At 31.3% G+C, this 108,985-nt stretch overlaps 6 protein-coding genes across 6 annotated transcripts; 4 read left to right on the top strand and 2 right to left on the bottom strand.

Annotated features, from left to right (window-relative positions):
* Positions 1-5,134: 5,134 nt before the first annotated feature.
* LOC139491700 (uncharacterized) lies at positions 5,135-6,747 on the top strand (the record flags this gene model as incomplete). The annotated part of the gene is given in 1 exon segment (XM_071279514.1): positions 5,135-6,747. A coding segment is annotated over 1 exon segment (1,275 nt). The 3' UTR covers positions 6,435-6,747.
* A 6,757-nt stretch (positions 6,748-13,504) lies between these two features.
* LOC139492275 (sorting nexin-12-like) lies at positions 13,505-26,318 on the bottom strand. The gene is made up of 4 exons (XM_071280492.1): positions 26,098-26,318; positions 22,596-22,691; positions 21,538-21,662; positions 13,505-16,501 (listed from the first exon to the last, which is right to left on the bottom strand). Exons 1-4 carry the CDS (start codon positions 26,257-26,259, stop codon positions 16,396-16,398), a joined length of 489 nt encoding a protein of 162 aa, XP_071136593.1. The 5' UTR covers positions 26,260-26,318; the 3' UTR covers positions 13,505-16,395.
* A 2,246-nt stretch (positions 26,319-28,564) lies between these two features.
* Positions 28,565-45,343, top strand: LOC139492274 (AFG1-like ATPase). The gene is made up of 13 exons (XM_071280491.1): positions 28,565-28,725; positions 31,687-31,901; positions 32,927-32,990; positions 34,287-34,388; positions 34,709-34,839; positions 35,914-36,013; positions 36,677-36,735; positions 37,489-37,571; positions 40,100-40,170; positions 41,364-41,464; positions 42,340-42,480; positions 43,836-43,952; positions 44,474-45,343. The coding sequence occupies exons 1-13, from the start codon at positions 28,638-28,640 to the stop codon at positions 44,606-44,608; spliced, it is 1,407 nt and encodes a 468-aa protein (XP_071136592.1). The 5' UTR covers positions 28,565-28,637; the 3' UTR covers positions 44,609-45,343.
* A 2,873-nt stretch (positions 45,344-48,216) lies between these two features.
* On the bottom strand, positions 48,217-72,280 carry LOC139492273 (cleavage stimulation factor subunit 2-like). The gene is made up of 11 exons (XM_071280490.1): positions 72,166-72,280; positions 67,080-67,158; positions 62,371-62,575; positions 57,175-57,282; positions 56,365-56,484; positions 55,288-55,362; positions 53,961-54,024; positions 53,255-53,464; positions 50,820-50,977; positions 50,021-50,092; positions 48,217-48,392 (listed from the first exon to the last, which is right to left on the bottom strand). Exons 1-11 carry the CDS (start codon positions 72,248-72,250, stop codon positions 48,282-48,284), a joined length of 1,287 nt encoding a protein of 428 aa, XP_071136591.1. The 5' UTR covers positions 72,251-72,280; the 3' UTR covers positions 48,217-48,281.
* Positions 72,281-76,946: 4,666 nt separating this feature from the next.
* LOC139492272 (probable mitochondrial pyruvate carrier 1) lies at positions 76,947-83,966 on the top strand. Its single transcript, XM_071280489.1, has 4 exons — positions 76,947-77,045; positions 77,740-77,820; positions 79,198-79,330; positions 80,989-83,966. The coding sequence occupies exons 2-4, from the start codon at positions 77,796-77,798 to the stop codon at positions 81,194-81,196; spliced, it is 366 nt and encodes a 121-aa protein (XP_071136590.1). The 5' UTR covers positions 76,947-77,045; positions 77,740-77,795; the 3' UTR covers positions 81,197-83,966.
* A 2,619-nt stretch (positions 83,967-86,585) lies between these two features.
* On the top strand, positions 86,586-96,201 carry LOC139492271 (uncharacterized protein C6orf118-like). Its single transcript, XM_071280488.1, has 8 exons — positions 86,586-86,639; positions 88,136-88,885; positions 89,268-89,393; positions 90,577-90,764; positions 92,765-92,820; positions 93,755-93,945; positions 94,296-94,411; positions 95,265-96,201. Exons 2-8 carry the CDS (start codon positions 88,151-88,153, stop codon positions 95,368-95,370), a joined length of 1,518 nt encoding a protein of 505 aa, XP_071136589.1. The 5' UTR covers positions 86,586-86,639; positions 88,136-88,150; the 3' UTR covers positions 95,371-96,201.
* The last annotated feature ends 12,784 nt before the right edge of the window (positions 96,202-108,985 follow it).

The raw sequence follows: 108,985 nt of genomic DNA, 5'->3' as shown, positions 1-108,985 counted from the left end.
CTTTGTGTATGTTGTATAAAGGGGAAATAATCAATCCAAATGACTTCATAGGGGGTGAACAATAAAGATTTGTTTTTTACTGTCAGGTTTGAGGTTTTGGTAGGTTATACTTTGTGTATGTTGTATAAAGGGGAGATAATCAATCCAAATGACTTCATAGGGGGGTGAACAATGAAGATTTGTTTTATGCTGTCAGGTTTGAGGTAAAGGTAGGTTATACTTTGTGTATATTGTATTAAGGGGAGTTAATCAATCTAATTGACTTCATAGGGGGGTGAACAAAAAGATTTGTTTGATACTGTCATGTTTAAGGTAATGGTAGGTTATACTATGTGTAGAAAGTATTAAGGGGAGATAATCAATCTAAATGACTTCTTAGGTGGAGAACAATAAAGATTTGTTTGATGCTGTCAGGTTTGAGGTAACGTTAGGTTATATATACTTTGTGTATAAAGTATTTAGAGGAGATAATCAATCTAAATAGCTTCATAGGGGGTGAACAATAAAGATTTGTTTTATACTGTCAGGTTTGAGGTAACAGTAGGTTATACTTTGTGTTTGTTGTTTAAAGGGGAAATAATCAATCCAAACAACTTCATATGGGGTTAAGAATAAAGATTTGTTTTATACTGTCAGGTTTGAGGTAAGGGTAGGTTATATATACTTTGTGTATAATGTATTAAGGGGAGATAATCAATCCAAATGACTTCATAGGGGGTGAACAATAAAGATTTGTTTTATACTGTCAGGTTTAAGGTAACAGTAGGTTATTCTCTGTGTATAATGTATTTAGGGGAGCTAATCAATCGAAATGACATCTTGTGTGGTGAACAATAAAGATTTGTTTTATACTGTCTGTTTGAGGTAATGATGGTAGGTTATATATACTTTGTGTTTAATGTATTTAGGGCAGTTAATTAATCGAAATGACTTCATATCCAAAATTAATCTTAGTTTGATTTTAACAAAAACTGAATCCTTGGGGTTCTTTGATATGCTGAATCTAAAAATGTACTTAGATTTTTGATTATGGGCCCAGTTTTCAAGTTGGTCCAAATCGGGGTCCAAAATTAAACTTTGTTTGATTTGAGTCTTTTTCATCAAAAATTGAATAATTGGGGTTCTTTGATATGCCAAAGCTAACTGTGTATGAAGATTCTTAATTTTTGGTCCCGTTTTCAATTTGGTCTACATTAAAGTCCAAAGGGTCCAAAATTAAACTAAGTTTGATTTTAACAAAAATTGAAATCTTGGGCTTTTTTGATATGCTGAATCTAAACATGTACTTAGATTTTTGATTATGGGCCCAGTTTCCAAGTTGGTTCAAATCAGGATCCAAAATTATTATATTAAGTATTGTGCAATAGCAAGAAATTTTCAATTGCACAGTATTCAGCAATAGCAAGAAATCTACAATTGCACAGTATTATGCAATAGCAATAAATTTTCAATTGCACAGTATTGCGCAATAGCAAGAAATCTTCAATTGCACAGTATTGTGCAATAGCAAATATTTTCAATTGCACAGTATTGTGCAATAGCAAGAAATATCTAATTGCACAATATAAAATCATGGTTTTATACAATATACAATGTATATTCACTTTTACTAACAACTAATAAATTAAAACAATCTTTACCATTCAGTGATAACAAGCATTTTATTTTACATTTTAATATTTTATGATGTATTTAAATGCGTAGTTATTGTTGCAAACTTCATTAGAAATTTGAATTGAGATCAGTTTTGGAAAAGGGGAAAGGGGGATGTAAAAAAAAATGGGGGGGGGGGGGGGGGGGGGTTAAATTTTTCTCATTTCAGATTTCATAAATAAAAAGAAAATTTCTTCAAACATTTTTTTGAGAGGATTAATATTCAACAGCATAGTGAATTGCTCAAAAGCAAAAAAAATATTTTAAGTTCATTAGACCACATTCATTCTGTGTCAGAAACCTATGCTGTGTCAACTATTTAATCACAATCCAAATTTAGAGCTGAATCCAGCTTGAATGTTGTGTCCATACTTGCCCCAACCGTTCAAAGTTCAACATCTACGGTCGTATAAAGCTGCGCCCTGCAGAGCATCTGGTTAAAAAAAGTTTTAATGAGTGACCTGCTGACCTCTAGTATTATTAGATGGTTCTAAAGTAAATAGGCACATGAACATGGACACATGACAAACCTAGGAACAGAGAAGACACAAAAGGACAAACAATAACATTCAAACCTGAAAACTTAATACAGACAAAAAAAAAACTAGTGCTCTGGAAGGGTAAGTAGGTCCTGCTTCTTGAAAGACACCTGACCGAAATGTTTCTCATGAAGGTGACAGGTCATTTTCAAATCAAAGAAGAGGTTTCTGCGATAACAGAAGATCATTCGGGACACAGATACCCAATGTGAATTAATAGTCTTTTGGATGAACAGAATGGAAATACGACATCAAACAGCCACTTTTAAGTCTTGACTTATAAGTAAAGAGTAGTTTCCATACAAGTTTGGTTCTTAATAATGCTGTAGTAGGTTAACTTTTGTTTCATGTTTTGACAACTCTTCATTTAGTACTGCAACCAGAGTTCATTTTTTAAAACTTTAATGGTTCGGAAGAACACGCACCTAAATTATATATCGATGGAAAGAGGACAACGTGTACAATAAGAAAAGTTGGGTCGTAAAAATCCAGAGTGGTCACAATTTTGTGAAATTGAGGTCAAAGGTCAGACCTAAAAATATCAATAAACAAGAACAAAAAGGAGAAATACACTATAGTATATTACAGAATTATTTTCTAAAGTATAAAACACCAGTTTATCAAATTATTTCAATATTTTTTCTATCTTTGAAAAAAACAAAATTCAAGCGCTGAAACAGTGTTTTTAATTTTGCATCTTAAAGGTTGTGTATTTTGTGAAAATTAGTATCTAGTTATAGATAAATACAATATTGTGTATTTACAAAGTCTGGACAGAGCAGTAATAACACAAAATATACTATAGTCACCCGAGGCGAATGCGAGGTTTACGGCGGCGGCGTCCACAAATATTCACTCTGTGGTTAAAGTTTTTGAAATTTTAATAACTTTCTTAAACTATACTGAATTTCTACCAAACTTGGACAGAAGCTTGTTTATGATCATAAGAAAGTATCCAGAAGTAAATTTTGTAAAAATAAAATTCCATTTTTTCCGTATTTTACTTATAAATGGACTTAGTTTTTCTGCGAGGAAACATTACATTCACTCTGTGGTTAAAGTTTTTAAAATTTTAATAACTTTCATAAACTATCCTTGATTTGTACCAAACTTGGACAGAAGCTTGTTTATGATCATAAGATAGTATCAAGAAGAAAATTTTGTAAAAATAAATTTCCACTTTTCCGTATTTTACTTATAAATGGACTTAGTTTTTCGGCGAGGAAACATTACATTCAATCTGTGGTCAAAGTTTTTAAAATTTTAATAACTTTCATAAACTATCCTTGATTTGTACCAAACTTGGACAGAAGCTTGTTTATTATCATAAGATAGTATCAAGAAGAAAATTTTGTAAAAATAAATTTCCACTTTTCCGTATTTTACTTATAAATGGACTTAGTTTTTTTGCCAGAAACAAAACATTCACTCTGGTTAAAATTTTTGAAATTTTTATATAATGTTCTTAAAATATCCTGGATTTCTACCAAACTTAGACAAAAGCTTGTTTCTGATCATAAGATATTATTAAGAAGTAAATTTTGTAAAAAAAAAATCACTTTTTCCGTATTTTACTTATAAATGGACTTAGTTTTTCTTCCAGTTAACATTACATACAGTCTACAGTTAAAGTTTATAAAACATTTATTAGATTCATAAACTATCCTGGATTTTTTACCAAACTTGGAAGCTTCTTTCAACCAAAAAACAGTATCGAGAGGGAAATTTTTATTGATGTTTTTCCTCATTTTTGTTGAGTCTGCGATTAACAGCAAAAGTAGGCGAGACACTGGGTTCCGTGGAACCCTTACAATTTTTTTAAGGGAAGGATGAAAATTTATACAATGCAATGCCAATTTTCTAATGTTGTAATTCAAATTCAGTCATGATCCTTATATAACTTTTAAAAGCGACACACAATAGCTCAAGCATTCATAAAATGGGGACATGAATCAATCTCTTAGTCATCATATGCGGATTCAGTATGCGTATTAGCATTACAAGACACTTCCCTTTTTTATAAGAACAAGTTCGGCGCAGGACAGAGTTTGTTCAAAGCAAACACAGTTTTTTTTTAGTACAAATGCTATCTGGAGCGTAAATACCGTCATGATTTGGTCAAACTCGTCAGATATAGTCTTCCCTTTGCATAGGAAACACAAAAGAAATGTGAGTACAAAGTTTCGATCAATGTTCGTGACCCATATTCCCATATGCATATAATGCATGATGTATCTGCACTGCGGCGTGTGCCAGTCCCAAATGTAAAGGGGCGAATGTTGCTACAGAAACGATTGATTTTGTAATAGTGACACGTTTAGAATTTCCTTATTATTTGACGTGAATAGAAATTCCTATTTTGTCGTAATTTGAATTGTCGATTGTACGTGTGGTTGTTTTGTTGCGTTTTTGTTAACTCTATAGTCCGTCGGAAATGAATAACAGTATTTTACACTCCAAACGATTTAAGCCCGTTATAGATGATAGAGGTTCCGTACTGGAAAGTTATTGAAATCAATACACGAGACTGGATACACGAACGTTCACATACTTTATTTTTGCATCCAACATATATACAATCACAGTTCATAAACAATATTTACAAAACAGTAATCATGGCAAAATACATTTACCCGCCGCTGCTCGTAGATCGAGAGCGGGGCGAACCGGAGCGTCACATGGTTCTCTCTATTTTTCTCTATATCTTTTTCGTTTCAAAAGTCATCTTTATAAAACATTATCATAGAAACGTTTTGACCAATGAAAACGGAAAAGGGTACTTATAAACAAAAAGTTTCTAAATAATGAAATATAGCAAAAACAGATTCAATTAAGACTTGGTGTTAATTGACATTATTAACTCTATATACAGTTTAGGTGTTGACAAATAAATTACATTGATGACCATTGTTGTCAAAAAGTATTCTCACGATCTAATCTTAATTACCCAAATAGTGTATCAACTACATGAATCGTAAAAAGGATGGCAAGAAAGGTCAGAAAAGAAGGAATTCAAAACCTGAAAACGATAGCTCGGAGAAACCAAGTAAGAAACAACAAAGTAGTACTCACGATTCAAAACATGAGAATGTAAACAAACCGAAAAAAAGTTTAAAAAATAAAACTGTCGATAAATTACAGACTGTAAATATGTCAACGTACATACCAAATATTGATTCCCCTATCCTACCTGGAAGATCCAACATACCACAGTATACAACACAACAAATGTCAACTCCAAACTTTACTTCACCAACGGGCTACTATCCTTATGGACCCCAACCTATTCCAAATATTCAACCAGTTATGCATTCAACAATGAATATGGGACACGATACAAACATCAAAATTGACAATCTTGACAGAAAGGTGGAAGAAATGTTGACAAAATTATCTATGCTTGACTCTTTTGGTGAAAAAATTGACAAATTTGAAAGAAGTATGCAAACATTTTCAAGCAATGTAGGAAAAATTACAGATAGAGTAGGAGATATAGAAAAAAGTTTGGACTTTATAAACTCTCAGTTTGAAGGAAATAGAAGTGATCTATCCGACATGAAATCTGAAGTTACTGCTATTAGATCTGAAAACAATAAAGTGGCCGAAAACATGCAAAAGGTACAGAATAATCTTGATGAACTACAAGAAAAACACCTAGATCTTCAGATTCGTTCGATGCGTGAAAACCTAGTCTTCACAGGAATTTCTATGACGACAGAAAATGAAGAAAGCGATACAACGGAAGGAATTTTGAAATTATTCATGAAAGAAGACATGAAAATGGAAGCAGAGATTGATTTCCACAGAGCTCACCGATTCGGACAGCTGAATGAGAGAAAAAATCGAGACGGAACAACATTTAAAACTCAACCAATTGTATGCAGATTCAAGAGCTTTAAGGACAGAGAAATAGTACGGAAGTCTGCAACTAATCTTAAGGGGACGACCTTTGGTGTTTCAGAACAATTCCCTAAAGAAATCAACGAAAGAAGAAAATTGTTGTGGCCTTATTATAAGGAAGCTCGAAAACAAAACAAAAAAGCTCTTATCAAACGAGACAGACTTTTTATCGATGGAAAAGAAATTAAGCCTGTACCATCAGATATAGCCGAAAATACTACACGACGAGAAGAAAATACTACACGACGGGAATTTCAATCACAAGGAGCACGTCCAAAAACTAGACGACGAAACAGACGAGATGATATCACTTCGGATGAAACCGCAAGTAACGGAAGATAGGTGAACCATGGAGGGCAAACAAACTCAGTGAACAGTGACAATTCTAACGATTCGGATGACCTTCACGGATCAACTGGCCATACTGTGAACAAGAACTCAGATATTAAAATATTATCTCTAAATGTATGCGGTGTCAAGCATCGATTATTTTATGCTGAATTCCAATGTTTAATAAATAAATTTGATATTGTTTGTTTTCAAGAAACAAAGCTTGATGATATAGACATTATTGATTGTGAAAACTTTATTTTCAAGTATAAAAATAGAAAGAAAATATCAAACTACAAATCTGGTGGTATTGCTATAGCTTACAAAAAATATTTAGAACATTACATTACTGTAATAGAATCAGAATGCCCTTTTGTGTTCTGGTTTTCTGTTAAAAAAGAAATTTTTGATTTCCAAGAAAATGTTATATTTGGTATAACTTATATACCCCCAGAAAATACAAATTATGCTTCAGATGAAGCCTTTTCGGAAATTGAATTTGAGTTTCAAAATTTTAGTAAGAATAATGATTACATGTGTTTACTTGGCGATTTCAATAGTCGAACTGCAACACTAAAAGATTTCCATGAAATAGAAGATACTGATGATACTCAATTTAATGATATATCAGATATAAATGTATTTTCAGATATATGTATTCTTGATGATATGAACATATCAAGGTGTAGAAAAAATCCAGACACTATTGTAAATAAGTATGGTAGAAAACTTATTGAATTTTGTAAAAATAATAATATGTTTATCCTAAATGGTAGATTTGGGAAAGATAGTATTGGTAGAATGACTTGTAAAAATAAAAGTGTAGTTGATTATATAATATGTACATGTAATGTTCTCGAGAATATACTCGACTTTGAAGTACAAGAGTTTTGTAGACTTTTTTCAGATGTTCACTCACCTCTCTCACTTACTTTGAGCTGTAAAAATAAGAAGCATTCAGATTTGGCGACAAATAATTTTACACCGAAAATTGGTAAATGGAAATGTGAAAAAACTTTGGATTTTAGAGATAATTTAGATGGAGAAATGATTGAAAAATTATTTTTTAAGATACAATCTTTACATAATGCAAAAGAAAACGCACAAAAACCGGAAGTAGATGAAGTAGTTTTTGATCTTTGTAATATTTTATTGAAATCGGCAGAAACTACTTTCGGTCTCACAAGTAACAAAGCACACAGACATTCAAAAAAGCAATGGTTTGATCTGAAATGTTTGAAAGCAAAAAAAAGAATTCAGAAAATCAAAAAGACTGTGTAAAAAATATGGTTCAAATATATTTAAAGAAAGATTAAGGGTGAGTGAACTTTCCTATAAGAAAACTATGGATAGTGCTATTGTGAGATTTAATACAGATTTTCGAAACAAAATGAAAAACATGAGAACAAAAAATCCCAAAGAATTTTGGAAACTTTTTCATGGTAATAGGCAAAGAGATATTTCTAAAATTCCTTTGCAAACTTTGGTTGACTTTTTTAAAGATTTAAATACAAACAAAGATCATTCAGACGATTTTGTTATTACAAACGAGATAAATTCAGACGAAGTAAATGAGATGATTAACAAGGAAATAACTGCAGATGAAATAAGAAAAGCAGTAAAAAAAGCGAAAAATAACAAGTCTCCAGGTGATGATTTAATTATTAATGAATACATTTCATCTTCATTGGATTCTATGATTGACATTTATGTTTATTTATTCAATTTGATTTTTGATACAGGTATTGTACCAGAGTCCTGGCTTTTTGGTAATGTTTTACCTATTTTTAAGAATAAAGGGAGTAAAATGGAACCAAAAAATTATAGACCCATAACACTGTTATCTTGCATTGGGAAGATATTCACATCTATTTTGAATGATAGATTAAGTACATTTTTCGATCATTAGAAGATTTTACATGAGAATCAAGCTGGATTCAGATCCGGATATTCTACTAACGACCATATTTTTTCTCTGTATGTATTGTTTCAATTATTGTTTTTAAAAAGAAAGAAACTTTACTGTGCGTTTGTAGATTTTGAAAAAGCCTTTGATTTTGTACATAGAAACTCTTTATTTTTCAAACTTCTACAGAACCACATAAATGGTAAATTTTTTAGAATTGTAAAAGATATGTATCAAGATACGAAATCCTGTATAGTACATAATAATGAAAAGTCTGACTTCTTTGCTTGTGATATAGGAGTTAGACAAGGGGAGAATCTCTCTCCTATATTGTTTTCTTTATATCTAAATGACTTGCAAGACTTTCTAGAAACTACAAATGTTAAAGGTTTAGAAACTATTAGTAAAGATATAGAAAATGAACTGATGGTTTATTTCAAAATGTTTATTTTACTGTATGCTGACGATACAATTTTGATGTCAGAATCAAATGAAGACTTACAATTGATGCTTAATGAATTTTGTGATTATTGTAAACGATGGAAACTGAAAGTAAATGTGCAGAAAACAAAAATTATGGTATTCTCAAAAGGTCGACTGTCAAAGAATTTAAAATTTTATATTGAAGATTATGAAATCGAGATAGTAAATGAATATAAATATCTTGGAATTATTTTTTCAAAAAGTGGCTCTTTTTTGAAGACAAGAAAATATTTATATGGGAAAGCTACAAAAGCAATGTATGGATTGTTACAAAAATGTAGAAAGAACAATTTGTCTATTGAATGTCAATTAGATATGTTTGACAAAACTATTTTACCGATACTTTTGTATGGATGTGAAATTTGGGGGTTTGAAAATTTAGAGTTACTCGAAAAAGTACATTTGCGATTTTGCAAACTTATATTACATTTGAAACAATCTACTCCAAATTTTATGATTTACGGAGAGCTGGGAAGATATCCCATTTCATTTCACGCAAGAGTTCGTATGGTAAAGTTTTGGTGTCGTCTTTTACATGGAGAAGAATGTAAAGTCTCTTCACTTTTATATAAGCTATTGTTCGTCTATTCTAATAATTATGGTTTGGAGAGTAAATGGTTATGTTTTATAAAAAGCACACTAGACAATTGTGGAATGTCAAATATTTGGAATCAGCAGGGTACTTTTTCTGCTCTGTGGATTTCTAAATGTGTAGAACAAAAACTGAAGGACCAATTTATACAGGAATGGTATGAAAATATGAATTCTACCTCAAAAGGTATATGTTATAGAATATTTAAAAAAGAATTTAAATTTGAAGAATATCTATCTATTTTACCATTGAATTGTATGTATATGTTTTGTAAATTTAGATGTGGTAGCCATCGTCTACCAGTTGAGACAGGGAGATGGCACAATCTGTCGAGAAATAATAGATTGTGTCGTATCTGTGGCTCGGCTGAAATTGGTGACGAGTATCATTATATTTTGTCTTGTAAATCTTTCATTAATGAAAGACAAAAATATTTACCGAAATTTTGTTGGAAAAATCCAAACACCTTGAAATTATGTAATCTGTTTTCCTCAAATAATATTACTGTTTTAGAAAAATTATGCCGATATATTAAAGCTGTTAATGTGAAAGTCTCTCCTCCTGGTTAATGTATATCATTTTCCTCATACATGCACTGTATATTATATTGTTGTATATACTTATTGTCTCTATAACTATGTCATTAGTTGATGAGAATAAAAAAATTCATTCATTCATTCATAATCTTAATCCATTAATATTTTCTAGTAACGCTAAAACGACTCATACATGTCTTTTATAAAATTATTTGAAAAATAGTTCAAAATCTTGTTTTCCGAATAAAATGCACTTCTAGCGTAATAAAAATATTGAAACTGAATTACTCATAAGAAATATTGACTTTTGATACCAAACATGACTTAAAAAGAATCAAGTGCAAAATTTCACAATTTCATGCATTTCTACAACATGACAACTGCCATACATTTACGAATTTTTGTCATCTTTAGGGACAATACACGGTTCAGAAGCGCCTTTGTGTTATTTTTCATCGATTAACTATCAATTGAACTTTTGAGTCTGTGTTGAAGACCGGACCGTGACCTATAATTGTTTACTTTTATAAATTGTGACTTGGATTGTGTGTTGTATCATTGGCACTCATACCACATCTTCCTATATCTATTAACCAGCTATGCGGGCATCATTTCCATAGAAATACCAAAACGAGGACATAGCTCATAAGACCACTGGTGGCAGGATGAAGTAATTGTTCTTCTTTTAATGTATCCTAGATATTTTCAGACACACCTTGGTGTAATTCTAAAAATCTTAATATAGACTTCAATTTTCCTGCAGCAGATATGGCATCCCCTAAATTGAGTTCAGAGCTAAAAACTACAATTCATATCCCTTGGCCCCACTGTGTCTGAATTGTAAGGTGTCACAATATCTAGTTAGTTCTGGAGTTTGGCAGTTTGGTAAGCGTCAGACAATCTTGGGTAAAATTGATCGGTATATATAGAGGATGTGCTACATGAGAAACTTAAAAGACTGTTAACACGTTTAGAGGACTCAGTTTTGCGTAGTTTTCTGTTTTTTTTTAAATGTTTTTCTTTTACACAAAAACCCTGTTTTCATATCCAAACTACAAGGAAGAAACTGAGCGCGAGATCGTATAAAAGTGTCAGGTTGTGAGGTTACATGTCGATCAGTTTGATCACATATATGGATTTCTGTTGTTTCTAATTTAAAGTTCCCCAAGGGCGACTAGGGAAACGAAATATGGTCACTTGGTCTCCCCCCGACCGGCAGTAAAACGAAGTTGGGCGTCCGTTTGGCTGTGCGGGATGTATCAAGTTCGCAGTCACGTCCGGTCAGAATGGGGACGTTAAATCCGCTGCCTCGTGTAAAGGGAGTGTCGCGTTCTTTGAACGTTAAAAACCTTTGCATCAACTCTTTAAGGGGTCCGTAGGTGGCATGTTGCAATGAAAAATTTCTGTCCCAATCCAATATCCCATCATTTTCCAGTGGCAGTCTAAATTTTCCCGATCATCATCCCGAATGGCCTCTATTATGACAAAACCTACCTATTGTTTTTATTGTTAGCTTGTTCTCGTCCTAAACATGCATGCAATATTTGCCACTGGACTTTAAGCAACCAACAATCAATCAATCAATTTAATTTAAAGACGCACCAATTTTGCCTTCTGGTGCAAGTCTCACTCATAACATCACTGATGATTCGCCCACGGAAAGCAGAATATCAAGAGAAGTTGGTTTTAGCATTACCTTGTCACACACCAAATCTCTGCGAAACTTCAATAATACTTTTCCCCCGACCACTTGCATGCATATTAATTGCTCTGAGGTTAAACATTGACATACAATGTATTTTCACACGATGTCAACTATAGTCATTATCCGGAAAAACCTCTTATCCGAAGGATTTGGTTAACTTTTATATAAAGTCAAAATTTTATTAACAAAAATATAACTTATTTACAGAAAATACACGAAAGAACTACTATATATATTCAAATCACTCAAAAATAAATTAACTTCTCCTACAAAATCTACATAATCACATCGAAACTATCAAATTGATTGTGAATGAAAAAATAAATGGTGCAACTGATTGACGGATAGGAAATTTCCGTAATTAAAAAAGGTACAAATGATGTTTTAATTTTTGAGTTTTTGACAAAATTGTTTGGAATTTGCCCAACAAAATTTGCATGCAGTATCGCAATAATATGTTGTGTCCTCTCAAATGTCAAATACTGTTTTTGAATCATATGTTTTCTCGTTTTCAAAGAAAAACGCGTTAAATTTCTATCTAAAAACTAGCCAACTTTAAGTTTGAAAGTTTTACTTGGAGATGGTATAATATTTATGCCTTCATCATTCCGATGATCCTTGAGGATATGTGCATAGAAAATATTTACGAAAATAGCGGGAAATTTAACCAAAAAATATATTTTTGGATATTAAGGTAACTACCCAAAACCGTAAATTGAGGGGTACCCCCATTAAAGGGATAAAATACAAAAATGTGATCATAAAAACTTTTTACGACCCGACGGAAATTAAAATATAGATATTATTCTATCATTTAAAATAATTTGCAGCCGTGTGTTATTCCGGACCATTAAACTCGTTAACTAAGCGTCTTTTTCGATGTCAGTTGCAGTACTAATTTGTCAGGTTTTACACAACAGAATAAGAGGTGTCAAAAAATGTTATTTTCTTTGCAGTAATGTCTTGTAAATTTGACGTACATTTACATCTTTGCTAGGTGAACTAGATACGACAATTTGGTCTTCTTTATCCGCTGTCCTCTTGTTAAGATAAAATCTATCTTATTTTTGGTCTCTTGTGGACAGTTGTCTCATTGGCAATCATACAACTTTTTCTTTTTTAAATTTATCTTTATTTCAATTTCTACCGTAGTAAAACTTTGTGTGACAGTATTATAGTTGCAAGTATAAACACAGCCCGACACAAATAATCAGTCAAGACTAAAGACTATCTGTAATTAAATTTCAGACTTTTTTGGGGTGAAAAAAATGTGTAAGCAAATGATTTTTGGTGTAAAGGTTGCTACACGCCTGCTAGCCAATGTGGAATCCTGACTAAATGGCAATTATAATTCTCACTGTTTTGAGTAAACTTATGAATGTACTGTTTATACATGACAGTAGATATACAACATTGTCGTTTGACCTATAGACTATAGTTGTCAATTTTTGTTTGTTTGAAACTACTTATTATACATTTCTCGCTGCATGATCTTCTGCTGTTGTCTGTTCTATGGTCGGGTTGTTGTCTCTTTGACACATTCTCCATTTTATTATACAGTTATAAAAAAAAGATCTTTAAGAGAAAATTTATTTCCTAGCAAGAAACTTTCTGATTTTGCTATGAATAGCAAGTTAAAACATTAGGTTTTTAAAAAAAATCATCTCCTCTGGATGTCATTGGCTTTAACCACACATCTCTTTTTAATTTAAAAAAAAACACTTATAGCATCAGTTTACTTGCATCTGCTTCTTGGAAAGACCTGCTGTTCATAAATTGCATAAGTAATAAAATAATGTCTGTTGCATTGCATTTGCACAGTAGCTTGTATTGGGTAAATTGAAAATAATAAAATCAAAATCAAAATAATAAATATTTATTTTCAGCCTCTTCATAAAATAATCTCTGAGAAAAGACTACAGTGTACCTTAAACAACAGTTACAAAACATGTTCTATCACGTTCTTCTACAACGAATAACTCACTTCTTTATGGCATTCAAACTTCAACGATACCAATATAAAAAGAACCTGTACATGTTTCGAAATTCATTTGATAATTTGATCCTCAATAACTTCTCTTATGAAATATTACATCTGACAGAAATCAGTTTTCTTTGCTGTTTCATTTTTCCAAGTAAAAATTCTATGGTCAAGATGAATACAATTTCATCTTTTTACAATTACAATCTAAAATCTCAATAAACTATCTGGCCAAAAATATTGTACCAGCTGTTTTTGGTCAGGGAAAAATACCATAATGAAAAAGCAATACAAAAACATATGCATTTATTTCCATACATACTCAATTAAAAAAAAAATGATTACAATGTATTAGCTTCTGGTACCATCTAAAGACTTGTCATTCCATTTCCGTTCAGCTCCAAATTATAAATATAAATCTGGTTTTTTTTTATGTCAAAAGTTAAAGCTCTTCAAACTTGATGTCTATTGTATTTTAGACAAAATTCTGTCAATCGAGCTTGCATTTGAATTCATGACATGCCAGGAAGTTTCAAAAAATATAAAAATGTCTCCCTTTCTCATTCTAAATTGTAAATGAATTCACTGAGAGCGAGTTATTTTTTTAACGGCTTTAATTTAAGAAGCTTTGAATATTTCTTGGAACCACAAGTTTTATTGTACATTATTTTGTACATGTACTAATTTTACAGTTACTAATTCAATAATTGTAAGAAAATAATAGATATCTAAACTGGACTTTTCCCATAATTTTTGTGTGAAAATATTTTAGTGAGAGAAAAAACTTTGTTCTCAACAATCAAGCCAAGGATAAAATTATAACTCTAACAGAGAGATTAAAAAACCCTGATTCAAACCTTGCAAAACATTATTTATTTTAGTACTGGTAGTTTTGATGCTTAACTTGAAAAAAATTTGCTTGTTATTATGGCCCCACACAAAAATTAATAATGCCCAGCCCTACGTCAAGGGTTCCCAGGAAATATCTGAGTTCATTGTACTAACACACTTGTAGCAAATTACTGACATATATTTACTGTACACATACAAAATGTGTTCACTGTTTTCTGCTTTTTCCCCCCAAGTGAATATCAGATAATGGAGATTATATTGGGTTAACTCGATCCTCTAGAATTTTTTTTTTTATATATCATTAACAGCCAAGGTTCAGAGTGATAAATCAGACAATTGAAAATTATCATCAGCAATCATCCTGTTTTACTTGTTATTCCCTCATTGTTCTTGAAAGTATTGTAACTAAAAATGCCTACATTACATTTTGTTGGTTCTTGTACTGGAAAGGACAAAATCATGCAGTTTAATCATTAGCTTAAGTGGTGGGATAGCTTGTATGAAAACAATGTCAACATTTTGTAACTCATGAATTAAGATATAAAATGTCTATCATGTATTAAGTTTTAAAGTTAGTCTTCACAGCGTATAGTGATGTAATCCTGTCATTGAAATCATCCTTTTTTATCACATTAAAATCAACTACAGTATTATAAATTTAGAAAGATTTGTAATGTTTTTGTTACTTCTAAAATTGCAATGAGATAGGTTGCACAAAAATAAAAACTTGCATTTGAAATTTTGATAGAGTTATTTGTATGAAGCATTTCTTCAAATTGCAAAACTGCAAATTGAGAAATTATTGCGATTTTAGAAAAATGACAAAAAATGGGAGATTACCGGTAACACTAATGATACCCATACCCTGCTTATAGTATGAGGTAAACAGGAAGTTGTTGAGTGATGAATCTAAAAATGCAGCAGATATCAGAATGCAAGTTCTTATTATTGCGGTTTTCTTCCAGTCACCTTTTTTCGCATTAATAAAAACATCGCAATAAATTAATCTGGCATTTGAGATCATGTTCAACATTCACATTAATAAATGTACACACAAATCTGTGAAGTTACAGTATCTGTATTCTAACACTCAAACGTACAGTGAATAAACAATGAGATATTAGTGAATCTGATCATCAAATAAATTTGATTAACTGTGTATTCTGAAGTCAAATAATAATATTTTAATCACAAAAAATATCAGTATAAATAAGATAAGTTTCAAGCCATAACCTTAAAACTAAAATAGTCTCTAAACAAACGATAATGGAATGTTATCTTGTATATAATCTTGAAAAAATTGAACTTTTATTATTGTGAAAGTGAGGTTAGAATTTAGTACCTTAATTTTGATACATGTCTATCAATATAAAATCCAACAGTGATATGAGTTTGTTTTCAAGATTATTGTTAAAAAAATGTGTTAATTTATGTAAGTAAACATAATATCTAGGTAAATCAGAACTTAATTATTTAGATATTACAGTGTAGCAAGTATATTTATAAAACACATACACATAATATATATATATATTATTTGATTATAGTTAACTTTACAATTAAAAAATTATTCAAATAAATTGCAAAAAAAAATTGTAAACAAAAGTCTACTTGTGAATGAATGTACATCATGTTTACACAAAGCAATAATTATTGGCAATCATTCATTTTTACTTCATGCAGGACCTTGTGTGCTAATATGTATATAAAAATAAAAGAAATTCATTATGAATAGATTTTTTTGTACTATTTCTTCTTTTCTTTCTCATTCTTTGAATACACTAATTTGAAGGAAAAACCAAATGCTAAGGTAGTGCATTTTAAGTATGTCCATAATTATACAAAAGTCTAACTCTATAAAACAGAATAAAATGTACAGAAATATTCACAACATTAAAATGGTGTTCTTTTGGTAACCTCAAGTTGTTCTTATTTTCCCAGGTACATAGTTCTTATCAATCACTGGTTCTATCAAAAACATGTGCAAACATTTTTCATTCTGTGCTAATGGGTGGCCAGCAACTCTGTTAAAAGAAAGAAATTCAAAAAGATATATGAAAACTGTATTTAATTTTAAACTTAATACTAGGATGTACACACCTTACGTTACATGAATGAATTTCATACCATACATTGTACACCTAATACAATTGACATATTACTTATACATGTATCGTGTATGTAGTATCTGAGAATCTATAATTTTAAAATAATTCTTTAATGAAAGCCACATTCTTCCTAATTTCAAATGATTTCATTAATGATAACCCAGGTTACTGAACACAAGAGTGCACACACTGAAATGTCTTGCCTTCTTTACTAATCATTGATATTATGTTGATAGTCCTAAATATAAAGCTTAATTACAATTTAAACATAAACTTAAGATAAACCAAGAAAACTAAACTTTGACCTTTGAACCATGAAAATGAGGTCAAGGTCAGATGAACCATGCCAGGCAGACATGTACAGCTAACCATTCTTCCATACAACAAATATAGTTTACCTATTGCTTATAGTTTAAGAAAAACAGACCAAAACACAAAAACTTAACACTGAGCAATGAACCGTGAAAAGGGGGTCAAAGTCAAATAAAACCTGTGTGACTGACATATAGATCATAAAATATTTCCATACACCAAATAAAGTTGACTAATTGCATATATAGTATTAGATAAAAAGACCAAAACTCAAAAACTTAACTTTGACCACTGAACCATGAAAATGGGGTCAAGGTCAGATGACACATACCAGCTAGACTTGACACCTTACAATCATTCCATATACCAAATATAGTTGACCTATTGCATATAGTATTAGAAAAAAAGACCAAAACTCAAAAACTTAACTTTGTCCACTGAACCATGAAAATAAGGTCAAGGTCAGATGACACCTGATAGCTAGACATGTACACCTTACAATCATTTCATACACCAAATATAGTTAACCCATTGCATACAGTATAAGAAAAACAGACCAAAACACAAAAACTCAACTATAACCACTGAACCATGAAAATGAGGTCAAGGTCAGATGACACCTGCCAGTTGGACATGTACACCTTACAGTGCTTCCATACAGCGAATATACTAGACCTGTTGCTTATAGTATCTCAGATATGGACTTGACCACCAAAACTTAATCTTGTTCACTGATCCATGAAATGATATTGAGGTCAAGTGAAAACTGTCTGATGGGCATGAGGACCTTGCACATGTTGCAAGGTATGCACATACCAAATATAGTTATCCTATTACTTATAATAAGAGAGAATTTAACATTACAAAAAATGTTAACTTCTTTTTCAAGTAGTCACTGAACCATGAAAATGAGGTCAAGGACATTGACATGTGACTGACGGAAACTTCGTAACATGAGGCATCCATATACAAAGTATGAAGCACCCAGGTCTTCCACCTTCTAAAAAAGAAAGATTTTAAGAAGTGAGCTAACGCTGCCACTGCTGGATCACTATCCCTATGTCAAGCTTTCTGCAACAAAAGTTGCAGGCTCAACAAAAAAAACCAATCTAAGTATGTTCTTTAAAATCAAGGTTCTCACTAAGGATTTTTTAAGGTGAGTCTAAGGAGTAAGGACTCATAATTTTTAAACAAAAAGAGTCCAACAGTGAGAAGATGGAATTTTATTGCTTTATCATTACTCATTCGAATAAAATTGAGAAAGGAAATGGGGAATGTGTCCAAGTGACAACAACCCGACCATAGAGCAGACAACAGCCGAAGGCCACCAATGGTTCTTCATTGTAGTGAGAAACTCTTGCACCCAGAGGCGGTCTTCAGCTGGCCCCTTAAAAATATGTATACTTATACAGTGATAATGGACGTCATACTTAACTCCGAATTATACATAAGAAACTAAAATTAAAAATCATACAAGACTAACAATCCTGACGACCAAATAGAGCAATGAAACGACATCAAGTTAGTGAAGTTAAGATTATCTTTATACTTTTGTCATAAAAAAATAGTATTTGTACTCTAACTTTAGAATTTGATACATCTTTGTTTGGACTTTGAAAATGGTGGGTCTAGACAAATTTTCAAGAGTCCAATATTCATGGACTTGCCATTGTGTGAACCCTGAATGTCATTAATGGCAAAAAATTGAATGACTAATCTGGAACACATTAACTTGATTAGTTACATTATTTGTAAGGATTTTTATCTAGTTGGCATCTTTTAAGCATCAACATTATATGGTTGGAATATATAACAACAGCATATTTGAGAAAATGCTATCTTTAAAAGACACGTTTCAGTTCATTTTTCTTCATTTGAATAAACGAGGAGTTGTCCGAGTCTCCCATTGATTAAACTTATAATTTCAATTTGAACATGAAAAGCTTTTGAATGATAACTGATAGCTTCTAATATGAACCTTAGATCAGTCCAATCCCTCCAACTTTATCTGATTAAGGTTTAACTATATAACAACTGCTACATGTATATTCTGCTTTTTACTAGACGTTTATGGTTAATTCACACAAATTAATTATAAATAAAAAGATGTGGTATTAGTGCCAATGAGACAACTCTTCATTTAAGTCACAATTTATAACAAGAGGCTGTCACAACGACAGCAAACCGGATTTATTAACATTAATTTGTGTCAAAATCGACATTATTAAACTTGACCTCCATTTTGTCATCAGTAACAACATATTAAAATTTGAAAAGCTTTGGTTGAACAGTTCATGAGTAAATGCATGGACACGACTGGAAACGCCATTTTTCAATCTTTCAAGAACCATAACTCCTGAACGGTAAAAGTCAAAATCGTCATTCTTGAACTTGACCTCCATTTTGTCATCAGTAACAACATATTAAAATTTGGGAAGCTTTGGTTGAACAGTTCATGCGTAAATGCACGGACACGACTGGAACCATTTTTCAATCTTTCAAGAACCGTAACTCCTGAACGGTTAAAGCCAAAATCGTCATTCTTGAACTTGACCTTCATTTTGTTGTCAGTAACAACATATTAAAATTTGGGAAGCTTTGGTTGAACAGTTCATGCGTAAATGCAAGGACACGACTGGAACCATTTTTCAATCTTTCAAGAACCGTAACTCCTGAACGGTTCAAGCCAAAATCGTCATTCTTGAACTTCAGTGATCGGGAAGGTCGTGCGCCCTGCGCCTATAGCGCATATCGACCAGAAATGGCGCATAGAGAGACTTATGTAAGCGCCCACGTGGCGCACGATATTTTTCACTTCGTTTCGATACGTTTAGATATCGTCAAATGGATTTCCGATCGTGTTCCGTGCCGCCATGTGTGTGTACACAACTGTGTAATGTTCCTCCAATGATAGGAGCACCTATATATTTTTGGGACGTCTCGTGTGTTTTCCTATGGAAATAATAGAACCATGGGTGTAACTGATTACCCAAAAAACGTAATTAACCATCATTCATGATATGATTTTTTACAACCTTAAATTTGTAAAATTTGGCTAGTACAGACGAGATTTGTCTCTAATTATTATCTTTTAACTTAGTTCAGCTTGCTACTTTTTCGTTGAAAAACCCCAGAGCCTTTTTATGAATATAGTTTTTGTCTCCATAAAAGGCGACTAACTGTCCTTGTCACTTTTTGGTCTTTGGCTTGTTTTGACATTTTGTAAACATGCCTTCAGCGATTTGTTGTTTTGTTTTATCAATAATTTATGATACTCTCTACTGTTATTGTTGTCATCGTGATGAAGTAATAATAATACAAGAAGTGCAGAGGAAATGCCAAATACGTCCTCTAATACGGAACGTCGGGAATAAGTATGGTATCGACGAAGACCCAAATTTAATGTAAAAAAACCCATGCACATAAACAAGACAACAGTAGCAGTAGAAACATTGTAAATAAAGGATATCTTAAATATTATCTGGTTTGAAAGAAATTATTTTACATTCTTTGTTGAATTGAAATAACAAAATCACAGGCACAATATCTATAATATTATTTAAAATCATAAAGGTATTAAAGTACCACAATCTCTTTGCCGAGATATACACTTTTTACTTTTTTCACTGTAGTCAATTCAAATGGCCCATTCATTTGACAACATGGCCCATTATTTTTTTAAATGGCCCCTTGAATTTAATTTTGAGGGGCCCTGGGCCCATAGAGAAAAAATCCTTCCAGATCACTGAACTTGACCTTCATTTTGTTGTCAGTAACAACATATTAAAATTTTAAAAGCTTTGGATGAACGGTTCATGAGTAAATGCACGGACAACATTTGATTACCGCCCGCCCGACCAACCGCCGTACATCCCAAATCAATAACCAACATTTTAGTCACAAAAATCCGGTTAAAAAGTTAACAATTATAGGTCAAAGTGGCCTTCAACACATAGCCTTGGCCATGTTGGCTCTTACCAGCAGCTAGCTATAAAGGGCCCCAAAATGACTAATATAAAACAATTGCCTGACGTCTTGTGTGGAAGTTTTATGCAATAATCATAAATAGTTTCTGAGAAAGTTTTAAGCAATAACCATTTATTGTTTTTGAGACACAGCGGGACATGTGAAACCCCTCCACCCTGTTTTTTTTTTTACAAATATCACTAAAATAAAATTTTGATTCAAACCAAAAAGTATACAGATCTTTAGATTAATATAACAAAGAAGTGTGTACAGTTTTAAGCAATAATCATAAACTGTTTTTGAGATACGGCACGCATGACAGACAGACGGACGGGAGGACACCGGACATTTGTATACCATAATACGTCCCTTCAAAATTTTGACAGGCGTATAAAAACGAGAAACAAGAAACAGCTATGAACAACACCAACACATGAGACTCAGACACTCACTGAAAAACAGGCTCCTGACTTGGACAGGTCCAAAAAATGCAGTGTACTCCACAACAAAACTGCATGTACAATTGTACTCCACAACAAAAATGCATGTACTCCACAACAAAAAAAACCTGAGTCCATTGTCTTAAGGCAATTTGATTTAACATTGAACTGTGTATTTTAAACTTGATATTCAATAATTAACATGGTATGTAATAAAAATCCAACACTGCTTACTTGTTTACGAATTGTTCAAGTCCTTTTCTTCTGTCTTCAATGAATTCATCCTCAAATATTCCATCATCACCTCTGAATGGTAACTGTCTTTTCAGGGCTTTACCAGGTAGTGGTGGTACAACAATCTGTATAAAATGGTAAAGTTAATGTTTATATACACATGTAAGACCAATTTTAATTCCAGAGTCTGTATATAGGCTATATCTCTTAGCTGGCATCCAACATTTCTAAATCTAAAGTACACTATAAAATAGACAACGTCATCTTGAGAAATTCTGTAAAAGCTTCATAAAGCATGCAGGAACATGTAACTTAATTGCAAATATTTCAGGATATTGTGGAAAACATCATTAGAGTACGATGGATTTCATTTTTCATATCAACAAAACACTTAAAACCGGGGATATTTCATGGCTATGTATTGTAAAGATTTGCAAAGGCAAAATAAAAACTGATCAATATTCAACAGCCATTCTAAATGGTTACTGTGGCCTCGACTGGACAAGTCAAGCCATTCATGTGACCCTGCTAACATCCAGTTAAAAATAAAACTGCCTTCCTGGTCTGTTTTCAAAAGGTAGACCTGGGGGAGGGGAAACAGACATTCTTTTAAATTTGGCCTGAATGAACTTGATTGTAATAAAATTCTGAGCGTAACCATAATGATCATTTAAGACCAAATATCTGTGGTTTTAATTTAGTAATATTTTTTTTTTAGTCTTCAGTGTGTATGCATAAATGGTATTGTTTTTTTGACTAATTTAATTTCCAATGTGGCAATGACTTATTTATTCGTACTGATCGATTTGGCTCTTGAATATAAATATCCACAGTAACTGATCCTTTTCTTAAATTAAGTACATGTAGAGTTGAACATTGAGAAAGCTAATAAATAAATAACAAAGATGATTAAATCAATGTTGTATGTAATTTTTATCTGGATTTACCTTACTTTTGATCAAATATATTACATGTATTATAACATATCATATCATTACTGTACATAAAACATTTGTTGTTGTACATGTACATTTCTTTTGTACATGCTGTATATTTACCTTACTGTCTCGTTCTAATTCATTCCGTAACCACTCAAAGTCACTATATCTTCTTCGTACACCAGATTCTTTTACTTTAAATACAGGTAAATTTGTCTAAAAAGGAAGACATGTATTTGAAAAAATTACAAAATCAAACAGAATTGCAAAAAATTAAAATATATACATTTTAATACATTGTTCTTAAGGCCAACTAAAATTAATTAGTAGATTTTCATCCAAATTTTTGAAATAAATGGGGCGGGTGGGAGGATTTAATTTTTTTTAATTTTATTTCATATGAAACCTTCTTGTCACATGTTATTCATATATGCAAGTGTAATAATAAGCTTATACCATGTAAATACATGCATAAGGTATTGTGTATGATTTTTCAAATGCTTAATATAAAAAAGAAGATGTGGTATGATTGCCAATGAGACAACTGTCCAGAAGAGACCAAAATGACACTGACAAAAACAACTATAGGTCACTGTACAGCCTTCAACAATGAGCAAAGCCCATACCGCATAGTCAGCTTAAAAGGGCCCCTATATGACAATGTAAAACAATTCAAAAGAGAAAACTAACGGCCTTATTTATGATCCCGATAACAAAAAGACACTAGGAACAGATCTGAGAGTACTCGCAGTTATCTGACAGCTAGTTCAAAGCCACTAACAACTTATAAAAAAAATCATGCATCTGAGACTAAACTATCAATCCGTACACATCCAACATTAAAATACATTAAATACATATATCTGATTGGCCACCACTGTTCTACATGTAATTGCCGCTTTAGAAACCTATTTTATAATAAACAGCAGAAACATGGAGAAATAATGCTCTCTTCAGTTGGACTACCTACACCAACTTTATTTTGCTTTCTAAGCAATCGTTTGTTGTCCTAATAAAATGAAGCAAATGCATTGGTATGCAACACAAGTATTATAAGTACAGAATAAAATGAAAACTCAAACGGTGTTGAAAAAATAAGATTGGTCCTTTTAAATATATGCAAGATGCGAATATAATTACAATGTAGGACATATAGTTGTTTAATGACTATTGTGGGTATTGGGACAGAGGATGTTAGTCTACAAAGATCGAAAGGCATGACTAAATCTAAATCTAAGGGCTTGCTATAAATTAATAAATTAAAAATGCGTATGTTTATCGACTTTCTGAACTCAATATACGGTGACCAATCTAACAAGTTCATGTTTGTGTCAATTCCTTTATTCCAGTCATGATTTTTGTACCAATGTATTCCACGATTCTTACGCTTTTGGGTTTCATTCACAGTCCAAATTTCTTGACACAAAGTTATTGTATAAATAAAATAATCCAAGGACAAGGTGTTCTAACCACAAACATTTGTGACATACGGCGATTTGCGTTCTTGAAAACAGCGTATTACTCGTAACCCGAATATTTCATGCCTTTCTCGTAATCAATCTCTATTCTCGGTAAATGATGTTGTCATCATAGATCAGCAGAATATATAGACTTAATAATTTAGTAAGAAATACGAGAACTGAAATTTGAAACAAGAAGTTTTGATTGAAATGAAATTAATGAAGGTTACCAGTAACGGAAACGAACAAAATCCGGAAATCGTATTATTTTCAAAAATAAAAAAAAATCAGGGCGGGAAGATTTCAGAGGGGCGGGCGGGGATGAAAATCTATCAATTAATTTTAATTGGCCTAAGTGAAAGGAATTGACAACAAAGATTTCCAGGATTATATATGTCAATGAAAAGGTCCAATACTATGTGATTGGATTTTAAAACTAATTGAAAATAACTTGTTTTCAAACAGATAAAGTGGCCTATAATTCCTTACTACCACTTCATTTCAACTGTAGTGGATAGTTGTCTCATTGCAATCATACCACATCTCCTGATTTTTACATTTAAGAACAAATTAAGGCAAACCATTGCTTTGTTGGAAATTTTCACTTGTCCAGCATTCGATTTTACAAAAAACTTACAAGAAAATGACTCTTCAAATCCTGGACATTAAGGTTACTGGTATAGTAACGATTAATTCTTGTCACAAGATTGAAAATCAGCAACTTTTCCATTTGTAAAAGGGGCATAACTTAAGAAAGGTAAAAGTGATGCCAACAAAATTCAAACTTGATCCGTGTTTTGTAAATAAAATTCATAACATTTGGTAGCTATACGGTTGTACAAAATATATATATATATATATATATATAGAGGCAAACTAAAAATAGAGAATAGAAAACAACACATGGACAGACAAACAATGGTACAACAAAATGCCTTCTCTTCCTGATTCATGTTCGCCCTAGTACCTGTTTGCCCTAATGACTGTTCGCCCAAATACCTGTTTGCCCTGATGCCTGTTTGTCCAGATTTTATTATTTTTCTAATTGTAATCTAGTTGCATAATTTTAAGTATTTGAACAAAATATGTTCAAGTTTGTTGAAAAATTGACAGAATATTTATATTGCCGCAATCAATTTATCATTTTCCCTTTTATTTTATTAGAATACTGGATGTATTTATCTTTACTGATACTTGTTAACAAAATAATTGTATTCAGTCAATCACGAATGTATGCAGTATAACTGAGACTAGTCTCAGAGTATAATAATAAATGAACTTGAAAATCCTTTTTATGATTAACAGTTCATATTTCATTGTTTTTATTAATTTCAAGCTGTGGTCATATCCTGTGACATAATCGTCAATTTGTTGAAGGTGGTCACTATATGGTTGAGAATAGAATCAAAAGATAAGTATCACAATAATCAGTGATCCAAATTATTTTGCCATTGAACAATAAATGATCCTAAACAAGCCATAAACTTTTAAACATTTCCATCTTTCCATAAATTTTAAGAATATATACCACAGAAATATCTGAATAATTTTTTCCATCTTCAATGCCCTGAATATTAATATGTTTAGTAGGGCGAACGGACTCTATGGGCGAACGAACATAGGGCGAATGGACCCGATACCCTGTCGAGAAAGAAACATATAAAAATGTAAATTCAATCAAGAATTTGTATAGTAAGACTATACAAATCATTGGTTCAATGACATTTATAGGAAGAAAAAAACAAATTTCATGTTTTTCTAGTTTTCTGTAGACTGTTTACACGTTGTAAATGGATATAACTTTTTTATGTACATTTGTAGCAGTAGTCCAGCAATCTTATTAATCTGCTAAATGTAACGATAATTCCTTGTTAACTAGTCTAAATAAAAAATGTAGCTGTTGTACATAACACTATCACTTCGAGTCACTTGTCTACTAACAGCATAATCTTGATAAAATTTGGATACTCCCACTTTCAACATGTTTACACGATTGTCAAAGTTTAACGACACTGAAAATTTAATGATTTCCATGTTGATCTTACATATGATCAACAAATGTCTGTTCCAAACCTTTAAACGATTGTCATTTATAAGTATGCAAATGAAAAATTCCATAAAATAAAAAAAAAGATAATTTAGCTTCCGGAGCGATGTTTTACCGTCATTCTGACTTCATAGTCTGTGTATCGTTTTTTCCCGACCCCATGAGTTTGAGGATCAGCAATATCTATCTCTAAGAAATTGGCAGGGGGTGAATAGGCATCTTCTAAAGTTTGTTTCTTTGGCTGAATTCGAGCTGTTGCTGATTGTGTAGTGGTCATTGTGTACCACAGGTACTCCTACTTCACAAATACTTATGACGTATTATACCAAATTAAGGGAGATAACAATTTCTTCTTCTGTAGATCCCTCCAAATGTTGGAGCACACTCAGCGGACTGATTCTGTAATAATTATCATGTGTATTACCTGATTCATTTTCAACGTTTATTTTATTTTCATTTGCACTCCATTATTCCATATTCTTCATTTCTTTATCCATTTTTTGTTGTCACTCCGATCTGAGACTACTATAACACACAGCTCAGATGTATTATTCTATATTGAAACCAGAGACATATCTTCTTTTCAGTTTAAGCAGGCTTTTACTAGAACAGGGGACTCTATATTTTAAATATTTATAAATATACTTGTACACGTTTTATAGGATATGTTTTCTTATGGGTTTCTTTCTGTGTATGTATCATATAATGTTTACTGTATGTGTTGTCTTTTTGTATGCTAATGTCACAAATCTTTTTAAAATGAAATACATGGCTTTAAAATTTATTGTCAATACAAAAGGCATAGACATCTCATGCATACAAAAGCTAGGTTATATATTGTCCTATATTGAAATTGTATTAAATGTCACCAGTTTATATATGATGTCACTGATCAATACAAATAATTATATGGGGACCAGTAGAAAATTCAATAAAAAAAAAGTACGGGAAAATTTCCCGAATTTTTCATTGTATACTAATGAACTCAAAATCGTTCAAATTTTTTTTGTCGTGTTTTGAAATCCCGGACCTGCGCAGAAATGTACAATGTACTTCCTTTTTCCGGTCTCGTTTGTATGAAACTTTGAGTAAAATATATATTTATCAGTCTAGTATAAAATAGGAATTCATCTTTAATAATTCCTTGATATGAAAAACGTTACCTGATGATAGCGTTTCTTTGTTTACATTGCATATGACGTCATAATTTAAATAACGTCACAACTAAATCCCTATCAACAGAACCAAAATCGGAAACGTTACGGTATTTCCGTTTCTTTTTTTTTAAACAAATATTTAAGTTACAAAAAAATAATTCATACAGACTTCGTCCCCATTTACAGGTAATGTCTGCCTCATATTAGGTGGGAGGACATGATGGGTTTCACTTTGCTGCACTAAAAATGAGCTTCGAATATGATACAATTTGTAAAGTCCTTAATTCATTTGAAATAAAGATATCTGTGTGTATCCTACATAAAATTTGTCAGTTTGATTGCCATGTTTAGTTCAAGATAAAGAAAAGATAACAGTTATATGATAAGGTTTAGTTTGGAATATAAATACTAGTCCCAGCTAGGTTTAGTCACATCAAAATTGCTTTCAAAACTGACTATTCCAGAGCTTTTTCTTTTGTTCTTCTCCGATACAACAGTTTTACAAAAGACCCTTTTTTACTTAAAATTACTTTTTTTCAAATAACATAATTTTGAGTCTCCATTATCGACAAAAAATAAACATTATCACAATGATATACTGCCACTTAAAAGAAGAGGGCGAAAGATACCAGAGGAACAGCCAAACTCATAAATCGAAAATAAGGCTGACAATGACATGGCTAAAAATAAAAAAGACAAACAGACAAATAAGGAAGCAGGAGAAATCGCCCCACTTGCAAAACGCCCCACACCTAATCGCCCCACTTTTTCACAAACTCGCCCGGCCACTTTTAAAAAAATCGCCCCAAACTGGTTTACCAACTCGCCCCACTTTTTAAAAAAGTCGCCTCACTTGTGAAAAGGGTTAAATCCCGTTAATTGTTCCCCTGTCAACTCGCCCCACTTATTGAAAAATGGTAAAATCTAATATATAATTTTCAGGTCTACCAACCAAGGATTTGTATAGTTAGACTATACAAATCCTTGTACCAACTAATCTACACAGAATATAAAAAACACAAAATTGATTAATATTATACAATATTTCTGATGTAACATTCATAAAATATAATTACAAATACATTTTCGTTTCAGTATTGGAGAATAACTTTATACTTGTTATCTTAGTTTTTTGACCCCCCCCCCCCCCCCTCTTTTTTCAGAGTCATATACTATATTGTACATGTATTATTTGTCTCTGGTTATTCAGTGGCGGATCCAGAAATTTTCAAGTAGGGGCCCACTGACTGCCTAACAGGGGGCCCGCTCCGGTCATGCTTCAGTGATTCCCTATATTATAAAATGTATCGTTGTGTGTGTTTTCGGCACCAAACATGAGTTTAGGTTCACGATTGAATTTCTTTTTTTTTTAAGTCACTTTATTCGGAATTCATATCATGTCCGCATTATTCTGTATATTACTTTGTACACAAATAAGAATGACGTAGTCAGAAGTACACATGTCATTGCTGACTTTGGTTGAAAGTCGACGGGGAAAATGAAAAATAGTGTTTACTACAATCGTAATTGGAAAAATTTTCGCAATATCTTTAATAAATTTCATTGTTCTTGTTCGTATAGTGCAGGTAATTAATAAATTGTGGAAAGTTTCATTCAATTTTGTAACAAAAATAAGTAGAATCGCATGAAACTGATAGCTTTCCTTACATAACATGTTGTTTAATCTTCTAACCATTGACATTGTAAAGTTATAGGGTGCAGCATATTTTTTTTTGAAACGACGTTGCGAGTCCATTGTTATATTTAAGAAAAAAAAAAGAAAAAAAAATATATTTAAGAAAAAAAAAATTATAAAAAAAAAAAAAGTTTGCCACATCTCTGGAGTAGCATCTCTTGAATACTTTTTTATTTAACAAATAACACCTGTATGACTTTATTTCAATAGTTTATTTTACAATTTTATGTAAAATACTGTATGTTGTATCAATTATATATATGTTATGTGTATATAACCCCCTGGGGACCTAATTTGGAAAATAAAATTTGTCTTATCTTATCTTATCTTATATTTGGTTCACGACGAATTTTGGAAAGAATTGTTTTGATTGTAAAATATTTAGACACTTCCTGAATTTCCATGTATTTCCATAATAATTTGATAATTTATATAACTCTTTTAACAGATTTAACAAATAAAAAAAAAAAAAAAGTTGCATGATATAAATGATGCTTTGTGTGATGCTGATTTGTTACTGATGTATTCATTCTTAGTTAGGTCAGGTCAGGTCGAAAATATTTTTGTTTTCATTTTAGTTTTTACACTATTAATTGTGACTATGATATGGTTCAATAATCAACCCAAAAAATCTATGTGTTATGGCCCCAGGTGACTTATTAGCATTGTGAGCTTAAATTTACATACATTTTATCATTGAAAAAGCCCCAAATTATCTCCCTTTGGTGCAAAAATGCCATTTTTATCTATAAATTTTTACCAGAAGGTTCAATACCACTAAAGGAAGGTTGGGATTGATTTTTGGGGGTTATAGTCCCAATAGTTTTGGAATTAGGAACCAAAAAGGGGGCCCAAAATAAGCATTTTTGTAGTTTTCAAACAATAACTTGTGTTAAGTGTATGAATTTCTATGAAATTATACCACAAGTTTCCATACCATGAAGGGATGGTTATTATTGACTTTGGGGTGTTTTGGCTCAAATTTTTTTTGAATTAGGGGCAAAAAAGGGGGAAAACTAGGTTTTTCTGGTCATTGGACAATTAAGACAATTTAAAAGCATTGTAAGGGAGGTAACTCAAGAACATTTAACATACAATGTTTGGTTTGTTCGGATTTACCTCCTTTACACTACTTCAACTTGTAAATTATGTCAGGTTTTGATGGGGAGGGGGATAGTAGTTATCAAATTTTGAAAAGTTTGAAGAAGAAATCGTTCATTGCACAATTTTGAGATTTGTAAGATCTTCATTTTTTTTGTGTCAGAAACTATAATTATGTTAAAAATTTGATCACAATCCAAATTCACATCTGTATCAAGCTTGAATGTTGTGTCCATCTTGCCCCCAACTGTTCAGGGTTTGACCTCTGCGGTCGTATAAAGCTGTGCCCTGCGGAGCACCTGGTATGGCATTAAAATTGAAATATCTTTTTTAACTCATTAGTGACCTATATTTTCTATTATTTTTTTCAAATAAGTTGTACTTGAACTAAACTATTGTAAAATTTAGGCGATTTCTGTAATTTAGTTTGTTTTTTATTTGGATATTACCTCTTTTTCTCCTATTAGTTCAACAGAAAAAAGGACCTACACAGCTGATTTTGCATAGGTACTATTTTTGTACTTAAAATCTGTAGTACTGAAAATTTACTTTTGATATTAAGTACTATTTCTTTACTTTAAAATTATTGTACTAAATACGTACCTGTATTTTACAGTACTTGATTTGCACTTAAAATTTTGGTACAGAAATAATACCAAAAGCGATCACAATATTCCATGTTTGAAAATCATAATTTTAAGAGATTTGAAATAGACATACTATCAAAATGCTGAAAATGTAATGTTGTAACCAAAAATATGTAGTACTTAAATTTTCAAGTACAAATCAAGTATTGTAAAATACAGGTACCGAAATATTACAATAATTTTAGAGTAACAAAATAGTACTGAATATTAGAAGTAGATTTCCAGTACAATAGATTTTTGGTACAGACATACTACCTATGCAAAAGTAGATGTGTAATTAACAAAAATGTATGATTCTTTCGGAGGCAGATTGTGAGCTTAAATGAAAGGTGACCCCATTTTTTTATTTCATTTTTCTATTAAGTATATGATAAAGTTAATTTATTGAAAAATATAGCAAAGTCCTTAATTAAGATTTTTTTTTATTTATACCTGCAATTTTTTCATTAAAAATAGAACAGATAATCTTTAAAAATTTTAATACAGTATCAAGTCTATTGTCATATTAAAAAAGAGAGTTCCATGTATTTGTATTCAATCTAATGATAAATATCCCTTGAAGTAATGCATCTTTTTTCGCCATACATGTATGTCACATTTGACATGGTGAAAATAACATATCATTTTAACGCAATTGTTATCTCCCCTGTAACTGTATTGAATGCCCTTTAGAATGAATGTCATAAATTTAAGAACAAATATATATATAATTCTCATATAAATGCCACCGCCACTCCCACATAATCAATCAAAGGTCTTTTGCTTGTATTTGATCATGTTATAAACCATTCAATGTAAATGTGTTTGTTCAGACATGTCAGATAAATATTTCTATTGTATTTAAATTATTCAAGTTTAATAATTGATCAGTGTCATTAAAATTTAATTCAATATATATTTAGAACATTTCACTACATTTGATTTTTAATATTATTTTCTAGAATAGGTCAGGAAATGAATTCAATTGGCTTATTTTGCAATTAATGTATCTATTACTCTATAAAATTAATGTACACTTATAGTTCAGACATGTAGCAAAATTGACTAAATAAACAAGCTTAAATTATTGCAATATTTAATGAGAAACTTTCTTTAATTTACAGGGACAGCTAGCATTACTCCCTCAAGTCAGCAAAAAGGAAGTCCATCATTAAATACTAACCCAAATTGTGATAGTCCCCTTTCAGTTTACAAATCAATTGTGAACTCTGGACAACTGAGATATGATGAATATCAGCTAAGTATAGTGGAGAGACTAGACCAGCTCCATAGGACTCTTGAAAATTACACACCTCCATCAGAAGGCTTGTTTAGTAAGGTAATTATTTCATTATAGTAAAACTAATGTATTGTCAGAGGGTAGAGGGTAATGATGCCTTTTGATCTGAATTTTCCGTCTGGGATATTTTTGTTGTTCTTGACCTCCTTTTCCTGGAACAATGATGCTTATATATATATCAGTTTCAGTTAGTAATTGATAGAATACATAGGCTATAGAATCATGTATACATAACAGACAAGGAGATGTATCTGTCCATCAGACAGTGCACCTGACATTGACCTCATTTTATGATTTAGTGGTCAACATTAAGTTTTTGTGAAAAAGTTAGGTTCTCAACTATATTGGTTGTATAGAATGATTAAACATCCATCTGGCAGGGTTCATCTGACATTGACTAAATTTTAACATTGAATCATACTGATTTTATAGTGGCCATGTCTTAAAATCAGAAAACTGATAGAAATCGAATAAGTAATTTATAATATAACATGATAAAGGACCTTCTATACTGCATTTCTGTTTATTTGAAAAACGCTGTAAATTCAGAAGTAAATGCTAAAAATGTGACTGGGTGGGTATCGCAATAAAAAAAACTTGTTTCATGATATAGATTGATACATATATTTTTGTGAATCATATTCTTCAATCACAATATTTTTTTTCTATTCTTTGAAAATCACACAATTACAAATGCAAATGCACACAATAATTTCTGAATTTACAGGATCACAAGGCTTCAGAAAACAATGAGTAATCTTGAAGTTATATCCCTCATGTTCAATGACGTATACCACCTGCTGAGCACTATGAACACAGTTTGACATCGTTTCTGTATAATTTTAGCAGAAACATGTAGAAGTTTTTTAGAAAAAAATTGGAAATATATATATGGCAACATGTTTTCTATTGGAATGATAGAAATGTGGCTTTTTATGAAAAAGATCTTCTGGTCCTAGTGATTTGAACTTGTAATCTTACACAGAATATGTTAGATTAATCTAGGCTGTTGAAATAAAAACATTGAGCTAACTTCAATATTTTTGAATGTTCTATTTTGACAGTTAGGCATAATTAAAAAACAGGAGCTGAAAGGACCTAAAGGACTTTATTTATACGGACATGTTGGTAAGTTTTTGAAGTTATGTTCAAATGTATCAGTATCAGTATTAACATGAACAACTTAAATTTGAATGTTTTTTTAATGTTTTTTAATCAGTACTTGCGGTACTTTTTCAAATAAGTTTTGAATCTTTGAAACATTAGTCTCTCCACTATGGATCTACTGGTACCCTATAAATCATCATTCCAGCCTTCATCATGCTTACTGGTACCCTATAAATCATCATTCAGGCCTTTATCATGCATGTTCAATATTTTTCAGTCATAATTTCTTGAAGCGTGCAATTGCAATATCTGTTTTCCATCTATTAAGGTGGTACCCAACACTTTCACTAAAATAAATTTGGCTCGTTTAATTTTCATAAAATTTGGTCAAAGTATTTACTTTGACACTTAAACAAAAATATAAAAATTTTAAAAAATTTGAACCAACCGTTTTGTCAGAAAAAATACACTGGTTATATAGCAATTTGACAAACACCAATTTTGATCATTGAGAAGCTTCATATTCCTTGTACAACACAACGTAATTAAAACGTTAAGCCGACTTTACAGAGTTATCTCCCTGTAGTGTTAGGTACCACCTTAAAGGTCCTTTTTTTTATCTTATACATCAATAGTGGACATTAAAAAAATTTGTAGCCTTGTGTCCCCAAGTGACCACCATCTTTCAAATTTAAGGCTTTTGTTTAGCCAAACCAACAAGAAAGAAGACTGTTATGTTATAATACAATGCTATTTAATAGTTTGATCAAAATAAAAAAAAACAAGTTAAATTAATTTATACTGGTATATAGGATTCACTTGGAGATGAGAAGATTCCAAGAAGCTATAAAAAAAGTCTTAGACAAAAGATAGACAGGCAACACATATGTTCATAAGAAAAGAGACACAAAGACAAACAAAAGTCCACAAAAAACATGAACTGAATATGAGGCAATGGAAACCAACTTGGTATTGTGTGTTTAAGGGTGTTCATGCAATACCTGTTTAATTTTTTTGAACAATGCACTATGATTCTTTTTTCTGTATGCATTCTTCCTTGAATTTATCAAGTCAAATCTTGAAGCTAGTACTACTGCTTCAGTTACAACTCTTCTATTCAGCCCATTTGAGAATATTGTCAATTCAGGCATTAAATATAAATACATGTAGAAGGGAATTCAGTTTTATACATCAATGAGACAGCAATTCAATAACATAAAAAAGTCAAGCATGCATTTAAACTATTTTACCTCTTACAAACTTTTGTGAAGACATTACACATGTTACAAGATAGAATTGAATTTTGTTTTATAACAGGTTGTGGAAAGACTATGCTAATGGATATGTTCCATCAACATTGTAAAGTGAAGAAGAAAAGAAGAGTTCATTTCCACAAGTTCATGTTAGATGTACATAAACGTAAGTTATGTTCTTTGTGCACTTACTGTAATTTCACACTGTTTAATCATATTGATATTTGAAAAAAATGTAAATGTTCACAATTATAACTTTAAAATAGATATTTTAAGGCAGCATTAAAGGTTCTATTTTAAAATGGATTTTATGACTTATAAAATTAGCGAGGAAGGAAATGATCTTAAACACTAAATTAGTCACAAGAAGACTTTGTATGTTTTTGGTTTTGTTCGATGGAGTTTCTGTAACTGAAGTAAATAATGCTGCACATCAAATGTACATTTGAAGTATCTATTCTTTCTAAAGTGCACACTGTATTTCAGGCATACATGCAATAAAGCAAACTATACCTCGTCAGTATAATGTAAAGACGACACAGTCATTTGATCCAATAACTCCAGTTGCCAAGGAAATTAGTGAAGAAGCCTGGTTGTTGTGTTTTGATGAGTTTCAGGTAGCTACCAAATGTACTTTATAAACTTTTTACATTTAAGAGGCTGTCCAAGTAAATATCAGGCAAATCCTATGATATTGGTGGCACAACATATTTTTTTTCCCACTGAATTTTTTGTATCCAATGCAACGTTTATATCATACAAAGGATATATATGTCAAAGATATTTTTGAATCATCAGTGGATGGCTCAGAAAATGATTTTAAAGTTCACTAACAATGCAACAAAATTTTGTACAAAATGAAGAGTTATCTCCCCTTTTCAATGAATTTGCAGTGCTTTCTATGTATGTTTTCTCTTTATTTGTTGCAGTTAATAAAAAAACTAAATTTAACTTTAAGAAAGAATGAAATTGTGATATGAAATAGATGAAAAAAATTTGAAAACAAAATATGTCATGTGCCACCAACTGCCTTGTTTTTCCATGGACACCCTCTTAAAGAAATGAATAATCAAAGTTACTTTTATCATGTTTATATGTTAGTAGGATTGATCCTATTGAAAGCTTAGTTTATGTAAAGACACAACATATTGTACCTGACATGAGATAAGTAGTATATACTTATTAGACAGCAACCATACAACATTATACAGTATGGAACCATAATGACACCGTCACAACTATAGGTCAACATAAAGTAATCAAATTACAGCCAGATATTGATTATACCATAAGTTACATGTATAGATATGTCATCCTTAATATCAAAAAGCTGTAAATAAGTTCGAGTAAATCTACCAAAAATGTTATAACAATAGAAAATTCCTTGAATGTCAAAAACAAAAACAAAGATAACCCATGATGCAACTCTTGACTTTGAACTGTTGAATACAACAGCAGAAAATACCCAAAAAACTTGACAGTACAACGGACCACATCAACCACCAGCATCCAACTCCTCTGACAAAACAAACTATTAAACAAAAAGTAATCACAAGTAAACTACAGATACCATAACGTTCAGATAGCCTAACTTGGAACTGGCTTTATTGTAGTTATTTAAGGAAGTACATGAATTGTATTTCAAGATGTACTGAATATTGACAAATTCTGATGTTATTTTTGTTTCACAGGTTACTGACATAGCAGACTCAATTATAATGAAAACTTTATTTACATCTTTATTTAATCATGGTGTTGTTGTGGTGGCAACGTCTAACAGACCACCAGATGGTAAGATATAGTTCAATCAGAAATCTTTCATTACGAAAGTTTGGCCACTCTTAGTATCTTTATAAAGCCAAGCAAATGAAAGAATTCGTCAGAAATGTTGATGTCAATTTCAACTTACAATCAATTTTGACATAAACTGTCAAACATTTCCTTATATAAGTAATGTTTTCCTTAAAACAATTATTTTCCATATTTTTCATTATTTTGGCCCTTTTGAATTTTTTTTTATTATAAATAAAATGAAACTGCAATGACAAAAATTATCAGTAGAACAATAATGGAGTAACTTCCGCTTAATGTTTTCCAATGGCAAATAATTCAAGCATATTCCCAACAAACACAGCTTAGTAAAGAATACTAAAGCAGGTTTTGCAAAGTGTGTGGACTGGGATGAAGGGCATGGATTGTAACTGCAAGTGGAAAATGAAGCTGACATTTTGCATTACAACAGGACACCTGCAAAACATTCCATTCTACCTTCAAAAATTGTTCTTTTACCTAATGTGAAGATTGTAATATAATTAAGCTTTTGACAATGAATAAGATTCCTTAAGAGAAATAAGCTACTATGTCCAGCCAGTATGAGAGCTTACTTCGTTTATATCTCTAATCAGTTTTATTAATAGTTTGACATATTTCACAGGCTTTTGTTTAATATTGTAGATTTATATAAAAATGGCTTACAGAGAGGAAATTTTGTTCCTTTTATTGACAGATTGAAAGTAAGTATACAAGTAAAAATTGGTTTCATCTCCATCTTATTTTTACACTTAATCCTAATTTTGAAATACACTACATTCAAGTAACAAAATTAAAGATTTCAGTTATCAAAAATTTATCAAAAATAATGTTCTCTTGAAAGAAAGTTACGTTTTGAACATTAAGCTGTCCTAAAAAAAAAACTAAAAATACAATCCCTAGGAACAATTAAAGATTTTGTCAAATTGAAAATTACCTGATTTTGTACTGTCTACACAGAAAATTACCTGATTTTGTACTGTCTACACAGAAAATTACCTGATTTTGTACTGTCTACACAGAAAATTACCTGATTTTGTACTGTCTACACAGAAAATTACCTGATTTTGTACTGTCTACACAGAAAATTACCTGATTTTGTACTGTCTACACAGAAAATTACTTCATAGTTCATACTTTTTATTTTATTTTAAAAGCATTTATATAAGAATGATATCATAATAAATTATTGCTTTGTAACTATGTATAACATTTGACCAATTTTGGGGGCTGGTGCACCTTTTCATATCATAGCATTGATGAATTATCTCCCCTGAGTAAACTTTGTATAGTGTTGACTGGAAAATATTCCATTCTCAAAGAAAAGAAATTGTTTAATAAATTTCATTCTTTAATGTGTTTTTGAAATTTATAATTAAAGCAATGCTATGTTAAATATAGGAACAATGACACAAGTTTTACATGCTGTAATAACAGTTCTTCTTCTTTTTTTTCAGAAAAGATGTGATGTTTTATGTTTAAACTCTGGTGTAGATTACAGAATGGAAACCCTACCATCATCAGGAAAAGTTTATTTTTTGTATGTTATAGAATAAAGCTAAAACTACATATTATGTATATTATGCAAAAAACACAACACTTTAGAATGTTGACTAAACGTACATTGGCAATACAATCAATTTTAAATGCAAAATGTACTGACTCCAAAAAGTTATTTAAGAATTGAATGCTTCTTTTTGTAAATTTATTGAGGTGTAAAAGCGTTGACCGAAGTACATTTTGTATGAAGCGCGGAAGTGCTTCATTCTAAAAATGTACGCACGGTCAACGCTTTAACAACCCTATAAAGTTACAAAAAGAAGCATTCAATACTTATAATTACATTTTTTAGCTATGATCATGAAAACACGAATTTTATATATTTTATTATTTAATTCACTTGTGCACTTTATTGTTGGAGCACGTGTTATCATGAATGAAAAGTTGTCGTATATTGGTATCACGTTGGCGTCGTCGTCTGCGTGGTCGTCGTCGTCGTCCGAATACTTTTAGTTTTCACACTCTAACTTTAGTAAAAGTGAATAGAAATCTATGAACTTTTAACACAAGGTTTATGACCACAAAAGGAAGATTGGGATTGATTTTGGGAGTTTTGGTCCCAACATTTTAGGAATTAGGGGCCAAAAAGGGCCCAAATAAGCATTATTCTTGGTTTTCCCACTATAACTTTAGTTTAAGTAAATAGAAATGTATGAAATTTTGACACAAGGTTTATGACTACAAAAGGATGGTTGGGATTGATTTTGGGAGTTGAGGTCCCAACAGTTTAGGAATTAGGGGCCCAAAAGGGGCCCAAATAAGCATTATTCTTGGTTTTCGCACCATAACTTTAGTATAAGTAAATAGAAATCTATGAAATTTAAACACAAGGTTTATGACCATAAAAGGAAGGTTGGGTTTGATTTTGGGAGTTTTGGTCCCAACAGTTTAGGAATAAGTGCCCAAAGGGTCCAAAATTGAGCTTTGTTTGATGTCACCAAAAATTGAATAATTGGGGTTCTTTGAAATGCTAAATCTAACCGTGTATGTAGATTCTTAATTTTTGGTCCCGTTTTCAAATTGGTCTACATTAAGGTCCAAAGGGTCCAAAATTAAACTTAGTTTGATTTTAACAAAAATTGAATTCTTGGGGTTCTTTGATATGCTGAATCTAAAAATGTACTTAGATTTTTGATTATTGGCCCAGTTTTCAAGTTGGTCCAAATCGGGGTACGAAATTAAACTTTGTTTGATTTCATCAAAAATTGAATAATTGGGGTTCTTTGATCTGCCAAATCTAACTGTATGTAGATTCTTAATGTTTGGTCCCGTTTTCAAATTGGTCTACATTAAGGTCCAAAGGGTCCAAAATTAAACTAAGTTTGATTTTAACAAAAATTGAATTCTTGGGCTTTTTTGATATGCTGAATCTAAACATGTACTTAGATTTTTGATTATTGGCCCAGTTTTCAAGTTGGTTCAAATCAGGATCCAAAATTATTATATTAAGTATTGTGCAATAGCAAGAAATTTTCAATTGCACAGTATTCAGCAATAGCAAGAAATCTTCAATTGCACAGTATTGTGCAATAGCAAGAAATTTTCAATTGCATAGTATTGTGCAATAGCAAGAAATCTTCAATTGCACAATATTGTACAATAGCAAATATTTTCAATTGCACAGTATTGCGCAATAGCAAGAAATATCTAATTGCACAATATTGTGCAAGAAATTTTCAATTGGAGTTATCTTTCTTTGTCCAGAATAGTAGTTGAATCAACTTAAATCATTGTTTTATACAATATACAATGTATATTCACTTTTACTACCAACTGATAAATTAAAACAATCTTTACCATTCAGTGATAACAAGCACTTTATTTTACATTTTAATATTTTATGATGTATTTAAATGAGTAGTTATTGTTGCAAACTCCATTAGAAATTTGAATTGAGATCTGTTTTGGAAAAAGAGAAAGGGGGATGTGAAAAAGAAATTGGGGGTGGGGGGTTAAATTTTTCTCATTTCAGATTTCATAAATAAAAAAAAAAATTCTTCAAACATTTTTTTGAGAGGATTAATATTCAACAGCATAGTGAATTGCTCAAAGGCAAAACAAATATTTTAAGTTCATTAGACCACATTCATTCTGTGTCAGAAACCTATGCTGTGTCAACTATTTAATCACAATCCAAATTTAGAGCTGAATCCAGCTTGAATGTTGTGTCCATACTTGCCCCAACCGTTCAGGGTTCAACCTCTGCGGTCGTATAAAGCTGTGCCCTGTGGAGCATCTGGTTTTGCAAATTATATACCCCACCAATGTATAAATCACATGAACTATGTCTTCAAATATAAAATACCCTTATTACTCTAGGCAGGTGCAAAGCCAAGAAGAAAATAATGATTAAAAAAATATGATTTTGTGTTTTTTCATGTCACATCCCTTATCAACATTGACAAATATTGACTATTTAGTATGTGGCAAAAAATTATCTCTTAAGAAAACGTCATTGCAAAAAGATAATTCATATTTCAAAATGAAAACATGTTTTTTACTTTACAGAACCAGTGATGCTAACATACAGACAGAAGTGGATGATATTTTTCACGAAATTGCTGCTACTGAAAATGATGGTAGGTATAATTTATATTGCTTAATTTTAGTTGTAATAATATATCTGTAGAAAATAGACACCCCAACTTCTAATGAAATATGAGAAACAAGAGCTGTCAAAATGACAGTAAACCGGATTCTTTAACATTTATTTGTGTTCTGGCATTTATCAATATTACAAGGACCAAAACTCCTAATAGGTAAAATTTATGATTATAAATATCAAACTTGACTTCCATGTTGTCAACAATAACAACATATAAAATAGATAGAAAATGACCCTCTAGCAGGACAAACAACCGTAACTCCTGAACGGTAAAAGTCAAAATCGTCATTATTGAACTTGACCTCCATTTTGTTGTCAGTAACAACATATTAAAATTTTAAAAGGTTTGGTTGACTGGTTCATGAGTAAATGCAGGGACACAACATTTTTTAAACTTTCAAGAACCGTAACTCCTGAACGGTAAAAGTAAAAATTGTCATTATTGAACTTGACCTCCATTTTGTTGTCAGTAACAACATATTAAAATTTTAAAAGGTTTGGTTGAATGGTTCATGAGTAAATGCACGGACACAACATTTTTAAAACTTTCAAGAACCGTAACTCCTGAACGGTAAAAGTCAAAATCGTCATTATTGAAATTGACCTCCATTTTGTTGTCAGTAACAACATATTAAAATTTTAAAAGGTTTGGTTGAACGCTTCATGAGTAAATGCACGGACAACATTTGGTTGCCGCCCGCCGTACATCCTCAAATCAATAACCGACATTTTTGACACAAAAATCCGGTTGAAAATGACTTGACTGAAATATAAAGCAAAACTCAATTACCCCAATGTTTTAAATACCACAACCAAATTTCCAAGTCTTGCAATATGCACAATAAAGGAAAACATGCTGTCAAAATATCAGTGATATGCTATTCTGCACATCTGAAATATGGTCTTAAAATGAAATATAACCAAAATAACTGTCAGAAGCAATATATGAAGGTGGTACTGTGCAACTGTGTTATATTGTATGAGATAATTGCAGCAAAAATAACCACAGCATAAATTGTATTTTATGTTGCCCCATATTTTGCTTCATTTATATTCAAAAAGCACTTCTAGTGAATTATCATTCTGCATTATTATATGTAATAAACATTCATGGGATTTTATATATCAGTTATATCAATTGAACATTTCAATTCTTTTCAATTTTAGTTGAACGGCCAAAAGTTTTAGAAGTGTTTGGCCGTGAATTGTTATTACCAAGAACCTGTGGCGGGTTGTTAGATACAACATTTGATGACATGTGTGTAAAGGTAAGCTGTTATAAAAATACACATTTTATTTAAATTCAGGAGAAAAGTTTTGTGGCATAATGAGTGTATTGGAGCTTAGTAAACAGATTTTTGTGAAAATAAAGCCAAGTTTTCCATATGCCAAGATTAAAATGTTATACAATTATCTTCATTTTAATGGAAAAGAAACAAAACATTCAGTTTAGGCAGACATTAGGCCAACCACGAGGCTCCCGCAGGGTCAAAAACGACCTGCGACCTCTGGGCTTTTGAGAGGCGACTTCCGACCTGAGGGCCTTCTAAAAACGACCTGCGACCTGTAAAATTTGGAAAAAATTGACCTCCGAACGACTTTCGTCCTCTGTGTTGAGAAAAACGACCTGCGACCTGTACATTTCCCTTAAAAACGACCTCTCGACGAATTTAAAAGCGACCTTGCGACCTGAGGGGGTACCCTGTGGGAGCCTCAACCACAAAATGAGATATCCACGAACATTTCAGATTTCCACATAGTTACAATTTCTCTTCAACTTTTATATTTTTAAAGACATGAAGCAAAAATATGTATATTGTTATTTTTGGCAATACATGTAACTCTAATGATGGTTTTAATCAATTGGTATTTTTGTAGTGCATTTTTTTTTTATGTTTAAATTGTCTACCTATCTAAATCACAATTTTGAATAACTCCTGTTGTTGATGAAGACCATTCTGTCCAGAGAATTAAGTTGGTCTAGAAAACAGAAAACAAATAGGGCAAATAGTTCAAATGAAGTTCATCAGGCAAAAGCTATCGGATATGAAGTCAGAATTCTAGATCATAATAACCTGTTCTCAATCTCTATTTAGAGCTGCGTATTCAGATTTTTCAAAATATATTCAATCTTCGATTTCAGGCTTTAGGTGCTGTAGATTACTTAGAAATAAGCAAAGAATTTCACACTGTTATCCTCCGTCATATACCACAGATGACCCTACGCCAGAAGTCAGCAGCAAGGCGATTTATAACAATGGTTGATACCTTATATGACAATCAGGTAAATAAGTAGAAATATCTATATAAGATAATTATGTAAATTTAACATTAACTCATCCCTTATTTTACAGCTCTGCTCTAAAAGCATGAAAAGCATACCTTTAATCAACTAGCTTGCCATCTTTGTTTGGATGTCCGTAAACAAAAGCTAGGTAGTCTGTTTTAGTGTTTACTATATACTGGAATTTGATTGGACCGTAAACATTAACTTCATTGCATGTCAATTTATATTGACCAATCAAATCCCAGTACCGCCTACCTATTGTTTGCAACATCCAAGCAAACATAGCAAGCAAGCTGATCAAAGATTTGCTTTGCATGCTTTTATAGAAGAGCTGTAAAACAGTTTCATACCACTGGTCCAAAGGAGGATATACCCTGGTCTTCCTCTGTCTATCTGTTCTACAAATTGGAGCTTCACAAACTTAAGTATGCTTGGTCATGTGATGCAGTTTCACATTCATCACAGGTATACTTCCTGTTTAACAAATACTTTTTTGACATTTTCAGGTTGAAGAAATCTTCATATCTTTCTAAGCCAATGGAAATGAATGTTTTACTCCACTGCCTTTACTTTGTTCACTAAGTACCAGAACATAAAACAATGATTTACATTCATTTTTCTTAACTGTTTGCTTTTATGACTAAACACGTCATAATTTCCCCAAAAAATGATAAAACAGTTTTGATCAAAAGATAAATATTTATTGTTTTGATTTACATCTTAAATAATTTTGAACACTATAATAACTTAATTATCACCAATTTAAAAATGTTCAAAATATTATTTACATTACTGTGCTTAACTTCACAAAAGGAAGTCCTAATGTTCAGAGGGGAATATGAAGTTTTGTTCAGAGTCATGTGGTATGGTCTCAACCAATAAAATATTGATGAAGCTATCAAATCTATAAACTTACAGTGGAATAATATCTCACAGCACATTTGGTTTCAATTGAATAAATGGTTGAAAACTATAGCAATTAATTGTAGGGAAATTAAATTCTGTGGAAGTGGATGACCCTTAACTCAGATCTATAGAACAGAATTTTTTTAACCTATTTTGCTTCTTCCATGAGTTTTTCTAAGATTTTGTCCCATATTCTTCCATATATTTTTCAAATGTTCAGTACAACCCATTCCCCATTGTAAGAAATAATCTATGCACCCAGCCATTGGGAGTTTAAGATAATGTCCTTTGAATTCAGAAATATGCAGATATTGGTAAAGCCAGTAAGGAAGACTTTATTGCTTTAGCAATCTTCTGAGAATGATTAGTATATTATGGACTATTTTTTTCGGTACAATTAATATGTACTGCTGAGAATGTTTAGTATATTATGGACTATTTTTCAGGTACGATTAATATGCACTGCTGAAAAAGAACCTAAATATCTGTTCCAGTCCAGTGCTATAAGCCAGCTAGATTATGAATCAAATAGAATGCTGATGGATGATCTAGGAATACAAGAGGTATGTTAAGATTATTTACCAAATTTTCTGGGATTTTAAGTGAGATTTATAATATTTTGTATGCAGTTGTATTAACAATAGCACATCTCATTTCCAGAGGTTATAAGACCTTGTATTTGGTTGTGCTTCATTGACTATGAATGTTTTTCATATTTTATATGTTAAAGTATTGATATTTTAATTTCAACAATGCATTATACTATCTAAATTATATAAAGGCAATACAAATCTTTGTCAACAGTTTATGTAATAATATAATGAAAAGATACATATCAAGTCGCACGCTGAATTAAGTGTGAAACTTTATTTCACCGTTGAAAGTGGAGAAATCAACTTCAGATTTGTTCAATTTTATAGTTTTACTGTCAAACTTCTTTATATTCCCCCAATGAGCATGTTTCATTCAGCAACACTAATGATAATATAAAATGATTTATTTCTTCTATAAAATGTACAATGTTGTAAATATACATGTTTTAGTAACTTATTTTTATGTAGTTAATATTAATTGTTTTTTTTAGCAATCTGACTTGTCACAAGCTAGTATATTTACTGGAGAAGAGGAATTGTTTGCCTTTGATAGGACAATATCACGACTTACTGAAATGCAAACAGAAGAATATTGGGCACACAGAGATCCAACCAAAAACTCTTGATGATGGCTCAATTTAGGAAATATATTGTGATATTAGTACCTCATTATGCAATAGTTGCTGCTGATGTTACCCCCAAAGGGTCATGCCAGCTTTTCTCATCACTTGGCGTTTCTTGTTCAACCATTTATGAACATATAAAAAACACTTTGAAGTTATGTCGAATTTGGACCAAACTTTATCAGTCTACTTAGGGAGTTTACTTTTCATTGTATTTGAAGCCCATTTATTTAAAATCAGCTGCCATTACTATGAATAGGAGATTATAGTTCAGCGGAGAGAATGGAATGATTTTATGGCTATCCCTTTTATTTTGCTGATGATTCTGAAAATATTAAGACAACTTGGTTGATACTACATACAAAGAAATTGACCAAACCTGTATTTGGATATCCTTTATGGTTACTTTTGAAAATATTGCTTCTCAAGTATTTCTAAATCCTTGTCTTTCAAATTTTTAGATTTTCTTATTCTTGATAAAGGTAAATCCAGAAAATGTATCCATTGCACCAAATTTATGTATTTTTATTTCCATTTAGTAAAGTTGGCCAATGAATAGTATAACAAAAACTTTGCAAGCTTTGTACCTTCATGGTAAAATTTGCAAGTGTAATCAATCGGTTGAGCGATTCATGCTCCTTGGAGCCTCTAGTATTTATTTTCAAGTAAATCTTGTACAATTTTAGTTGTTATTGGATTTTAATTGTTATTGACTTTTAATAAACGTTTTAAGCAGATTGTCTGTATGCAATTGTTTTTGAAGAACATACTACCTGTCATCTGATACTATCCTGATGTTTCATTATAGAGTTATTAAGGATTAAAATCTGTCAACCAGTAGTCTTGGAATGCAAGGTCTGCTGGCTGTCATGTTTGCAGGATATTAAGATGTAATGTAGAGATTATAATACCTACAGAATATTTCAGTTGACAACTTTTTATACGGATAACTAACCCTATATTTCTTTCTTTGTTAGTGCAATAAACTATTTAAGGTGTCTGTTTGTCATGTTTTTATTTGTATATTGAAAATTCTGCGCTCTGGAACTACATTGGGTCGAGACAAACTTAAGTAAGTGAACAGAAACGAAAAGTTCAGCAATTTTTCCATTTGTAAAGTGGGATAAATCCAGTCTGGCAGAACAGTAGAAGTGATGCTACCAAAATTCAAACTTGATCTGAGTGTTGAAGTAATAGGTATTGTGTATATAATTCAAAACATTTGGTTGGAGCAAACCAGTTAAGAGATGGGGGAAAATCAGCAATTTTTATACAACCGCTAAAATTTAAAAAAATTTGGTCGTATATTGGTATGACGCTGTCGTCATCATCTGAAGACATTTGGTTTTCCCACTATATTTTAGTATAATTAAATAGAAATCTCTGAAATTTAAACACAAGGTTTATGACCACAAAAGGAAACTTGGGATTGATTTTGGGAGTTTTGGTCTCAACAGTTTAGGAATTAGGGGCCAAAAGGGGCCAAAATTAAACTTTGTTTGATTTCATCAAAAATTGAATAATTGTGGTTCTTTGATATGCCAAATCTAACCGTGTATTTAGATTCTTAATTTTTGGTCCCGTTTTCAAATTTGTCACCATTAAGGTCCAAAGGGTCCAAAATTAAATTTAGTTTGATTTTAACAAAAATTGAATTCTTGGGGTTCTTTGATATGCTGAATCTAAACATGTACTTTTATTTTATGGGCCCAGTTTTCAAGTTGGTCCAAATCGGGGTCCAAAATTAAACTTTGTTTGATTTCAACAAAAACTGAATATATGGGGTTCTTCAATATGCTGAATCTAACCAAGTATTTAGATTTTTAATATTTGGGCGTGGTTGTCAAATTGGTCCACATTAAGGTCTAAAGGGTCCAAAATTGAACATTATTTGATTTCATCAAAAATTGAATTCTTGGGGTTCTTTGATATGCTGAATCTAACCATGTATTTAGATTTTGGATATTGGACCATAAAAGGTAAATGTCCAATGTAAAATTTTTCAAGTTTAAGTTCTTAGACCACATTCAATCTGTGTCAGAAACCTATGTCGTGTCAACTATTTAATCACAATCCAAATTCAGAGCTGTATCAAGCTTGAATGTTGTGTCCATACTTGCCCCAACTTTTTAGGGTTCGACCTCTGTGGTTGTATAAATCTGCGCCCTGCAGAGCAACTGGTTCCATTTAAAAAGGGAAATAACTCCAGAATAATGAATTTTTAACTGGTACGGGACCACAGAATGCTTGTATAATTTTTTATGCTCCATTTATGGGCATTATGTTTTCTAGTCTGTGTGTCCCTCTGTTCGTCCTTCCGTCCGTCTGTCCCGCTTCAGGTTAAAGTGTTTGGTTGAGGTAGTTTTTGATGAAGTTGAACATTTGTGTTGAAGTCCAATCAACTTGAAACTTAGTACACATGTTCCCTATGATATGATCTTTCTAATTTTAATACCAAATTAGAGATTTTCCACCATTTTCAGGATCACTGAATATAGAAAATGACAGTGCTGATGGGGCATCCGTGTACTGGGACACATTCTTGTTTTATTGTAATTTTCAATACTTTCATATCATGGTATAGACAAGAGGCTGTCACAACGACAGCAAACCGGATTTATTAATATTTATTTGTGTCCTGGCAATATCACAAGAACCATTACTGATGAATGGTGAAAGTGAAAATCGTCAATATCAAATTTGACCTCCATTTTGTCATCAGTATCAACATCTTAAAATTTGAAAAGCTTAGATTGAATGGTTCATGAGTAAATGCAACAACGTGAATGGAAACGCCATTTCACAATCTTTCAAGAACCATAACTCCTGAACGGTAAAAGTCAAAATCGTCATTATTGAACTTGACCTCTAATTTGCCATCAGTAACAACATATAAAAATTTCAAAAGCTTTGGTTGAATGGTTCATGAGAAAATGCACGGACACGACTGGAAACACCATTTTTCAATCTTTCAAGAACCATAACTCCTGAACGGTAAAAGTCAAAATCGTCATTATTGAACTTGACCTCTATTTTGTCATCAGTAACAACATATTAAAATTTGGGAAGCTTTGGTAAAACAGTTCATGCGTAAATGCACGAACACGACTGGAAACACCATTTTTCAATCTTTCAAGAACCATAACTCCTGAACGGTAAAAGTCAAAATCGCCATTATTGGACTTGATCTCCATTTTGTCATCAGTAACAACATATTAAAATTTGGAAAGCTTAGGAAGAACAGTTCATGCGTAAATGCAGGGACACGACTGGAAACTCCATTTTTCAATCTTTCAAGAACCATAACTCCTGAACGGTAAAAGTCAAAATCGCCATTATTGAACTTGACCTTCATTTAGTTGTCAGTAACAACATATTAAAATTTTAAAAGCTTTGGTTGAACGGTTCATGAGTTAATGCACGGACAACATTTGATTCCCGCCCGCCCGCCCGCCCGACCGACCGCCCGCCCGACCGCCGTACATCCCCAAATCAATAACCGACATTTTTGTCACAAAAATCCGGTTAAAAATGACTTTGAAATAATTTTAACAACCATATTCAGTGATTTTAATCAGAAAACACATACGTACATGAAAAAATAAAATAAATTGTCTATTCAGTGATTTTAATGAGAAAACACATATGTACATGAAAAAATAAAATAAATTGTCTATTAACTTTTCGAGATCTGTTCCTTTAATATCCGTATACTCTGTTGTTGGTCTGAGGGTAACATGGCAATTTGTTGGTCTGTAAGCTGTAACACTTGCATTATTAAGGCAGCCTACAAAAGAATTTCAGAATATAGTTTGAACCTTTCTACTTGTCTACAGAATGATATAAATGTTCACATTAAAATAAAACTCCATAAAGGAATAAACAAAATTAAATGCATGTGAAATAACACAAAAATACATGCATTAATTGCAGAACATAAAATTATACTATACAATTATAGCCTTTGTATGAGGTCGATACAAGGATATATTGACTGAGGACGAAGTCCAAGGTCAAAGTATGTCCAAGGTCCATATATCCTGTATTGACCTCATACATAGGCTATAACTGTTATATTATTAATTTTCGACTATATTTGTATCAAAATTGTCATTTCAGTGATTTTGTTGGAATTATATATAGCTTTCATATGGTCTCCTAGACAATATTAACAACATATTTGTTGTAATTTCATTTACTTTTTAACCGGATTTTTGTGACAAAAATGTCGGTTATTGATTTGGGGATGTACGGCGAAGGTCAAGTTCAATAATGGCGATTTTGACTTTTACCGTTCAGGAGTTATGGTTCTTGAAAGATTGAAAAATGCAGTTGTCCGTGCATTTACGCATGAACTGTTCTACCAAAGCTTCCCAAATTTTAATATGTTGTTACTAATGAAAGAATGGAGGTCAAGTTCAATAATGACGAATTTGACTTTTATCGTTCAGGAGTTATGGTTCTTGAAAGATTGAAAAATGGAGTTTTCAGTCGTGTCCGTGCATTTATGCATGGACTGTTCTTCCAAAGCTTCCGAAATTTTAATATGCTGTTACTGATGACAAAATGGAGGTCAAGTTCAATAATGACGATTTTGACTTTTACCGTTCAGGAGTTATGGTTCTTGAAAGATTGAAAAATGGTTTTTCCCGTCGTGTCCGTGCATTTTCTCATGAACCATTCAACCAAAGCTTTTGAAATTTTAATATGTTGTTACTGATGACAAAATAGAGGTCAAGTTCAATAATGACGATTTTGACTTTTACCGTTCAGGAGTTATGGTTCTTGAAAGATCGTAAAATGGCGTTTCCATTCAGGTTGTTGCATTTACTCATGAACCATTCAATTTAAGCTTTTCAAATTTTAATATGTTGATACTGATGACAAAATGGAGGTCAAATTTGATATTGACGATTTTCACTTTCACCATTCATCAGTAATGGTTCTTGTGATATTGCCAGGACACAAAGTAATGTTAATAAATCCGGTTTGCTGTCGTTGTGACAGCCTCTTGTTTGTTTTTGTTTTATGTATTTGAAGATTTTTTTTCTTTAAATAATAGATCATATATCTCTATTTTTTTATAAAACTTTTAACAATATCAAGAAATTCATTGCATGATGTCATAAAGTATATAGGTTTTTAAATATTCTAAAAATAACCGTGCAATGGTTTTTGCCGTGCAATATGCTTTTTGCTATCCACCATTTTCTATCTACCTTCGAAAATATATTTTAACATGTGACTATCCCTTAACGAATCAAATTAGTTAAAATTAGAATTAATAATATAAGGTAATACAAAGGAAAAATTATTGTTTCAATATCTTAATACTTGATACATGAATAATGGTCTACAAATTAAGTCACAAGAATTATTTCACAATATGTATTCTACATGAAGAAATAAACGAACCTTTTCTTGGTCTTGTGCTGATATCTGTCCACCAGAACCAAAGTTTGAAGGTAATTGTAATCCACCAGAACCCTGATAACACAATAAAATATTGTTAGAGGTTTTAAACAATGAAATCAATTTTTATGATTTTTTTTTTATTTGAGGTAGATAGGCATTGGAATATTTATGCAACATTCACTTTTTTTTTAGCATGAGAGATAAATGTATATATACATTCTAACAAAAAAAGAAAATGTCATATATTTGTACTTAATTGATGTGCATCACATTTCCATGTTTAGTGAACTGTGAAATCTGGATCAAAAACACTGAATCAGTTCACTTTAATTGTTACCCCTTTTTACTTCTTTTATGATTCAATGCTTTCAAATTTAATTAAGTTTCTTGAGAATGTTTGTTTTAAATAATTTTTTCTTCATTTGATGACCTTGGTGTTAAAAATTCTTGACCAACCAAAACCAATAGGAAAGTTGAATTATAAATTATTGTTTATGATGGTGCATTTCTTTAGTTGTCCTCTTATTCCTGTTTTGGAGAGATTTGGTAAACTTAGATCTTAGCAAACTTTAGGCATCTACAATTTGTCCACATGATGCGAAATGAGTCAAATTTTGTTAAGACCCCAAATTACACATGTAAAGTTTGGAAACTATGAGAAAAGGTTCTATGAAGTCCTGCAAATTATTTGCCTCTTAAATTTCACTTACTGACAGCTGCTTACTGACTTATATCCCCTTTTTAAAGCAGGGTAGCAGGGTGTAATAATAAAAAAAAATCCCTTTTAAATATTACTTACAAGCAGACTACTTAAAGCACCTGCTGAAGCCAGTGAAGGAGCAGCTGGACGTTGTGGCATCATTCCTCTGGGAGGTTGTGGCATCATTCTAGGATCCCTCATGTCTGCTCCAGGACCTTCTGGTCTCAAAGGTCTAGGCATATTTCCCATCGGACCTCCTACAATAGTGATATTAGTACTGCATTAAAAATTTCACAAATTACTTCTTAAAGGGAGTATGATTCAAGTGATCAGGAGAAAAACAACAGGTGATAAATCACAAAAAAAGATAATCAAGAATTATTCCGTTACACTACCAGCAATGACCTCGGAGAATTAGGCAATTGGAAAAACAGGACAAATAGCTAATGTTTGAAGACCCCCTTGTCTGTTACATTTCTTCTCTAAGAAGTCTGCATTTGTAAGAATACTGATTTCTTTAAACTAGCATCTCTAAACCAGTGAGTCAAATGTTTATTTCGATATTTCAAATCTGTGAATTATTCATAAAATAATTAGATTTTTTTCCCACTGTCACACTATATCATAATATGCAAGTGACATCCTGTTTGCGACTGTCCCAAGTGCCTGTAATCCTGTTGTTGTCAGTTGTTGAATATCATACTTGTTTTATGTTCATTGTTGGCTGTTAGTTTTCTCATTTGAATTGTTACATTTTGTTAATACCTAGTTAGAGCTATCTATGCAGTATGGGTATTGCTCATCATTGAAAACTGAACTGTGGCCTATAGTTGCTAATATCTAACTATTCTATTCTCTGGAAGACAGTTGCATCATTGGCAGTCTCCTAATTATGGCCCAGCAATAAAGTTGTCGGTGCCATATAGTTTTACCCTTGTCCATCATTCCGTCATTCCGCAACAAACCATTATACAGACTTTTTTTCTAAATGCTTTCAGATATTAGGATGATTTTTGGCATGTGAGTTACCCATGATGAGTTACAGATCAAGTTCAAGTTTTTTTCCGCACAACTAATTTTTTCTGTAATTTAGGGCTTTGGACTTTGATAAATTTTTGAAAATCACAGTTATACGGACTTTTTTTCTAAATGCTTTCAGATATCGGGCTGATTTTTGGTATGTGAGCTAACCATGATGAGTTACAGATCAAGTTTAAGTTTTGTTTCGCCTTGCTAATTTTTGCAAAAATTAAGTGTTTACAACTTTGAAAATCACAGTTAAACAGACTTTTTTCAATACCCATCCAGATTTTGAGCTGACTTTTGTTATATGAGACTACCATCATGTTTGTGTCCACATGTGTTATTGAAATTGCAGATTTTTCAACTTTTTAGGACAGGGCCATTCGTGTCGCTTTGACACATCTAGTTTTTCATATAAGTTAACAACTTTAACCCTAGTACTGCCAGCTATAAATAGATTATCAGTTCACTGCAGTGCCATGATGCTAATTAGCTTCTGCATCTCACTGTGCCGAGTTGTTTTCCAGAAATTTATCAGTTTTACACCATGTTAATTTTCTTTAATTTCTGAACATTTTAGAAAATAACATTGAATGTATTTGTTTTGCAGAATTGAATGCAGAATTTCATAGTGTAAAATAAGTGACAGTGGATTATGAAATTATTTAGTTAAATCAAATTAAAGTAGAAAAATTATGTTTTTATTTATTTGATCATTAAACATATTTGTTTATCTTTATATTTAATTAGCACTTAAAAGTCAAATAGCTGTTTCAATATTATATTTTCATTATTTCGTGAAACACGACTTCATGTCAACTTTGAATATGAACCACGAGTGTGGTTTCAATGTTATTGTCCTTTCTGACCAAATCCTATCATCACTGGATTTTGTTCAACGGCAGAGTTTTAACTTCTTTACAGCATCAAAAGCGAGACCACGTGTATCCAGGTTTCCACGTGTTAAACATCGCTATTTTTTCATCATTTTCTAGATCATCCTCATCAAAACATAAAAGTCCTTTATTACAATCATCATTTAGAATTATTTCTTCAACAAAATCACAATTTTCAGGGTCTACTTGCTATAAAAACACATCTCCATCCGCTACTTCTTTGACGACTTCCATTGTTTCAAACTCGAATGAAAACAAACTATGGGGTCAATTTTGTCATCAAAATAATTTTAGAATGGAATGCTGGAAGCAACCAATGAAAACATCTTTATACGGGGAAATCCTTCTTCTGATGTAATATTGACTAAAAATAAGAATAGCTGCGTGATTTGATTGGCTAGAACTCGAAACCTTTACCTTGTATAGAAAGTCAATATAGCGATGACCGGTAATGAGTGAACTACCGGAAGTTATCAATATATCGACTGGCAGTATACTAAAGTTATACAGGTCGTCACTTTATCGGCGTCCTGCAGTACTAGGGTTAATGTGCCCACTGTTTGACATATGTTTTGAACAATGTGTGTTCATGGACCAATAGTATTTTATATTTACCCATCATTGCTCTCATAGGTCCACCTAAATCTGGAGTTGGTTGAAGCCCAGGGATACCTGGCATACCGGGCATGCCTGGTAGCCCTGGTAGCCCTGGTAGACCTGGTATACCCATTCTTGATCCTAATCCTCCCATGGTTGGTTGCATCGGTTGGGACATACTCATAGCTGCAGCCATACTTTGAGGAATAGAAGTCTGTGGTCTGATTCCTATAACAAAATAAGTTTCTGCATTAACAAATAACATACATAATTATGCAAATAGTCAATCAAATTTTCACAAGAAAGCAATATACATTGATCATACCATTTTCCACAAATTGTAGAGATAATCTACAGCTAGCTCAGACATACTTTAAGTACGGTCATTATTTTGCACAACTAGTTCATCCCTATAAAGCTAACCAATTTATGTTCTTTCATCAAGAATTGTTAATTAAACTTGGCAGAAATATTGCACTAAAAACAGTTTTTCATATCCTATTAAAGAATTCTTTTTAATACAGAATGAAGTTTGTCAATTATTTTTTTAATGCCAACTGAGCAATTTGTTTCATTATTCCTATTATATAAGGGTATATTATTCATACCTGCCAACTGACCAATTTGTTTCATTATTCCTATTATATAAGGGTATATTATTCATACCTGCCAACTGACCAATTTGTTTCATTATTCCTATTATACAAGGGTATATTATACATACCTGCCAACTGACCCATTTGGTTCATCATTCCTGCTACTCCAGCTGCTGTACTCATAGTTCCTGGCTAAAATACAAACCAACAAAATTTAGTGAGTTTTACATAACAACTATCCAAGTTTATTGGTAAATAAATGAAATTAAATTCAACTTCTAACAATTCCTACATCTCCTTAGATGATGTCAAACAAAAAAACACAAGTAAAAACCCCCTAATAACTATTTTTAGAAAGTCGTTTCTAATTGATTGAATAACTGATTGGTGTTTTAAGCCACTTTCAGCACTACTGAGTTAATAATTAGCAGTCAATTTTTATTGGTGGATGAATCTTGAGTGCCCGGAGAGACCTTCATTTTGAAAACTGACAATCATAGTCAATTTAGATTGGAGTCAAACACACATATAGAATTTAAACCCACAACCTTAATGTTGACAGGTAAGTAACACAGTAGTTTGACTGCTTAGACCACTCGACCAACAAGGAATCGTTTCTAATGCCAAACAGAGTAAAAGGGAGAGTAGGCTCAAGACCACAATTAATGACCCCGCTTTTCGTTGTTCACGAATATAGTTCTCTTTAAATATAGTGTATTTTTTCTTTATTTTTTTCTTTCCCTTCATCATTCATTTCTTAGCTTTTCTGGGGTGGAAATGAAAGAAGAGAGCTGAAATAAACCTTTGGATGTTGTATTTTAACTGATTTTGATAAGGAAAGAGTGGTTAGGCCAGGTGCAAAAAGGTAATATTAACACTTTTCGTAACATCTCTTGACTTTCCTAAGGAGTATGGATGTGTATTTGCCAAATTTGTATGATGTTAACATGCAATTTATATATCTTTGGACTTGTACTGTACATTACACAAACAAAAAATTAGACAAAAAGAATAGGTAAAAATTTTCAATGCCACAAAACGTTATAAAGAAATAATAGAGGAATCAATTGTGGTCTCTGGCCAGTAAAAAAAATAAAATAGATCATTAACACTTACTGTATAATCTCTATATTTCTAACAAAATGAGCTTTTGTCATCATTCATTTTATTTTTGAATTAAAAAAGCTTCAATAAGTGAAGTTGTTTTGGTGTTACTCTAAGAGGTAAAAAAATGTATACAATTTTAAATTGAAAATTCTGTCTAAATCTTTTTAATTTGTAAAATGATATGTAAATAAAATGATGTTACATGGTATATTTAACCCATAATAACTCATCATGTGACAACTTCTGACTTACCTGAGTGGCCAAAGTTGTTGCCATGTGACAACCTTACCTCTGACTTACCTGAGTGGCCAAAGCTGTTGCCATGTGACAACCTAACTTCTGACTTACCTGAGTGGCCGATGCTGTTGAAGCAGCTGCTGATGATGCTGGTGGAATCTGAGTTTGGTCTCTGTGTAACATTGCCTATAATATAATCACTGATAATCAGTTTGACTTACATTCTGTAGCATACTTTATTTAAATGACCTCAAAAGACCAGATAATGAAAAATATTGAATGGAATACTGAATTATTTCACATGTTCTGCTTATCTTTGAAGATATCATGATAACAATTACTGCTAGTTAAGGTACATTGTAGCTTAGGTGTCTCCCTCCATTTTGGATTTTGAAATAGCAGAGAACAATCCGTTCAGATCTTTAACTAAATGTGCAACATTTTAAAGAAGTATGTAATTCATTTGCAAGACTTTACATGTTAATACAGAAAATGATGGGGTTTTTTTCATATTTACAGCTGTATTTTACAAATAACAGATTATTTTTGTTTTACTTATTTTTTTTTAACTTTGTCACATGAGGGGAGATAACTCAGATTAAGTCACATTTAAAGTAGAATGTGTTGTGAATTTACCTACTTCATATTAATGTAGCAAGAAATGAGTCAAGTGACCCTATTTTTTCTTTTTCTTTTTTCAGAAACTATTTTATTAGAGTTATATATCTTCTCATATTTTATCTTAAAATTCAATGATGTATTTTTCTGGATATTATCTTCTGATCATAAACAAGCTTCTGTCCAAGTTTGGTACAATTCCACAATTTTTTTTATCACACAAAATTGGGTTTTCATAATCATAATCTATACAAAATCTGACATTTTTACACAACCTGTTGTGTGAAAAAATCACAGTGACTCATTCTTTTATAATTATATTAATAAACCAATTTTTCAAGACGTTTCAGCCATTGGCCTTCTTTAGTTCTTTATTTTTCCTCTCAACTACATGGCTGCATTCTTATATCTCAATCTTATAAAAGCATGATATAAACTACATTTTGACAAATTATTAAAAAATTCTATGGATTTTGACATGTTAAATTTAGAACCTTCAAATATATTTTTTCATAATGGTCAAAAATTTTCCGAGCCATTTCTATGAAAAGAATAAAGTAATTTAATTACCATGGCTACTTGTGGATCTACAATTTTCATGACTATTTGGGCCTGTAACAAAGCATAAGCTAGCTGAGGATTCTGAAGTAACATATTTCTGGCTTCTGTTGGATTATTTTGGATACACATCTATAAACATACAAATATAATACTTATCTATATAAAACATACAATTCTAATACTGTAAATTCACAAATTATTGCGAGGTTTTTATTATTGCGATATATGCGACAGAGTAGTAAACGCAATAATTCAAACTTGCATTTTGAAATCTTTTATATTAATTAAACAGGATTTCTCTCAAAATTGTAAAAATTAAAATCACATTTAAATATAAAATGACAAATCACAATAATAAATGCACGCAATAATTTCTGAATTTACAGTACTTAATGAGTATTCAACATGGATACACATCTATAAACATACAATTCTATTATTTAATGAGCAATCATTCAACATGGAATGAAGTATCAAACCTTTTGAACATGTTTTCAATTAGTTAGTCCATCAAAATGTATTAATTTCTACTTGCGAATCAGATATACAGACAGACACTTTTAATATAAATTGTTCTTACCATGCAGTCAGATTTATTTAATGTTAATTTTTCTTATCCTGCATTATCTCTATTTTTTTAATGAGCTTTTGCTCTGGATTAGCCAATACTGTGATTGTTGCTAAGCTATTTTTAGCAAAAGGATCTCTTGGACTCTAACAGTAACATGTATGTAAAAAAATAATCTGCAATGTTCAAACATTTTTAAAAGAAAAGAAATTGTGAGTTCCAAAAATGACATAAAATACTGTATATCCTACTTTCATCTGTTTCATAAGTTCAAACATCTGTTCTGGAGGTAGACTAGCAACAGCCTTTGATATGGCCTCAGGGGCTTTCTCCGCTTCAACTGGTTCACCATAAGGACTCTGAAAAAAATATTTTTTTCATTTTGTAAAACATTTATACATGTTAATTACTAAAATAGTTTGAGTCAATAAACCACAACAGGGAACTGTGTCAAATCATTTAATGAAAAAATTAATACAAATATCTTTTTCAACTGACCTATTTAAAATCACAAACTTTAACAAATTGTTAAATCCACTTATAACAGAAACAGTATGCTGAGGTCTTGGCCCAACAACCTCCTCAACACAATAAGAGTGTACATGCTGTAATGTTTTGCCTACTTTACTTACCATTAATTTTATGTTGAAAGTCTTAAAGATAAAGGTTTAACTACAAGTATGACATAAACCTTTAACATTTTTAACAATCTATGACAATGAGGTCAAGGTAAGATAAATCGTCAGACAGACATATATATGTTACAGTGAATTTGTATAACCAGGGATTATGTAGAATCCCTAAAATTTTCAGGGATTATGTATAATCACTGGGTAGTTTAGGGATTATATATAATCACTAAAACTTTTAGGGATTATGTATAATCACTAGAAAAAACGTCAGGGATTATACAGAATAACTGAAATGATACTAAAATATATAAAAAATTGAAATATCTTAAAAGTTTACCTTAATATATCATAATAATAACCTTAATATTGTAAAACGTTAGGCATAATTCTTTAATATGAAAGACACAAAAATATTGAAATGTTATACACAAAATAATTAAATGATAAGCACAATATAATTAAATGATAAGCAAAACATACATAAAATATTTGATGTTTTGTTATTAATACTGACTTTATCAGTAATAATATCAAGCGAATCCTTTTTGATATTGACTGTATTAGTATTAATAATACCAAGCGAGCCCACACGGGCGGGTTGATGAAGTTAGTATGAAAATATTAAATTGCATAATGATTATTCTTTTTATCGTATTGTTTTAGTAATGTCAGTAATTGTTTTTAGGTTGAGAATATGAAATAAAATGAAATTGTCATTAAAACTATTTTTATGCGTACAGTCGTTTTGATAAATGTTAATGTTATGTATATTATTTTAATATGAAACATTTTATTTACAAACTAAATTTGGATGGCATCGACTATTACACATTTACCCTGATTTTCTACTGGCATATCTATCAAATTCACATTTTTTTTTTACCACAATATCAAAATTAAAAAAAAAAACCTTGTCCTCCACATCAAATCAGATTGTACGGCACGTCTCAGAGAAATAGAGTTTTCAGCACAAACATCTGAAGGTACAAATTGTACCAATGAAGGGAAATCATCAACCTCAAACTGATTTCTTGTATCAAAGATCCGAGCAGGTTTCCATGCTATATAGCAAGGCGATATTCTTCTTCATTCTTTTCGTGAATATTGACCATTAGTTTTTTGGGATCTCCCTTTCCAGGAACCAATGATTTGTATAGTAAAACTATACAAATCCTTGCTGGAACCACTAGTGTAATTGGTTTTAGATATCATCTTTGAAGCTTTTAATTATTGATAATCCCTGAAATTTTATTAGGGAATTTGTAGAATAATCATATAAATTATCAGTGATTATGTAAAATCACTGGTCATTTTCAGGGAATCTATATAATCACTAATGATTTTAGTGATTCTACATAATCCCTGAAAAATCAGGGATTCTACATAATCCCTGATTATACAAATTCACTGTAACATATATACACTTTACAATTTTTTTATACACCAAATACAGCCGACATATTGAAAAACAGACCAAAACATGAAAACTTAACATCGAACAATGTACCAAGAAATTGAGGTCAAGGTCACATCATACCTACCAGAAATGGACACCTTACAATTATTCTATACACCAAATACATGTATAGCAGACAAATGTTATTAGTATTAGAAAAACAGACAAAAACACAAAAACTATAACACTGACTAATGAACCATAAAAATGAGCCCAAGGTTGGATGAAACCTGACAGATTGACATGTACCCATTAAAATCATTCATTACACCTCATATAGTATTAGAGAAACAGACCTAATCATGTTACTTTAGTTTTGACCACTGATCCATGAAATGAGGTCCGGTAAAGTGAACCCTGTCTGACGGACATGAAGACCTTGAAGATTCCCATATATATCTTTTTATCCTATTACTCATAATAAGTGAGAAATTCACATGACAATAAAACTGTAGTTTCTGATCAAGCTGTTGTTGAACCATGAAAATGAGATCAAGTACGTTGAACCATGAAAATGAGGTCAAGTATGTTAAAGGGGCACTAGCTGTCAAATTCATTGTAACCGATTTGACTCAAATTCTCATATTTGGTTTATAACAATGTAAAACATTTATCCAAACTATCAAAAGTCTAAAATAAACAGTTTACAGAGCATGGGGTAGATAATATATAGGTTCGTTTCGTGTGTATTTTAGTCCAGACGCCATCTAATTAACTATCGATTTGACCTCAGATGACCATATAAGCGATGTAAACAAAAATAAAGATACGAATAGATTAAACCAACACGTGCAATTGCATTTTTATAGGTCTGTTTGATTTTATTTTATAGATTAAAAATAGATGTTTCTCATTATTTTTAACCATATAAGAATGATTTTATGTGCATCGAATTAGTAATCAAATGATTTACCGTAGTTTTACTTTCATTGTTGACATTCTTTTTCTTTAAATAACCAGTACACGTACAATGCATGCGTTGTCAATCTCTAGCTAGGGGTTAACTTGAAGTTCACATGAATACCGGTTAGAATGATGATGACGTTTTCACTTGCAAGTGAATCAGTCAAAAATTATGTTTAATCGCTTATTTCAACAAAATTAAAGGTAATTGATTGCTAAAAGCAAATTATTATTTCATTATTCCAATTTGATTAATGATTGATCTAAAAAAAATCATACTTTATTTTTATATATATATCGTAGCTAGTGCCCCTTTAAACCATGAAAACGAGGTCAAGTACAATGAACATATGAAAGACAAACACTTTGAAACATAAGGTATCTGCATACAAGTTATGATCAGGATTTAAGCTAGGATTTTGAGGGCTTAAGTCACTTTTGACGCTATTAAATTTAACCTGTTTTTGTGTAACAGCAAGGAACCAAGGATGTGTATTACTAGCTTCATCTTTGACTTTGTCAGATTTTGAAGGCCTTAATAGGCATGATTGGCAGTTATTGTATAATTTGACTGTATTGGCTCTTATTATGAAAGATTCTGACTTGGAAGTATGATAGGACCAGGAAATTTAGTTCACAATTTCTCTTCAGTTAGTTCCAGGGGACATTCCTGATCAACAAAAGTTGGATTCCATCTTTTTTAAACAAGGAATCACAGCAGAAATTAACTTGTTAGATTATCTCATTGCATAATCATAATCCTTATAAAATATCTAAATCGATATTTGGATATCATTTCTATTAAGTTGGAATTGTATAAAATCCTTTTTGAAACGATTATAATGAATGTAAGGAGTAGTATACAAATCACTATCAAGAATAGTCAATAGATCATCTACTTTTTGTTTTAAAATGAAATGAAAACGGGATTGGAAGTGACACGTGCATAATACATATATTCAAAACGAGTCCAGATTCATCAGGAAATTATCATTTTTCGATTTAAATTCCTTTAGTCAGTCAGGGGTACTACTTATACAAGTTATTTTTATTTACTTGAAGAAGTAAAAAAGATATACACATATAAGTAAATAAATAATGTTTAAATAATCTTCCCTTAATTTTCTCAAAAATTTACTTGTATAAGTAAATTTTCTTACAATCCCACTAAAGTCACCAAGTTTTGAGATGTAAGTTCATGTCTTGAATGATTTTTCCCAGGTTTGCTCATTTTTTTTTATTAGAGTTCAATGTTTCATCTCATTAATTCAACAAAGAAACTGATTGCACAAAAATTACTCCTTAGGGGCATGTACATGAGCAGTGTTCTAAAGATAACAGACAAATGGGATTTTCATTGTCTATGAAATTACACTTAAATGATTGATGAAGACATTTGCAAAGGGCAGATAATTGAAAATTCCATTAGAGCAAAGAAATCATAAAAAATCAATAAAAGAAGATAGGATGACTTTTTTTACTTCTACAAGTGTATAAGTATCCTACAGATTTACTTATATAAGTATATTAATATTACTTCTTCAAGTAATTAAAAATAACTTGTAAAAGTAGTACCCCTGACTGTTAGTAAGGTATATATATATTTGTCTCTCTCGTTTAATTGATACTTAATAATTTCGTATTTTACGTTTTTGGTGTCTATAAATAGTTATAGGAATACTTTCATGCATGCGTAGCACACAGTACAGGAAGCACCTGTTTGACTCGTGAAAACATTTCTGAACGTTTTGAATAAAGTTCTATATTTTAAATGGAAATTGTCGAAAGTTTTTGATGAAAATATATATCAAATATGACGTAAATGCTTTTGAATGACTAATCTACGACAAACAAACTTGAAAATGTGATCCCTTGAGAAATATTGAAATTCAAATGCTAACTGTCTGGGGGAAAACAATTTTGATTAAATGACAAAACTATACTCCTGGATGATGAAATGCAGACTGACTGAATTTTCTGGGGAAAATAATTATGATGGTCAATAATAAGGTTCACTAATAATTAACAGATTAGTGACCCATCGGATGGCCATAAGCAAATTAGTTGTAATCACAACTTGTAACACCGGTACCTGTTCAGGCTGTTGCAAATGTTTATAAATACCTGGGGGTCATAAACTTGTTAAAAATATAAAGACAGGTAAATTTATAGTATTTGAAAATATTTTTAAACTTTCAAAATTTTTAAGTGACGAAATTGATTTGAAATACTTTTGGCAATGTGAAAACCGTTTCATAAATTACGAAAGTGACAAGCGCTAGCAAAATCACTGGTTATGATTAATTAAGGTTTTTAACCTTCTAAAATATAAAGCTTGATACAAAGCTGGATAAAAATATATACCACTTTTGTTGCAGTCTAGACAAAAAAAATTGACAGCAAAACATTGACCAACAAATGCCATTTTCTTCTCAATGTTAAGACATCATACAAACCTCCATGACAGGTCCGCCTATAGCATGTTGCATCCCTTTCATCTCATCTCTGTTTTGTTCCCCTGCAGCTACCCCCACCCTCAGTGGACGTCCATTAAAATCATAGTTGTTCAGATTTCTCATGGAACTTTGAGCTGTCTCAATGTCTTGATATTCACAGAACCCATATCCTTTAGGCTTGCCAGTCTCTCTATCATACACCAACCTGAAGTAAAAATTTACATTTCTTATATGAAAAAAATAATGTGATTTATTTCACATACAAATATGATGAATATATATTTATCATGTTGATAAGGATTTGCAAGAAAAAGGCATCAATCAGCACCAAAACTTTTTCTAATAAGAACAACAAACTTTATTCAATCTGACAATAGGAAGACATAGACAACCGTACTGTTGACAAATAAATCTAATTTGGGGGATCAATTATTATGAAGTCTAACAGTGAACAAGAAATATACTATATTTGAATTTGTTACAAATAAAAAAAAATTGTTTGCAAGTTGCTATAATTTCACCAAGATTTGAAAACACAAAAAAAACACATTTTACTTCGATCATCACTTTTAAATTGAGTACAAAGATTACTCATCAAAAATTTACTGAATGGTGCACTTTATATAATGAAGAAATAATTGCAGGATTAATGTATTCTAATAATAATTTACTGTACAGAATCAAAATTGCTTTAAAACTAAACCAGATGCTCCGCAGGGCGTAGCTTTATACGACCGCAGAGGTTGAACCCTGAACGGTTTGGGCAAGTATGGACACAACATTCAAGCTGGATTCAGCTCTAAATTTGGATTGTGATTAAATAGTTGACACAGCATAGGTTTCTGACACAGAATGAATGTGTTCTAATGAACTTTAAATTTTTGTTTTCTCTGAGAGCAATTCACTATGCTGTTGAATATTAATCCTCTCAAAAAAATGTTTGAAGAAATTTTCTTTTTATTTATGAAATTTCAAATGAGAAAAATTGAACGCAATTTTTTTAATCACATCCCCCTTTCCCTTATTCCAAAACTAATCTCAATTAAAATTTCTAATGGAGTTTGCAACAATAACTACTCATTTAAATACATCATAAAATATTAAGATGTAAAATAACTGCTTGTTATCACTGAATGGTAAAGATTATTTTAATTTATCAGTTGGTAGTAAAAAGTGAATATACATTGTATATTGTATATAACAAAGATTTAAGTTGATTCTGGACAAAGAAAGACAACTCCAATTGAAAAAATTCTTGCTATTGCACAATATTGTGAAATTAGATATTTCTTGCTTACTATTCTGGACAAAGAAAGATAACTCTAATTAAAAAAAAAAATTTGCTATTTCACAATATTGTGCAATTAAATATTTCTTGCCATTGCGCAATACTGTGCAATTGAAAAGACTTGTTATTGCACAATACTTAATACAATAATTTTAGGTCCTGATTCGGACCAACTGGAAAACTGGGCCCATGATCAAAAATCTAAGTACATGTTTGGATTCAGCATATCAAAGAACCACAAGATTTCAATTTTTGTTAAAATCAAACTAAGTTTAATTTTGGACCCTTTGGACTTTAATGTAGACCAATTTGAAAACAGGACCAACAAGAATGTGTCCTCAGTACACGAATGCCCCACTCGCACTATTATTTTCTATGTTCAGTGGACCTTGAAATTGGGGTAAAATCTCTAATTTGGCATTAAAATTAGAAAGATCATATCATAGGGAACATGTGTACCAAGTTTGAAGTTGATTGGACTTCAACTTCATCAAAAACTACCTCGACCAAAAACTTTAACCTGAAGCGGGACAGACGGACGGACGGACGGACGAACGGACGCACAGACCAGAAAACATAATGCCCCTCTACTATCGTAGGTGGGGCATAACTAGAGGCTCTAAAGAGCCTGTGTCGCTCACCTTGGTCTATGTGAATATTAAACAAAGGAAGCAGATTGAAAATTGACTACAAAGTTCAATAACTCCTACAGGGGTCAATTGACCATTTCGTTCATGTTGACTTATTTGTAGATCTTACTTTGCTGAAAATTATTGCTGTTTATAGTTTACCTATATCTATAATAATATTCAATATAATAACCAAAAACAGCAAAATGTCCTTAAAATTACCAATTCAGGGGCCGCAACCCAAAAACAGGTTGTCCAATTCATCTGAAAATTTCAGGGCAGATAGATCTTGACCTGATTAACAATTTTACTTCATGTCAGATTTTCTCTAAATTATTTGGTTTTTGAGTTATAAGCCAAAAACTGCATTTTACCCCTATGTTCTATTTTTAGCAGTGGCGGCCATCTTGGTTTGATGGCCAGGTCACCGGACACATTTTTTAAACAAGAAACCCCAAAGATGATTGTGGCCAAGTTTGGATCAATTTGGCACAGCAGTTTCAGAGAAGAAGATTTTAGTAAAAGATATATAAAATTTACGAAAAATGGTTAAAAATTGACTTTAAAGGGCAATAACTCCTAAAGAGGTCAACTGACCATTTTGGTCATGTTGACTTATTTGTAACTCTGACCTTGCTGAACATTATTGCTGTTTACAGTTTACCTATATCTATAATAATATTCAATATAATAACCAAAAACAGCAAAATTTCCTTAAAATTAACAATTCAGGGGCCGCAACCCAAAAACAGGTTGTCCAATTCATCTGAAAATTTCAGGGCAGATAGATCTTTGCCTAATTAACAATTTTATCCAATGTCAGATTAGCTCTAAATGCTTTGGTTTTTGAGTTATAAGCCAAAAACTGCATTTTACCCCTATGTTCTATTTATAGCCATGGCGGTCATCTTGGTTAGTTGGCGGGGTCACCGGACACAATTTTTAAACTAGATACCCCAATGATGATTGTGGCCAAGTTTCAAATAATTTGGTCCAGCAGTTTCAGAGGAGAAGATTTTTCTAAAAGATTACTAAGATTTACGAAAAATGGTTAAAAATTGACTATAAAGGGCAATAACTCCTAAAGTGGTCAACTGATCATTTTGGTCATGTTGACTTATTTGTAGATCTTTCTTTGCTGAACATTATTGCTTTTTACAGTTTATCTCTATCTAAAATAATATTCAAGATAATAACCAAAAACAACAAAATTTCCTTAAAATTACCAATTCAGGGGCAGCAACCTAACAACGGAATGTCAGATTCATCTGAAAATTTCAGAGCAGATAGATCTTAACCTGATTAACAATATTACCCTTTGTCAGATTTGCCCTAAATGCTTTGGTTTTTGAGTTATAAGCCAAAAACTGCATTTTACCCCTATGTTCTATTTATAGCCATGGCGGCCATCTTGGTTAGTTGGCGGGGTCACCGGACACAATTTTTAAACTAGATACCCCAATGATGATTGTGGCCAAGTTTGGTTAAATTTGGCCTAGTAGTTTCAGAGGAGAAGATTTTTGTAAAAGTTAACGCAGGACGACGACGGACGACGACGACGGACGACGACGGACGCCGGACGCCAAGTGATGAGAAAAGCTCACTTGGCCCTTCGGGCCAGGTGAGCTAAAAATGAAGAATCTACATACACAGTTAGATTTGGCATATCAAAGAACCCCATTTATTCAATTTTTGATGAAATCAAACAAAGTTTAATTTTGGACCCCGATTTAGACCAACTTGAAAACTGGGCCAATAATCAAGAATCTAAGTACATTTTTAGATTCAGCATATCAAAGAACCTAACCGATTCATTTTTTGTCAAAATCAAACTAAGTTTAATTTTGGACCCTTTGGACCTTAATGTAGACCAATTTGAAAACGGGACCAAAAGTTAAGAATCTACATACACAGTTAGATTCAGCATATCAAAGAACCCCAATTATTCAATTTTGATGAAATCAAACAAAGTTTAATTTTGGACCCTTTGGGCCCCTTATTCCTAAACTGTTGGGACCAAAACTCCCAAAATCGATACCAACCTTCCTTTCATGGTCATAAACCTTGTGTTTAAATTTCATAGATTTCTATTTACTTATACTAATGTTATGGTGCAAAAACCAAGAAAAATGCTTATTTGGATCCCTTTTTGGCCCCTTATTCCTAAACTCTTGGGACCTAAACTCCCAAAATCAATACCAACCTTCCTTTTGTGGTCATAAACATTGTGTTTAAATTTCATTGATTTCTATTTACTTAAACTAAAGTTATTGTGCGAAAACCAAGAATAATGCTTATTTGGGCCCTTTTTTGGCCCCTAATTCCTAAACTGTTGAAACCAAAACTCCCAAAATCAATCCCAACCTTTCTTTTGTGGTCATTAACCTTGTGTCAAAATTTCATAGATTTCTATTAACTTAAACTAAAGTTATAGTGCGAAAACCAAGAAAATGCTTATTTGGGCCCTTTTTGGCCCTGTAATTCCTAAAATGTTGGGACCAAAACTCCCAAAATCAATACCAACCTTCCTTTTGTGGTCATAAACCTTGTGTTAAAATTTCATAGATTTCTATTCACTTTTACTAAAGTTAGAGTGCGAAAACTAAAAGTATTCGGACGACGACGACGACGACGACGACGACGACGCCAACGTGATAGCAATATACGACGAAAAATTTTTCAAATTTTGCGGTCGTATAAAAACTTGCTAGGTTAGTATAAAGTTTGTGTTTACCTCACCAATGTAGATAATTTGAAATTCTCAATTTTATAATTATTTATCATATTCTTACCTAAAACTAACAACAGGTCCAGCTTGAGCAAATATTTCTTTCAACTTTTCTTCTGTAGCTTCATACGGAATGTTCCCGACTGAAATTATGAACAATAATGTTGAGTTAAATCTAAATTTTTGAAGCTAAAATACATACATGTATAATTTAAAACTTCCTGTTTTGTAAAACTGAAAAAAAAAGGTAATTTATTAAACTGACAGACATGCACGAATAGTCACATCAACTTATGTGTACGTTTTACTTTGCTAAACATTTTTGTGTTTCACAGTTTCTCTTGATCTACCAAAGTTTCTCAAAAAAAATTAAATAAAAATTGGTGAAAATTAGGGCAATTATTCCTTCAATAGATAATTAATAATTTCAGTCATGTTGTCTTATTTGTATGGATTACTTTGCAGACATATCTATCAGCTTTTTGCATAGTAAGGGTTAAGTGCTATAAGGCTTAAAATATATTATTCCATATTGATTGTGTTTCGCCATTTTCCATTCTGTTTTGCCATATTTCATTTCGATCTATTTCTTTTCAATTCGGTTTCTTACTTTATCAGTACCACTGATCTAACATTAACAGTTGGTTGTCTATTTTGTTAGATATTTTGAAAGAAAATATTTAAATGACTTTCCAATTTTTCAAGTATTACAAAAAACAGATCTATTAGACCTTTCTTGAGCTGATAACAGAGGTGGTATTCACTGAGTGTTTTTTGCATGGGGGCTGCTAGTCCAAAGTATAATGACCTCTTGCAAGGCTATTTTTTTACCCTGTGAGTTGTAGACCTAGGAAGGTGTCACAGAAAAAAATAAAATACTTAAATAGCCTAGCAAAAAGTCATATAAGTTAGTAGTCCAAATAATTATGACGTCTTGGAAGGCTATTTTAAACTTTTGCTTTGACGTCGATGTCAAAAAAAATAAATTGGGACAATTTCATTGTACTAATGAACTCAAAATCGTAATTTTTTTTGTTACTATTTTTGAATCCCGCATTTGCGTAGAAATCTACTTCCTTTTTCCAGTCTTGTTGTCTTGAGACTTTGCATAAAATATATAGTAATCAGTCTAGTAAAATATAGGAAGGAACACAATACCAATTTCATTTTTAATGATTCTTTGATATGATAAAACGTTACCCAATGAAAAAAATATTTTAACATATATATATTTGGAAGTTAAAATACATGGTTGAAATAAAAAAAAAAAACAAGAATGTGTCCTCAGTACACGAATGCCCCACTCGCACTATCATTTTCTATGTTCAGTGGACCGTGAAATTGGGGTAAAATCTCTAATTTGGCATTAAAATTAGAAAGATCATATCAAGTCGATTGGACTTCAACTTCATCAAAAACTACCTCGACCATAAACTTTAACCTGAAGCGGGACAGACGGACGAACGAACGGACGGACGAACGGACGGATAAAAAAAGGTATACAGACTTTGTCCCCTTTCACTGGTAATGCCTGCCTCATATTAAATAAGGTGCCTATAAGTATCATCATGTGATGGGTTTTCGTACTAATAAAATTTTTAACTGCTAAAGGATTTCACTGTTGAGTTTTTATCGACTTGTGAACTCAGTGAGGCATGTTTTTGGCTTTAAATTAAAATGGCTAATCTGGTCAGTTTTATTAAATTTGTTCTAGCGTCTTTTAAAGCGACTTTGAATATGTTTTAAATTTGTCAAGTTGTAGTGTTGTTGTTGTTTCAAATATAGAAAATGAAAAAACCTGCCACAATATACACGTGTGCAATCAAAACCAATCGCGCCCATTCACGTTCGCATCCTATGCGTTCGTCCCCCAAAGTCTGTTTGCACCCTACACCACGTTTTTGCCCAAATTTTATTTATACTATCATTTACTATGAAATACAAATCGTACATAATGTCATTGTATCTTCATATCTTTTTTTGGCAGAAAAAATGATAATGATCGAGTCAAAGTTTTATTGGTTTTGTGTTTAATAATTTGTAAACGAGTATTGGAAAGTGTGTTGCAATAAATATTTGGCTTTCATATTGTCATATTGTCATACTTGTCTAAACACACATGAGATCTGTCAAGTATTTGCCACTGTACAATTGCTTAGTAACTAACGTCACTAACGTTACCTAACCACAAGAAACACGATATTAAGATCAAAGGAGACAGCTGTTAAAAACAATTATATTTTATGATTTTTTTTAATTTAAAATCTTCAAAGATTTAGTCATACCAAGCTAAATATATGCAGTTATTTACATCAAAGCAAGTTAAAAGACTTACAATCATAATTTTTAATCACTAAAAAATAACACCAAATTAGGCAGTAATCATATGGGTCATTCTCAGTTATTCAGCATTTTTTTATATACCTTGGTGAAAAATATAAATGTTGGCTTTTGGTCCATTTTTTGGTCTCAAATTGAGACTAAAACATTGATCTTTATGGTTCTAATAATAAAAAGATAGTTCAGTATGTGGAAATATATTTTAATTGAATTTTTTTAACAGTACCCTCTGTGTTTTGGATGTTATATATTTTTCATTGACAGTATCATATATGCATTAAATGTACAATTTCAATAGAATAATTCATATATTTTAGATAAAGAAGTTAATATCTTTAAAATTAAAATCATTTATCAACTGATATTACAATAGAAAGGGAGTAATTATGTATAATTTGTTGTTGTGGATGTGACTCAAAATTAATACATTAAAAGTTTAGTTCAACAGTTTGTGTGTCAATTATTTTTAAAGGAGAATTTATAAGATTTTGTTGTGGTTATTCATTAAACAGATACATTGGACTTTTCAAATAAATACTCATTATTGCATATATTTTTTTACGGAATTATTATGGATGTCATGGATGTTACATTTTGACAATTGACAAAATGGAATTTGTATAACATCCAAAACATAAAAAATATCCTGAGTTTGTGCATCAAACAGTAATGTCCAAAACATGTCACAGAATTATAAGTATATTTCAGAGCAACAGTTAAACCATACACATGTTAAACTAATTTTAGTTTATATAATATAATAGTACCATGTTTATATTCCCTCAATTAAAATTTAATGGGGTTAGTTTGTTCTTTCTGTTTTGGATGTTACTTGTTCAAGTAAAATTTAGGTCACAATAACATCCAAAACAAGTGTTTGTGCATCAAACAGTAATGTCCAAAACATGTCACAGAATTAGAAGTATATTCCAGAGCAATGGTTAAACCATACACATGTTAAACTAATTTTAGTTTATTGTAAAATAATAGTACCTTGTTTATATTCCCTCAATTATAATTTAATGGGGTTAGTTTGTACTCCCTGTTTTGGATGTTACTTGTTCGAGTAAAACAGTAATGTCCAAAACATTGATCATTGATTTGAACATTGTATAATAAAACAGATAATAACTTTGGATATTGTTTTATTTTTCATCATCCAGTGCTACGATATTTAAATAGTGCAGATACATATTTTAATATATAACTTATTTTTAACTAAAATCGTACGGACATTACGCAACCACATGCTTATCACGTCAAAATATAACATCCACAAAAAGGTTTACAGGTCAAAATGTCACCGTCCATATGCATCTGTGTTGTTTATCGTCAAATTGGCAATTTCCGTCATATTATATTTACCTATATATTGAACCACGTAAATAACTGATCACGCAATGAAAACTTACCATTTAGTTGCGTATTTGTTACAATATCAATGAATTTAAATTAAGTTTTGGATGTTACAATTTGCTTTCGCCTGACCGAACTTAACTTAACTCGCATTTTCGAAAGTCCCACGGCTGCTTTGTGTACACAAAGATCGATGACATCTTTTTGGACGAGTCCAAACTTTCATTTAGGGGGGTTGGATATCGGACGATTGTAATATTGGAAGTAAACGAGGATTCGTTTTGGATGTTAATTATTGACCGATATTACCACGTCTGTAAAAGATTGACGATTTCTTTTTATTATGAAGCCCTGCATGTCATATCATTTTACAAAATACATCTAAAGAACAACAAAACCCCTGTTTACTTTGCGAATAGTGTTGTCCACATTCTGTTCTGTGTAAATATTTATCGCAAAATTAGCTAAGGTTTGACCGATGCAGTAACATCCATACACTAATTTTTATTACTAAAATATATATATTAATAATGCCCTGTTTATTATATTTTATACATGAACAAGTAAATCTGAGTATATAGTTTTTATTATTCCTTAACTTGCCCTGGTTGTGCATACAAAAATGACATAAAAATATGATTAAATATGACCATGGAAAAATGTCCCAAAATGGACGCCATCAAAACACCCTTTTTTTATTTTAAAACTCTTGTAAATTTCTTTCTTCTCCACTTATCATCCTTAAATTATCTTTAATATCTATTCAACATTAGTAGAAAAGAATAACACATCAGATTTGCCAATATCTCCTTTATTTTCTTCACAAATTATCATCAAAGTCCAATGGTACTGAATTGCTGATTAACTGAGAATGATGTACATAATTAACATTTTATAGTTTAAAATCCATCAAATTAAAAAAAAAAAAAAATGTGATAATTCCTCCAATTTTATTCAAGAAAATAAAATTATTTGGTGAATATACATATAAAAAATATCTAATTATTCAATGAAATTCTAATACAAATTTGGCGCGAACGTGTAGGGTGCGAAAGGACTTCAGGGGCGAACATGTGAGGAGAAACGTGTAGGGTCAAAAAGTATATTGGGTGCGAAAAGACCTGATACCGATGAAATATGGATGATACGAAAACATATGACTAGACGATATAACTTGTATAAATGTAATTGGAAGGGGGCCACCATCTTCAAAGTTATTATATATTTTACTGGAAAAGGCACAGGCATTTGTAACTGTCAACGGGGGATTTACTTTCCACACTCTGCGAAAAATTATACAAGTGTGAAAAAAAAACATTGACATAAACAAGTCCTGTGCCGTGGGAAAAGGGGAGACAATCGAACATAATCGATAGATCGTCTATCTCGTTGGTGATCAGCTGCTTACATGGATATAATCTAAAAAGAATGACTTCACAAATTTAATGTTTTACCAAATACAGATCTATTTGATCTTTCTTGAGCAGTTAAAGGAGATGGCAGTATTAACCCATTATTTTGTTGCATGGGGGCCGCCATTTTCAAATTTATTCTTTAAATCGAGGTTTTAAATCATATCTTTGAAAGATAGAAAATACATATCTGATCAATTAGTTTCTTCTTTATAAATGAATATAATGAGAGTTTTATATTGCAAAACCTTGAGTTTAATTTCATATACACAAATATATTTGATTTTTTGTTTCAGAGACTTTAAATCATTACTGCGTTTTTTTATACGAAAAGATGGCCAAGGATTCAAGCGTTTGATTGTCTCAGGTTGAACAAATGTTGTAAATTTTGACCTCCAGTGCTCTCTTTAAAAATTTCATAAGATGGCAAGCTTATCATGGTCAAAATATTTCATGAGGTGAAAAAAAGTTCCATACCATAATAATTATGTAAAATGAAAAAAATAATAAAGTCACTTTGAGTCAAATGTTTGAGCCGAAGCGTTCTCAGACTACCAAAAGTGCTAATTATTACAACAACATTCAAGTTTCATCAAATCTGCCAAACATTGGAAATTATTCCACTCTGTTTGCAAAAAAAACAGAGAAAGTCAGACTCACTGATCACAATGTTTAAAGATCTGAATACAACTTGATTTCACTCTTTCAGGGCCGTAACTAGCCTCTTCAAATAGTGAGGCAAAAGATATTTAAGGTTCATGTGGACCCTAAGGCTAAAATGGCCGTATTTTCACCTCAAAATACACTCTGAGTACAGACAAACCTGCGCATCTGTAAAACATTTCAGGCATAGCATGCCCTGGATAAATGAATTTTAAGTATGTTTTATGTTTTAGAAAAATAAAAACTTACCAGGATTTTGCCGTGCACTCTTTTTCATTCCTCCAGAAGGTGCCAAAAAAACTAAGTTGGGAAACAGGTTTGAGAACTTCCCCACAAGTAAAAATTAAAGTGAGCATTTTTAATTGACATGGACATTAGATGGACAATAGATACCTGACAATAATTGGTTATTTAAACTGTGTACCTGAGTGGACCATATCAAGGTAAACTCAACTGTTTGTTAATTTTATCATCTTCTGCAGAGACGAAAAAAAGTGTACGGCAAAATCCAGTTAAGTTATAAATTTTCTAAATCATACAATGCATTTGAATTCTATTTATCTAGGGCATGCTATGCCTTAAAACTTTTTCAGATGCACAGGTTTGCCTGTACTCAGAGTAAATTTTGAGGTGAAAATACGGCCATTTTAGCCATAGGGTCCACATGAACCTTAAAGAATGTAAAAATTTTTACTCCTTGGATATATGTTCAATAAATTTATTTGGCTATTAAACTGTGAGTCTATTAATATTTTAAAACAACTTGGCTATTTCTTATCAAAACACCTGCCTTGAGTAAACATTTATAATATAACACTGGGATACTGTAAGTAATATTTAAAATGTCTAACTTTTTAAAGCATACTGTTTTGTTGTTTTGCTTTATTTTATTTGTAATTGTTTGTAACTATATATTGTCATGAATGTATATGCACTATGCCCCTTGAGGGTACCTCTTATGGAAATAAAAGATATTCTATTCTATTCTATTCTATATGGCCGAGCGGAGCGAGGCGCAAAAATATTGGAGAGGGGACTGGGGGCCGCTCAAGGCCCCCAGAAGCTCTGAGAAAACTAACACACAATCGTGCATTCTGAGCGTTTCCAAGACTCTTTCTGACATTGAATTGCAATTAATTTTTAGCTTTTTTTCGACAATATTCTGGTCTGAAAGCAAAAACATAGATTTATTGTATTTTAAGACTTTAAGGTTTTATGGTCAACATTAAAAGACCGATATGTAGGACAAAGCAAAATTCGTAATTCTCATAATCATTAATGCGGTATGGGCTTTGCTCATTGTTGAAGGCCGTACGGTGACCTATAGTTGTTAATATCTGTGTTATTTTGGTCTTTTGTGGATAGTTGTCTCATTGGCAATCAGACCACATCTTCTTCTTTATATATACTGTCTGTCTGTTTTAGTCTTGTATTGTGATTAGACTTTGGTGATATTTTTATGACTAGATTGAAATATTGTGACAGTGCAGTATTATGCTTTAAATACTAGTACTGCTTAAGACGACACTAGGGACACTTGACCCTGTTTTACGATATAAATGATTCTTTTATTGTTGAAGACCCTCCAGCAACTTTGACCAAATGATTGATCATTAGTATTTTTTATGCATTGACTTTGTGTGGGATTAGGTTTCGTGCACATTTACTCCATATTCCTTTATTTTCTGTAAAAGGGTCTGAACATGACTTAATGCAAGTTTAACCCATCAATGGAAATGGTCATATGGCAATACATTATTGATTTGTGTCAAATTATTTGATACTGGAAAATTGGTGACCTTATTTTCATTTAAACCATGTCAGGTATCTAGTTTTATCAACCAAAAGTAGCCAGTTGTGAATTCTTTGATATCAAATTCAATTCTCCATGCAGAAACGACCATTTTTTTCTGTGTCTTGTATATTCTTAAAACATTTTCTCGCACAATATCTGGACATCGGTGGGCATGCAACATTGCAAAACCACATGTTTACAAATGAAAATCAACACTCAGACTATTGTCATACAGTACGACAATAAATAAGCAAAAGACAAACTCGGGACACAGAAGTTCAAACAATAGACCATCAACTCTGAAAACTAAAAGTAAAAAAGAAACATGGATCACGAAAAACATGCAGGGGCGACATCAGATAGTGAAGAGAATTTGCTTCTTGTTAGACACTTTCCGTGAAAACAATTTGATATTAAGACAATCTTTTGTTTCATTTTTTTTTTTTTTTTTGAAATTTCTAACATGAGGCATTTGCCTCATTTGCCTCAATGTAGTTACGGCCCTGCTCTTTAGACTTTAAGAATAAAATATAGCCTAATTGATAAATAAGAAAAATCACTGACTTGTGACCAAAAATTCAAAAGCTGTTTAATTAATATGAGGCAGGCATTACCTGTAAATGGGGACGAAGTCTGTATGAATTATTTTTTTGTAACTTAAATATTTGCTAAAAAAAAGAAAAGAAAATACCGTAACGTTTCCAATTTTGGTTCTGTTGTAAGGGATTTTAGTTGTGACGTTATTTAAGTTATGACATCATATGCAATGTAAACAAAGAAACGCTATCATCAGGTAACGTTTTTTCATATCAAGGAATTATTAAAAATGAAATTGGTATTGTGTTCCTTCCTATTTTATACTAGACTGATAAATATATATTTTACTCAAAGTTTCATACAAACGAGACCGGAAAAAGGAAATACATTGTAGATTTCTGCGCATATGCAGGAATTCAAAACATGACATCAAAAAAATTGAACGATTTTGAGTTCATTAGTACAATGAAAATTTCGAAAAAATTTTCCTGATTTTTTTTTTTTTTTTTTATTGATTTTTCTACTGTTATTGGGGACTTCGTCCCCATATTAATCTTAAGACTGAGTTGATAAAGAAGAAAAATTCCTTACTCTGTGACCATAAAGTTAAAAGCTGTGCTGAAAAGGGAGTAAAAAGTAACATGAGTAATGAAAGGTTTAATATTACTAAAGCAATGGGCTCAGACAATACATTTTATCTACCGAGGAGTACTCTAAAGAACTGGTTCCTGAACCTTTTGGTGTAAAAGTCACTTCTTTCAACTATGGTATCTAATATATTTATGAGGGAACCGTATCAGAGCAATAGTTGCTCTTGACTCAATAAGACCAAAAAAATCATTTTTAAGATATTCCAGTTTTAGTACCTACAGGTGCATGTGAAAACAAAACAGTTTACAACCAAGAAAACTAAATCCATGTACATTGTACAGCAATCATTATCAAGCATGAATCATACACATGTACAACCAAGAATAAGCCACTCACATGTACAATTAAGCATGAACAATACACTGGTACAACAAGCAAGAAACAAAATTCTCATCAGGATTTGTTGATGAATAATTTTTGTCAAAAATAGCAGGTCTAGTGCTCTCACTAAGATTATTTCAAGTGCATGTGTAAGGAGTAATACATTGTACCAGTAAAATAAAAATTATGCAATATTAAACTTACACTATGTCTTATTTTCTATTTTCATATTGTCTGTGAAATCTACACGGTTACATAGTACAGTAAGTATTTATTAATCTATTTGATTAGAATATGAAAGTTATTGTGTATGGAACAGTTGTGTATGTTATTATTGTGAAAGGTCATCATACAGCCTTTAACAATGAGCAAAACCCATTTTGTATATAGTATTAAAGCTGCCAAAAGCAGTGATTATGGCTTGATTTTACAACATGTGAAACAACTCAAATGAGAAAACCAACAGCCTGATTTATGTGTAATCACATAGAGAAAACCATGGCAACCATGGAGTTTCAGGAGACTAGGAACTGGCACAAAATATGTTTAGTTTTTTCCGTTTTTTTTCTTTTTTTTTTTTCTTTTTTTTTTTATCGAATTTCAATTATTTACTCAGTTTTACTGTCAAATATTCACTTTCTGATCAAGGTAAGATGATCTTAATAAATAAAAATCAAGCTTTTAGAGTGGTCTTGAATTTCTGCTTTATGAAAAGTGATATAATGTTTGTAATGGTTCAATTGAAATTTCAGTTTTAAGCAATGAAACCTAATTATATAAATAAAATTGACTTCTGATATTATTTTTGTGGTTATGTCACTTATGTGTTTGGTCTGTGGTAACTATTGTAAACTTTAACAATGGGCGGTGTTTTATTGTTAACACTATGTATCCTGATTATAGTACTAGTTATAGATATATGTGTCTTATTTTTTTCAGCATTTCTGGGGTCCTGGTAAGTTAATAATTAATGAATAATACATTTGTATTTAATACTATTTATAATATTGATACATGTTTACAACAGCAATTATTTAATAATCTTAACAATAATACTAGTACTGCTTGATGCATTTCATGTTCATTGCTCTTTAGTGAGCTCACATTTCATTCTACCTGCTGTACCTGCTTGCAGACATGTGACAGATTTGCCAAGTCAGAACTGGAGATTACATGGAGTTTTGACCTCATGAGTGAAGAAAATTGACATTTAATATCCATGCCATGATGGCTTTGATGTTCATTATGATAGTAATACTAAAGATTTCATATTTTTGTAAAATATTAAACTTCTGCATTTGTCAAATAGTATGTTGCATTGTATAACTTGTTTGCCACAAACCTCCCCTAACCTGGGGCAGTGGTGTTACAGTACAACATAAGATAACTATAACACTGTATAAAAGTCAGTCGAAAAGGGCTTAACTCATCAGATCGATGCAAAGCACATTAAAACCCTAACAAAAACATAAAAGACACAAAGTACCGATATGTGAGAATTTTCAGTTACTAAAAGTTAGTTCAAAGCCAATACAACTAATTAAATAAATGTGCCTAGGACTAAAATATCAATCAGTACACATCCAACATCCAAGAATATACACATGTCTATATTAGTGTTAAATTTGTTATTTTTCTTCCATCAACAGTTGCAAATTGGGGACTTCCTTTGGCAGCATTAGCAGACTTAAAGAAAGACCCAGAGATGATTAGTGGTAAAATGACTGCAGGTAGATATAGCTGTTTATAGAATATTGTGGATTCATTATTATTCATTGGGTACCAATTTTCATGGTTTTCAAGGGTAAAAGTGAACTATGAATTCAAATGTTCAACAATAACATATTTTCAATAGGCCTTATATACGAACATTGGCAAAACCACGAAAGTAAAATATCCACGAATATGCAAGTTTTCAGCGTTCCATGAAAATTGATACCCACGAAAATAAATGAATCCACAGTATTCAGGTTGCAAATCTATTATGGAATTGAGTTATTGCCCTTTAACAATGATTTTATGAGCTTACAGCGTTGTAGAATATAAACTTGAAAAGTGAGAAACTGCTAAAGAAAAAAATTGAAAAATAAGCAAATTAAGTTCCACTCAGTCTTTTCATTTCATTATTAAAATAATGTGATTGTGCCATTTGTGTTTTTGGATGGTCAGATTTTGAAGAATTCATAGATGTGGATTTTATTCTCTAATTTTACTGAAATGTCAATGTAGCAATTATATAAAAATCAAGCTGTGTTCCAAGAACTTTTCAATTTGAAAAGGATTATAAACCTTCAAAGCAATAACTATTGAAGGCAAAAGACTACATAAATGCTACACACCAATATGCTCCTGAATGGAATAGCCAAAACAGTCAATCAGGTAAACCTTGCAGAGACTTCATTTCTTTAAAAATTAGAATTATTTTAAATGATGGTTTATCATTTTATTTTGGACAGTGGCATTTTGGATTATTTTCTTAAAAATAGTGTTTGAAGAGATTATTTAGATGTTTGGAAATAAAGTTAAAACTTGTTATAAGCTTGGAAATTAAGACAAATGGTGACCGTTTTATGAATTTCGTATTGTAATGACAACACACAATAACATTTTTTACTATGCTGAAATGACCATTTATCTTCCAGCATAGGACAAACATGAAAATACCAGAAAAAAGAGATTGAGATTCTTCTCATGCACCTTTGTGATTGTTGTCTCTTGAGGAGAAATGTTCAGTCTTTGATTTGAGCTAAGAATATTAATATTATGTCTGCAGTCTATGCTAGTGTTACTGAACTAACATAATTACACTAAATAAAATTGAAAATGGAAATGGGGGAATGTGTCAAAGAAACAACAACTTGACCATAGAGCAGATAACAGTAGAAGGCCACCAATGGGTCTTCAATGCAGCAAGAAACTCCATTACCCGGAGGATGGCTTCAGCTGGCCCCTAAACAAATATGTATACTAGTTCAGTGATAATAGACGTCATACTAAATGTCGAATTATACAAAAGACACAAAAATTAAAGAATAGCTATAGGTATGTTTTGAGATTTCACGGTATAACTGATAATTTTTTAATACTTTTGCCTATTTATTTTGTAGCACTTGCAATTTATTCCTCATTATTCATGAGATTTGCTATTAGAGTACAGCCTCGTAATATGTTGTTGTTTGCCTGTCATATAACCAACTTTTCCGCTCAAATGATGCAAGGTGGAAGAGTAATCCATTATCAGTAAGTTAACATTTTACATTGTGTGTTATAGTGTTTATCTGGATATTTAAGGAAAAGTGACACTTAGAGGTTTCATTTAATATTCATGGGTGTTTCCATCCTATTTGGAATAAAGCAGTTCAGATATGTGTGTAAAACTATTTGTTGCTGTCAGATAGAATTTCTACTGTCTTTTTGACAACTACTAAGGATAGCATCACTCATCCTGTATCAGGGGTCTTGCTGTGCTGTGCTTAGTCGATAAATACAATATCATTATCTATATGCCATCATTTCTGGTGCAAAACCTAGTTTTTTTTTGAAATGTCTATTAAAGGAACAACAGAAATCTGGGATACCAAAAAAAAATACTGCCAAAAAATGTTCATCATAGAATTTGATTGGTCAATGTTAAAGGGGCACTAGCTGTCAAATTCATGTTCACCGATTTGGCTTATATCATATTTGATTTATAACAATGAAAAACATCATCCAAATTATTAAAAGTCTGAAACAATCAATAAATAAACTCATCAAAGATACCAGGACTAAATTTTATATATACGCCAGACACGCGTTTCGTCTACAAAAGACTCATCAGTGACGCTCGAATCCAAAAAAAATCCTAAAAGTGTTGCCAAATACAGCTAAGGTAATCTATGCCTGAGGTAGAAAAGCCTTAGTATTTCAAAAAATTCTAAATTTTGTAAACAGTTAATTTATAAATATAACAATATCAATGATAATTCATGTCAGCACAAAATGTGCTGACTACTGGGCTTGTGATACCCTTGGGGAAATAAATCTCCACCAGCAGTGGCATCGACCCAGTGGTTGTAAATAAACTCATCAAAGATACCATATACTGTAATAACAGGACATGGGCTCCATAATATGTAGCTTTGTTTAGTGTGTATTTTAGTCTCCAGGACTAAATTTTGTAAAAAAAAAATTCTAAGTATTTTTACTTATGAATGGACTTGGTTTTTCTGCTAGTATCTTGAAGGAAATTTTGTAAAAAATATATTTCCAGTTTTTCTGTATGTTACATATAAATACTTATAGGACTTCATTTTTCTTCCAGTTCACATTACATACAGTCTGCAGTTAAAGTTCTTAAAACCTTTATTAGATTCAAGTAGTCAAGACACTGGGTTCCACAGAACCCTTACAAATTTTTAAAAAATTTTGCCATATATAATAAAAATTTAAATAGTAAAATAGACACTTTGACCTATAATGGTTTACTTTTTTTTAAATTGTTATTTGGATGGAGAGTTGTCTCATTGGCACTCACACCACATCTTCCTATATCTACTTTAAATCACAAAAATGATCCGCAAGGCAAGATTTACTAACACACCAAATTTTGCCAAGAAAGTTACTAGTAGAAGACGTCACTCTTTATAAGAGTGATTGCCCAAAATATTTTTGACCCTCTTATGTGTTTTGAGCAAAAACTAAAAAAGATAGAAACTAAACACACTAAATGATCTGCAATAAAAGACAAACAAAACAGAGATTTTTGTCATTTACTCTTTTCTCATCCATCTACAATATTGGAAAAAGTCCTTTTTTAAATATGCATATATACCAATGTGATCGACACAGATTCTTTAGAGCCTCCAGTTATTATATGTCCATAACCATCATATTTTTAAATATTTAATATTCTTCAGTTATTTTACCCCAGTATCAGAGAGGAAGAAACATCATATTGAAGTTGTGGAAGAAGAAATTCACCATCATCCTGAAAGATACCCAGAGATTCATCCAATACCGTTAGATCACCTCACACAAAGTCAGGCGGAAAAAGAAGTCCAGGAATTTGACAAAAAATATTCCCTCCCTAAAGAACCAGTACCACATATAAAGCCTACATTATAAACCTTATGACAGAAGTTTATAAAATTTTAACAAATTTGAACAAATTTGCTTGTTGATAAACTTGATTTTGATTTTTAGGCTGATTGAAAAAAAGGCATGATCTCTAAATACGCAGAAACAATATGTTTAAAAATTGTTGTACGGTTTTAATGAAAAAAAATGAAAGTTCAAATTGATAACCAGAGAATTTTTAATTACAATGTAATATGATATATTGTTATGAAAATGTTACTGTTGTTTTAAATATATAGAGCTTTCTTGAAACTCACTTCTGAAAGTCGGAATCTGATTTTGATATAACTATGGAATACAATTTTTTTTCTTGTTTAAATGTGTACTGGTATGAATATTTGTTTAGTTCAGTGCATAACTAGCTTCAAATTTTAGTTTAAGATTAAAATACATGAATCTGGAATGAGTTTCTGAAAAAGGACTATAATAGTGAAATATTAAATATCTTTACATTGTAATGACCTATATTTTAAAATGTATGGCATAATGTTATATTTTTACCTGTGATATACAAACTTAAAGATTCATTTTCATAGAAAATGAAATTCCAAAACATAGTATTATATTCTAAAATTAAATTGGAATCTCATTTAACCTTAACTTGCCATGAACACATTAGACGAGAAAGGTTTAGTCATATTCAGTGTTCTCTCTAGTATTTTCACATAGGTTTGAAACAGAGTTATGTTCCAAATTTATAACACCTAATTTATCAATTGCTCAAAGGTAGCAAGGTGATTCAGGGTATTGATTTTGATAAAAATTCTAAAATTAAAATTATACCATCAACAATTGGTATCACTTAAATATGAAGATAGATTTTTTTTAATCAGAAAGGTATGGAGACTAAAAAACATTGCACGGTTTAATTTCTCTTTGTCGAAAAAGATAAGAAAATGCGTACCTACCTACCCACTGTTTCAACCTTGAGGTAGGGTTTGTACAAACTAAAATATTTTGAAGTGTGGCCTTCTGGATTGTTAAAAAATTGTGTTTAGTTGATTTCATTTGTGTTTAAGACATTCTGCATGCAAGTTGAAACAAAATTTGTATGCTGACTTAAATTTTTGGTTCACTTAAGCCAACAACATCCATGAAAAATTCCTACTGCATGGACAAGAAAAAATGCTTTGTTTACACACAAAAAAATCTACAGTAAGATATTATATTAATGTGAGTGCATAAAAATTCAATCCATATTTGCAAGCTAGAATTCAGAACATTCCAGACAGAGACATAGTAAAGATGTATATAGAAGTAGACACATAAGCTTCTTAATAAACAAAAATTATATGTACTATCACTGGTATAGCATCTGCAAAAATACTGCAGTCGTACTACCTAAAAATACTGCAGTGGTATTACCTAGAAATAAAAATGTTCTAAATTAACTAAACACCTATACATGCATTATACTATATAGTTTTCCTGATAGGAATCACTATAACTTCCAAGCTGCTGATTTGTTATTGTTTTTTAATGTTAATCTATAGATTGTAGCTTACACCTGAAAATAAGTAAGTAATGCCTAGTTATTTCACATGTTGCTTTGTATTGGGTTCACACATCTGACGTGGTAATGTGTCCTAGTATAACAATGAGAGTGCAAGCCGGTTTAATTGTTACCAATAATAGATCTAGGGGATTTCAGATAAAAAAAAATCTAGGTTTAGACAATTTAAATCTATAAGGTGACAACAGGTTTTAATCTGTGTGCTAAGGGGAGATAATCAATCCAAAAGTCTACATAGGTGGTGAACAAAATGACTGTTATACTGTCAGGGTTGAGGTAACAACAGGTTTTACTTTGTGTATTAGTGGGAGATAATCAATCTGAAAGACTTCATAGACAGTGAATGATAAAGATTGCTTTATACTGTCAGGTTGGAGGTAAACTTTGTTTAGATTTTCTTTCTTTTGTTGTGTATTTTGTTCCAAGGGTATTTGTATTTTGTGTTAACTACATGTTTCTATCTACCAAACATTCAACGAGCAGTTACATTTTTGTTGATGTATAGCAAATATTTTCAATCTTCAATACCTTCGTTACTAGAAATAATATATTGAAATAGCTAAATTCAATCTATTTAAAAGTGAATTTTCGACATTAACAACAATAAAGTCAAATTATTTAGCCATGGTGATTCCTGTACATGGTTTTGTTAAATAGTACATGTGAAAATCAAAATGAAATAAAATACACTTTTAATTGCTTCTTTTAGGATATAAAGTGTCATGACAATAGATTATATTAGTATACTTTGCTCATTGTTTTAATAAACTCCTAAAGGAGTTATCTGATTAATTAGTTTACACTTAATTGATTAATTCATTGCAATTTATCAAATACTGTTTTGAAGGATATATACAAAGTTTAGTTAAACCTAATTTGAATTCATAAAATGGTTCCAATATTTTGTGACACTTCGGCATACTGTCATAATAAATTTTACCCTCAGTACATGATATTTTTCCTTATGATTTCAAATTTCTATAAATTATACACCATTTATGGGCATTATGCGGTACATTGACCTACATGTATAATGGTTTACTTTTATAAATTGTTATTTGGATGGAGAGTTGTCTCATTGGCACTCACACCACATCTTCCTATATCTATTATGTTTTCTGGTTTGTCCATCTGTTCATTCATTGGTCTGTCCCGCTAAAGTTTTTGGTCGAGGTAGTTTTTGATGATATTTAATTATCATAGCACATTATATATAAATAGCAATAGTGATTGTTCTCTTTAAAATGTTTTATTTATTGATGCAAGGTAAAATGAATTCTTAGAAAAAAATCAAAGGTCATTCTACTGTGTAGAGTGTATGACATATCATCAGGGTGAATTTATTGTTGCTTTGTTGAACCTTTTTATTTATTACTACACTAATATTGAGTGCTCAAATTTGGAGTTTTGTGTTATTGTGTAGCCATTATTTTATATATAGAAAACATTGTTATATTTTCTGTATTATATGCAGATTTAGCTGCGGAACCGTAGCTCTTAGGTCCTTATGTTATTTTTTTACTATTTGTGGACCATAGATCGTCCGCAAATAGTCAAAAAATAACATAAGGACCTAAGAGCTACGGTTCCGCAGCTAATGCAGATTGCATTATGTGATGGCATGAACAAAAACTTTGTTACATTATAATTGTTTGTGCTGTCAAGTTATTTTGACAAAATTAAAGAACAATTGACTAAAGTGGATTTAACTTTCTTCCATAGACTTTTCCAACACAGCTGGGATTTTTTTAATATCTCCTCTGAAACTGCTATATGGATTGTCTGCTCCATCAGTTTGATTTCTAATATAAAGATTTTTGTTCAGATTGATCAACCAACATGGCTGCCATGTGTGAAAATAAAACACATTGATCAAACAACAATTTTAGCTGATAACTCTAAAACCATAGCAATTATAGAAAGAAAACTGACATGGTGAAAATAGTCAGAACAACAAATTCTATCTACCCAGAAACTCTGTGAACCAATTTTGGAGTTATTGTCCCTGAAACGGTGATTTCTATCTTTCTGAGGTATTTCCTTGCTATTGCTATATAAAAAAAATGTGGTATGATAAATAAACTATGATTGCCAATGAGATAACTGTCCATAAGAGACCAAAATGACACAGACATTAACAACTATAGGTCACCGTACGACCTTCAACAATGAGCAAAGCCTATACCGCATAGTCAGCTATTAAAGGCCCGATAAGACAATGTAAAACAATTCAAACGAAACTAACGGCCTTATTTATATAAAAAAAATGAACGAAAAACAAATATGTAACACATAAAGAAACAACAACCACTGAATTACAGGCTCCTGACTTGGGACAGGTACATACTTAAATAATGTGGTGGGGTTAAACATGTTAGCAGGATCCCAACCCTCCCCCTAACCTGGGACAGTGGTATATGCCTGTACATTCTAAAATTGGTTTCCATTCTCTTACTTTAGCTCGCCTCAACCAAATGTTATGAAACTTGTACACAATGGTACAAATGGAAAATTGATGAATTTTTTGTTTTCATTCTCTTTATAAACTTCAGTTTGCCTAAACTAAATGTAATGCATTGCGACAAAACACAGATCAAGTTTGAATTTTTCCCCTTCCTAAAGTTATGCCATTTACAATTTTTCTCTCTCTATTCTTTAACTTTTAAGTTTGCTTCAAACAAATGTTATTAATCGAATGCACAATGCTTATTACCACAAAACTCAGATCAAGTTTGAATTTAGGTGGCGTCACTTTTACCATTTAAAAGTTATGTCCTTTTATAATGGAAAAATTCAGCCATAATGCCATTGATGATTTTTTTGTTAACCTTCTTTGACTTGAGTTTGCTTCAACAAATGTTATGAATTTTATACAATGTTTATAACGACAAAACTCAGATCCAGTACAAATTTGGGAACAATCACTTTTATGGTTCTTGAGAAAATATTTTAACATCATTAAAATTTGTCAAATTGGTTTCATGGATATTTATTTTTATCCTTACAGTGTATATTTTATGTTTTGGTTTGGGTTTTTTTTGGTTGAGGTAAATTTCTGCAGATATTTTCAGGTTTGTTTGAGACATGTGGTCAGAAGGGATCCATCAGTAGTTTCATGTTGGAAACTATCAGACCAATCTATATTTGATGTTTGAGGGTTTTAGCTGTCCCCCTAATCGATTGGTGGTTTCTTTCTGAGATCCTTTATCATATTTTCAGCTTTCTTCTTCAGACTTCTTCTTCCATATACAGTTCAGACCACCATCTGGTGTAATTTTGAACTGAGAACTCTACCAGGAATACAGGTGGACATTGAGCAGTATTGTTTTGGAATCTGTTAAAGTATGTCCGAACTGGTTTCCTGTTCATTGCCATGGCATCTGTGCTGCGCCTGTGTGACCTTTTATCATATCTTGTATTATTTCACAATTTTATACTTTGAGGATAAGCGAATAAGGTTAGTGTTTTATTGCATAGTATTTATTCATTTTTTGAGGAAAGTTAACTTTTTGGAAGTAATTACTGTCACGGCCTGGCTGGGGAACTTGGCAGGCAAATGCTCACATTAAATCTGTGCCAATACAGTGTTAAATGTCATCCTTTACACCATAACTCATGGTGGTGCTCCTTATGAAAGGAGGTTAAGTAATATACTTAAGCATGCATTTTATATGTGCTTGTATGTGTTGGTGATAATTTTTGTTACGTTGGTCGTGGTTTAAAGAAGAGAAAATAAGAAAGGACTGACGTGAAAATTTTTTTTTAAAAAGGACTGACAAACGAGGAACACTAAGTGACTGGGTCTTTACACCAGGTGAGCAAAAAAAATACAACAGCGATTATGTCCCCTGATTTTAGCTCTTCAATGTCGTCATAACAACTTCAAACAAGATGGCTGACTTTACGTGACTTGCCATCGTAATATTTTTAAATGATACCTTCTTTCAAGGACGTTAGTTAGTTATACGTCCTTGCTTCTTTGTTATTTTATAGTATCAGCGGATGACTATTTTACTTTTTGGGGGAAGGCTTGGATGCTTTTATGCAGCAATAATATTTAGTTCGCTCGAAAGCCACCGAAGATAACATGATCAAAATAAAATGAGTCGATGAACTTTGAAACACTCTCAAAAAGCAACATCCAAAAAATCTACTGCATAGCATAATTTCCAACGCAATAATTGGTAACAAATCAAAACAACATGTCGTAAATAACCAAATGAAAAGCAGATAAACAAGAAAAACAAACCATAAATCCCAAGTATACAAAACAATACCAATTTAGGCAATTCAGATTGAAAACAAGACCTAGAAAATTCCAAGCCAAGGTCCAGCTGAGATAACTAGTAGAAAAATAGTATTTTAACATGGAGTTTAACAATATGAGAAAGTTTCATGGGTCATTCTGCCAAACCTGTTTATGAGGATTGAATTTCGTGTTTCATTTACACAATTTAACCCTCTTGCTGCCAGAGGGACACATATGTCCAAACCGGCAGTGCCGGAGGGACACATATGTCCATGGATAAATTTATGCAAGCTTCTTATCAATGCTGTATCTCTTTCAATTAAAATACGGAAGAATAAACAGGGTTATGTTTTTCTCCAATTGGTCCCAAATGTAGTGGTCATTTTGTCGTGACGTCATATATCGAATGACATTGTTGTTTGGCATGTTACGTCACAGACGTTGAGCTGTTGTATTTTCCGGCATATGAAATGCAACCTTGAAAAACGGTCGGCAGCAAGAGGGTTAAAAAAAAATGAAAACAAGACATTCAGTATACAGCATGATAACATTTGCCCTGATTCGTGTTCTCCTTGGTACCTGTTTGCCCAGAGTTCATTTGCCCTAATTTTATTTTTTATGCATTGTTGTTTAATTGCAGAAAGTTCAATATTTGAACAGAGTTCAATAAAAAAAAAGATCGCCAAATATTTGTATTGCTGCAACCAAATAATTAATTTCCTTTGATCTACATAGTAGAATACAAGAATGACAATGTATTTATGACTATATTTTTTAACAATTTATCCAGTATAATAATAAATGAATGTCTGAATCCTTTTCATGTTTTAAAATTTGTACATGATTGTTTTTTTACTCAATCCAGGCTTACTAGTTTATCAACATTTATATTATTATTGAACTTTAATAACCGTAATCTCTTAACTGTACTATTAATATTTTTTGAAAAAGTAAGCAGAGCGAACAGACCTGATACCCATGAATAAGGACTATTTTGATCAGTATCTAAGCAATTGAATTTGAAAAAGAATGTAACTAAACTAGGTAATACGATAAATTTGATAAAAATCATTTCTTTATCATATCTTTTTAATATATATGGTAATTGCATTCAGCGCTTGAGGAACTTTTAAAAATTTTAATCATTTGTACTTTTATTTTGCAGAAAGTATTATAAAAGATGGCAGCATATAAGTTTACATCCCACAGACAACTCAGAGGTTTGCTAAATGATGCAGAGGTTAAACAGAAAAAAGATATTGCACAATTTGCTGGGGGACATTTGAATGAATCGCTATTATATAAGCCTCCTTCTGAGTGGGCTAGTGCAAAATGGACAGCTGGCAAAGATACAAGTTCTAGTCCAAGGTCAGCTGTTTCTAGAGAAACAAATAATACTGAGGGAAAGAAGATGAAGAATGTTTTAAATGTTCTTTATGACTTTAGTGTTGGTACCTCAGGAAGTCTTCCAATACCTAACAAAAAGTCCTCACCAAACAAAAAAGAGTACACAAAAGAATATCATGACTCTAGACCTGTTTCTACTAGAAAGGATATTAGTCCTGTATCTCGTAAATCTATTTATAGTGAGTTAAATGATGGTGTGCTAGTGGAAGAGCTTAAAGCAGAAGAAATGATGTTACCCCACCCTTTTATGGCTCCACTAACAAAGAAAAGTCCTCCTCCTGCAGACTATGATGTGATGGAAGAGTTAACAGAAAGACTTGATAATGATGGATATCTGACATTTAGACATACATTTTTACCTACACACCACACGGGTGTAACAAAGAAAGATCAATTTCAGAAAATGAAGCAGTTTGAAAGTGGTGTGCTGAGGAAACAAGATTCATCTGAGCAAAATGTGTTAACTGGAGTGAAAGCAGTGGAGCATCTAGAAAAAAAGTTGAAACTGGTATATATTCTTTACATACTAATATAAGTTTAAGTGTTTATAACATGCATTATAATAAAATAATAGAAAAAATCTTGTTTTTACAACATGAATAATATACATTGTAAAACAACAAGTTGCTATAGCTATATATATAATTATATTTCATTTCACAAGGTTAGAAATGCTTCTCTAAGATTTATTTTATTGACATTTTTACTTCCCTGGTAAGCTGAATGATACATGTATCTAGGTTTTAACTTTTAAATGGCTTATATTGCACTTGTGTATTACTTTTATAGGAATAGGAATTATGTCTCCTTTTAAAGTTTTATTCTAAAAATAATATATCAGGAAATTTTACATGTATTTAACTCACAAGAATTTTTACTTATATTTTCAGGAATTAGACAATTTAAATATATTTGATACAGGACCTAATTTTCATAAATTACAAGTGTATAGTAATATATATGAAGATCTCTTGCTAGAATCAGCTACCTTTGCTTATGTTCTGAGATGTATTAAGGTAAGTAAACATAATTTCTGTTCTTAAATATATCATCATGTAGAAGGTAAAGCATCAAGGAGTCAGTATGTACCAATTTTCGTGAAATAGAGAAAACTTGATAGTTTGTGGACATTTATTTTCAAGGTTTTGCCAATGTATGCATACAAGCCTTTGGAAAATTTGTTTTTCGTTGAACATTTTAATAAGTGGTTCACCTGTACCCACGAAATCCACCAAAAATGGTATCCAATGAATAACTCAGAATCCACAGTAATACTAATTTGAAAGGAAAAAGACGTAATATGTTAAGTTAAATGTTACATGTATCTCTATTATTAAAAAACTTACATCACATACAGGAACCAGAAAAATATTGGGTTCAGATGTTTTTAATTCATGTAGTTTAGACATATAATCAAACAATGTAGTAAATTATCTTGCTGATTCTACCATATTATAGTCTGTACTGGCAATTCAAATGAAAATCAACCCAAATCTAAATGAAAAACACAAAACAACATGATTTCAGACATTTCCCTTGGACTTGCTATGTTTGTTTGACAGAAATCCATTCCAAGAATGATTATCAATGGTATATTACAGATTACAGTGTTCTCCCCAGAAATTGCATTTAGCAGCATTACCACCTTGCTTCTATAAATTATACATGTAGCATCACATCCATAACATAATCTATAAGAAAACCAATTCAGATAGCATCACATTAAAAAATATAGTATCACATTACCCTGATGTTAAAAGGCCCAGGGGAGAACACTGGGTCACTATAAATAATTATCAATAATAAAGATAAGTCATGTCTGTCAGAGTTAATGTTAACCGTACGTATGATATATTAAAAACAATGAGGTAAAAATCAAAGAGTTGTCAATATGTTTAAAAGTTATTGACCATTGTGATTTATTAAACAATCACAAAAAAAAACCAAATTTGTTTAACAGCTGAAATCTTTTTTTCCATGCTGGACCATTGTGATTTATCAAATAATCAACAACTGAAATATTTATTTCCATCAAAAAGATTGTTTAGATGGCCAGCTCAAGGACGCCTCCGGGTGTGGGAGTTTCTCGCTACATTGAAGACTCAATGGTTGCCTTCGGCTGTTGTCTGCTCTATGGTCAGGTTGTTGTTGCTTTGACACATTCCCCATTTCCTTTCTCAATTTTATTATGTATTTCAGACGGAATATGACAACTATATTTCTAGACTGTTGGATAAACAAACACCACAAAATAGTCGGATGCTTCGGGATCAAGTCCAGCAGATGACCAGTAGAGGAACATCAAGACCTAAAGATTTAAGTGATGCCAAACAAAAAGTTGTGACTTTAGAGGAAAAAGCAACATTATGCCTGGAAGAAAATGAAAGGTAAGAGGTTTTTTTCAAGGATAATGAGATAGAGCAATAGACTACAGTTGTGATTTTACAATTCTTGAAAAAAAAGTAAAATAACAACAACAACAACAAATTCACAAGGAAAGTCCTTAATCAAATGGCAAAATTAGTATATCAAACAAATAGAAAACAACTGTCATATTCCTGCCTTGGTACAGGCATTTCCAAATATAAAAAAAAGTGGATTAATCCTGGTTGTGTGGCTATCAAAACCTCTCACTTGTATAAAAAAGTTATTTTTCATGAATTTTGACAAGACATAATGAAGTTAAAAAAACCTAAAGTTGTATATTAACTAAGAGTATGTGTGTCTTAGTATTTGTGATAATGTCGATTCAATTCCAGGACATATGTTAAATCATTCTTTAATATAAAAGCATTAACCTGACAGTCATAAACATGTTGTATTGCATTGTAGATGTACTTAGTAAAAACATTTATCATGTTTTTTAATTGTAATTGGTATTCTTTTGAGAAACACTATCAGGATTTATGTAATAATTAGGGATGGCTACGAGTACTCAAGTACTCGGGTACTTGCTCAGAAGGCTGAGTACTGGAGTACAATTTTAGTACTTGAATCCTCGTTTGCCTGTTATAAAACTTGAAATATTTCTCCTCACATTTCCATTCACTTTGGTTCTGTTGAAATATCTCCTTAGTAATACTACTTAAAATTTATTAACAACCTAAATATGCTTATCCTGAGACTTCTATTTGTTACTTGTATATAGTAGTCCGTTCCTTACGAGGGGAAGTTTTCATGTGCACTACTTGTAACAAAAAATAGAAAGTCAAACAGTCTTTCATCTGAAGTTGTTGACCAGATCATATTTCTAAACAGTAACAAAATAAAAGTGCCTTGCGGTGAACCCTACTTATTAGAGACATTTTTTACGGTGTTTGTACACGGATCAACATGTTTAAAGATTAATAACTCATCACAAGGCTTAAACTTACCTTCGTTTATTAATTAAGACTTGATGTAAACATTATTGGTATGAAATGCACGTTTAAATAAATTGTAATTACTCTTTATTTGAAACTTAATTATTGTTTAATTTACAATAAAATCTAGAGAGGCTACAGAGTGACATTCAAACCCATAAGTTAAAAATAAACTGACAACGCCATTGCTAAAATAAGAGGGAAAAATACAAAATGATAGTGGAAAAAAAACCACCAAAAAAACTTAAGACTGAGCAAAACGAACAAGCACAAGTTATTTGAAGTCCAATATTGTTGTTGACAAATTAATGGACAAGTTTTAATATGAAAAATACCACCTCAACAGGAACAGATGATACATATTGTCTACTTCCTCAGACTTTATATGCAAATATTTACAGTTTATTGGCATTTTTCTAATTTGGTTCATGAATGGGTACAAAGACAATAATTGCTATTATGATAGGTTATTTGTAGAAATGGCGGTCAGTAATTAATTGTTTAATTGACACAAAAAATAAAGGACTGATACACGTAACAGAGGATCAAGTTATTTTGTAGTACGTTTGTCTTTCGTTAATATGTTTATGAAAGGTATTTACAAAAACATTACATCTGACCTAAAATCTAAACTTTTCAATAGACGTTTAAGATTTATTCGAGTACTGGAGTACTTGCTAGTATCATGACCGAGTATCGGAGTATTAAATTTCAGATTTTTTAACATTCCTAGTAATAATAAATCCAAAATGAAGATAAATCAAAGGACATCACACTGTTAAGTTTCTACAATTGAGATGTGGTTATCCATCAGATTTAAATTTCTACATTTCTGATATGGTTCTATGGCAGCTTTAAATTTCAACGTTTCAGATACGATTCTATAGCGCCTTCAATTTTTCTACATTTCAGATGTCGTTCTATGGCAGATTTAAGTTTCTACATGTTCAATGTGGTTCTTTGGTAGTTGTTTGACTGCACTTTCAACTGCCATTTCATTGATAATTAAATATTATATTTTACAGACTAAGAAAGAAGTTAAATGAAGAAAAGATATGGTTAGAAAATGTTTCAGAACCAGGTAAGTGGTTTCTTTATTGTTGATGCAATTTTATATATATAAAAAATACTAGTGCTTTGTTATTGTTAATACTTGTTTTATAACCTAAAATTTGGTTAACTGGTTCATGACTTCTATCAGGGGCAGATCTAACCATTTTTTAAAGGGGGTTCAAACCCACCTCTAGATCTGCTACTGCCACTGTCTCTTTCTATTTATACTTTTATGAGTTTAAATCAACACATCCTAAACGTAGGACTATTATGTGGTGGTATTGGTTTTTTTGCTGTGTCTATATGGAAACTAAAAAAGGGGAAAGTGTAAGGGACACATTGGTACTAAAAATCAGAATTTGTGTGTACTATCTTAAAAAAAACATAAATAGGCATATTTTAATAAATTAAACATTTTTTTTCTGTCACCTGTTTTCACAAAGTTGTGATATATCATTTTTAAGCTGACACAATGTTAAGCAATAGTTGATATCCCAATGACTGTGTTTAGTAGCTGAAGCAATAACCTTTTATAGAGGTCAATTTGAAATGGTTTTATTTTAATTGATATAAGCAATAAAAAAAACTTTCTAAATAATTAAAGTATGAAATGGTCAAACTGAAATGATTAATTGTTCTATTTTTGCTAAGAACAATTGGTGTACATGTACAGTACATTTTGTTTGTGGATATGAACAAAAAGTGATGTGAATATAAAAAGAAGATGTGGTATAATTGCCAATGAGACGACTCTCCACAAGAGACCAAATGACCGAAATTAACAACTATAGTATAGGTCACCATACAGCCTTCAACAATGAGCAAGCTTACTTTAATAAGATTTCATTCCTCATACAAACGAAAACTAAAATTGATCATTTGACTTTTTTTTTAACGAAGATACATGTATGAATGATATTTATAGATTTACTCATTACTGTACATTAATGATAATTTTTCAGAACCTCGGCCAGCTATTTCCAGTGTATATAAGGAAGAACCACCTCCAGAGTTATGTGATGAAATAGAGCATGTTAAATCTCAGATCTTAGAAAAACTGGATGATTTACAGGATTTACGAACAAAACTAAGAGCTGATTATGTTCCGTTAACTGTGTGTTCTCACCTAGAACAGTGCATCAAAGAAACTGAGGTAAAAAAGTTCAGCTTTCCTTTGAAGGCTTATGGTTGTGAAATTTAACTTTATATAATAAAAAAAATATACATGAATTGAGGATGACATATAATCTTTCTTATATCAAAATGTGACAAGTCAAAGTCTGGTAAGATCTAAATTTTTAATAACAGATTTATATCTGCATTCAACTATCTACTTTCATCGTACACAATCCAAAACAAAATTGCAAATGAAGCTTAATTTAATTTTTATTCCTAACTGTTTAAAGAAGCAGTGAATTTTATGGAGTGAAAAGAAAAAAAAAATTGATGGGGGGAGGGATTTTTCTTAATATGATTATTTCCATGTTTAATATTTTTTTCTAGATTGAAGTTCAAAAGTTGTTAAAACAGAATGAGTATTTAGAAAAGACAATAGGAGATATGGAAAGTGAACTAAAAGATGCTATACAAGATGCTGACACTAGTGAGAGAGATGCTAGGTATGTTATCTCACCTTTATCTAGCAGACAAGAGTAAATTGTCTCCCCTTTATTTAGAACACAAGAGTAAATTATCTGCCCTTTAGTTTGAAATCTGAGAGCTAAATGTATGTTTACCCTTCCTTATAATGCTTGGACAATAAACAGAGTGCTGATACTTGTGATGAGGATGCTAGTCAGATCCAAAATACATTAATGAAACAAATATGCTAGTAATCTCCCCTTTATTCAGATGCTAATATTAACGAAAGAGCTGTAAGATAAATATTGTTTTAGTTCCAACCAATGTATTTAAAACCAGACCAAATTTGCTCTATGATGCTTACATTGAATATTTGATTTCACACTTTTTGGGTCAGATGCAGATGACCTTATAAATTTCAGTTAAAACATAATTCTTAGGTATAGATGATATTTGCAATTAACATTTTTTTGAAATACATGTTAACTGAGCAAGAATACCTTAGAATGTTTCTATTTGAGGGAAATTTTGTCAACTTAACTCTAAAAAGTTATTACATTTTGAAATGGAAAAAATCTGAAAAAATAGAAGAATTAAAGGAATGTAAAAAAAGTTTCTAAGGTTTGAATAGTAAGTCTAAAAGATTCTTTTCTAAAATTGTCATGTTATAATTGGGGAAATAGACAAAAAGTTGAAGACTTTGAATATAATGTAATTGAATGAGCCAACTATATGGTATGGGTTTTTCTCATTGTTGAAGGCTGAATCTATTATTGTATTTATCCACTTATTGAACTCTGATGGATAGTTTTGCACATCTTTTTTTTATGCTTTGAAAATACTGTGTTTAACTCTTGATCATCACTTTAATTTTTATTGACTTTATCATAGGCGTATTTGGAGGAAAGTAAATTCAAGACGAGGTTTGCCAGGATCAACTGGGGAAGAAGATGACGATGATGATGATGAAAGTAAATGGAACTGGTATATCTCATAAACATTGTTGGCAGTGAAACCAGTCTGTGATAAAAACTGTGATAATCTCTAATCTCTGGATAATCTCTAATCTATGGAGTGATAGACAAAATGTATGTGATAAAACTGAGATAATTTCTAATCTATTGAATGAAAGACAAAATGTATGTTAGAATGTGAAAGAGAGTGTGGAAAAATAAGTATCTATAGAACAGAATTTGTGTATTGAATGCTAGGTGTTTTACCAATACTGTTTTGCATGAAGAAAGTTCTATCTATTGATTTTTCAGAATCAACCAGAAAGGTGATCAGTCTGTGATATACATAGTATGAAAAGGTGCTACAAAAGTGTGTTTACATAATCATAATAGTACACAAATTAATTAAAGTATGTTGCATCCTCTGCAAATTTATTTTTAAGGGATTTTTTCTTCTCATATCAATAATAAAAAACTTGGAATCATGAGAAATTATTATTAAAGATTAAAGAATTAAATTTTGAAATGATATATATGATTTTGAACCAAAAATTATTCAGTTTTTTTGCTTGGAATATTGCAGCAACAGAAAATTTCTTATCTTACCAAAAAAACACTTAATGTAAACCTTAATTTTACCAAGACCAACTTGCCTTTAGAATATAAGATAATTAATAAATTAATTCTATGTATGTAGGAATGCTAGTTGTAGCTTTGTTTATTTAACAATGTGTGTGGTGTTTCTGTGCTAGAGAGAGAGAGAGAGAGAAAGTGTGTTTTTTTTATTGTGCAGAATAGCTTGTATGATGCAAGAAAAACAGTGAACTAATATGTGTTTGTTGCTAAAATATGAAATAAAAAGTTGTTTTACTGTATATTTTATTTGTCATTTAATGTTATTCGTTTTAAATATATGGTATTGTAATGAGGAATGATGAATAGTTGTTCAATGTCCAGCAAGAAATCTTGAAACCATATATAGGACAAGCCTTCAACAATGAGAAAAATCTATATAATAAAGTTGGCTCAGTCTGGTAAATGATCTAAATATATGGTACAGTGGTAAAAGTAAAGTTAGCCCACACGTTTTGCTAAACAAACTAACTGATTCTGTATAAACCTTATGAGAAATTATATACTGTAAACTGAATAAAGATAGGCAATACTATCAGGTTTAAACAAAAGGGAAATACAAGTAAAAACATTTACATAGAAAGGTGTTCGGGAAGAGCAGACAAATATGTCATTTATCCATTTCATAAATGAGGTCTATAAATCCTAATTTACTGAAAGATTGTCTTTGTAAAAAGTGTCTCTGTTATGTAACGGCTGCTTCTCTGCTAGGCATGCAGCATTGAGGATTAAGAGAAAAGCCTGATTGCCTCTGAGTCAGAATAATGGGGTTTGGTATTGGGATATTTTTTTCGGTCAGATTGTTACCTTTTATGAATAAGTAATGTTCAAAATCTGCATCAGATTGTCTTTTTTTTTTTTTAACACTCTAATTGATTCTTTATTGCACATATTGCTGTTTAACAATTAAACTTGGTGTACAGCATTTCATCAAGTTTCCCTGTTAGATTACAACTGAATACCCAGGGATAATATTCAGTAAAATTAACTAATAAATTACATTGTTTTAATTCACACATTAAACTATTATTATATGTGTTACAAATAGTCTTTTCTACATCACTTAAAGTATTTTCAGATATATTCATATAAAAAATATCTACACACTAATTGTTTTACGGAATTTGATCATTCATCCGGAATGACTTTTTAGGTTCTTTTATTATTTAATCAAAAATAAATATTGCGGTCAAGTGACCTCACACGCCTTGTCTTATCCTCGTGTTTGGACAATATTTTTTGAAGTGTTTCGTGAATTTGGATTATTAATTTCGATGTGGTTTTAAAATTTTGGAATAATATTGCGTAAAGGTAAGTTGGAGTGTAAATATATTTTTCACAGTTGCACTTTCAATCTTTATTAAATTTGTTATTGATTTGACCTAGATAAGTATCGTGTCGTGACCTTTAGTTTACCTGTCTAAGTTTGTAAACAATACACATATTTAGTGTACACGTGTCGAAGTACCTATATATTGACAAAGACACACACACAGACCTACACACTAATATATCTGATTTACCCACATTATCATTCATACATAATAGTAATAATTACTGTACACACAAACTTCTGCGCTTACAGTCATTCTTGTTCATTGCCACATGATAAATTTAACATACAAACAAACCTTTCACACTTACTCACACCTTAGGCATAGCACTTACAGATAATTACTTGCATAGTACATTTATAATAAAGGAAGGAAAAAAAAAAAAAAAAAACACACACATGCAATCACACATAATCTAGATCTATAACATCTGTTTTTTTTCTATACATGTACATGTAGCTTAAGTTAACTATAAAATGACTTCATTTTTATACTTCAAAATATTCAACACATTTGTAAATAAACTACTGATCTCTGTATTGGTCATACTATATAATTCTACAGTATTTTCTACCTCATATTCAAAAATTTTAAAGGTGTCTACTGCTTTGTTTTTTTTATTGGAAACATAATGTGATTTATAGACTGAAAAGAACATTAAGCTAAGCAAATGATTTAGCGCATAGTATACATTGTCATGAATTTTGTATCCTATAACCAACGAATGAAGACTTATCACATGTTCGCCTATGAAGACTTTTTTAAGTAAAACTTTCATTGATTTCCAGAATGTTTTATGATATGAACATGTAATGAAAAAATGATTATAATTATCTATTTCATTGCAATATGAACACAAATTGTTTTGTGAAATTTTCCACTGAAAAAGCAACACCTCATTTGGCAAAATAAAGTGCATTAGTTTCCACCTAAACATTTTTATTTTATTATCTTTAAGATATTCAAAATTAAATTTAATAGAGTCTTTAAATTCATTTATTAGTCTCCCTTTGCTTAAGACTCTTTCCCATTTCAAAAATCCTACTGGTATTTCTGTTTTTGACACACTTAATACTAAGTTGTATATGTTTTTAGCATTAATAGTTAGAACATCATTACAATCTCTAAGTTTAGTTTTTGTTCGGTTGAAATGGACTTTTGTTTTGATTGATTCTTCTGATTTTAATTTGTTGGTCCATTGCTTTGGTATGGATCTTTTTAGTTTTGAGAATTCAGAAATCCAATTCCTTTTATTTCTTAATTTTGAAATAATAATTTCTTCTGATATATTTCCTCTTTTATCTATTATGTCATTTATATATAGTATGTTACTATCAATCCAATTATCAAAGAACAGACATTTTCCTTGAAATTTTATGAATTTGTTTCCCCATATAACTTGTTTCCTTATTTCTAAATAATTATTGATTTGATCATGTTGATTGTTTTCACAATTATTTACATTTATCCATGTTTTTATCATCTCTTGATAGAAGGTTGGTGTACTGTTCCATATGTTTTTATCTAGCAATTTTGTGTTATTCACATTCATCTTAAAAATAAGAAGGTTTTTTCCAAATTTATTAAGGTATAGTTTTGATAATACAGACCAATTTGCACTTTCTGATTCTAATATTTTTATAATCCATTTTAAATGTATAGATTTTATATAGGATTCTATATCAATCATTTTTAACCCCCCTTCTGCGAAGTTTTTTGTTATTATTGACCTTTTTATTTTATCTTTTCCTCCGTTCCAAATGAATTTATATAAGATTTTATTTATATTTTGTAGATTTTCTTTAGTAATGATACTGTTAGTCGCAATGTAGGTTATATTTGGTAGAAGAAGAGCTTTTACTACTAATATTTTTCCAAGTATTGTTAACTTTCTTTTTGCCCATCTTTCTACAAGTTTCGTTAATTTGTCCAACACTTTTTCAATATTTAATGTTTGACACTCTTTTTTGTCATACCCAAAATATATTCCAAGGCTTTTGATTGGTTTGTCGGTCCAATTTATATTTTCATATTTATCTTTTGAACTTTTTAGTCGTCCTAACCATACCCCTTCAGTTTTATTTCTATTTAGCTTAAGCCCTGAAAAACTTCCAAATGTTTCAATTATACTGAGAGCTAAACTTATTTCTTTCCTTGACTGAAGAAAAAGTGTTGTATCATCAGCTAATTGACAAATTTTTAAATTACAAGATTTTCCATCTAATGTAATTTTTATACCTTTAAAATCTTTATTACTTCTAAGTCTTATTGCCATTAATTCTACTGTTATAACAAAAAGTAACGCTGAAATCGGACACCCTTGTCGTATCCCTCGAAATATTTTAAATGGACCTGAGACCCACCCATTATTTAAGATACATCCCTTAATGTCGTTATACATAGTTTCCACCCATCTGATAAAGCTACTTTTAAATCCAAACCGTTTTAGTGTTTCCGTCATAAAAGTCCATTCTAGTGAGTCAAAAGCTTTACTGAAATCTAAGAAAAGGATTGCTCCTTCTATATTAAATTTCTCAGAATAATCTATTATATCTTGAATTTGTCTGATGTTAAAACCAATATATCTATTTTTAACATATCCTGTTTGATCTAGACTAATAATAGATGGTAGTACTTTTTTAAGTCTCTGAGCTAATACATAAGCTAATAGTTTAGTATCAATGTTTAATAAAGTTATGGGACGATAATTATCTAATGAAAGAGGATCATTTTTTTTAAAAATTAGTGAAATTGCACCTTTCTTTTGTGAGTTTGTAAGTTCTTTTTTTTCATAATTATAATTAAATACTTTGACAACAATATGTTTAAGGCTTGTCCAAAATTGCCTATAAAATTCCACTGTCAATCCATCAAGACCAGGGGATTTATTAAGCTTCGTTTTAAAAATTGCATCAGTGCATTCAATTTCTGTTACTTTCCCTTCACATTGATTACTATCGGAATCTTTAAGCGTTTTTGTTAATTTTGTTTCATTAATATATGTTTTAACTTCATTTTCACAAGGATTAGTAGACTCATAAAGTTTTTTATAATATTTTACTTGTAGATTTAGAATTTTATCTTGATCAGTTGTTGGGATCCCATTTTCATCATATAGTTCAGTTATAATCTTTTTTGTTTGACGACTTTTTTCTAGTCCCAAAAAGTATGCACTATTTTTTTCCCCTTCTTCGAACCACTTTACCCTTGATCTTATTTTTTGTCCTTTAATTTTGTCTTTATATAAACAATCTAGATCATTTTCCAAATTCTCAATTTCTTTTTGTAATATAATATGATTTACGTCTGTACCAATTTATTTGCTTTATTATTGAGATCATTTAGTTGTTTTTCTAGGATATTTATTTTATCTTTTTTAAATTTGGCTTTTCTTTTACAATAGTCTAAACTTGCATCTCTTACTTCTATTTTCAAATTGTCCCATAGTATCCCTAAATCATCACAGTTAATTGATTCGTTTTCATATCTGTTTATTAATTTGTTTATTTCATTTACATAGTCATCATTATTTAAAACACTGGAGTTTAATTTCCAGTAGCCACGCCCCTTATTTCCTCTTTCAGTATTAATTTTCAAAGATACTGCATTATGGTCAGTTATTTTCTGTACTAAAGGTCTAATATCGCAGCTTTTACAATTTTTTTGTACTTCTTTTGAAATCAGAAAGTAATCAATTCTGGTTGCTTCTGATCTATCTTTTCTACACCACGTGAATTGCCTTAAATTTTTATTTCTACTTCTCCAAATGTCTATCAATTTACATGATTTTATAAGCCCTTTTAAACCTGTTACTGGTTTATCAAATTTTTTAGAGGATTTAGTTTTATTTTTTGTATCGATTAATGACCAGATGTCGTTAAAATCTCCCCCAAGAATTGTTTGACCTAATCCATATTTATTTATATTTGATTTAACTGTTTTGAAAAAACTATTTCTTTCTCTTGATCTATTTGGAGCATAGATATTTACTAGCGTGTAAATGTTTTCATTTATTTCAATATTAATCAAAATAAATCTGCCATCAGAATCTTTATGCTCATCAATAATTTTAAAATTAATTCTATCTTTTATCCATATTGCTACTCCACATGAATTACTGGTACCATCACTTCTGAAAATGTTTTTACCAAGTTCTTTAAACAAAGTATCTTGCATTTGTTTAGTAAAATGAGTTTCCTGTATAAAAGTGATATCACATTTTTGTTGATTTGCCCAACTTACTATTTTATTTATTTTTTCAGGTTGCTGTAGGCTGGGAACAGTATATCTAATATATATGTTCCTGCTGTAGGCCATTAGCATTGACCGTACAGATGTGCAAATAGTTTTTCATGGTGGTTTATAGTTGGATATTTTAAATTTCATACAATAGCATGGTGAGTTATCTTTCTTACCATTAATAATGAGGCATTTGGTATTGATTTAATTTATTATTATTTTCACTGGTATTAAAGAGATAATAGTAACTACAATTACGATTATCCCAATATGGCGACGGTAGATATATGTAAAATCTTTACACTCATTTTTCTTAAATGTAGCATGCTTTTGTCAATAGTTACTCAGCTGCAAGGTTTATCTATACCAGTACATCATATTTGAATCGTAAAGGTGCACTGGATTAGTCTAAGCGCTTTGAAAATTGCCGTCGAAAAATTCGGGATGATAATCGTAACTCGGAAAAAAAGATAATCGTAATTATGGTATTTAAAAATGGAAAGATAATCGTAACTGGAAAGTGTTTTATTGATATTGACACTTAAAACATATATCTAATAGCATATAATGAAGTTATGTCGATTAATAATTTACGAAACGTTCCAACATCTTATGACATTTCTTTTTATGCATATATTATTAACAGTTCTTAGGAAAACAGCTACATATGTGTATTAATAATTTATGTTTTTTGATTGAGTTAAGTCTGCCAATTGATATTTTAACGTGTGTTTTTCTATGTTGTGATGTTATGCTATTGTTTTTTTACACTAGTAATTTTGGGGCCCTTTATAGCTTGTTGTTCGGTGTGAGCCAAGGCTCCGTGTTGAAGGCCGTACATTGACCTATAATGGTTTACCTTTTTATAAATTGTTATTTGGATAGAGAGTTGCATGTCTCATTGGCACTCACACCACATCTTCCTATATCTACATACTAGTATATCATAAAATTTAGTTTTTTTAATAAATAATTCCGTTAGTTTTCTCGTCTAAAGTGTTTTACATTGTCATTTCGGAGCCTTTTATAGCTGTCTATGCCGTATGGTCTTTGCTCATTGTTGAAGGCCGTACGGTGACCTATTTTTGTTAATATCTGAGTCATGTTGGTCTCTTGTGGAAAGTTGTCTCGTTGTTAATCATACCATATTTTTTTTGGCATTTTAGCTACTTCATGACTGTCACTGAAATTTCGATATCTCAGAAAATAACTATAAACAACACAAATTTAATTTTGAATTATAACAATATGACATCCTTTAAACAGTTAATGCTATATAAGAATAGAGAAAGGTTGGGATTTTTTGTGTATTATTAAATTAAGTAACGTGGAGTTCTTTGACAAACATGGATTTGTGTTCTCTTATAGTTTGGCCAAAAGCCCGAAAATGAAGAATTGAAGTTGATGTGGCTTTAAATTGTCTTACAAGGAATACTTATTCAAAGAATGACTGCAAAGTGGAGAATAAAATAACGCATATTCCGCAATATTAGAAACAAACTAATTAAAAAATTCATAAATACTCGGTATATGAAAAGTATGATGCATACATATGCATGGAAGATATTGTAGAGACAAATATTGAAGGTACTAAACAAGGAACATTTTTGTATTTGCATACTTGCCATACAATAAGTTATTTTCTATTAAATGAAAACAAAAATTAGCCTAACCTAATTGTCATGTATTTTTCTGAAGCACAAAATATTTGTTGTAAAATCTATAAAAATCTTTGTAATTAAACAAGTTCCGACTGGGATGATGTACATGTTATGCCTTTTGATGTAATGTATCAATATACATATTTGTGTGTGTTTTTTTCAGTCCGTCAAGTGCTTCGTATTAAGACTATAGGTAAGGCTAAAAAAAACAAAAAACAAAAGTAACTATAAACAAAAGTAACAATAAACAAAAGTAACAATAAACAATAGTAACAATAAACTGTAACTATTTTAGATCCTTTACCATACACACTGTTTAAAGAAACGTCCTAAAATACATGGGTATTTGATCAAAACATTTGAAGTAAATTTTTAAAATCATATATTATATCAGTATAAAATAGAAAAAAGCGAATCAAAGGGAAAAACATGGACGGCTATATTTATTGAATTATAAGGAAAAGGGAAATATGAACACTCATATCTACCGATAAAGGTATCAACTGTTAAATCCGATAATGCAGTTATAAAGTTATTGACGGAAACTTTTGTTCATTTCGCGCAGAATTTTAATATAAACGTGATATTGGAGGCAAAACATGTATATGACATATGAAAATGTGATATACGTGACTTTCATTTTGAGGATTGCACTTTTGGGATATGGGATATAGCTAATCCCCCCTCCCCCTCCCCCCTAAAAAAAAACAAACAAAAACGGACTTAAACGCGCACACAACATTGAAACTTTGAAAAAAATCAAAATATCTACTTACCACAATAGCTGTCTCGACAGCTGCTTCATTTTCCGTATCTTTAACAGGTACATGTATATATCAAAAGGTTCACCAGCTAATAGAAATTTATTATAGGATATGCATGTCACTTGATGATCGCTGTATAACATCTCTTATATTATGTGATACCTCGAAAGCTTTTGATAGGGTATGGCATAGTGGCCTCTTAATAAAACTAAAAGCGTATGATATTGATGGAAATCTGTATAAATGGTTTGAAAGTTATATTTCAAATAGAAAACAAAGCGTTTTCGTTTCAAATGCCTATTCGCCTTTTGATAATACTAATGCAGGAGTTCCGCAAGGCTCTGTATTAGGTCCCCTAATATTTCTTATTTATGTAAATGACATAGCTGATAATTTGACAAGTCTAACTCGATTGTTTGCTGATGATACATCTCTTTCTTATTCCAGCAATAACCCTTACACTATAGAGGATGTCTTAAACAGCGATTTAGAACAAATTTCAGTATGGTCTAAAGATTGGCTAATAACTTTAACCCTAATAAGACAAAGGCTATGATATTCTCCTGCCATACTTCCCCAGATGATATTGAAATAGAATTTCAAAACCAATTAGTAGAATTTGTCTCCTGTCATAAACACTTAGGGATTACTTTTGATTCCAATGATAAATTCCATACACATATAGAAAATATTTTAAAGTGTGCAAGCACGAGATTAAATGTTCTTAAAAAATTGAAATATGTATTGAATAGAAATTATCTTGCTCGTATATATTTAACTTTTATAAGAACCGTTATGGAATATGCATGTGAGTTATGGGATGGTTGTACTCAACAAGAAGCCGACAATTTAGAACATGTTCAGTTAGAAACAGGGAGGTTAGTAACTGGGAAGCTATATATTTTGAAACTGGCTGGCAATTGCTTGTGAACAGAAGAAAATCCAGAATGCTCAATATGTTCTATTCTATACATAATGAGACTGCCCCTGATTATCTCTGTGATTTAATGCCCCCGCTTGTTGGTCAAGTATCTAACTACGATTTGCGAAACAGTAATAATTATGTAGTACCCGGTTATAGACTAGACATAACTAGAAAATCCTTTTTCCCATCCACTACTTTTGAATGGAATAGCCTTCCCCCGACATACGTACGTCCAAAACATAAATATTTTTAAACGAAAGATGAAGTCCAAATTGATACAGCCACCTTCCTATTTTAGTTGTGGGGATAGAAAATTAATATCATTCATACACGTTTGAGAAATATGTGCAGTTCTTTAAATTCAGATTTACATCGTGTTAATATTAAACCCAGTCCCGCATGCAGCTGTGGCCACCCTGTTGAGGATAGTATACACTATTTTTTACAGTGCGCTCTTCACAACGAAGCCAGAGAAATACTGTTTTCAAAATTAGAAAGTTATGCTATATCCATTGAGCTTCTTTTAGCTGGTGACGGTGACCTTTCTTTTCATCAAAACAAAGACATTTTGAGTCCGTACAATCTTATATCAGAATAACACAAAGATTTAAAGCAGTCAATTAACATTCTAAATTTCTACTTTACAACCTTTCACTTCAGTCTAGTTGTTTCATTATTATTCCTTATTATATTGTATTTTTTTTTCTTTTTTCTTTTTATTTCTAATTTTTGTTTGAAGTATGTATTACATGCATTACTACTATGTTGTGTTTTTTTTTCGCCATTATCTAATGTACTTTGTGTTTATTTTTATATTGGGAGAGGACGTCTCTAATGTTGTTATAACTTGTGTCCAATCCCTTTTGCTACTTTTGCAAGTAAAATATGTTTAAACTAAAAGGTTATGCATATTGTTGTCAGTTATAAATAGATATACAAGTTGAAATGATAGGACTTTTTTTTACTGGGAACTCACTTTAGTCCCATGACTGTATATATAGCGGGACGGCTGCAGTGCAGGCGATTTGGTGTCACGATATCACAGTAGCATGGGTTCGAATCCCGGCGAGGGAAGAACCAAAAATTTGCGAAAGCAAATTTACAGATCTAACATTGTTGGGTTGATGTTTAGACGAGTATATATATATATATATATAGGTAAATTTGTCCTAGATATTAACCTGTAAGTTTCTTCATTTATTTTTATATGCGTTTATGTCATCGTTAAACTTGACATTTGCATTTTTAACACACAAAATACCATTGAAATGCTGAAAGACACATTTATTATGTTTCAGTTACTATTATCCGATAAAGAAAATTACGATTATCAAAGAAGAAAAATACCATAGAGTTACGATTATCATACCGAATTTTTCAACGGCAATTTTCAAAGCGCTCAGACGATTCCAGTGCACCGTTACGATTCAAATATGATGTAATGGTATAGATAAACCTTGCAGCTGAGTAACTATTGACAAAAGCATGCTACATTTAAGAAAAATGAGTGTAAAGATTTTACCTATATCTACCGTCGCCATATTGGGATAATCGTAATTGCAGTTACTATTATCTCTTTAATACCAGTGATTTTGTTATTTCTTTTGACTGACTTAAAGCTAAATTCTTTTAGTCTTGTTTCTTTCCAAGAAGAATTATTTATAGGACAGTTTACATACTGATATAACATTTGTTTTACCTGAGAAATACCGTTATACGCCTCACTGATTGCGATTGGTTTTTCAGATCGTGGGTATTTAAACGATGAATTTCGGTCTGTGTTTGTTTTTTTCTCAAATAATACCGCTTTGTTTACTATCTCTATGTTTATTGTCGGTGTATTCCTGATCAATATTTTTAGCAGTTTATTTTCCCGTACCGTAAAATGTATTATGTTATCGATCTTTTCCATAATTAGCATTGATAACCTATTCTCATGATGCTTATATTCGTCAAGCATATGATGTTTGTTTTGCAATAGTTTTAGACTTTCGCTGTCCAGGTGCTCTCTACTTTTAGTTGTGTACGTTCTATATTTTGACCTCAACGTTAAAGTATTTATAGAATTTCTGGTCAAGGTTATTTCATCCGTTTTTGATGGAGACGTTTCAAGATGGATTAATATGTTTTCTGGATCAGGATATTTAGTAGCAGATGGTAAATACTTTAATTTAATATTATAGTAACATGGCATAAATATTATCATGCACATATCTAGATTCTCTAGTACACAATAAAAAAAAATTGACACCTTATTAAATACACATACATTAATGAACTTTTTATTTTTATTTGTCTTTTTCTTTTTCAGGATAAAGCTTTCATGAAGAACAGACCATTTATAATCTTCATTATTGGAATTGATTAGACTATCTGTCAGTCTGAATATTTTAAGTGGACAACCTTCATCAGCTGTGTCACATAACAACAAACATTTTGAGACATATCTCGAATAATATATACAGTTAAAAATAAATGAAATCAGTGCTATACATACTGTTTTGTGAAAAATATGATTGACAAAATGCATTTTTTTTAGTTTTTTTTATAATTTAAAATAAAAGATTTCTATAGTCTTATATTTTGTATTTTGATTTAATAACAGATATTAAATTAGCGTCTCTTTTTTGGCTTCTTAGCAGCCTCATCTCGTGTTGCGTCATGCAGATTCTCTGTTGGGGTTACTGGCGATTTTTCAATGTTCTTTGTTTTTGACTGTTTAGGTGTGCTATTTGTAGTGTCACTCTGATCATGACTCGGTCTTGCTGTCAAATACCTCGAGATACCTGGTCTTCTGTCAACACTTTTATTGATTTTATGTTTTTCCTTATGCTGTTGGGAATTGTCTTTTCCAGCGGACTTACTTTCCTGAGTACCAAGGTTCAAATGCGAATGTTCCGTGTCAATCTCTGACCTACTTCTACCCTTGGTATTCAGGAGAGGTTTTGTCGTGCATTTGGAATCGACATCACTATCCTGGAATGACTCATCATTATCTTCAGTTTCTTGATTGGTCTGTACATCATTTTCACTTTCATGGAAAATGTCTGGATTGCAGACACTCTCCACGTTGGTCATATATGTATTGCCTTCTTCCTCAACTTCAACATCAGAATGCTCTTCACACTCATATTGTCTATGTCCTAGCTGACCACATTTTTTACACTTCCATCCGTTTGGACAATTGTTTGCTGTGTGCCCTTCATCTAGACACTTACTACATTTCATATTTGGTCTGCTTGTAGATGCTTGGCCAAAATGGCTAATAGTAGCCCAATAATTGCCTATTTTCATCGACCTCGGCAGCGGCGGATCAAAAGGTTTGCATATGACTATCCTATCACCTGTTCTGCAGTTTGTTACAAGATTGTCAATTCTCAATCTTTCCCTAGAGTGAGTGATTATCTCACACTTGCTAACTGAGGTTTCAAGAGTTCTTAGAATTTGGTCGTCATCTGCTGATAGAGGAACATTTTTGACTCGTACCTTTATAGCATTTGGTTCTTCATTGAGGGTTACTTTTGGGTTTCTCAAGTACAGGGTTATTGATTTTCTTCTGATGGTTAACCCCAATGACAGTAGTTCTTTTTTGTCTTGTTCATTGTCGAAATATATTCGCCAGATGCCTCGAACTCTCTGTAACCCAATTAAAGCTCTAACTGGTACCTGCTCTTCTATTGCTCGATATACCTCTATATTTAGAAGGAATGGGCGTTGACCTAAATGATTCATATCATGTTCACCAAATACATCTGTTTCGAGAAGAAATATTGGTTTGACATTGCCAATCTTGCAGTCATCATTTTTGTTTTTGTATCTGTTTTCATCTCTAGCTGCTTCGGCATAAGAGGTGGCCATTTTGTTTTCTTCGTTTGGATTTTTTTTGTCTTTACACATCGATAAATACTAAACTATTTGTCCGTTTTTGAATGTTTTAGTCTCAAAAGGAATGTAAACATGTATTGCATACAGTTTTCAACAATTCATACCGTACTATTAGCTGCAATCTTTCAGAAATTCACTTTTTTGCGGAGCTATGAAACACTAATCACCTTGGTTCAAGGGCCATAACTCCTCCCTCTCCTGCATCAGATTGTCAGTCT

Source organism: Mytilus edulis, chromosome 10 (assembly GCF_963676685.1).
Source record: "Mytilus edulis chromosome 10, xbMytEdul2.2, whole genome shotgun sequence".
In the NCBI taxonomy this organism is placed as follows: domain Eukaryota; kingdom Metazoa; phylum Mollusca; class Bivalvia; order Mytilida; family Mytilidae; genus Mytilus; species Mytilus edulis.
The sequence above is the reverse complement of the archived record's forward strand: the minus strand, read 5'-3'. Positions and strand labels throughout refer to the sequence as shown.

Coding starts and splice junctions, on each gene's coding strand:
- LOC139492273 (XM_071280490.1), bottom strand. CDS start 72,250: ATGGCGGCCCCCATGCAACAAAATAATGGGTTAATACTGCCATCTCCT. Junction 55,363..56,364: donor TAGATCCACAAGTAGCCATG/GTAATTAAATTA, acceptor ATTATATTATAG/GCAATGTTACACAGAGACCA. Junction 53,465..53,960: donor CCAAATGGGTCAGTTGGCAG/GTATGTATAATA, acceptor ATTTTGTTATAG/GAATCAGACCACAGACTTCT.
- LOC139492271 (XM_071280488.1), top strand. CDS start 88,151: ATGGCAGCATATAAGTTTACATCCCACAGACAACTCAGAGGTTTGCTA. Junction 90,765..92,764: donor TGCCTGGAAGAAAATGAAAG/GTAAGAGGTTTT, acceptor TATATTTTACAG/ACTAAGAAAGAAGTTAAATG. Junction 94,412..95,264: donor ACTAGTGAGAGAGATGCTAG/GTATGTTATCTC, acceptor ACTTTATCATAG/GCGTATTTGGAGGAAAGTAA.
- LOC139492272 (XM_071280489.1), top strand. CDS start 77,796: ATGATTAGTGGTAAAATGACTGCAG. Junction 77,821..79,197: donor TAGTGGTAAAATGACTGCAG/GTAGATATAGCT, acceptor TTTATTTTGTAG/CACTTGCAATTTATTCCTCA. Junction 79,331..80,988: donor GGAAGAGTAATCCATTATCA/GTAAGTTAACAT, acceptor AATATTCTTCAG/TTATTTTACCCCAGTATCAG.
- LOC139492274 (XM_071280491.1), top strand. CDS start 28,638: ATGAAAAATAGTGTTTACTACAATCGTAATTGGAAAAATTTTCGCAAT. Junction 28,726..31,686: donor TTCTTGTTCGTATAGTGCAG/GTAATTAATAAA, acceptor TTTAATTTACAG/GGACAGCTAGCATTACTCCC. Junction 42,481..43,835: donor ATACCTTATATGACAATCAG/GTAAATAAGTAG, acceptor ACTATTTTTCAG/GTACGATTAATATGCACTGC.
- LOC139492275 (XM_071280492.1), bottom strand. CDS start 26,259: ATGACCACTACACAATCAGCAACAGCTCGAATTCAGCCAAAGAAACAA. Junction 21,663..22,595: donor AATTAGAACGAGACAGTAAG/GTAAATATACAG, acceptor CATTTTATACAG/ATTGTTGTACCACCACTACC. Junction 16,502..21,537: donor CTTGAACAATTCGTAAACAA/GTAAGCAGTGTT, acceptor TTCTTTTAACAG/AGTTGCTGGCCACCCATTAG.